General features: G+C 36.8%; 1 protein-coding gene across 6 annotated transcripts; it reads right to left on the reverse strand.

Moving 5' to 3' along the window:
- Positions 1 to 51722: 51722 nt before the first annotated feature.
- CPEB2 (cytoplasmic polyadenylation element binding protein 2) lies at positions 51723 to 113469 on the reverse strand. Of its 6 annotated transcripts, none has more exons than XM_059067224.2 (12): positions 111570 to 113468; positions 108325 to 108606; positions 107478 to 107567; positions 98788 to 98878; positions 83736 to 83786; positions 76319 to 76342; positions 68735 to 68905; positions 67310 to 67399; positions 62309 to 62427; positions 61934 to 62048; positions 59793 to 59974; positions 51723 to 55726 (listed from the first exon to the last, which is right to left on the reverse strand). In XM_059067224.2, the coding sequence occupies exons 1-12, from the start codon at positions 113250 to 113252 to the stop codon at positions 55499 to 55501; spliced, it is 3126 nt and encodes a 1041-aa protein (XP_058923207.1). In that variant the 5' UTR covers positions 113253 to 113468; the 3' UTR covers positions 51723 to 55498. The 6 variants fall into 6 exon arrangements, with proteins under 6 accessions (XP_058923207.1, XP_066892477.1, XP_058923210.1 ...); XM_067036376.1 differs by lacking the exon at positions 111570 to 113468 and adding an exon at positions 110791 to 110872; XM_059067227.2 differs by lacking the exon at positions 107478 to 107567.
- Positions 113470 to 144179: the final 30710 nt, after the last annotated feature.

Genomic DNA, 144179 nt, shown 5'->3' on the forward strand with positions numbered 1-144179 from the left:
GAGAGAGAGTCCTTGGATGGGGAAATCTCCAGAAGCTGTAGAGAGGGTAGCCTTTTCACTGCCTATGTTTTCAAAATTATAAAGACAATCACATGCTTTATTAGACTTTAAGCCAGAGTTGACGTTCTGCAAAAACAAAGCCAACAAACAAAACCCAAACGTCTTAAATAGGTCATCAGAAAGACGTCTCCTTGGTGTTGACAATCAAATTTCCTCTTCATGTTTCACTTGCAGACATGAAGCCTGCTGTGGTGCAGTGCTGGGATAGTCTGCTACACAGTCTCTCTGACCCCAGAATCATTCTCTTTTGTCTGCTCTGCACAGGGCAGGTAGTGGCTGCCTTAGTGCCTATACAAATGAAGGTGCATTTCATGGCTTTAACTTTCTGTTTCTCCCCATTGTCTATAAAATAAGCTTAGACTCTCATCCTTGCCACTCAAAGCCTTCCACAATCTGTCCCTAAACTATTTGTTCAATCTTAATTTTACTGTAACTATAAACTACTTATCCCCCTATCAATTTCACATTCTGTTTCCCATTCATGCATCCTGTTCTTCACTCCATGCCTTTCCTCCTACTGTTCAAATGACTCCCAATACCCTCTCTCCCCCTTCCACCTGTCCATGTTCAAGTTCTACCTACTCTAAAATACCTACCTCAGACATTGCACCTCTACAAAAGCTTCCCAAGAAACAGTCATTAAGAAAATTAAATTTACTCTAGATTTGCCCTTTCATCTCCTAGAGCTATGGTTTGGGACTAGAATGGCAACTTCTCTGAACCTCAGTTTCTTCAGCTATAAAATGAGGAAAACTTACAGGGAGTGTGAAATTTCACTGAGAATAAGAGTTCTTAGCACAATGCCCAGCACATAGTGAGTGCTTAAAAAGTCCACTTTTAAATTTATTATTATGCTTACCATGTTCTATCTTATTTTATGGTGGGGAGAAATGTACTCTCATTGTTTCAGTCTGCATTTCAAAGAATTCCTGCAAGAAGGGGGAAAGCTTATGAAAAAATTCACATAATCTATAGACAACTTCAGACTTACATGTTTATCACCACTTGCCACTCTGTGCTAATTCACATATGGAATCCTGGTGGTAAGTCTAATTTACCACAGACATTTTAATCAGCCATTGTATTCTACCTGCTCCCCAAAGGAGCTGTAAAATCAGCATTTACAATACTGTGCAAGTCTTATTCCCTGCTCAGATTTCCAGAACATGGAGCTATCATCCCATATTTATAGAGTACTTCAGTTTTCACATGCTGTCTTGTTTGGTCACTGCAACAATCCTGGAAGTTAGGAATACTTAGCACTGCCTTACAAAGGAAGAAAGAGGGACTCATAGTGACCAAGTGAGACCACAGGCTAATGTCACGGTCAGTGCAGAAATAATTAAGTCATGTGGGCACAGGGCAGTTACTCAATAAGAATTTATAAAGTGAATGAATGAATGAATGGATGGATGGATGAATGAGAGAAGTAAGCTCCCTTCTTTTCTGGCTGAGAGATACAATTCATCAGGAGGATAATATTCATCTATGAAGTCCTTTAAAAATTGGGGGTATTGTATCTGTCGGATCCTTTCAGTTTTGACAGAGGTCCTATATAATTTGTTTAAGGAAAAGTGAGAATTATTGGCTTCTATAAGTGGGAAGCACAAGGATGAAGCTCCTTTTTTGAAAGTTGGTTCTGGGCTCAAGTAATGTTGCCAGTTCTCTCTCTCTCTCTCTCTCTCTCTCTCTGTTCTGCAAGACAAACTTCCCCCACTCAGTAGAGAAGATTGCAGTGCCCCAAGCTCCACATCCTTCCTGTTCTGTGGTCAGGATGATAAAAAAATGGGGGTGTGCCAGGCATCCACATTCAACAACTAGAACAGAGCCCTGGTAACACTATGTGAAAGTGATTTTAGAACTACTTACGGGGTATCTCAAGGATGGTGTGTATTTCATAGTGATATGGGCTTCTAATTGCCCTCTCTAGCTGTGCCTACACAAAGAAACTATAATAGTTCATTCCTATGAGCACTTATTTATGGGCAGTCCCTGTTCATTGCATGTGTGTGTGCTCTCATTGTGTCCTTTGAGCAACTCTACAGTGTAGTTCCATTATTATTGTCCTTTATAAATGAGGAAAGTGAGGCACAGACAATTTAAGTAACTTCTCCAAGGTTTTGCAGCTACTGGATAGTATAAATAGATATTCAGGTCTAAATCGTCTAGCTCCAGAGATCACAGTCATAACCACCACACAACTGCCTCTCAGTTACTACTTGTGTGACTCGAACATTTCCTATGATTCAGTAAAAATCTCAGTTCCTCATGAGTAATGTTACATAATTGTTGCAAAGAATAGAGATACTGAATGTATTCACTATGCCTAGTAGGGGCTCAATCAACCATAGTTAATGCTCCATTCCACGAAGATGCTTATTGATGGATCCTAGCATAGCCCAGGAAGCTCTCAGGGATAGACTGGGACAACAAGGACCAGAACTATTAATGGTTTTGAGATCTTTGTGGTAACAAGCCCAGGCCTCTAATACAGGTTTATACCTTAGTCTGTCTTAAAGTCGAGATTGTGAGCAATATTTGGGGTTCAAGGGACAGGGATCTATCAAGTTGGCTTAAACCTAAGAGAGGAATGTTTATTATCATAAACAAAATATGACATTATAGAGTCAGTGTTCAAATAATCTTTGTAGAAATTGGTCTTTCTTTATCTCCCAGTTCTACTTTCCTCTATGTTGGTTTATTTTTCCAGTTTGGCAGAGGTGGTCACCATACACCATCTCTCCACACTAATATCAGTTTGGCATGTTGACCTCCCCCGCTCCTTCCCCATGTAAAGAGAGCATCTTTTCCTGAAATTTCCATCAAAAGTCCTGGGAACCTCTCATTGGTCTGGTTTAAGTCACATGCCTACCCCTGAATCAATGACATGGCCATAGGGATACAGTGTTCTGATTGGTCCAAAGCAGCTCACTCTTCTCACAAAGGGAAATCAGGGTGCAGTTACCAAAAGAAGGGGAAAGAGATCCAGGGCAGGCTAAAATGATTCTTCTCCTATAGAGCGCTGTAAGCAAAGGTGGAAAATTACAATCATTCCAGTGGAGAAAGAGTTTTTGAGTTTTATCTGGAGAGGGCAAGCCTCATTTGAATTGGGGAAATTAAAAATTTGGCCCCAATAAGTCTTTATTGTACCACCCCCATTCATTCAGTATTTATTTATTAAGCACCTACTATGCATCAGGTGCTGTGTAAAGAGCTGAGGATACAAAGAGGAATAAATACACCTGCTACCCTCTACAGCTCTCAATCTAGTGATGATTGTTGGGGATGGGGGAGACAAGAATTTTAATAGTTATCTTGCAGGTTTATACTTCAAACACAAAAACAATTTTCGAGTTGCATAAACACTCAAGTATTAAGTATTAAACTATTAATCACTAAAAGAAAATATGGTAAGAGATTTATCTAATGAGCTGGAAAAAATGTATTCGCCAAAATATTTTGGAAGACAGCAACATATTTATTTGGCAGAAATGTTTGATAAAATTTTGAGGTACAGGTCAGGACCCTCAAAGAATGCTTACCTATCAAAAGATGGTCCATTTATTTCTCTTAATAAAAAAATATTTGGTGCTCACTAGAGAGAGAAATTAAGAGGAGATTTGGCAAAAGAGATAAAGATGGTGGGATGCTTTGCGCTTAAAGGTGATGTGTCCTTCATCATGAAACCCTCCCTCCTCTCTCTCCCCCAACCTCTACAAAACAATTGGTGTGAGTGGATTTATTGGGGAAACTGGTGAATGGGCTGAGCTTCCTCCATACAGAGCCTGTGGCTGCAGTTGCCACAGCTGGAGTGACTGCAGTGACATCTGGTTTCCATTGATCTAATCACTGGGTGGGGATGGACTGCCAAAGCATGACCCCAAAGGCAGAAACCATAAAAGAAACGGGGGCTAAATATGGCTGCATCACACAGAACAGATTCTGAATGGTTAAAATGCCATAAACAAAGTTAAAATGTCAAAGACAAACTGGAATGTATTTTGTTTGCAGAGTAAATGAGAAAAGTTTATTTTTATAAAAATATTTTTATATCTTTAAAAAAACAAAAGCAAACACCCCAATAGAAAGATAGGCAGAGAATATGATCTGGTCATTTTCAAAAGGAAAAAATATAAATGATCAATAAGCATATTAAGACGTTTAATCTCGTCAATAATGAAGAAAACACAATAACAAAATCCCATGGTTTGCCTATTAGATTGGGGGGGAAAAATGAGAATTCCCAGCGTTTACTAGATTGTGGGGAAATGGGCATCTTCAGGTACTGCTCAACAGAGAAAAACTTTCCAAAGAAAAATTTGGCAGTGTATTCGAAATCCTTCAACATGTATATACTTGTATATATTTTTAATGAAAAAAAAATCATTTCTGGGGATGTATCCTAAAGAAATATTTAGACAAATGTGAAAAGGTATGCATACAGGGATACTCACTGTAGTTTCTTTATAAAAGTGGAATATTTGAAACAACCTAATATTCAAAGGCCACAGATTGGTTACCAAAACTATGCTGTGAAACACCAGGCAGCCACTAAATATTATGGTACAGATGCGTATGGAGGAACATGGGAACATAGCTCCAATATAAACATGATGAAGTGAAAAAATCGGGCTGGAAAAGTATATGTGTATTGTGAACCTAGTTTTGGTGATAGACAACCCACAAATGCACACACAGAAAAAAATGCCCAAAGGGCATCCACAAAGTGGTTTCCAGAGGTTATTTGATGCTGATTAGATTATAGGTGATTTGGGTTTTTTTTGTTTGTTTAAATTTAATTGGGGTCTCTGTGCTGAGTATCCTAAAAAGAAAGCTAGATTATGACATCATGAAACAATAAACGGAGATACAGAGCGATGGTGGTAGGCAGTGCTGTGGAGGGGTAAGCGCAGGTGATGTGGGGAGCAGGGGGGAGGCCTGTAATACCCACAGGAAATCTCAGGAGCACATGTTGAGCCATCTTCCTTCCCTCAAGTACCCACTTGCTCTGTCGCTACAGCATAGTGTCCCCACTCCAAATGAGTGTCTCTCCACTCCAAATCTGATTCCTTCTGAACAACGCCAACGATCCGGACTGTCCATTCCCAAGCTCCAGGCACCCATCACAACTTACCCAGCCACCTGCCCCAGCCCTGGAGCCCTGCTTTTGTGCCTTCTAAACGGTCTCTTCTCTCCACCTGAAAAGTCAGCCCTCTATTCTTTGTTCGGCGATCTCCTTAAAGATTGCTCAAATGTCGAATCCTCCATGAATACTTCTCAGACCTACTGAATTGATCTTTCCTTTGAGCTCTTGCCATATGTCTACTCTAGTATGTTCTAGACCCTCCTCTTTGTTGTTTGGTATGGCAGGACCCTGTCTGCAGGCCTACTCCCCATCCTGCCCTTCAAGATGGGATTCAGGCATTGTGGCTCTGCAGTCCCATAGGCCAAACCTCAAAGGTGAACTGCTCACCTAGGCTGGGGAAGATTACACAGGACTCCTCTCTGTTTCACTGCTTAGTATAAAATCCAACCCCCTTGCCATGACCTTGAGGACCTCTTAGCTCTGACATTGCTTTATGGGCCTGCTCCCCACCTCTGCTCTTGTTCCCCCACTTCTGGAATGAGGTCACCATGGTAGAACCTGTAGTGGTCACCAAAGTGATGGGACAGTCCCTGGTTCTGAGTATGCTGACCAGGGCTTAGCGACCTTTCACATGCCTGGTAGGCAGGCACAGCCCTGGTGTCCAGGGTCATGCAATTGGCAGCCCAAGGAGGCTCATCCATCCCGCCATCATTCAGGGCTGCAATTTACTTTCAGTATTTCCAAGCTATGAAAGTGGTGGCCACAAACTTTTTGAAACTAGAATTTGGTGGCATTTCTTAGCCTATTTTCTAAGACTAACTGGAAAGGCATGTAACCTGATGACAAGGCTGGATATCATTCAGGGATATACCTGATGGGATTTTGGTGTTAAGGAGTTCTCTTGGACTGAGTGAAAGTGAGGAGACCAGTCACAAGACCCTTGTCTCCCAGCTGGTCTGGACAAGAGTGACAAAAGTGGACACAGAGAAACGTAGGTCAGTTAGGAGTGTCTTTGGGAGGTGTAATTAACAAGACTGGCTAGGTGTACGATTTGTGGAGGGAGAGATGGAAAGGAAAAATCATGGGAGAGTCTTTGTTTTTGTATTGAGCAACTTCATGGAGGGATGGTGATGTATTTAAGGAGAATCAAAGGGCTGGGGTTGGGTAGGTAAGCACTTTGGAAGAGTTTATAGGCTGTGGGTGGGGGAAGAAGGATGTTCTGTTACCAACGCATTACATTTGAAGTGTCCAAGACATCCAGGTGAAGACAGCAATTATGCACTTGTTTATGTGAGTCCAGAGCACACGGTCTGGGCTGGAGATAAACATTCTGGAGTCATTGACATAGAGGTGGAATTTAAAATTATGGGAAGGCATGAGCACAGGTTGAGAAGGAATATTAGAGGGAATGCAAGACCAAGAGTAAAGCTGGGTCAGCTTGCATAATCTTTCTGTGCTTCCTTTTACTCATGTGTAATATGGGGATTTAAAAGTGCCAGGCATGTAGTAGCACCCCGGAAATACAGCTTTAATTGTTAACATTTTTACAGGTCAGTAGAAAGGGGGCTGGTAATGAAAATACAATCGAGACAGTGAGGTCTGAGGGAAACGTGGGCATGCAGTTCTTTCAACAGAGTGTATGTGGGCCTGTGTGCATGTGTATGTGCACATATATGTATATATACATGTGCATGTGTGGGTGAGGCTGTAGTGGGAATAGAGGGGACCCAGACACTCAAACAAGATGAAAGCCCACCCTGTCCTTATCCTCTTAAGAGACCATATTCATTTCCTTTCTATTTATAACCTGATTATATGCAACAATGACTTTTGAGCTTTTTTAAAATTGAAATATAGTTGACTTATAATATTGTGTCAGTCTCAGGTGTACAAAATGATTTAGTTGAAATATATGTATTTTTTGCTTATTTCCCATTATGGCTTATTACAGGATATTGAATATAGTTCCCTGTGCTAAATAGTAAATCCTTGTTGTCTATTTTATATACAGTACTGTGTATCTGTTAATCCCCAAATCCTAATTTATCCCTCCCTCCCAACCTCCCTTTCCCTTTTAGTAAACATAAATTTGTTTTCTATTCCTGTGCATCTGTTTCTGTTTTGTATATAGATTTATTTGTAGTATATTTTAGATTCCACATGTAAGTGATATCATATAATATTGGCCTTTCTCTGTCTGACTTAGTATGATAATCTCTAGCTCCATCCATGTTGCTGGAAATGGCAATATTTCATTATTTTTTATGACTGAGTAATATTCTATATTCTATATATATATATATATACACACACACACACACACACACACACACACATATCCATATCTATACCACATTTTCTTAAACCAATTATCTGTTGATAGAAATTGGATTGTTTCCATGTCTTGGCTATTGTTAATAGTGCTGCTATGAATATTGGAGTGCATGACCCCAATGAATTTTTAAGTCATTGTTGGATGATAAGACAACTGCAGCAAAACCTATCACCAAGTTTATGTTTAATATAATTTTAGCAAGTCCTGGATGCGTATGTCTGTCCCAGTCCATAAGTTTCCCTGTTCATGCCAGTGTGATTTGTTCCAGTTGAGAATGGGCTGGTTAATATTACTCATGGGCTTTCCCACACAGTTCTAGGCATGATCACCAGGGGCATAATTTTGAACAGAGCAGGAGGTGGAGGGAGAACAGTAGGAGGAATTCTGGAAATATCATTTTAAAGAATTGATTTGATAATGTGGAAAATGTTATGTCCCATACCTCATTTTATTTACTAATGAAATTTTACTGAGTTCTTAGATCATTTCGTGAACAGTCTCTTAAAATAATAATGATAAAAACCCACAACCTAGGAGGACACCCTGAGATTTGCAAAGCACACTTTCCTCATCTCAGCTCATTCTCTGTCAGCCTTGGGTGAGGGAAGACAGAGCAGCCACAGGAACCTGGACTCAGGAATCAAACAGGGGCCTGGCTCTGGCTTCAGTCTCAGGGTTAGTTTGTTAGGGATGCAGTTACAAATCACCGCAAGTCCGGTAGCTTAAAACAACAGATACTTACTGCCTCCCAGTTCGGGAGATTAGAAGTCCGAAATCAAAGTGTCAGCAGGGTTGGTTGCTTCTGAGGGCTCTGAGGGACCAGCTGTTCCAGGCCTCTCTCCTACCTTCTGGCATTTGCTGGTAATCTTTGGCCTTCTTAGCTTTCAGATGTATCAGTCCAATCTCTGCCTCCATCATCACATGGCGTCTTCCTGTGTATCCCTCTGTGTATTTACTTGGCCTTCTTCTAAGGTCCTCAGATTTAGGGCTCATCTTAATCCAGTATGACCTCATCTTAATCATATCTGCAAAGATCCTATTTCCAAATAAGGTCACATTCTGAGGTTCCAGGTGGACATGAATTTTCAGAAGGTACTCTTCAACCTGGTACAATATCTTACCAGTTGTGTAAGTTTCTCGGAGAGTAAGTTTTTTCACTTGTTATATGTAAGTCTCACACTATTGGGTTGTGAGGGTAAATGAAGTAAAACAGGAGACACATCTAGCACAGTGCTGAGTGTATAGTAAAGACCATAAGAACTGTGCTACCAAGGTCAGATCCTGGTTATGCTGGAAGATCACAGACTTCTCTGAGCCTGTTTCCTATCTTCATTAAAAGCTCCTTAAAGAAAGGGACAATTTACTCTGTTTTATTTCCATTGCTACATCTCAAGAGCTTTCTACAATACATGGTCAGTAGTGGGTGCTTACTAAAATATCTTGGCATGAGTACACTCTAACATGGGAATGATACATACTTCACAGAAGTGTTGGTAGGATGAAATGAGACAAAATTGTATCTGCTTCTTCGTGCTCAGTAAAACATCTATTCTCTCATCTCTCTCTCTCTCTCTTTTTTATATACAGACTGGCACGGAGTATAGACATTCCGAGAGATGCCAAAGGGGGCTGTACTCATCAGTGAAAAGCTCAAGAAAAAGTCAGGGAAGGGGCATCCTGAGCTCAGTTTAAGGCCCGGGTAGAATTTGGAGAATGGGAAGGAGAAAAGTAAGCCAGCTTGACAAACCACCAGAATGACGTCCACTTTGTCTACAAATAGTCGGCTCTGATCCAGCGACCATGTACAAGGTTGGGGATGCCAAGATGATTTTCCTGTTCACTTTGGTTCTTAAGTTCAGTAGAGAAAACAGACCTAAACAGGTTAATATAAGGTTCTAAGGCTTCATGGGGACATTTTCCCAGGATAAAAATTTCTATAAACTACTTTAGATATATGTAAATATTTAAACAATAACAGTGAATATTGTATACCCAAGTAAAAGAATGAAGCATTGTTAATACAGTGGGAACTCTCTGTGTTCTCCTCCCACTGGCACCTCTCTCTGACAGGTGGAAATGTTGTTCATGAAATAAAGGATAAAGTGAAGAGAAACCAGGGTGGCCCAGGGTGCCACATGGAACATAATCTCAGCTCAGGGTTCACCATCCTTCCATAATGGGAATAGGCAAGTATAGACTTGTGTTGTCCGATGGTGTTTATTTGTTGCTTTCCAAGCAAAGGAACCAGGCTATTACTCTAAAGCCCTGAGGTGTATGAATGATCCTTTTCTTGATTCCCTGGACCTTATTTCTAAACTAGTCTTACCCTATTTAATAACAATGTCACAGAAATTGGAGGATAAAGAGGCTCCAGTAGCCCACATTCTAAGTGAAACCTCCAACATAGGATTAAGCATCATGCCCAAGGATCCCTAAGAGGTGGCAGAATTAGCCTCTGCTCCATCCTTGCCCAAGCATCATACCATAATGTTCCTCAAGCTGTGAAAATGTGAGCAGGGGACACAGAAGATGAGGAAGATGTGAGAACTGTCCTCTTTGTTTGGGAGGAGACATTTCCCCTCTTCGGAAGCCTAGTAAAAGGGGTGATCTAAGATAATCACTTTTGGAGGCTGAGGGCATCTTACTTGCCAACTGGATATCACTGAACTGCAGAACTTTGAGGCCTTACCTGGTGCCAAGGCAAGGAGGAGAGCATGGTGTGGTAGGCAGAATTTTAAGGTGGTCCCTGAGATTCCCAGACCCAGGTGTACACACACCTCCTCCTAGTCTCCAGCCAACACTAATCAAAGTACTGATGTGAAGGAATTTTTCAGATGTAATAAAGGTCTCAAATCAGTTTACCTTAAGATGGGGAGGTTATCTGTACCCTGGCCTAATCATAGCTGAGTTTAAAGGTCAAAGGCAGAGGAAATCGGAGATTCAAAATGTGAGGGAGACTGGGCATACAAGAAGTTCTCTGTTCATGACTTGAAGATGGAGGGACCACATGGAAAGGCATTCAGTTAGCCTCCAAAATCTGTGAGTGAATCTGGTTGATAGCCAGTAAGAAAATGGGGACCTCAGTCCTACAACTGCAAAGAATTGAAATTCTGCCAGGACCCTGAATTCACTTGGAATCAGATATTCTCCAGAGCCTCCAATGAGAACTCATGCTGGTTAACACCTTGATTTCAGTCCTGCGATAAACTAAGCAAAGAACTTTAGACCTATGTAATTGTGAGATAATAAATAGGCATTGTTTCAGGTTAGAATATTGTGATAATTTTTATGTAGCTGGTTGCTATAACAAAATATCATAGAGTGGGTGGCTAAAACAACAGAAATTTATTTCTCACAGTTCTAGAAGCTGGGAACTCCAAGATCAAGATTCTGGCCTATTTAGTTCCTGGTGAGAGCTTTTTTGCAGAAGGCTGCCTTCTTACTTTATCCTTACATGGTTGAGAGAGAGAGAGAGAGAGAGAGAGAGAGAGAGAGAGAGAGAGAGAGAAGCTCTCTGATCACTTCTTATAAGGGCACTAATTCCATCATGAAGGCTCCACCCTCATCACCTCATCTGAGCCTAATTACCCCCCAAAGGCCCCACCTCCCAATACCATCACCTTGAGGGTTAATGTGTCAACATAAAAATTTGAGGAGGACACCAACATTCAGTTCATAACAGGAGGATTTTCCAGGGTCAGAGATATGTCACCAAATACCATAATCAAAAGCCTTTGGCCACTGACCTGAATGCCCTGGGAATGAAAATAAATTGAAATTCTGAATGGGGGCAAGGAGCAAGCAAGCCTTTCTGAGGTTGCCACTTTTCATGCCATCTTGATGCCAGAGCTGCCTTGAACATCAGGAGTCCCTGGTCAGTAAGCCCAGACCAGACATTCAAGCCCAAATCAGCCCACTCCAAGCCAAAGACATCTTCATCACCCTGGTAACTATTCAGGCTCTGCTGTGTGTGGCAGGGGGCACATTCCAGAGGCCAGGGAACAGGAGGAGGTGGAGAGTTGGCATACAAAGAAACACGTCTCAGAAAGCAGCCCAGAAGAAAGTCACAAAAGCCACGTTTGCCTCAGTCTAATATTTGCCATTCCAGAATTTCACATCTGCAGACAGCAGGGTTGAGTCTGTGGTCATGGACACAGCCTGGACTGAGTGCTGCTTCTTGCTCTTTATGGCTTTTACAAGAAAGTTGCTGGGTTCTACAGACATGATATGATTTGTCTTTCTAATCTCTCTCTCTTTCTCTCTCTCTCAATCTCTCTTTCCTCCCTTCCTCCTTCTCCCTCTCTCTTCCCACATAACACAAAAACTTGAAAGAAGGCATTAGCAAATTAATATTTATTGAGCGCTGACTGTGTTCTAGACATCATGTCGTGTATACAATGCTATATTATCTGGTCCTCATGATAATTCCATGAAAATGGGTATATTACCCCCATTGGTAGGCAAGAATAGTTATGTTCAGAGACTCTGATTAAAATGTCCAAAATCACACAGCCCATAAGGACTGGCACTGGATTGGAACTCCTGCCTAGCTGCCCTCAGATCCCCTCTCCAGATCAGAAGTCAATATGAAACTTCTTTCCTTTTACTGCCCACCTAGGACCCAATCCTGGAAGCACAGTGTCCATCTAAAGAACAACTTGGGAGAAGGTAAATGGGGACAATGTCTTATCTTTCAACACATCTTTAAACAAACATCTTCTGAGGTCCTAAGTATCATCTGTGAAATGAGTGAGGTCAAAAAGAGGAGAGATTCAACTCAATCATTTTTACAAATGTCAACAAACCTCCTGCCATTGTTTCACTGCTAAACATAAGAAGATGAACAAGACCATCTCTACCCTTAAACTAAGAATGGTTTATGCTGTGACCAAGCATTTAAAATATTGTACTCCCTTTTTATTTATTTCTCACAAGAATCCTATCAGGAAGTCGTTAGTACATTATATCCACTTTATAGAAGAGAGTCAGGTGACTGTCCAGGGACCCACAGTCAGGATAGACACAGCTGCTGCCAAAGCTTGTAGAAGTTGTGCGTTGCCTGTGGGTACCAAGTCCATCCTGGCAGTGGAAGGGGCTCATCCTGGATCAAGCAATAAAAGGGTCCATTATCCGAAGAGAACCTAAAAACCATAGTAAAACTGCTGAGAAGTGGTCTGTTTTTTTATTACCACTCAGCCCTGATAATATCATACAATATCAGTGATCAAATACTCTGTTCTGAAAAACATTCTTTGCTGCTCAAGGTTGTAAACAATTCTGCAGTTACTATTGTATTTGAATATATATGCAAGTTTCAGATCAGCTCACTTTTATTCCCTATGCTTTAATAAATGATGGATTCTACTCGGAAATTACCCTCTCAGAGGACACCCAGGTGTCCAGTTGGTCCCTGACTCCCATGGACTCAGCAATATTCCCTTGTTTCAAGAGTAAATTTGTAATGGTTTGAAATCGTTTGAGCTTATTTGGGGGTTGTGTCTCCTACTCAGTACAACTCAGCTGCTAGTGATTACTGAGCACCCATTGGGAGCCAGGCTCTGTGCTGGGAGTGGAATGAGACCGATAAAGTCCCTTCCTTCCTGGGGTGTCCATCTTTAGGAAGAAAGCAGACAGTGATGCAGAAAACAAACTGAAACACAGAAGAATGCTCTGAAGGAGAAAAGAACAAGGTTTTGAGGAGCATCATGGCACGATCGTGGCACGAGGGGACCATTTTTGATAGGATGGCCAGAAAGCCCTTTCTGAAGAGGAGACATCTTAGCAGAAATATGAAGAGTAAGCAGGGGTTAGTCGAGTTATCCCCTCAGGAGGCAGGGCAGGAGGAAAACAGCACTTGCAATACCCTGTGAGAGAAAGTTCTCATCTGAGGACTGGGTGCGGAGGGGGAAGGCCTGCCAGAGCTTACTGAGGGATGGGAAAATGACAGGAGGAGAATTTGGAGAAGGAAGTGGGAATCAATTACACACTGAGAACTTGGTGTGTAATTGGGGTGGGGGAGTGGGTTTCATTCGAATTTGATTTCACTTGCGACACAAGGATGTTCAGAGGGGAAGAAACTTATTCTACTGTACATTTTCAAAAGATCTCTCTTGTTGCCATATGGGGAAGACAGTGGGAGTAGTCAGGAAAGATGATGGTGGCGCTCCTGCAAATGAGGAGAAGGTGTGAATTGCAGACATTTTTGGGGGTATAATCTTGTTGATGAAGTTTGTGAGGTCAAGGGAAGGAGAGGAGCAAGAGCAGCTCTTAGTTGTCTGTTCTCTTTTGAGTAGGTTGTAGAGCATTTGTTGAAATGGAGAACTGGGGAGAAACACAGAGAGAGGGAGAGTGAGAGAAAGTGTGTGTGTGTGTGTGTGTGTGTGTGTGTGTGTGTGTTCAAGCAATATAATATATTTATATTTAAGACAATTTGGAAAATAAGAAGAAAGTAAAAGCTGTCTCATCACTTAAAGCCAAATACTTTTGTGCTCAGTGCATATAATTCTAGATATTTTTCTTTATATATATTTTTTAAATTTGAATATACAGGATACTGTTACATGCAAAACAATGTATCATAGTAATTAGGAGTTACATAAACCAGAAGTTCTTACTTCATTTACCTTGCTGTGTGACTTTGGCAATGTACTTATTCCTTCCAAACTTCACTCTTCATCTGTAAAATGGGGATGACACTAATCTATAATTCAATGCATTGCTGTGAGGGTGAAATAAATGATGTAGATACTGCACTTAGCACAATCCCTGGCAAATAAATATCAGGCACAAGAATTGTTAATCATCATTATTATTGTTAATATTTATATTATGATAGCTCTAGGATAAATTCTTAAAAGTGAAATTTCTACCCTTGAGTACTATATAATAACAACAACAACAGAAAAAAGAAAAACCCCAAACAGAGTGAATTTCCACACTCCACAATAACTCCTTTAATATTTTTCTGACCCAAAGAGATTTTGGGGAAAAAAGGTAACTAAAGAGTCACATAGTAAAATCAATCTGACCTGAAGCCATATCCACATATTTTTTTGAATATTGAACTAGCAGGGATTAAGCATCAGAATATTTTTCTCAATTATTTTAAAGATGATCCAATATTTCATTTGAGCCTTTTTGGATGGAATTCTTTCTTTGCCACAAATTAGGGTCACTTTACTACTCTAGGAGGGAACGTTCTACCTGGGCCAGATGAACACAAGAATGTCTCAGATGGGCTTTGATGCTTTCTGGTGATAGCAAACAGGTATGGTGACAAGGTAAGCCTGGGCCACCTCAGAGACTAATTTCACCTGGAGCCGCCATCATTGATTTGCTTTCACTATTGACGAGTCTGCCTTTTCCTGGTGATTTTGCTTGGCCAGATTCCCATGCCTCAAAAGTTGCTTCTATTTATGCAATGTCACTTAAAGGGCTAAAGAATCTCAGTCCATAGAAAGACTTGAGGCTTGGCAGGAAGCCAGTGAAATCTTCAGACCAGCATAGGAATAACCCAACTATGAACCCAAGAGAGACTAGTGATCAAGTCTGTCCCATTGATCTGCAGTGGCTTGAAAAACCCTAGGGTCACCAGTGTGTATAACAGTGAATGCAAGCCAAGGAAACATGCAGGTGCAAGGAATCACTTAGAAACCCAGTGAGCACTGATTCATTTCCTTGTCAAGTTAAATTCATTAGCCCAGAAGCGAATTAAATTGGAACATTTGTTAATAAAAATAGCACTGAACAAGGACCCCCCCTCTGAGGACGATGGAGATGATTTGGTTACAGAAATGGTATAATGGAAGGGGCCAGAGCTAAAGGAAGAGAGTGGTTCTGATCGAGGTATATTGTCATCATAAAGTCTAATTTTGTAGCAACTTAGACGTACAGTTAGGATCACAAAGTGAAATAAAGTGTGTGAAAATGTGTTGTGGCCCATAAGATGCTCGGAAATGTACAGCAGTCTTATGTAGCTGAAACTCATAGTTTAAAGAAGTAGAAGTGGCAATGTAAGGGTAGGGGATTAAGAAGTACAACTATTATGTATAAAATAAGATATAAGGATATATTTTACAACACAGATAATATAGTCAATATTTTGTAATAACTATAAATTGAGTATAAACTTTAAAACTTGTGAATTACTATACTATACTCCCCATATCTTATATAATAATGTACATCAACTATGTTTGAATAAAAATAAATGAAGATGTAGAAATGGAAGCTCAGAAAAATTAGATAACCAGATCATGGACACACAGTACATTAGGACTAGAAGAGGCATCCTTCCATGCACGGTTGACTGTTCTCTTTACTATAGCATGATGCCTCTATGAACAAAATGTTAGTAATGCATATAGTAATTCTCATTTACTGGATATCTACTATTTTTCATGCTAATCTTGGTAAATTCTCATGAGAATCCTTTACAGTCACATGATTGTCCTCGTTGTCCAGGTAGGAAGAGAGGTTGAGAAACTTATTTGTGTCACAGAGGTGGGAAAAAGGGGACTTGCAAATTGAACCCACATGTCTCCAATTCTAATATCTACTTTCTCAACCACTGCAGTACATTGTCTCCCACAGATTGCTTCAATCTAAAACCATCTCTTAATGATGTCAACAATTCTGTGCTCTTGGTAAACATTGGAATGTTGCAGGAAACAGGCTAACGACACCACAAGCCTTAATGCAGGTTATCGTACTAATCCAGTAGAGTATGTATTCTTGTTCTTATAAAAGAGACCCAAGTCCGCTAACAGAATTCAGGGAACTTGCTGAAAATCAAAGTGTGCTGGGACCACAGCTCCTTTGCCTGACTCCAAAGAAATGTCCTCTGTACTGTGACCTCCCTGACAGCAGCCTTGTGAATATTTCAGGTAGAGTAACAATCATCATAATGAAACAAAACTGACTGTAGCAGAAGCCATGGTCACTACAAATCCTTTTGGGGTAGATGGATCAGAAAAGAACCAGAAGTAAAATTTTAAAAGGAATTTAGAGGGCTTTCAAGAAGACAGAGGAGTAAGATGTGGAGGTCACTTTCCTCCCCACAAATACATAAAAAATACATCTACATGTGGAACAACTTCTACAGAACACCTACTGAATGCTGGCAGAAGACCTCAGACTTCCCAAAAGGCAAGAAACTACCCACGTACCTTGGTAGGGCAAAAGAAAAAGAAAAAACAGAGACAAAAAAATAGGGATGAGACCTGCACCTTGGGGACGGAGCTGTGAAGGAGGAAAAGTTTCCACACACTAGGAAGCCCCTTCACTGGCAGAGAGAGGGGCTGGACGGGTGGGGCGGGGGGAATGAGGGGGAAGCTCTGGAGCCACGGAGGAGAGCACAGCAACAGGGCTGCAGAAGGCAAAGTGGAGAGATTCCCACACAGAAGATCAGTGCCAGCCAGCAGTCACCAGCCTGAGAGGTTTGTGTGCTCACCCACTGGGGCAGGTGAGGGCTGGGAGTTGAGGTGAGAGCTTCCGAGGTCAGATCCCAGTGTGAGGACTGGGGTTGGCTGTGTGAACACAGCCTGAAGGGGGCTAGTGCCCCACAGCTAGCCGGGAGGGAGTCCAGGAAAATGTCTGTACCTGCCTAAGAGGCAAGATAACATTGTTTTGGGGTGCACGAGGAGAGGAGATTCAGAACACGACCTAAACAAGCTTCTTAGACGGACTGAAGCCGTGGCTATCAGCACAGACACCAGAGACGTGCATGATACGCTAACTCTGCGGCTGCAGCCACCAAGAATCCTGTGTGCAGGCACAGATGACTATTCACACCTCCCCTCCTGGGAGACTGTGCAGTCCACCACTGCCAGGGTCCCACAATCCAGGGACAACTCCCCTGGGAGAACACACACAGTGCATCCCAGGCTGTTGCAATGTCAAGCCGGCCTCTGCTGCCGCAGGTTCACCCTGCACCCCATACCCCTCCCTACCCCAGCCTGAATGAGCCAGAGCCCCCTAATCAGCCCCCCTTTAAACCTCCTCTTCTCTGGGGAAAGAAAAAATGCCAGAGGGCGACCTACATGCAGAGGCAGGGGTAAATCCAAAGCTGAAAACCAGGAGCTGTGTGAACAAAGAAGATAAAGGGAAATTTCTCCTGCAGCCTCAGGAGCAGCAGATTAAATCCCCACAATCAACTTGATGTACCCTGCATCTGAGGAATACCTGAATAGACAAAGAATCAACCCAAAATTGAGGCGGTGGACTTTGGGAACAACTATAAACTTGGGGTTTGCTGTATGCAACTGACTAGTTTCTGATTTTTATGTTTATCTTAGTTTAGTTTTTAGTGCTTGTTATCATTGGAGGATTTGTTTATTGGTTTGGTTGCTCTCTTCTCTTTTTTTATTCTTTTTTTATCTTAATAATATTAAAAAATTTTTTACTTTAATAACTATTTTATTTTTTCTTTCGTTCTTTTTTTTTTCTCCCTTTTCTTCAGAGCCATGTGGCTGACAGGGTCTTGGTGCTCTAGCTGGGTGTCAGAGCTGAGCCTCTGAGGTGGGAGAGGTGAGTTCAAGATATTGGACCACCAGAGACCACCCGGCCCCATGTAATATCAATAGGTGAGAGCTCTCCCAGTGATCTTTGTCTCAACCCTAAGACCTGGCCCCATTCAATGACCAGCAAACTCCAGTGCTGGACACCCCATGCCAAACAACTAGCAAGACAGGAACACAACCCCAACCATTAGCAGAGTCTGCCTAAAATCATAATAAGTTCACAGACAACCTAAAACACAACACCGGACATAGTCCTGCCCACCAGAAAGGCAAGATCGAGCCTCATCTACCAGAACAACACAGGCACCATTCCCCTCCACCAAGAGGCCTACACAACCCACTGAACCAACTTTACCCACTGGGGGCAGACACTAAAAACAACAGGAACTACGAATCTACAGACTGAGTAAAGGAGAGCCCCCCCAAAAGTAAGTTAAGCTAAATGAGAAGACAGAAAGACACAGGAGATGAAGGAGCAAAGTAAAAACCCACCAAATGAAGAGGAAATAGACAGTCTAACTGATAAAGAATTCAGAGTAATGATAGTAAAGATGATCTAAAATCCTGGAAATAGAATGGAGAAAATACAAGAAACGTTTAACAAGGACCTAGAAGAACTAAAGACCAAACAAACAATGATGAACAACACAATAAAAAAATTAAAAATTCTCTAGAAGGAATCAATAGCAGAATAACTGAGGCAGAAGAATGGATAAGTGACCTGGAAGATAAAATAGTGGAAAAAACTACTGCAGAGCAGAATAGAGAAAAAAGAATGAAAATAATTGAGGACAATCTCAGAGACCTCTGGGACAACATTAAATGCACCAACATTTGAATTATAGGGGTCCCAGAAGAAGAAGAGACAAAAAAATGGTCTGAGAAAATATTTGAAGAGATTATAGTTGAAAACTTCTGTAATATGGGAAAGGAAAGAGTCAATCAAGTTCAGGAAGTGAAGAGAGTCCCATACAGGATAAATCCAAGGAGAAACAAGCCAAGACACATATTAATCAATCTATCAAAAATTAAATACAAAGAAAAAATACTAAAAGCAGCAATGGAAAAGCAGTAAATAACATACAAGGGAATCCCCATAAGGTTAACAGTTGATCTTTCAGCAGAAACTCTGCAAGCCAGAAGGGAGTGACAGGACATATTAAAGTGATGAAAGGGAAAAACCTGCAATGAAGATTACTCTACCCAGCAAGGATCTCATTCAGATTCGACAGAGAAATTAAAACCTTTACAGACAAGCAAAAGCTAAAAGAATTCAGCATCACCAACAATTGCTAAAGGAGCTTCTTTAGGCAGGAAACACAAGAGAAGGAAAAGAGCTACAATAACAAACCTCAAACAATTAACAAAATGGGAATAGGAACATACATATCGATAATTACCTTAAATGTGAATGAATGAAATGCTCCAACCAAAAGACAAAGACTGGCTGAAAGGATACAAAAACAGACCTGTATATATGCTGTCTACAAGAGACCCATTTCAGACCTAGGGACACGTACAGACTGAAAGTGAAAGGATGGAAAATGATATTCCATGCAAATGGAGATCAAAAGAAAGCTGGAATAGCAATTCTCATATGAGACAAAATAGACTTTAAAATAAAGACTATTATGAGAGACAAAGAAGGACACTACATAATGCTCAAGGGATCAATCCAGAAGAAGATAGAACAATTGTAAATATTTATTCACCCAACATAGGAGCACCTCAATACATAAGGCAAATGCTAACAGCCATAGAAGGGGAAATCAACAGTGACACAATCATAGTAGGGGACTTTAACACCCCACTTTCACCAATGGACAGATCAACCAAAATGAAAATAAATAAAGAAACACAAGCTTTACATGATACATTAAACAAGATGAACTTAACTGATATTTATAGGACATTGCATCAAAAAACAACAGAATACACTTTCTTCTCAAGTGCTCATGGAACATTCTCCAGGATAGATCATATCTTGGATCACAAATCAAACCTTTGAAAATTTAAGAAAATTGAAATCATGTCAAGTATCTTTTCTGACCACAACACTATGAAACTAGATATCAATTACAGGAAAAACAACTGTAAAAAATACAAACACGTGGAAGCTAAACAATATGCTACCAATAACAAATAAATCACTGAGGAAATAAAAAAATAACTGGAAACAAATGACAATGAAACCACTATGACCCAAATCCTATGGGATTCAGCCAAAGCAGTTTTATGAAGGAATTTCACAGCAATACAATCCTACCTCAAGAAACAAGAAAAATCTCAAATAAACAACCTAACCTTACATATAAAGCGATTAGAGAAAGAAAAACAACAAAACCCCCAAAGTTAGCAGAAGGAAAGAAATCATAAAGATCAGATCAGAAATAAATGAAAAAGAAATGAAGGAAATGATAGCAAAGATCAATAACACTAAAAGCTGGTTCTTTGAGAATATAAACAAAATTAATAAACCATAAGCCAGACTCATCAAGAAAAAAAGGGAGAATACTCAAATCAATAAAATTAGAAATGAAAAAGGAGAAGTAACAACTGACACTGCAGAAATACAAAGGATCATGAGAGATTACTACAAGCAACTACATGCCAATAAAATGGACAACCTGGAAGAAATGGACAAATTCTTAGAAAAGCACAATCTTCTGAGACTGAACCAGGAAGAACTAGAAAATATAAACAGACCAATCACAAGCACTGAAATTGAAAATGTGATTAAAAATCTTCCAAAACAAAAAGCCCAGGTCCAGATGGCTTCACAGGTGAATTCTATGAAACATTTAGAGTTGAGCTAACTCCTATCCTTCTCAAACTCTTCCAAAATATAACAGAGGGAGGAACACTCCCAAATTCATTCTACGAGGCCACCATCACCCTGATACCAAAACCAGACAAAGATGTCACAAAGCAAGAAAACGACAGGCCAATATCACAGGTGAACATAGATGCAAAAATTCTCAACAAAATACTAGCAGAGAGAATCCAACAGCACATTAAAAGGATCATGCACCATGATCAAGTGGGGTTTATCTCAGGAGTGCAAGGATTCTTCATTATATTCAAATCAATCAATGTGATACACCATATTAACAAATTGAAGGACAAAAACCATATGATCATCTCAATAGATGCAGAAAAAGCTTTTGACAAAATTCAACACCCATTTACGATAAAACCCTCCAGAAAGTAGGCATAGAGGGAACTTACCTCAACATAATAAAGACCATATATAAAAAACCCACAGCCAACATCCTTCTCAATGGTGAAAAACTGAAACCATTTCCTCTAAGATCAGGAACAAGACAGTTGCCCACTCTCACCACTATTATTCAACATAGTTGTGGAAGTTTTAGCCACAGCAATCAGACAAAAAAAGAAATAAATGGAATCCAAATTGGAAAAGAAGAAGTAAAACTATTACTGTTTGCAGATGACATGATACTAAGAGAATCCTAAAGATGTTACCAGAAAACTACTAGTGATAATCAATGAATTTGGTAGATTAGCAGGATACAAAATTAATGCACAGATATCTCTTGCATTCCTATACATTAATGATGAAAAATCTGAAAGAGAAATTAAGGAAACATTCCATTTACCATTGCAACAAAAAGAATAAAATACCTAGGAATAAACCTACCTAAGGAGACAAAAGACCTGTATGCAGAAAACTATAAGACACTGATGAAAGAAATTAAAGATGATACAAACAGATGGAGAGATATACCATGTTCTTGGGCTGGAAGAATCAACATTTTGAAAATGACTATAGTACACAAAGCAATCTACAGATTCAATGCAATCCCTATCAAGCTACCAGTGACATTTTTCACAGAACTAGAACAAAAAATTTCACAATTTGTATGGAAACACAAAATACCTCAAATAGCCAAAGCAATCTTGAGAAAGAAAAACGGAGCTGTAGGAATCAGGCTCCCTGACTTCAGACTATACTACAAAACTACAGTAATCAGGACAGTATTGTACTGGCACAAAAACAGAAATATAGATCAATGGAACAGGAGAGAAAGCCCAGAAATAAACCCACACACATGTGGTCACCTTATCTTTGGTAAAGGAGGCAAGAATATACAATGGAGAAAAGACAGCTCTTCAATAAGTTGTGCTGGGAAAACTGGACAGCTACATGTAAAAGAATGAAATTAGTACACCCCTTAACACCATACACAAAAACAAACTCAAAATAGATTAAAGACATAAATGTAAGGCCAGACACTATAACACTCTTAGAGGAAAACATAGGCAGAACACTCTATGACATAAATCACAGCAAGATCTTTTTTGACCCACCTCCTAGAGTAATGGAAATAAAAACAAAAATAAACACATGGGACCTAATGAAACTTAAAAGCTTTTGCACAGCAAAGGATACCATAAACAAGACCAAAAGACAACCCTCATATTGGGAGAAAATATTTGCAAATGAAGCAACTGACAAAGGATTAATCTCCAAAATATACAAGCAGCTGTTGCAGCTCAATATCAAAAAAACCACGAACAACCCAATCCAAAAATGGGCAGAAAACCTAAATAGACATTTCTCTAAAGAAGATATACAGATAGCCAACAAACACATGAAAGAATGCTCACCATCACTAATCATTAGAGAAATGCAAACCAAAACTACAATGAGGTATCATCTCATACCAGTCAGCATGGAGATTTCATTTTTATAAGCTCAGAAATGAGCAAAATTATATAATGCCCTATTTGGGGACACATGCACACATTGGAGAAATTATCCCCCCATAGACAAGGAAGTTATTAACACCAGTTTCAGGGGAATATTTACATTTAAGAGAGAGGAAGGAGGATATGGGTGGAGGACCTGGATGATGTTTAGTTCACCAGCAGGATTCACTGGTGTTTGTTATATTAACATGACTATGATTTTCATAAATATTACATATTTTCTTTTGTACAAATCAGCATTAAGTAGAATAAAAAGTTGTGTGATGAAGCGAAAAAAAAAAGATTGTATTCCAATAAAACTGTATTTACAAAACTGGTGGTGAATTGGTGGGATATGGTCAATGGGCCATGGATTCCTGACCCTGATGTAATAGGACATTTTGTTCCTGACACATAGCTTAGGTGATGTTGCCTTACACTGTATTCACTGACAGTTTACAAAGTGCTAGAGCAGACCATGTAGTTCATCTGGTTTCACCTGCTGTAAGCATCAGAACCTTGAGTCTGATAGTAAGGTAGAGCTCATGCAATAAAGATATCTGTAAAAACTACTGAGGGGGTTCCTTAACTGAGAGTCTGTAAAAATGCTATAAGTGGCTGTTACAGATGATCCCACATTGTAGAAAGATAACTCCAAGACATACCTTTATACAAAAAATACAAAATAGATTCCGTTACTAGTTTCCTAAAAATAAATAATATGCAAAAAAGTAATGATGTTAAATATCCATAAATAAAAATTAACATCTATTAATAATAAAAATGCTAAATATGTAAGAACTTGAAGTCTACATCATTAGTATAGCAAAGTATATTCCAAAACAGCCAACGCTGTGCTTAATGATAAAGCACCAGAAGTTTTTGCTTTGAAATCAAGAATAAAACCCAGCTCCTATTTAATTTTATTCTTCATGTTCTGGACTGCCTAATAAGGCCTTAACCAGAGATAAGGGCTGTAAGAATTAAAAAGATACCATTATGTGAGGATGATACAATGAAAAATCCAAATAAATCAACCAAAATGCTATTAGAATTAATAAGGATTTATGAGTAAAGAGGCCAGAGAGAAGATAAATATATAAAAATCGGTGGCATTCCTCCAAGCCAACAATTAACGCGTTTGAAACATAAGGAAAACATGAATAAAAAGCAGAATGTCAGTTAATTATAATATATCAAGCAATAACTTTGACCATAAGAAGTGTGTATATTTATACATCTTCACTAGACTATTCATATGATTTGAATAACAATCTCCCTGGTCCCCATGCAGGAGCAGAAAAGGGATTGGAGTTAAGTACTAACCCAATGGGGACACCCTAGAAGTCTTTCTTCACAGAAGAATAGAAGTCAGAAACTGGACCATTAATCTTAGGTCGTAGTCCCATTTGTGCTAAAGAAAGAACATTCTTTGGATATTAACAGACATGAGATGGTGCTGTATAATAAATAATACGGTCTTTGTCCAGGATTCCTAGCACAGAGCTTCTAAAACCGTTGTAATTTCCCACCTGATAAAATTATCTGTTTTTCATTAATCCCTTGGGCCACACCTGAAAATAAGATAATGAGATGACTCATGCTTGGCCTCTGGATAGTTGCAGGATGAGGACTGGTCACTGGAAAGACCAATTACATGGTTAAAGGACTGAGACTTTAAGCTAGCTTGACCTCTGGAGAAGAGAAGGGAGCTGGAGGTTGAGTTAAATCATGTGGCCACGATTAGTGAATCATTCTTGCATAATAAGTCTTCAGTAAAAAGATACTGAAACTTGTTGGAGCATCCTGGATGGGGAAGACATCAATGTGCTGGAAGAGTTATGTGTTCTGATTCCATGTGAGAAGGCTCAGGAGCTCTGTATTCAGGACTCTCCCAACCCCTGCCATATTTATCTCTTCATCTGGCTGTTCCTGAACTGTATCCTTTATAATAAAACTGTCGTTATAAGTATTGCTCCTTCTTGAGTTCTGTGAGTCATTCTAGCAAAAGCAAACTGTCGAGCCAGAAGATGTCATGGGAACCCTCCCCTCAAATATACCACAGATTGAAGAATGTTTGGGTACGTGATGTCAACCTGGCCAATGAGGTGGCCAAAGGAGAAACTGCCCTGTGTAGTGTTGGACAGTGGTAGGATAATGTGATACCTTGATCTGGGGCTGCAGCAGCGACATGGCTGACTCACTGAGGATGGACCAAATGGAAAAACGCAGAGCTTTTGGAGAAAAGCACCATCTCAGGATTTCCTTTTGGCAAAGGGGTGAATCACTGCCCAAGGTTTAGCCAATTCATTGATGTGTGTTCTGTGCCTTGGAGCAGAAAGCCTCAGGATGCAGTGGGGGGGCCAGAAAGGGAAACCCTGAGGCTTCCTAAGACTTCCGGAGACGAGATACTCCTAATATATGTAGTTGTGTGACTTAATCCTGGGAGAGAGTTTACTGGGTGTCAATGGGAATACTTCATATTTAAAACAAGTCCTGTCACAATCCCACAGGGAATTTTTAAAAAGGAATTTAACAAAATGATGCCCCCAATTCATCTAGAAACATAAACAGAAATGACAATTAGAAAAACAATTGAAATGACCAGTTCCACAAAATGTTAAAACAATTTTTGTGTCCACATGCAAGTATATATGACTGGATAATAACAATGAAGAGCTCAGAAGAGACCCCATGGCCCACTAACAATAGAAAAAATGCAAGTTGAAATAATATATACTGCTTTGTTTAAGTATAAAGTTGAAAAATGATTCTAGACCCATAGTGCTGGTCAATGTGTGTAAGATGGATAGGCTCATATTCTGCCTGGGAGAAAATAAGTTGAAAAGACCTTTCTAGAAAACTGTTTGGAAGTTTGTAGCAAGAGCCCTAACTAAATTAGTACACCTTGATGCGATTATTCCAATTTTGACAATATATCCTAAGGAAATAATTCTAAATACGGAAAATGCTTTATGTAGGCAGATGTTTATTATTGTAATAATGAAAAATGGAAACAAATTAAATTTGCAACAATCAGGGGGAATTTAAGTCAATTATGACACATATACTCTCCTCTTGTGCAGATATTAAAAATGATGGTTATGAAAACTAAATTAGCAATAAGAAGTGCCTATAATTTAATATGAAAAAATGATATAAAATTATATACAGTATAATTACATCTTGAAAAGCAACAATTGTATAGGTAGAGAAAAGTTGGGAGGAAATGTAACAAAACACGAATAATAGTTGGATTTGAATAGTGGTATTATTAAGAGTGTTTTAACATTCTAAATTTCTATAAATACTACTTTTATAATAAATAATTTTTAAGAATCAGAGTAATTGCCTTAAAAATTGTAAAAGGTGTTGTGTTAGGGTTCTACAGAAAAACAGAATCAATAGGAGGTAGACATTATGGGGAGGGAGAGAGAGAGAGAGATTTATCATAAAGGTTTGCCTTGCGTGATTATGGAGTATGAGAAGACCCATAACTTGCCATGTGTAAACTAGTGGCCCAGGAGAGCCAGTGGTGTAGTTCCAGTCCATGTCTGAGGGCCTGAGAACCAGGAGAGGTCACGGTGTAAGTTCCAGTCTGAGTGCAGTAGAAGCTCAATGTCCCAGCTTGAAAATAGGCAGAGAGTGAATTCTCCCTCACCCAGCCATTATTCTATCCAGGCCTTAGACAGATTGGATGAGGCCCACCCACATCATGGAGAGCAATCTGCTGTACTCGGTCTACTGATTCAAATGCCAATCTCATGCAGAAACACCCTCACAGACGCACCCAGAATAAAGCTCAAGAAAATATCTGGACACTAAATGACTCAGTCAAGATGACCATAAAATTAACAATCACTTGTGTTAAATCTGTGATCACAGTAGCATTATATTATTTCACTCCATCTTTCAATAGATACACATATCTGTATATATCTTAATATATCTTTGTATGTATATATCTCTATAACTACATATGCATCTACATGTGTGCATGTATATTTGTATGCATGTAAATGTAGCTGATTCATATGTGCCAGGCATAATTCTAGGCCCTAGAGAAGCCACAAGACAAAGTCCATAGCCTTATAGAGCTTATAGTCTAGAGACTGAAACAGATGAAATTGGAAAACAAATAAATAAAAAAAAAAGAATAGGACTTTAGGCAATGAAACATACTATGAAGAAAAATAAAAGAGAATAATGGGAAAGGTGAGGGTGCTATTTTCAATAACATTGTCAGGGAAAACCTCTTTGAGGAGATATTTTAACACAAATCTTAATGAAGTCAGGGAGTGATCCCATTGACAAAGGGTGGGACATTACTTGGGGGGTCTTGAGGAGGACACACTTGCCAAGGTAGCTGGAACTGAGTGGGGGAAAGGTGTGAGGAAATAAGGTCAAGAGTGGGCAGGAACGAGAGTAGGTATAGCCTTACGGGTTTGGGGAGTTGTTTGGAATTTACTCTGGGGGCCAGTGAATGGTAGTGAGCTGGAAAGTGACTTATCTGATTTATTTTTTTATTCATTTATTTTATTGAAGTATAGTTGATTTACAATGTTGTGTTAGTTTCTGGTGTACAGCAAAGTGACTCAGTTACATCTATCTATCTGTCTATCTATCATCTATCTATCTATCTATCATTTATCTGTCTTCTTTATCATATTCTTTTCCATTACGTTTTTTTACTGGATATTGAATATTGTTTCCTGCTATACAGTAGGACCTTGTTGTCTATCTATTTTATATATAGTAGTTTGTATGTGCTAATCCCAAACTCCTGATTTATCCCTCCCTCACCTCCTTTCCCCTTTGGTAACCATAAGTTTGTTTTATATGCCTGTGAGTCTGTTTCTGTTTTGTAAATAAGTTCACTTGTATCATACTTTAGATTTGTTTTTAAAATGTGTTTGAACTTATATGACTACTAGTCTAAAGCAAGTAAATACAAGAAAGGGTTAACATATTGAAAAACCTGTGACCACAAACCAAAAACATACAATAGATTCACAAAAACCAAAAAGAAGAAAACACAAGCATAATATAAAAGAAAACCATCAAATTCCACAAGGAAAAACAAAAAAGAAAGGAACAAAGAAGAAAGACAAAAAAACTGGAAAACAAGGTTTAAAATATTAATATCTATCAGTCTATCCATAATTACCCTAAATGTTTGATCTGATTTATAATTTAAATGCTGGCTGCAAAGTCGACTCTAGGGCAGCTAAGAGTAGAAGCAGGGAGAGAAGTTCAGAGGTTGTTGGCAGTGGCTCAAAGGAGAGAGAGGTGTTCCCCTTTGCTGAAACAGGAAGGATGGCACAGATCTCTCAGAACTGACTGAGGCTGGGAAATGGATGGAAGTGGAGGGAACTCGGGAGAGGTGTATAGAGCTACCAGAAATACCTGGTCTCCATGGATTGGCTGCAGTGATCATAAAGGGCCATTAGTGTCCAAGGGTAGAAGCGGTTAGCTCAGCTTGTTATGAGCCTACCCTTGGCTGGATGGGGGTGGGGGGAAGTGGTGCAGAGACCGAGAGAGAGGATCTGTCCCAATCTATTTCCATAGTGGGAAGTCTACACTCAGTGGGGGATTCCTTAAAAGGAATATTGGGCATTTGTGGAGTGGAAGGATTGCTATGAGGGGAGATGGGCTTTGGGTACAGCTACAGGCAAAGAATGACATATTCATTTTCATATTCAACTAAATAAACACATCAAGTACTAGTCATTTTTCAGGGCAATTTTTCTTTGATAGACAATGTCCTGAATTAACACAACCAGTTCTCCAGAAATGTTTGCTAAATAAATTCATGTGTTCCTCCCCTAAAACCTATAAGCATCATGAGGTACGTTTAAAATATTTGGGAACTGGACCTCAGAAGGAGTAAGTAAATTTGCCAAAGTCCTACAGCTAGTAAAATGTAATAATTAAAGGTCTGACAGGCTTAGGTCAGAATCTCAAATCTGGCACTATCCAGTTTTGTAACCTTGGGAACGTTACTCCACCTCTCTGTGCCTCAATTTACACATATGTGGCATGGGGTTAATATTAGCACCTACCTCACAGAGATGCTCTGAGGATTAAATGAGATTATGAGCAGAGCCGATGTTATTATTATTAGAGCTGAAGTTCATTCCCAAGCTTCTGGCTCTAAATAAATGTACTATTCTTGGTACTTACCAGACTTCTTATAAAACTACACTACTACTCAAAATCAAATCAAAGCAGTCATCTGACATTTAATAGGAGCCAATTTCTCTCAACTACCTTGCACATAGAAGAGTCTGCTCATAACCAAGACCAGCCAGGAGAGCTGCTCTTTCTTTTCCAAAAGGAAGTTTGTTTGGTAGAGGCACCCTTGTATGTAGGGAGCAGCCTTGCCTGCTGAAAGAACACACCATCACTCTGTTTCTCCTTCATGGGCTGGACCTTCTGCTTCTTCCAAGTCCAGTTTCCCTGAGGGTGTCATATGTGTCCCCCAAATCGACCATTACTGACTTGGGAACAATGTGTCAAACATTGAACAAAGGCTCTGTTTAGGTCCTGTCACTGGACAGCTGAACCAAGGGTCAAATTCTGTTTTGGGTTTCTCGGTGTTGCATCTCTGTTCACTTTAGCACATACTTTGGGGGAATACAGACTACAAACCTCTTCTCATCCCATCCCTTCCCACACAAACCACAACTCTGTTCTGAAACTTCTGTCCCTCTACCCTTGCATGGTGCACCTTCTTGTTAGTTGTGGGAAATGCTTTGCTGGTGGTGCCTGTTTGGAAACACATTTCTTCCAAAGCACATGAGTGCATCTCAATAATCACTGCTCACATCACCCCATGGAGGGAGGGTGTTTCCATTTTATTAGTAGAAACTTATACCCTTAGAATTGGAAGGGTCATTGAAGACCATCTTGTGGTCCTCCTTTCTGATGTTTTAGAGTGCTTGACAATATTACTGCCTAGTGGTGACCCCGTTCTGCCTAAATTCTACTCCATATGATATCTATTACAATTTCAAACAATCTCATTTTGATTTAAAGAACTTTGCACATGAACTAGATGTTTGAATCACTTTCTTGGAGTAGTCTTTTTACGTCTGAATTAGAATATTTGTATGAGAAAAGCATTTTGTCATGGTGACAAATTTATTTGGCCCTAAGATAGAGGGTAATAAACTTTTGGGGAGTATTCTTTTTATTTTCCATTTGCCCTTCCAGATCCACTTTTAACCCTCCTCTGCCTTGCTCTGTGATCCAAGAGGCTGACTCTTGTGGATTTCATCAGTGGGCACTCCTGCCCTCCGATTTCTTGTTGATTTTAATGAGGTCAGGGTGTGTCTTATCCCAGATTCCTCACAAAGCAGAATCGGGCTTATGTGCAGGTAGTTTATTTTGGAAGTGATAGTAGGGAGCTGGAGTAAAAGACTAGGGAGAATAAAATAAGGGAGGAGGCAAAGGCAATATAAGGACCTCAATGTGGGCTGCTGCACTGAACAACTAATCTTTACTTCTGCTAGCTCAGTGATTCTGAGAAGAAAACAGAATATGCTTCAGCATTTTCTACCAGAAGGGTGCATGGGAGAAGCAATTAACCATTGTCTCCAGTCTTCATTATCTGAAGGTTGCCCCATGGGCTGTTAATTGCCCCCACATTTCTGTGTTTCTCATGGATGAGTGCTGAACAGGCTGTCCTGGGCATCAGAGAAGACCTGGAGCAAAAACAAGGGCAGAGCAGTGCGTACATGAGTGGAGGTGCTATCAGCCTGAAGCAGGTCAAAACCTGCACGGAATTGTTCACCAAAACTGTGGCTGGGATTTGAGGTGAGGGCAATAGTGTGTGATTTGGTGTACCAAAGGTCTCATATACTGCATATTTATTCCCCCTGGCTCCCTCCTTGCTTATTTGTTTCACTCTTTCTAAGGTTACAGTTCCTATTGGGTGGCCCCCAAAAGTGGAATCTGAGCCAATATCTCTATCTCTGAAAGTGTCATAGAGTAAGAGACCCAAGGTGCCAATATAAAACCTGGTTCTGGACTGGGGAATCCAATGCCCAAGGGGGCAGCAACTGTAAAACCACCAATCTCAGAAGGTATCATAAGTGTGGGGAAAAAAACATAAGAAACATCTACTCAAGATGAATCTGAAAAAAAATTACGAAGTATGTTATCAAAATAATTATCACAGAAGATTGCCTACAAACTCAATGAACAGGGAATTTATTGTTGAGGAATTGTAGGTATTAGAATCATCTTCTAAGAAGGGGTTAAATGATATGGATTAAACCCTCAAAACAATAAAGGAAGACATCATAACCATAAAGAAAAAAACAAACAAGAAATTATGAGGTAAAAACAGGCAGGTATGAACCAAGAACAGAAGGATTTTGAGGGGGAGATGTCTTTTTTTAATGAACTGTTTTAGAAGAGCTCCAGATTCTACAGAATGATGGCAAAGATAGTTTCCCTTATACCACATACCCAGTTTCCTTTATTATTATCATCTTATGATTATGGTACACTTGTCATAATTAATGAACAAACTTAATACATTATTATTAAGTAAAGTTCATACTTACTCATATTTCCTCAGATTTTCCCTAATGTGCTTTTTTTTTTTTTTTTTTTCCAGTTCTACAATCCCAACCAGGCTATCACACCATTATATGTATTAGTCATGCCTCCTTAGTCTCTCCTCTGTTAGGCAGCTCAGTGAGGCTATAGGCTGACTCAGAGGATATTTAAAATGGAAATGTTGGCTCTTGGGGCACTGAAACAGTGCAGATGGAAGTGGAGCTCTGAACCAGGTAGGTCCAGAAGAAGGCATTACTTTCCACAAGCCAAGAGCCAAGAACCATGCAAGGGAGTCTCAGTAGTTGTTGCTTGTTTTTAATATGCTTAAAATAGAGCTGACTAGTGTCAACCAAACATATGCCAAGACGGACCAGCTTTGGGGCCATAAAACAAACCTTGTCAAATTGAAAATAACTAAAATTATACAGAATATGTTCTTGAGGCAACACTGAATCAAACTAGAAATTAATAGCAGAAAAATAACAGACAATCTTCAAACACTTTGGAACTAATCAGTCAAATAATTCACAGAACAAAGAGAAAGTCTCTAGAGAATTTTTTTAAAAATACATTAAACCAAAAGAAAATGAAACTACAGCATATGAAAATTTCTAGAACACAGGTAAAGCAGTGCTGAGAGGAAAATTTATAGCACAAAAAGCCTACATTAGGCATAGAGGTAACTTTCCTCAACATGATAAAGGCCATATATGACAAACCCACAGCCAACATCGTCCTCAGTGGTGAAAAATTGAAACCATTTCCACTAAGATCAGGAATAAGACAAAGTTGCCCACAATCACCACTCTTATTCAACATAGTTTTGGAAGTTCTAGCCACAGCAATCAGAGAAGAAAAAGAAATAAAAGGAATCCAAATCGGAAAAGAAGAAGTAAAGCTGCCACTGTTTGCAAATGACATGATACTATACATAGAGAATCCTAAAGATGCTACCAGAAAACTACTAGAGCTAATCAATGAATTTGGTAAAGTAGCAGGATACAAAATTAATGCACAGAAATCTCTGGCATTCCTATACATTAATGATGAAAAATCTGAAAATGAAATAAGAAAACACTCCCATTTACCACTGCAACAAAAAGAATAAAATACCTAGGAATAAACCTACCTAATGAGAAAAAAGACCTGTATGCAGAAAATTATAAGACACTGATGAAAGAAATTAAAAATGATACAAATAGATGGAGAGATATACCATGTTCTGGGATTAGAAGAATCAACATTGTGAACATAACTCTACTACCCAAAGCAATCAACAGATTCAATGCAATCCCTATGGAACTACCACTGGCATTTTTTACAAAACTAGAATTAAAAAAATCACAATTTGTTTGGAAACACAAAAGACCTCAAATAGCCAAAGCAATCTTGAGAATGAAAAATGGAGCTGGAGGAATCAGGCTCCCTGACTTCAGACTATACTGCAAAGCTACAGTAATCAAGAAAGTATGGTACAGGCACAAAACCAGAAATATATATCAATGGAACAGGATAGAAAACCCAGAGATAAACCCACACACATATGGTCACCTTATCTTTGATAAAGGAGGCAAGAATATACAGTGGAGGAAAGACAGCCTCTTCAATAAGTGGTGCTGGGAAAACTGGACAGGTACATGTAAAAGTATGAAATTAGAACACTCCCTACACTGTACACAAAAATAAACTCAATATGGGTTAAAGACCTAAATGTAAGGCCAGACACTATAAAACTCTTAGAGGAAAACATAGGCAGAACACGCTATGACATAAATCACAGCAAGAGCCTTTTTGACCCACCTCCTAGAGAAATGGAAATAAAAACAGAAATAAACAAGTGGGACCTAATGAAACTTAAAAGCTTTTGCACAGAAAAGGAAACCTTAATCAAGATGAAAAGACAACCCTCAGAATGGGAGAAAATAGTTGCAAATGAAGCAACTGACAAAGGATTAATCTCCAAAATTTATAAGCAACTTATGCAGCTCAATACCCAAAATCAAACAACCCAATCCAAAAATGGGAAGAAGACCTAAATAGACATTTCTCCAAAGAAGATATACAGATTGCCAACAAACACATGAAAGAATTCTCAACATCATTAATCATTAGAGAAATGCAAATCAAAACTACAATGAGATATCATCTCACACCGGTCAGAATGGCCATCATCAAAAAATCTAGAGACAATAAATGCTGGAGAGTGTGTGGAGAAAAGGGAACACACTTGCTCTGTTGGTGGGAATACAGCCATTATGGAGAACAGTATGGAGGTACCTTAAAAAATGGAAAATAGAACTACCATACCACCCAGTAATCCCACTACTGGGCATATACCCTGAGAAAACCATAATTCAAAAAGAGTCATGTACCACAATGTTCACTGCAGCTCTGTTTACAATAGCCAGGACATGGAAGCAACTTAAGTGTCCATCAACAGATGAATGGATAAAGAAGATGTGGCACATATATACAATGGAATATTACTCTGCCATAAAAAGAAATGAAATTGAGTTATTTGTAGTGAGGTGGATGGACCTGGAGTCTGTCATACAGAGTGAAGTAAGTCAAAAGGAAGAAAACAAATACCGTATGCTAACACATATATATGGAATCTAAGAAAAAAAAAACCAAACTGCCATGAAGAACCTAGGGATAAGATGGGAATAAAGACAGAGACTTACTAGAGAATGGACTTGAGAATATGGGGAGGGGAAGGGTAAACTGTGACAAAGTGAGAGAGTGGCATGGACATATATACCCTACAAACGTAGGGTGGACAGCTAGTGGGAAGCAGCCACATGGCACAGGGAGATCAGCTAGGTGGTTTGTGACCATCTAGAGGGGTGGGATAGGGAGGGTGGGAGAGAGGGAGATGTAAGAGGGAAGAGGTATGGGAACATATATATATGTATAACTGATTCACTTTGTTGTAAAGCAGAAAGTAACATACCATTGTAAAGCAATTATACTCGAATAAAGATGTTAAAAAAAAAAGCCTACATTAGAAAGGAGGAAAAGGTTTAAATCAATAACTTAAGCTCTCACATCACGAACCTAGAAAGCAAAATAAACAAAGAAATAATGAATATTAGAACAGAAATCAATTTAATTGAAAACAAAAAAAAATAGAAAAAATCAATGAAGCAAAGAGATCATTCTTTGAAAAGAAAAATGCAATCAACAATCTCTATCAAAGCTGACAAAGTAAAGAAATAAGCCACAAATTACCAAAAGGAATGAAACAGAAGATATTACTACACACCCTGAAGACATCAAAAGGAAATAGGTGAATACTATGAACAATTCTGTGGACATAAATATGACAATTTACACAAAATGGACCACTTCCTTGAAATACAAACAGCCACAACTCACTAATATGAAATAAATAATTTGAATATCCCTATAACTACTAAAGAAATTGAATTTGTAATTTAAAAACCCCCCAAAAACTCCATGTCCAGAAATTTCTACGGTAGAACTCTTCCAAATGTTTAAAGAATAATTAACAGAACTCTATACAATCTTTTCCAGAAAATAGAAGAGGAGGGAACACTCAACTCATTTTTTGAAGCTACTGTTACCATCATACCAAAACTGGACTAAGACACACAAAAATTCTGGACAGAGTATTAGCAAATAGAGTTCAGCAATATGTAAAAGGAACCATACGCCATGACCAAGTGGCCTTCCTCCTACAGATGAAAGATTGGTTCAGTATTGAAAAATCAGTCAGTATAATTCCCTATAAAAACAGTCTAAAGAAAATCACATGATAATATAAATTGCTTCAGAGAAGGCATTTGAGAAAATTCAACAGCGATTAATGGTAAACACTCAGAAAAAATAGGAATAGAGAACTTCCTCAACTTGAAAAATAGCATTTAGAAAAAAAATAACATTTTATTTAATGGTGAAAGACTGAATGGTTTTCTTCTAAGTTTGGGAGCAAGTCAAAGGTGGCCACTCTCATCACTCTTTTACAACTTAATGCTGGAAGTTTTAGCCAAGCTTAATGCAATAAGGCAAGAAAATGAAACAAAAGGCGTAGAGATTAGAAAGGAAGAAGTAAAACTGTCCCTCTTTGCAGATGACATAATGGTGTATGTAGAAAATCCCACATAAGCTAAAAAAGCCAACAACCAACAAGTGCATTAAGCAAGGTCACAGGAGACACAATGGATATGCACAGATCAACTTCATTTCTACATATTAGCAATTGACACCAAAATAAAAAGTATAATACCATTTACAATCATTCTTCAAAAAGAGAAATACTCAACTGTAAATCTAACATAACATGTGCAGGACTTGAATTCTGAAAACTACAAAATGTTGATGAAAGAAACCAAAGAAGATCTAAATAAATGGAGAAGCATGCTGTGATTATAGAGCACAGATTCAACATTATAAAATGTTAGTTCTCCCCAGATTTATATACATATATAACATAATTTCTCTCAAAAATCCCAGCAAGATGCTTTATAGACATAGGCAAGATTATTTTAAAATTTACATGGAAAGACAAATGAACTAGAATTGCTAAAACGATTTAGAAAAAGAAGAATAGAGTGGGAATAATCTCTCTAATTTCAATACTTATTATACAATTATAGTAAACTAGAGAGTGTGGTATTGGCAGAGGGATATACACGTAGATCAATGGAACAGAATAGAAAACCCAGAAATAGACCCACATGAATATGTCCAGTGGATTTTTGGCAAAGACATAAAAGCAATTCAGTGGAGGAAATATAGCCTCTTAATAAATGGTACTAGAGCATTAGGTGTCTGTAAGTAAAAAAAGAAAGTGAACCTTTACCTAAGTCTCATACATTATAGAAAAACTAACTAAAATTTGATTACAGACTTAAATGTAAAACTATAAAACTTTTAGAATAAAAACATAGGAGAAAAATCTTTAGGATCAAGGGCTTGACAAAGATTTCTTAGACTTGTCACCAAAGCACAACCTATAAAAGGAAAAAAAATGATAAATTTGACTTCATCAAAATTAAAACATTTGTTCCGTGAAAGGTACTGTTAAGAGAATGAAAAGACAAGCTACAGAGTGGATACATATATTTTCAAACCATGTATCTTATAAAAGACTAGAATGTAGAATATATAAGCAACTCTCAAACTCAATAGTAGAAAAATAAACCATCCAATCAGGAAATGGGCAAAAGACATAGAGAGACATTTCATCAAACAGGATAAATGAAAGGAAATAAGAACGTGAAAATAAGTTCAAAGTTACTGGACATTAGGGAAATGCAAATTCAAACCATGATGATGTATCTTTACATATCTATCAAAATGGCCAAAATAAAAGTAACTATAACACGAAATTCTGGCAAAGATGTGGAGAAACTGGATCATTCAAACCTTGCGGGTGGGAAGATAAAATGATATAATTATTCTGGAAAACAGTTTGGCAGCTAAAAAAAAAACTATACATGCAATTACTGTACAACCTAACAATTATAATCCTGGGCTTTTATTCCAGAGGAAAACATATTTATATAAAGACATGATGCTGTACATAAATGTTTATAGCATCTTTTTTTGTAATAGCCCCAAACTGGAAACAACACAGATATATCCCTCAATGGGATATACAACCTGTAGTACATCCATATTATGTAATACTACTCAGCAATAAAAAGGAGCATACTTTTGAGACAGGTAACAACTTGGATATAGCTTTTGAGAATTATGCTGAGTGAAAAAAACAATCCTCAAAGGTTATATATTGCATTATTCTGTTTACATAACATTCTTGAAATGACAGAAGTATAGAAAAGGAGAACAAATTAGTGGTTACCAGAATTTAAGGAGGAGGTGGTACAGGAGAGAAGAGGTTTTGGTTATAAAATGCAGAGTAAAGAATCCTTGCGGTGATGGAACTGTTCTCTATCTTGACTGCATCAATGTCAGTCTCCTCTTTGGAATATTGTACTCTAGTTTTGCAAGATGTTCCCATTGATGGGAACTGGGTGCATGACATCTCTCTGTATTATTTTTACCACTGCATGTATATCTACAATTATCACACAATAAAAAGTTTAGTTTAAAAATAAATAAAAATAGACCTGAAAGGATGTATGCCTGTGCAGCAGTCTAACTAATGGCTTTTTACATTCCCGTTGAAGTGTATAATTCTACTCCTGCTCTTATTCTTGTTTCTCTGCCTAAGAGAAATTATATATGGACTAACACAACTTATATTGATATCATTTTCCTATTTAAAGTTGTGTGTGATCAAACTTGAATCTAACTCAAATGTGAGTATTCAGTAACAGAATGTATTTTGTGAAAGTACCAGTGAATGTTTGGTACACAAAAGGAGTTTCCTTATCATTTGCTGAATTAATGTATTAACAAGGGATTGAAGGAATCTACTTTCAGCCACTAAAATTCTATAGTGAAAATACACATGACATATTTTCACAGAACTAGAACCAATATTCCTGAAGTTTGTATGCCCATATACATATACATAGCCTTTCACCACAAAAGTTATTGTGCAAAGTGACATTTGCTGAATTGTGGTGAGATGAGCCCATATCTAGCCATCGATGATCCAAACTCATGAAATGAGATTGCAAGCCCAATTTGAAATAAAAAGCACATCTCCGTAAACACCCTGATCCCTATTTTCAGATGACAGTTAAAATCCAGAGGATTTTCTTATTTGTTGCAGAAGACAAGGGGAGTGTCTTGAAGGCATTTCATGTGGATTGCATTCTGTTCTGCAATAATGTGACTTTTTTTTTCCTTTGTCACTGGTAGTATTTTTTTTAACATCTTTATTGGAGTATAATTGCTTTACACTATTCTGTTAGTTTCTGCTGTAAAACAAAGTGAATCAGCTATGTGCATAAGTATATCCCCATATCCCCTCACACTTGCATCTTCCTCCAACCCTCCTTATCCCACCCCTCTAGGTGCTCCCAAAGTACCGAGCTGATCTCCTTGTGCCATGCAGCTGCTTCTCACTAGCTATCTATTATACATTTGGTAGTGTATATATGTCAATGCTACTCTCTCACTTCGTCCCGGCTTACCCTTCCCCGTTCCCTTGTTCTCAAGTCAATTCTCTATGTCTCTGTCTTTATTCTTGTCCTGCCTCTAGGTTCATCAGAACTTTTTTGTTGTTGTTTAAGATTCCATATATATGTGTTAGAATGCGGTATTTGTTTTTCTCTTTCTGACTTACTTCACTCTGTATGACAGACTCTAGGTCTATCCACCTCACTATAAATAACTCAATTTCATTTCTTTTTATGGCTGAGTAATATTACATTGTATATGTGTGCCATATCTTCTTTATCCATTCATCTGTTGATGAACACTTAGGTTGCTTCCATGTCCTGGCTATTGTAAATAGAGCTGCAATGAACATTGTGGTACATGACTCTTTTTGAATTATGGTTTTCTCAGTGTATATGTTCAGTAGTGAGATTGCTGGGTCATATGGTGGTTCTATTTTCCATTTTTTTAAGGTACCTCCATACTGTTCTCCATAGTGGCTGTATCAATTTACATTCCCACCAACAGTGCACGAGGGTTCCCTTTACTCCACAACCTCTCCATCATTTATTGTTTGTAGATTTTTTGATGATGGCCATTCTGACTGGTATGAGGTGATACCTCATTGTAGTTTTGATTTCTCTAATGATTAGTGATGTTGAGCATCGTTTCATGTGTTTGTTGGTAATCTGTATGTCTTTGCTGGAGAAATGACTATTTAGGTCTTCTGCCCATTTGGGGGTTGTTTGTTATTTTGATATTGAGCTGTGTGAGCTGCTGTATATTGTGGAGATTAATCCTTTGTCAGTTGCTTCATTTGCAACTATTTTCTCCCATTCTGAGGGTTGTCTTTTCATCTTGATTAAGGTTTCCTTTTCTGTGCAAAAGCTTTTAAGTTTCATTAGGTCCCACTTGTTTATTTCTGTTTTTATTTCCATTTCTCTAGGAGGTGGGTCAAAAAGGATCTTGCTATGATTTATGTCATAGAGTGTTCTGCCTGTTTTCCTCCTAAGAGTTGTATAGTGTCTGGCCTTACATTTAGGTCTTTAATATATTTTTAGTTTATTTTTGTGTATGATGTTAGGAAGTGTTCTAATTTCATTCTGGTTTTCCCAGCACCACTTATTGAAGAGGTTGTCTTTTCTCCATTGTATGCATTTGCCTCCTTTAACAAAGATAAGGTGACCATATATGTGTGGGTTTATCTCTGTGCTTTCTATCCTGTTCCATTGATCTATATTTCTGTTTTTGTGCCAGTACCCTACTGTCTTGACTACTGTAGCTTTGTAGTATAGTCTGAAGTCAGGGAGCCTGATTCCTCCAGCTCCATTGTTCTTTCTCAAGGTTGCTTTGGCTATTCGGGGTCCTTTGTGTTTCCATACAAATTGTAAAATTTTTTGTTCTAGTTCTGTGAAAAATGCCATTGGTAGTTTGTTAGGGATTGCGCTGAATCAGTATATTGCTTTGGGTAATCTAGTCATTTTCACAATGTTGATTTTTCCTATACAAAAACATAGTATATCTCTCCATCCGTTTGTATCATTTTTAATTTCTTTCATCAGTGTCTTATAGTTTTCTGCATACAGCTCTTTTTCTCCTTAGGTAGGTTTATTCCTAGGTATTTTATTCTTTTTGTTGCAATGGTAAATGGGAATGTTTCCTTAATTTCTCTTTCAGATTTTTCATCATTGGTGTATAGGAATGCAAGAGATATCTGTGCATTAATTTTGTATCCTGCTACTCTACCACATTCATTGATTAGCTCTAGTCGTTTTCTGGTGGCATCTTTAGGATTCTCTAAGTATAGTATCATATCATCTGCAAACACTGACAGTTTTACTTCTTTTCCAATTTGGAATTACTCTTATTGCTTTTCTTGTCTGATTGTTGTGGCTAAAACTTCTGAAACTTTGTTAAATAATAGTGGTGAGAGTGGGCAACCTTGCCTTGTTCCTGATCTTAGAGGAAATGGTTTCAATGGTTTTCACCATTGGGCATGATGTTGGCTATGGGTTTGTCATATATGGCCTTTATTATATTGAGGTAGGTGCCCTCTATGCCTACTTTCTGGAGAGATTTTATCATAAATAGGTGTTGAATTTTCTCAGAAGCTTTTTCTGCATCTATTGAGATGATCATATGTATTTTACCTTTCAATTTGTTAATATGGTGTATCACATTGATTGATTTGCATATATTGAAGAATCCTTGCATTCCTGGGATAAATCCCACTTGTTCATGGTGTATGATGCTTTTAATGTGTGGTTGGATTTTGTTTGCTAGTATTTTGTTGAGGATTTTTGCATCTATGCTCATCAGAGATATTGGCCTGTAGTTTTCTTTTTATTGTTACATCTTTGTCTGTTTTTAGTATAAGGGTGATGGTGGTGTCATAGAATGAGTTTGGAAATGTTCCTCCATCTGCTATATTTTGGAAGAGTTTGAGAAGGATAGGTGTTAACTCTTCTCTATGTGTTTGATAGAATTTGCCTGTGAAGCCATCTGCTCCTGGGCTTTTGTGTGTTGGAAGATTTTAAAACTCAGTTTCAATTTCAGTGCTTGTGATTGGTCTGTTTATATTTTCTGTTTCTTCACGGTCCAGTCTTGGAAGGTTGTGCTTTTCTAAGAATTTGTTCATTTCTTCCAGGTGTCCATTTTATTGGCATATAATGCTTGTAGTAACCTCTCATGTTCCTTTGTATTTCTGCAGTGTCAGTTGTTACTTCTCCTTTTTCACTTCCATTTTTCTTGATTTGAGTCTTCTCCCTTTTTTTCTTGATGAGTCTGGCTAATGGGTTTTCAATTTGTTTATCTTCTCAAAGAACCAGCTTTAAGTTTGATTGATCTTTGCTATCATTTCCGTCATTTCTTTTTCATTTATTTCTGATACAATCTTTATGATTTCTTTCCTTCTGCTAACTTTGGGGTTTTTTTTGTTATTGTTGTTCTTCTTTCTCTAATTGCTTTAGGTGTAAAGTTAGGTTGTTTAATTGAGATTTTTCTTTTTCTTGAGGTAATATTTTATTGCTATAAACTTCCTTCTTCAAACTGCTTTTACTGCATCCCATAGGGTTTGGGTCCTCGTGTTTTCATTGACATTTGTTTCTGGGTATTTTTTGATATCCTCTTTGATTTCTTCAGTGATTTCTTGGTTATTGGTAGCATATTGTTTAACCTCGATGTGTTTGTATTCTTCACAGTTTTTTTTCCTGTAACTGATATCTAGTCTCTTAATGTTGTGGTAGGAAAAGATACTTAATATGATTTCAATTTTCTTAAATTTACCCAGGCTTGATTTGTGACCCAAGATATGATCTAACCTGGAGAATGTTCCATCTGCACTTGAGAGGAAAGTGTACCCTATTGTTTTTGGATGGAATGTCCTATAAATATCAATTAAGTTCATCTTGTTTACTGTGTCATGTAAAGCTTGTGTTTCCTTATTTTCATTTTGTATGATCTGTCCATTGGTGAAAGTGGGGTGTTAAAGTCCCCTACTATTATTGTGTTACTGTCGATTTCCCCTTTTATGGATGTTAGCATTTGCCTTATGTATTGAGTTGCTCCTATTTTGGGTGCATAAATGTTTATAATTACTATATCTTCTTCTTGGATTGAACCCTTGAACCTTATGTAGTGTTCTTCTTTAACTCTTCTAAAAGTCTTTCTTTTTAAAGTCTATTTTGTCTGATATAAGAATTGCTACTCCAGATTTCTTTTGATTTCCATTTGCATGGAATATCTTATTCCATCCCAACACTTTCAGTCTGTATGTGTCCCTAGGTCTGAAGTGGGTCTCTTTTAGACAGCATATGTATGGGTCTTGTTTTTGTAGCCTTTCAGCCAGTCTATGTCTTTTGTTTGGAGCATTTAATCCATTTACACTTAAGGTCATTATTGATATGTATGTTCCTATTACCATTTTCTTAATTGTTTTGGGTTTGTTATTGTAGGTCTTTTATTTCTCTTGTGTTTCCTGCCTAGAGAAGTTCCTTTAGCACTTGTTGTAAAGCTGGTTTGGTGATGCTGAATTCTCTTAACTTTTGCTTGTCTGTAAAGGTTTTAATTTCTGTCGAATCTGAATGAGATTATTGCTGGGTAGAGTAATCTTGGTTGTAGGTTTTTCCCTTTCATGGCTTTAAATATATCATGCCACTCCTTTCTGGCTTGTAGAGTTTCTGCTGAAAAATCAGCTGTTAACCTTATGGGGATTCCCTTGTATGTTATTTTTTGCTTTTCCCTTGCTGCTTTCAATATTTTTTCTTTGTATTTACTTTTTTTTTTTTTTTTTTTTTTTTTTTTTTTTTTTGTGATATGCGGGCCTCTCATTGTTGTGGCCTCTCCCGTTGCGGAGCACAGGCTCCGGGCGCGCAGGCTCAGCGGCCATGGCTCACGGGCCCAGCCGCTCCGCGGCATGTGGGATCCTCCCGGACCGGGGCACGAACCCGTGTTCCCTGCATCGGCAGGCGGATTCTCAACAACTGCGCCACCAGGGAAGCCCCTGTATTTACTTTTTGATAGTTTGATTAATATGTGTCTCAGTGTGTTTCTCTTTGGGCTATCCTGTATGCCACTCTCTGTGCTTCCTGGACTTGATGGACTATTTCCTTTCCCATATTAGGGAAGTTTTTGACTATAATCTCTTCAAATATTTTCTCAGATGCTTTTTTGGTATTCTTCTTCTGGTACCCCTATAATTCAAATGTTGGTGCATTTAATGTTGTCCCAGAGGTCTCTGAGATTGTCCTCAATTCTTTTCATTCTTTTTCTTTAGTCTGCTCTCTGACAGTTATTTCCACCATTTTATCTGCCAGGTCACATATCTGTTCTTCTGCCTCAGTTATTCTGTTATTGATTCTTTCTAGATTATTTTTAATTTCAGTCATTGTGTTATTCATCACTGTTTGTTTGCTCTTTTGTTCTTTTAGATCCTTGTTAAATGTTTCTTGTATTTTCTGCATTCTGTTACCAAGATTTTGGATCATCTTTGCTATCATTACTCTGAATTCTTTTTCAGGTAGGTTGCCTATTTCATCTTCATTTATTTGGTCTTGTAGGTTTTTACCTTGCTCTTTCATCTGTCACAAATAGTTTTGTTGTTTCTTTCTTTCTTTTTTTTTTTTTTTTTTGATGGGTGGTGCTGTATTCCTGTCTTACAGGTTGTTTTGCCTGAGACGTCCAGCACTGGGGTTTGCAGGCAGATGGATAGGGAGTTGGTCTTTGTAGTGAGATGAGGACCTCTGCGGGCTCACTCTGTTTGATATTCCCTGTGGTCTGAGGTTTTCAGGTATTCCAGGTGTTTGGACTCAGAGCTCGCACCACAGGAGCTTGGGCCCGACCTGTGGTCTGCAAACCAAGATCCCAAAAGCCAGTCGCTGGGGGTTCCTCCCATCCCCTTAGGTGTCCGTGATTCCCCACCAGTGCCTGGTAGGTGTCCTCCATCAATTATTTTTAAAGCAACAAGGAATATTAATTCTAATGTGACATTCTTGATGAACCTCATGTCATCAAAAAGTGCATGTTAGAAATAATTATTTATATATGGAAGGGAAATAATATACTAAAGTGTTTCAGATGTGCAATAATAACATTTTTTAGGAATTTTAAAATAAAATTATTTTTCTAGGTAAGCTAAATATAGCTATAAAACTTAAACATGACTGAACAAATCTGACATTTGATTCTATGCAACTTTTAATAAAAAAAGTTTTCTTTTTCTGTCACCACCAGCGCTTGTTACACATCCTTATTACCTGTATTTATTCACTTAACAATTGTCTATCAAAATTTCTACTACATGCCAGGCACTGTTGTAAATGTTGAGGCTATGAGAGTGACCAAGGTAGACAAGAGTTCTAACTTCAGATGCACGGAAGCAATCAGATTAATACAACAATTATGGATTTCAACTGGGTTATGAAGGAACTAGATAAGACCCTAAGATGAAGGTGGAGAGGATGGACCCACTTCAGTATGTGCAGGCACAGGAGGTCTTATGGAAATTGAGGTTTGCGCACTGAGAAGAGGTTTGGGGGAAGAGCACTGCAGGCAGAGGAAAGAAGTGATGTGACGGGCCTTAGGAGGGAAGAGCTTGACATTGTCTTGGGAAGCTCAGGGGCACCCAAACAAGACATGGACTGCACATGAAACAGCAGTGCTTTAATCATCATGTTCATGATAAAGCATCCAGCTACGTTTTAACCATGATGCAAGCCTAATCCCCTCATTATACCATGTTCTATCTATTTCAGGTTATGAAATGTCATGCTAGAGGGGAAATGACTGCACCATTTTCAGACATCTGTCTTCTCCTGCCCTCTGGCATTGGAGCTCCTAGTTCAGGTCTTGCAGACTCCAGCTTGCTGACAGTAGATTGTGGCATATTTCAGCCTTCATAATCACATGAGACAATTCCCATAATTAATCTCCTTTTATATCAATATATCTATACATATCCTATTGGTTCTGCCTCTGGAAAACTGACTACTACGGTTGTATTGCTAACAACACCTAATTCAATTGATGGCATTCCTTAGTTGGTGAGTACTCAGTTTAAAGGTAATTGAATGAGCAGATAGTTGTAAGATTCAACTTCACTGTTCAGTAGAAAATACTTTTCAAATGTACCTGGAAGCATTATAAAATGTTCAAAGGTATATGTTCTAAAATATCAGGTGCTTGTATGATTCTGATTAAAATTTACTTAAAGTTCAAACCAGACAAACAGTTTTATATATTAATAGAAGTCTAACTTTAAGTTTCAATTATTGTTGAAGTTGTATCCATAGTTGTAAAGAATTATAATCTTTTGCATTGTAATGGAGCTTATTCACAGACACAGTCTCCATAACTTAGCATATTAGTATATATTGATATTAGTACCATATTCTTGCCGTTTGGTGTATGATGCCCAGGTGCTAACATAATGCAGTTTCTTCTTCATCTTATACTAGAAGATGAAAGGGGCCCTGAAATAACCAAATAAGAGGGTAGAGCTAGCGTTAGAGCTCATGACTCTTAACTTCTCACACTAATATTTGCCTCCTTCCTCAAACCTGTTCTGATAATTTTCTGGAACACAGTCATGGACATATATTTATTAAATGGTTGTTTTCCCAACAAATTGCAGTTGTCATTGTGGTGAGCACATCTCATGATTCTGCTGGATCTAGTCACTGTCCTGTATGCTGAGGTTACAGACATTAGCACCTCCCATGTGAGTTTCACAGTAGTGATGTAGACAGTCCATGATGCAGGTACTAAGAGAATGCAAAGTAGGACAAGAAGAGGAGAAATGGTATATCCCAGCTTGAGTGGGTGTGAGTGGAGAGGAAGCTAATTGAAAAGAGGCTTCCTGGAGGAGTTGGCAATGAAGCTGGGTCTTGAAAATCTCCATAATCTGGCACAGTTTGATTTCTGACCTCATTTTCTGTTCTGCCCAGCTTTGCAGTTTGCACCCTAGACATGCACACAGTAGGCTGCTTTAAGCTCTTTGCTCAGGCTTTTCCCTCTCCCTGAAATCCCCATCTCACCTCTTTTCTCATGGTTAAGTCATACATATTCTTCAAGCCTAATCTCAGCTTTTAAATCTTCCAGGAGACATACTTAAAATTATTAGATTGACCTGTTTACCTTGCTCTGTGCTTTTGTGGCCCATTGTATATATCTCACCCTTGCTTTAATATGCTATTAAAATTATCTGTCTGTTCCTAGAATTGATCATAAACACGTTTTCTTATTTATCTTCATATCGTCCATTCTATCTATCTATCTATCTAAATTTTATATCCACTACTAAATGTTTGATAAATATTTTTAAGTTGAACTGCAGTATAAATTTATGCTAAAACTTTCCTGAAAATACTTCAGACTTGATGAATGTTGCCTGGAGTGGACCTTAGCGCTAATCCAGAAGTGGTTGGAAAGACTTGCTTTATTAACCCCTGACTATAGTGTTCTGCACAGCTGCTGCTTACTGGAAACTGACAGCAATATGTAGGCATAACGGCTTTTGCTGACATAGCTGTTGCTTCAAAGTGTTGCACGGTGTCACTGACATTCAAAGTGTTGAGTCCTTTCCTTCCATGCCTATGGGTGACACATTCTTTTCAGTTATACTGTTCTCTGTTGGTCTTCTGAAAGACCAATGAGATGGAAGTGTCCAGGTAGATTGAGGACCACTATAGCATCTGAAGCAGTTAAATGACAAGCAGCTTCAGCAGCTATTCCTTTGTAAAGACAAGCCAAGCAGTAGTCAAGACTATGTGGTATTGATGTGAGGACAGACATATAGGTCAATGGTTGAGGTATTGATGTGAGGACAGACATATAGGTCAATGGTTGAGAATGAGAACCCAGAAATAACCCCCCACTTACATGATCAACTTATTTTTGACAAAGATGTCAAGGTAATTCATTTGGAAAAAAATAGTCTTTTCAACAAATAGTACTGGATTAACCAGATATCTGTACGAAATAAAAAAAAATTGAACTTTGCTTCACACCATAAATAAATATTAAATTAAATTGACCATAGACCTAAATGTAAGAGCTCAAACTATTAAACTCTAGAAGATAGCATAGGGTAAAATCTTTGTGACATTGGGTGAGAGAAAGATTTCTTGAACAACACACCAAAACCAGAAACTTTAAGAGAAAAAAATGATAAAATAGATTTCATCAAGATTAAAAATTGTTGCTCTCTGAAAGACATAGTTAAGAACAGAAGAAGGCAAGCCATAGACTGGGAGAAAATTTTTGCTAAACATATATTCAACAAAGGGCTTATATTCAGAATATAGGAAGAACACTCATGACTCAATTATAAGGCAATCCAGGTTTAAAAAAATACTAGCCACAAGACTTGAACAGAAAATTCACAAAAGAATCTATCTTAATGGTTAATAAGCACATGAAAAGATGCTCAACATCACTAGTCATCAACAAAATTGCAAACTAAAACAATGAAGAAAAAAGTACTACTTCACATTCACTAGGATGACTACAAAAAAAAGATCAACACTAATATCAAAGGTTGGTGAGAATGTAGAGCAACTGGAACTTTCATACACTGCTAGTGGAATGCAAAATATGGTATAGCCACTTGGAAAAGAATATAGCAACACCTTACAAAGTTACATATATTTATTATATGACTCAGCATTTCCACTTTTAGGTGTATATCCAAGAGAAACAAAAACATATATTCACATAAAAATGTGTGACCATTCTAGCCAAAAACTGGAAGAATTCCAAATGTCCATCAACTGATGATAGGCAAACAAATTGTGTACCACAGAATACTAATCTGCAATAAAGAGAGGATGACATATTAGTAACCTGCAACACAGGGATAAATCTCAGAAACATAACACTAAGTGAAAAAGTCAAACGCAAAATATTATGCATTGTGTGATTTCAATTATAAGAGAGTCTAGCAAAACTATAGTCAGAGAATGTAGAGCAGTGGTTGCTGGAGGCCAGAGGTATGACAGAGGGAGGAGAACAAGTATAATAGAAACAAGGAAGGAACCGTTCTGTATTTTGGTTGTCATGGTGACTATGATTCTATACAATTACCAAAATTCATCAAGCTGTATATTTAAAACTTGTGAATTTTATAAATAGCATTGTGAAAAAGAGAAAAAGAACAAAACAATACAAGCTAATGCTTGCTGGGAAAATTAACATTAAGTTGAGAAATAGCACATGAAAAGGAGAAAATCTAGGCAATGACCTAAGAGAACGCAGCAGTATGATCCTGGTTGTTCTACCTTCCTGGGCTGCTTGCAAACCAAATCTGACAGAAGCATGGTTGTTGCATGATCCTGTGTCTGGAAAAGTTGGGAGAACATGTTTCTGAAAGGCAGTATGTAATGAATGGTTCGTCATCTGGTAGAGAGGGTTAAAAATATTAACATGGTCAAGATGAATACTTACCAATTATCTACTTGTTTGGTGCATGCACTTTACTGTGATTACTTAATAGGAGATGGCATTTAGCTGAATTACCTTGTACATAAATACATATTCCTTTAAAGAATGAGGTCAAAAAAAGACATACACGAGACCAATTCCTATTTGGTCTTTGGGGATGTGTTGTGTGTGAAATTTCTCAAGTTTACCAAAGCTAAATGAGTTTCTCAATACATTTATTAAATAACACACACTACTGGTTATATCAAATATTTCACATGATTGACAATAACAACAAAAGGCCTAAAGGAGATATTTTAATCCTTGAAAATTATGACTGTAGATAATTCTCTGTGGCAGGTACCTTTGAATGGGCCAGATATGCTACTTGATGCTGGTTATAAAATGATGAACAGACATGTTGCCCCTAGTCTAGAATAGGAGTTAATGCACAGATATCTGAGTTCCTTTTTTCAACAATTTTCTATTTCTTTTTGAGAGTTTAAAAGTTACTCGTAGTGTGAATTGATGCTTAATATTTTCTATATATACTTCATGGTTCACAAGGAGGTTTTTAAAAATCCTATAGATCTGGGATGCAGTTACCATGGAAACTCACTGGTGTTTGCATTTCTTCCTATGGTACTGTTACTCTTGTCCCACTAAAACAAGCAGTGTTTTCTTGACCATTTAAAAACAAACTTTTTAGTGAGGTATAAAACCTACAGAAAAACGCAAGAGTAATAATCATTAGCGTGATGAATTATTCACAAAACGAACAGCTTGGTTTGGGTGTGTGTGTTAGATACATGCATGGGGTGTGTCTGCAAACAAACCACACACAGTCATTTTAGGAAGTCAACAAGGTCTTAAGTTGAAAAAGAAAGAACAATGTAAGTGTGCTACTTAGCTGGAAGGAGGTAAATAACATGATACTGTAAAAGTGTTAACACTTAAAGGTGTTTGCCTCTCAGGAGTGAGAATTGGGGATGAAAGGGTAGTGGGGCAATATTTTACTCTTTTCATAATTTATTTGACTTTTAAAAACAATGCATCTTACATATTACAGTTTGAAAAATAATTTATTTACAATAAATTAATCAACATCTATAATCTATCCTCCTCCACTCCAAACAAGGCCTTTGTTATCATTTCAAATATTCATCTAGGTTTTTATTAATTTTGTTTGTTTTATTTTTACCTTAATGATGTTATTTTAAATTATGTCTCTGCTATTCAGGACTTATTTATAAATCTTAGCCACATTTTATTTTTTAACTATACATTAGACCCACAACAGTGTCTAGTATCCATGTTATGATTCTGACACCAATTATGATGTGTTTTTTCCAACACACCACCAAGCAATGCTTTGACACCATATAAATGTCCTACAACTCAACACAGTTCAGACACTATCTACCTGGTGATAGTGTCAGATCCCAAAGGTTAAGTAAGGGCTCAGTCCTACAAGACAGCCCCCCTCCTCCCACTTCAGTTGAAAAGTCCAGGTTGTCACCTGTGCTTCTGACTGACTGGCTATAGATTGAAGGTTCCAACAACCCCCCCTTGGGTCTAATTACCAGCTTATTATAAAAGAATATAACTTAGGAACAGCCAGATGGAAGAGATGCATAGGGCAAGGTATGCGGAAAGAGCATGTAGCTTCCGGACCCATCTGTCCCTGAGCCCACCGACCAAGTTGTTCACCAACCTGGAAGCTCTCCAAAACCTGTCTTTCGGGTTTCTACGGAGGCTTCCATACTTTGGCATGATTGATTAAATCATAGGCCATTGGTGATGGATTCAACCTCCAGACCCTCTCCCCTTCCTGGAGGTGGGCCAGGTAGGGGGTGGGGGGGGTGGGTATAGGGGGATTGAAAGTTCCAACCCTTTCTTCCCCATCCTTAGGCACTTCCCAAAAGTTACCTCATTAACAAACTCAGGGTGTTGTTAAAACCAGTTTGTTATGAATATCAAGACCCCCTTAATCACTCTTATCACTTAGGAAATTCCAAGAGTTTTAGTTCTGTGCCAGAAACCAGATGAAGTCCAGATATATATCTCTTATTTTTCATATCACACATCTTCCTGTTTCCTGTATATTTTATTGGTATTCCCTCTTTTTTGTGGAATAGATCTTCAAGTAATTCTCTCAGAAATGATTTGTGCTAAATTTTGAGTTCTTTAAATTCTTTGCTCATGCAAAAATTCAAGTCAAATGCTAACTCCTATGTGAAATTCTTAAGTCAAATCATTTTAAAGAAATGAAGTCATTTCAGCAGAAAGTCTTTCCCATCACAATTGATACACGTTTACTGTATTTTATATTTTATAGTATATTACATTGAGTTTGAGTTAACCTGACTTTCCACGTACAAGGCTATGAAATGGCCTGGCAATCAAGGATCCTACATGGTTAGTGCCCAACCCTTAGTTGGTGTTCAAAGTTTATTCTTTTTTTAAATAACAGAAGGATAGGGGAGAACAGGAAGATAAATGATCTTTATGTCAGCAGCAGGTGAAAGTCAAGAGAATGGGAAATTCCTGCTAAGTCTTAAAGATAGGCCAGAATGCAGAGGAAGCTCTTTGTTTTCGTTATGGAACGGGACTTGTTGGGCAAAGAGAAAATAAGATTCCAAATAGAAAAATGGAAGCATATGCCAAGATACAGACGTGTGAAGATGCAAGATTTGCTTGGAGTGCATGGGTGACAGTGGCAGGATGTGAGGGGCTGTCAACATCAAGATTGGCCCATTTAAGGAGTTTCTGTGATGTCCTGTAGAATATGAGGAAATAGTAAGTTTTACCTTCTCTGGGATACCTATGTCCTCATAGGTAAAAGAAAAAATTGGTTATAATCAGTAATTTTTAAAATGTTCTCTAAAAAAGCAATGGAACCTTTCCCTGGTCCCATGCTAAACACCAATTTTTATGTGAATCTCCAACTTTGTTCAAGTTAAAGGTAGAGCTGTTCTAGCCATAATAGACTGAGGAACCTAGATCCCAGACTACTTATTCTATACCTTTCCTTCCCTTTCTCCCTCTACAATGTGGCCACTGAAGAACTCACGGACTCTGCAGAAAATAAGCAGAAAAAATTTATGACAAGTGGCTCCCAACTAGATGGTACCTGAGAAAGCATCATGGAAATTATGCATTTCACAACATGGTAAACAGTTTTTAATTTTTTAAGTAGAGTATCAATTTAGATATAGTAACACTAATTATCTGTGATGATTGTAACACCAAAATTTCATGTATGTGGGGCTAAGGGTGAGATGGGGAGGAGAACTGATGCAAAGAGTCTTTGGGGCCCAAATACTGAACTAGATGATCTCCAAGGTTCCCTTGCAATCCTCACACTAAAATACATAGTGGCCTGGGCTTGTTTAATATAGTCATGTCACTCAGCTCTGTAAAAAATATTTTACTGGTGTCCATGGATATTTTGATAGATTTGAACTAAAGAATAAGATTCCACAACTATGCCAATAACTTAATAGTTTATTAGTCAGTCAACAATATTACAAATATTTAAAAATTACTTAATATAAATAGTTGGCAGCAAACTATTCCATTACAGAGTTAAATTACCAGTACAACAGACAGACTGGAGATTTAGACACCTGGAAGATAACAATAAAATAAACTAAAGTATTTTAACAAAAAAATTTAAGCTGAAGGCGTTTATCTAGTGTCCATAAAAGCATGGGTTCTCTTTTTATTTAGAAAAAAATAAAAAACGGCTTTAACATCCCATTAGGAATATAAAATAAAATCAACTGAAAATATTAATTTGCATATCAAAGAACCATTTATAATTACAATCCAAACACTCCATAAACCACTTGTGCGATTCTATACAGAAACTGGGAATTAGAAACTAGTTGCTTTAATATTACAAAGATTTCAGCTCCAAAAATAATTCAACATAAAATAAACTTTAGCAATTAGTGTCATAAAATTATATATTTCCACATAAAAATACAAAATAATATTAATGACAAGAATATGAAAAATTATTCCAAGTATTTTACTACTATTAAAATAAAATAAAACCCAAAAAAACAAAATAGAAATATGCATGAAAAAAGTCTTTCCTTTTGTTAGCAAAACACTATCCAAAATAACTACAATCATTTACATCAGTACAAAGATTTCTGGATTTAAAAAATAGTTGCAATGACAAAAGGGGTATCTTTTCTGACAGTAAAAAATGACACTGTGGATAAAATCTGCAAAATATGCAATGAAAAAAATAAATTTGCATTAAAAAGGTTTACACTGTTATTTTTTTTATACAAACATTAGAAACAGTATTGCACATCACAACACAGAATCGAGGTTAGTCAGCCTTCCAAAATGTGTTATATTCAAGTTTTGTAGCATCTTTGAGGAGAGGCTCTGTGCAGCCAGATGCAACAGGGATAAAATATCAAGTGTTTTCCATACACAAATATATAAATGCTAAATGTTTCCTTCTTAACAAAAAGTGTGGATTTTTAAAGTTTTTTTTTTCCTCCACAGTCATACTTTTGGGCAGCAATAAGAACATTTAGGGAACACAAATGAAGAAGCTTTGAAAATACAAAAATACAATCAAAATTAAGAATTTTCTACAAAAATAGTAAAATAAATATGATCTGTAAATTAAAAAAAATTCCAATACAGTGTTTAACAGTTAGAAAATAAGAATGTAGTAAATAAAAGGGAAAAAAAAAGAAAAGAAAGGAAAGAGGTAGGGGGAAGGTGGGGAAGGAATAAAAGATTAGACTAAGAAGCTTTAATTGTAACAGAAATGAAGGTAAAACAAACCATACATTTCTGTCATTTTTACCCATGGCAAAAAGGGTGTTCTATTACATTTCCCTTCATTTCCAATATTTATTTCTGTTTAAGAAGGGAAAGTGATTTTCAACATCTCCAATTATTTTCATCATATAATTTATTTTAGTGTTCATTATTTAATACATGAAAAGGCTCTTCAATTTTAAACATTAAGCAGAAATTATGAAAATAAAGTTAAAAAATCTGCGAAATTAAATATCTAAATAATTAACATTGCAAAACTACTGATTTCTTTTCTAAATTCCAAAAATTGAGGTATAGCAAAGGAGATGTCATCAGTCAAAAAAAGTGTGCCATAAAATAGCTGACTGTTGGAAAAATCTCTCACAGAGATATAAAAATAGTGCATAACAAATGTCAAATGGATCAAGGTTGGCAGGGTTAAGGTTAGAAAAGAATACTCCAAAAATCTGGAGGATCATGGTTAAGTAACAAATAGGGAACACTGACAAATAAATTAGTAAAAAGCTCTTCTGAAAACAGCATCAACTTTAAACATTAAAAACTTGAACCACAACCACAATAAAACAGCAGAGTTAGACATGAACCACATATTTTTACAGTACAAAAAAGCACACCATAGACAACCAGTATTAAGATCAACACTTTGCTCACGTGAAGGATTGTCCCAAGGGGCTGCAATATGGCAACACCCTTGTAATTTTCTCTCTTTAGAGTCAAGAATCTTATTTCAGCATTTTAAAAAAACATCTACCATTGCTGGGTGCTTTGCTTAGATTGCAGAGTAACTCTTACATTAAAATATAGGGGCTAGTTGCATTAAAAATGCTCTAAAGAGAAAAAATATCACTAATGATATTCTAATAGTGTTCAGTACCAAAAGAAACTCATTAACTATTGCATGTTTCCATGCCACTTTCTCAAAAAAACTGCAAGCGAAGTCATTACCAAAATTCCTTCATCAAAAATTTTTTTAAAAAAAGCAATTCTTAACCATTAAGAACAATTTCCATGCAACAGTGACCCCAGTTTAGACAGAAGACCCCAATATACATAGGTCAAACATGTATGCAGGTTTAAGCCAGATTTCACCATTATCTTTAAGGTAAAATTGAATTTTATGCAACTAGCCATCTGTATATTTTCCCATCTCCATTTTGACTTTACTTAGGTTTACTAAAGTTTTGCATTCTTTGATAAAGTTCCTTTGTTTAAATATGGGTTTCCTGTGGGTCTTACATTTGGTGACCAGTTAGCAGTGTGCTGGCCATCTTTGGTTTATAAAGGATGTCTTAACCATGAACTATCAAAGGGGCTAAAATCAACTTTCTTTAAAATTCTAGTAATTTTCTTTTACTCAGTCTTTTATCTATACTATATCACTGCACATGAATTAGAACCGCACATCACAAAATTGCACAGGGATTACAAATATTACATCCAGTCTGCATAAAATCAAATTCCACTACCGACCAGATCACAAAATGGCTGCACTCTCTAATCTAAAACTAATTTGCATATTGTACACATGTAGGACATTTTTTTTTAACTTGAAGTCACAATAATGCATGCAAGTTTGCCTTTTTTAAACAAATTTTATAATTTGTTCATGCTACCTAGATTCAAGAGAGCTTTTTTGAACATTTGCAATACCTCACCTCTTGTTAGTTAATAATTCTAGTGCATGCATATGGTGTATACAGGTAAGTAAACATGCATTTTTTTTCACATTCTAAAACTATGGCAGTTTAGGCCATATTGTGCTGCCTGCATTTTATCTGCAATGCAGTGTGTCTCTAACGTTTTCAATCCCGTATTAATAGGTGGCATTTACACATAACACCTATATAGCAGCAAAGCTAATACAGCTTGTGATTAAAAATGTTTAAAAATAGCTAATAAATCAGATTATCTTGAGGTATTATTTCTTGCAAGTCAAAATGGAGAGCAAAAAAATCAACCCTAATTTTTAGTTTATGTATACACTGAAAATAGCAACAATAAAAATAAGCATTTGTAGCAGACATATTCCATCTTCACTATTATTTTGCTACCTTTGGTAAATTACTGGGGCAGATCTTGAAGTTAAAAACCCACGTTTAGAAATAAGTGCACGCTTCACCCACTATATAGCAGCAGACTGTTTGCCCCTACGCAAAACATTCTCATATCTAATTTTAACTTTACATATAAAAATAACTTGGAGAAAATACAAAAAAACATTTTATTTTAACATGAAAATATCACAAAAATTAGTAAGCCTGAGATGTAGGGTTTTGGTGAAAAACAAGAGGCTTTGTAGTGTTTTGGCTGCTGATAAAGATGCATGTATTGATAGCTGGGGTGAAAGCAGAAGAATGCACTTATTTCTTCTGCATGTCAGTATCTTCAGACACAGTAAGCCACATGCACCCTTTCTTTCCTTGTTAAACAGAGGCAGGTTTGCTATTCTTAGTTCCAGCGGAAGTGGATCTGACGTGGGCGATCAGCACCTTCCTTTACCAATGGCTTATGGAACTCACGTCCTGCACGAGAGTGGATATTTGCCCAACAAAACTCACAGTAATACTGCAGGCAAGTGACATTGGCACAAAAAAAGGGAGCAAATTTTCCACCACAGCGTGCGCCCTGGCATTCATCACACATCTGGTCATCTAGCACATATGGCTTTACCTCCACCTAGAAAAAGAGAAAACATATCCCATTAAGTCTGCTTCAAAAGTAACTTTAGCAATGCTTTAAAAAGTTCATACAATGTTCTAGAGAAAAGGACCAACATTCAATGCTGAGAAAGCAGGCATCTTCCCTGGGTAATAGCTTCACCATATAGTAGGTTAAAAAAAATTAAATCATTTTGTTCTTGCACTAATCATTTTTTATGTTTCATGTTCATAATTGACCATGTGATTAAATGAGCTCTTAGTTTGGTAATTTTATTGCATTTTGATATGTTTTCTTCTGAGAACTATAAACTGAATAGTATTTAAATAACTCTCTTTTCCAAAGAAAAAAAATAATTAAAAAAAACTATAGAACCCTAATTGATTCGCAAAACATTCCACCCTCACCTTTCTTGAAGTAACATCTTTAAAACACCTGTGTGTTAATATTTTCAGAGGTGGGGGTGACTGTGAGTGAAAAACAGAAGGGTATGGAAGACAAATAGTATTTACACCTTTGTTTTCTCATTCCAGTGCCACTTGTGAGATGGCATAACCCAGCAGCCACTGATTATGGCAACGCATCTCTACTACAGGTGAGAGCGATACCCTGCTTGTAAATAACTGGTACAGACAAACCAGAACTGTGGATAATCTTATTAAGGGTAGGTCTAGACTTCTGTGAATTTATAAGATATGAAGTCAAAGTCCCATTGTGAAAGCCTGACTCAGTAGAAGACCTCAGACTTAGGTCAGCTCTGAATACTAAACTTTTTAACCTCAGTTTCTGTATCTGTGAGACGAGAAAGGCAATAGAACCTGCTTTATAGAGCTGTAAGGATTAGATTATGCAAGTAAAAGCACTGAAGATAGTGTGGCACATGGCAAATACTTTGTATATTAGCATTAGCTACTATTAGCTGCAACAGCCTTGCTTTCTGGCTTGTAATAACTTTATGAATGAAAGGTTACTACTTTTGTCTGACTGAATAGTGCCAGGCAGCCTAAGATCTCTGCCTTTCCTCAGGAGAGGAGAGAAAATTGAGCATTTAAAGGTCTTGGTTTGCCCAAGGTAAAAAATAATGACCCAACAATTTCTATTTTGAATGTATTCTACTGAAATACTTGCATGTGTGCAAAAAATGAATATATAAGGGTATTTTTCTTCAGCATTATTTTGAACAAAAACTATAACAGCAAACTAGAAACAACCTAGTTGATTGATGAAAAGAACTGTAAAACAAATATTTGATAGGAGGGTAATGAAATTACATTTTTGTTTGCATTTGTATTTCATGGTTAGGGTTAGGATAAACATATTTTATATATATTGGACATTTTATTGTCCTAAATTGTATCTTTTGCATATTTAAACATTCTAGATATTATTTTATGAAGCTAATCTACTTAACTCAAAATCAAAACTTCAAAGGTGAAAAACTGGATTTCAAATTTATGATTTTAGAATACAGTCAAAACCTATTTGCGATTACTAATAATCTCTAACAGCTCTTGAATGTGTGAAAGGGAGTTTCATTGATTCTTCACTATTCTTATTTTCCATTATTTTCCCTTTTTCACTTCAGAGGAGCTATCTGTGATACACAATCACCTGGATTCATAACTAATAAAATGATTAATAATTAATTAGCCAACTTGAAGTATATCACAATTCACTTCAGTAACTACCAGAAGTCACAGTGAATTATACTACTCATGGAATAACACATAAAATTTAAAATGATTTACACATTTGTGGTGATTGTTCTTCATGGCTATCAGGGAGATGAAAGTAAACTTCGAAGTGTTCATGAGCCTAAAAGGTGAGTTGAATAAACAATTTTAATTCCCTCCAAATAAGTATCCTGTGTATCTTTGGATTATCAGCTATAAATTTAAATTTAATACATTTTTATGGTTTAATAACTATATTCTTATTAGAGAGATGAAAGGTATAAAGATTAAGGGTTTGATTTTTTTGTATAAGCAAAACTAATGAATTGTAAAATATTTAAGGCTCAAATTCTTCCAAATAAAGTTCAAAACATACCTTAGTAGCACATATCTTAAAAAAGTAAACTTTCCTCTGAGGTAGTTCAATGCCTTTTTAAGAAGGCCAGTGTTTCTCAATTCACTTGGTTTGTATCAGGGTTTTCTCTTTAAGAATCAATACTTTGCCCCAAATAATTGGTCCTCCACTATCATTTTGGAAACAGAGGTATGAAGCATGACACTGCAATAATCTTTTCCCTCTGCCTCTGCATATTAAACAACTACAATTATATAATATGTAAATAACTTCCTCTTCCTCTGTGACCCTATCACCTCTCTGCAAAAGTAGGGAGTTAGACTAGATCAGTGGTCTAAAGCAGAGATCCCCAAACCCTGGTCCGTGGCCCAGTACCAGTCCGTGGCCTGTTAGGAACCAGGCTGCAGAGCAGGAGGTGAGCGGTGGGCAAGCAAGCGAGCAAGCAAGCTAGCAAGAGTGAGCGAAGCTTCACCTGCTGCTCCCCAGCTCGCATTACCACCTGAACCATCCCCTCCACCGCTCACATTGCCACCTAAAGCATCCCCCCCCACCCCCCTACGCCCATCCATGGAAAAACTGTCTTCCAAGAAACAGGTTCCAGGTGCCAAAAAGGTTGGGGGCCGCTGGTCTAAAGCATGGCTGGACATCAGAATCACCCTGGGGGCTTTACAAACTACTGCTGCCCATGCTGCATCCCAGACCAATTACAGCAGAATTGGGGGTGGGACTCAGATGTCAAGGTTTTCTTAAGTTCCCAGGTAACTTTAATGTGCAGTGGAGGTTGAAAACTACTGGATGAGAGGAACTCTAAGGTTCAAATCAGTTAAACAAGATTTCATAGCATGTCTGAGTAAAAAAGTAGAGCCCCTTTTCTTAGATACTTAATTTTTTCTTTCTTTATTGGGGGGCAACATTTTAAGTAACAATGCAAAGAAAAAATGCCACTTTGCAAATGTGAACTGAACTTATGCTGTACTTCTTTTCTAAATGGTATGATTTGATAATTAAATTTTGGGGACTACTTCTAGAGTCTATGGTCTATTGGTATTAGTTAACCAGCTCCCCTGCCCCCAAAACAGTACAGCCTCAGAGAAGAAGCTTCAAGAAATTGTTACACTGGTAAAATAAGAACTCATTCAAGTTTTATCTACTATAATGGGTATAAAAAAGTTAATTTACCTCATATTTTTAGTATATCTCATCTGTACTACAAATGTAAACATGATTATTCAGGAACTATTCACAGATTTTAGCATGAGATAGATTTGTAAAGAAACAATTGAATTTTGTTCACTCCTTTCTCTTATCTTAGATGGTAATCAGTATTAGAAATTATTCATTAGGGTAGCTTTCATAGTTATCATCCATAACACTTCCTGAAAGTTCTTATTGTGATGACTTAAGCAATGCTACTAAAGAGTAAATGTTTTAAAGTTAAGGACAATCATCTTATATATTTAGTTTATTTACATATTTATTTTTGTATACATTTAGGAAAATATACAAAATGTGTTTTTATTTTAGATTTTATAAATCAAAAATAAGCAACACTTAAGTAACACTTAGTGCCAAGCTCTGTTCTAAGTGCTTCGACATATGTGAATTCACTTACTCCTCAAAATAACTGTGAAAGAGATACTATTACTGTTTTCCATTTTATAAGTGAGGAATAAGAGGCATAAAGAGGGTTCATTTGCCCAGGGTTACAGAACAAATGGTAGAAATGGGATCCCAGGTAGTCTGACTCCAGAGTACAAGTTCTTAAAACAAGCTCTGCCTCTATAGTTAAAAGGATATTAAGACCTTATTGGCTGATAAAAATTTTTGAAATGCCTTTAAAATTATATTTATATTTTGTGTATTATACCTAAATTTTAAAGTCTGCTCAAGAATTTTACATTTCAGGGATATTTTGATATAATACTCTTTAAGAGCTAAAGGAATATAGAAAAATAAACACTCGGTTTTTGAATTACATTATTAACTCTGTAGGGTAGTAAGCTTTGGATCAGCACCTCATGATAGGGCTTAAATGATTTCCCAACATGCAACTTACACGTTTATCAATATCACCGTGCTGAAGCTGAACGAACCGAGCACTAATGGCAGCAATATAGCTCTGCTGATTGGAGAAAGCAACTCGACCAGCACCTTTTGGATATTTTAGCTCAGGATCTGTATCAATTCCTGCATAACAAACACCACCATACAGCCGGTCCATGATCATAGCAAGCTCCACTTGAAAAGGAAAAGAAGTTCACATCAAATGGGAGAGAATACAGTAAATCAACAATTTTTAAGTATTTTTTAAAAAGTGAAAGTCAATAGGATAACACTCTTTTCTAAATCTAGTCCTTTCTCTTGTATAGTAGAGCCCACCTGCTCTCACCACAGAAGAACTGGACAACTCAACTGTCTACTGGACAGGTCATATTGATATTTAACAGATGCTGCATCACTCAGTATGTTCTAAATGGCACTCCTGATCTTCCACCATCCAATTAAACCTGCTCGAGTGAGTTTTTGCTGACTTAGTGAGCAATGGAAAAGATGAAGTTGCCAACTCAAGACCCTTGGCTTCATTCTATTTTCTTTTTTCCCCACTGTATATGCAATCCTGTGAACCTGATTTCCAAGACATATCTAGAATCCAATCTCTTCGCCTCCATCACTAACATCCTGTTCCAAGGTATCATTCTTTTTCATCTAGATCATGGCAATAGCCTTATCTCCTTGTTTCTGCCCCCTGTCCCAAGTTTATTTTCACAACAGCAGCAAGAGTGATTCTCTTAAAAATATAGCAAATACCAATGGCTTAACTGAAATTTCCCCTTGGGAATGCTGAATGGTGGCACAAACTAGCTTTCAAAACAAATACCACAATCTTCTTCCAACCTGCTCTTTTCTCCAGTGTTCTTTATCTTCTCAGTTAGCGGTACCAGTGTCTACCGAGTAGCTTAAGACTGAAAACTGAGATTCAGCCTTTGCATTTATCTTATAAATATCTGTGACATCTGTTCACTTGGCTCTGCCACCACCACCACTACCACTAACCCAAGCCACCACTATTTGTCTCCTGGACTGCAATAATAGGCTCCTACATTGGTCTACCTATAACTACTCTCAACTTGACTCCCCTCTCCACAAGTCATTAACTAAACTGGTCTTTTAAAAATGAAAATATGATGATGTCTCTCTTTTACTTAAAAACTCTTCATTGGTTTCCCATTGCTCTGAGGATAAATAACAAGTTAGCCATTAGACTTGTATGATCTGACTCCTATTTACTTTTTCAGTGTCTTCTTGTATCTCTCACTTCATTCCTTATACCCTAGGCAGTGACTCTGGACTTCCCTCAGTCTCTCCGATGTACTCTGCTTCCCTCCACTGAAGATCTTTGAATATGCTGTTCCCTTTGTCTGAAACACTGTTCACAACCTCCTACCACCTAACCCTGCTCCTTCTGTTCAATCTTTATATGTCAGCTCAAATACAAGTATCTTTAAAATATCAGACTAAATCACATTTCCTTGCTGTATGCTCTTCTGTTCCCCTTAGTCTTTCTTTGTAGTAGCTATGTCTGTAAGTATTTACATGTGTGAATAGTTCTTTAACATGCACCTCACATACTGGAAGAGGATGTTTTCAGTGATGGAAGGCGCTAACACACTTCACAAGGGTACACAGTATCATAAAACTTGCTTGTATGGCGGGCATTTACGTCTATAATTATGTTCCTATATGACCTCTTCTGGTAGATCTCTGGTTCCTGATTACTGATGAACAGAAGTTTATCATTCACTTATGTAAAGTGCCTTTTAAAAAAAATCCCATATTTCTTCTTCAGATATCAGAATTAACCTCCATAAAAAGACCTCAAATTCTCATTATCTTAGAGAGTTACACTTAAGAAGTCATAAATGCAGCATTTGAGTGGATTTTTCTTACAGAGTCTGTTTGGAGTTAGCTATCAATATTGATTGATGAGTGTCCAATTCTCCAGTTCCTTAATGGTCTTAAGAACAATTCTCAGAATTTGTCTCAAAATTCTGTAGCAAGTAACTATTAGAGCAGGAGAATCTGCCCTTCACCCACCCAGTGGTGACATGTACACAATAGTACCAAATGCATACTGAATCAATTCATATTTAAATGATTAAAAAAAAAAAAAACAAAATTTGTTAACATTCTACTTACCAGCCCTTAATGGCCGAGGAACACCTCCAACAAAAATTGTTTTTCGAGGATCCAAAGGCTGAGAACCATCCATCACAAAATCACTATCACTTAAATTCCAAGGACGGATTTGAACCTATGAAGAAAATGACATTACTGTATTAGGTCTCACTCCTTTAATAGCTGATGAGCTTTGTGCCACTGTACTGTTCAAAATTTTGGATAGATGGGTTTGGAAACAAACTGTTAATACTTTATCCAGATATATAAATTATATGAATATTAAAAAATTGAACTCAAAATGGTAGTTTATTTATTTTTTCACTAATGATCATTTCAAAACAGTTTTTGGAAAACTTGCATTTGTAACTTAAAGTTTGAGTAGCATTTACTTACAGGTTTGTCCTTGATAGTAGGGCTGGATACACACAGGTAGAGTTTTCCATCTTCTTCAATACAAGCATCAATTAGTGCCTGAACTGAACTCTCTTCTTGAAAGAGAAGGAATGCATAGCCTGTAACCATAAGAATGAGGCAATATGTCAAGGTAAGTGATTTCACCCCAAATTTCAGTATGGTTTAGAAAATACATGCCTTTGAAAAAGATGAAAAATAACTATAAAATAGGACTACAATAATTATACTTTCTCTAGGAGAACATAATATCTTACGGAATACACACGAAAAGAGATATTTAGTAAAATAGCTAGCTACTTTATATAGAGCACTTACTATCCGATATTGTGATAAGAGCTTTACGTGAATTTCATTTGATTCTCACAAGTCTATGAAATATTATTCCCAATTTACAGAAAAAAACCCTGAGGTGTCAGGTGGTTAAATTACTTGCCCAAAGTCAGTCACATAAGCAAGTAGTTGGTTGATTAATTTCAAATCTAGATCAGCTCTAAGGTCTTCCATGATACTGTCTTCTTAAAGAATGTGGTAGGATTAACCAGTTGAGCACAGCAGGAGCTGAAGTTTCCTTCAAATGCCCTCAGGGTAAGACAAGTTCTAGAGCATACTTTTGGACAGGTGGAAAAGAGCACATGTGGAAAGGCCCAGGAATTTCCATAAGTAAAGGGAAAATTCCACAATCATCCTGACAACTTCCAAATGATACTAAGAAAACTCCCTTAGGGAGGTTGGAATGAAACAGGTTCCAGACTTCCCTGGTGGCGCAGTGGTTAAGAATCTGCCTGCCAATGCAGGGAACATGGGTTCGAGCCCCGGTCTGGGAAGATCCCACATGCCACAGAGCAACTAAGCCCATGTGCCACAACTACTGAGCCTGCGCTCTAGAGCCTGCGAGCCACAACTACTGAGCCCATGTGCTGCAACTACTGAAGCCCGTGAACCTAGAGCCTGAGCTCCGAAACAAGAGAAGCTACTGCAATGAGAAGCCTGAGCACCACTACAAAGAGAAGCCCCCGCTCACCACAACTTGAGAAAGCTTGCACACAGCAACGAAGACCTAACAGCAAAGACCCAACGCAGCCAAAAATAAATAAGTAAATAAATTCATTTAAAAAAAGAAACAGGTTCCTTCAGGATGGGTCAGACTTTTATTTTTTTACATCTTTATTGGATTATAATTGCTTTACAATGTTGTGTTAGTTTCTGCTGTACAACGAAGTGAGTCAGCTATATGTATACATATATCCTCTCCCTCTTGAGCCTCCCCTCCCACCCCTCTAGGTGGTCACAAAGCACCGAGCTGATCTCCCTGTGCTATAAAGCAACTTCCCACTAGCTATCTATTTTACACACAGTAGTGCATGTATGTCAGTGCTGCTCTCTCAATTCATCCCAGTCTTCCCTTCCCCCTCTGTGTCCACAAGTCCATCTCAAGTTGGATGAGCAGCAGAACACTTTTTTTCAAACAGCCTGGAGACTATGTTTGCACTTTGGATCCAAGTTCTTGCTTAGATTCCTATACATTTTGAAAATATGCCCCTCCTCCTTTCCTTGACAAGCAATTGTCAATTTTTAATCAAATATGATGTATCTAGCAGGCAGAATAGAGTTCATTACAAAAAGGAGGCATCGAAATTTACATTACAAGTTTACTGTTATGTGATTATTTCCAGCAGCAGATGACTATAAATGACCTAACAATACCCCTTTTCCTGGACAAGATTTCTATGCACAAAACCTAGAGCACTGAAATCTAGTCCCAATGTGAAGATGTCTTCAATCAGGCCAACCATGTCTGTGCCATTAAACAATGGGAAGTAAGAGGTCATGTTTTACTAGGAATTCAAAAAACACAGCTTATTGCCAACAATGGCTTTTAGTGCCACAAAGGTCTGATGTGACACACAGAAAAAGTACTTCATTTTAATAAAATTATAATACCTGATTGCATAAATAAGCCATAAAGCCAACCTACACAAATAGAAACTTCCAAAGGTATGATTATGCAAGATTAAAACCACATCTTAGAAATTTTTAATTGCTAGAAACAATTTAAATAGGCTTGAAAAAATAAAGACTGGTTTTCTTTATGTGAAGGCTTTAATTTTGATACAAGCTAAGGTTTTTTTATTCTTTTTGTTTTTAAATCTATTTTTTTATTTTTTGGCTACACCACATGGCATGTGGGATCTTAGTTCCCCAACCAGCGATGGAAGCACTGAGTCTAAACCACTGGACCACTAGACAAGTTCCCAAGCTAAGGTTTTGAGAGCTGTAATTGTTTTGTAGTAATTGTAATTAATTATTACAATTGTAATAATTGTAATTTAAAATAGTATTTTAAAGTCAATATTTTTAATGTTATGTTTTTATGATGTTAATTTCTGATATTAATATTTTAATACTGCTTAATTTTTGTGATTATTATGGAAGAAATGTATCACAAAAATTAATTCAGCAACATGGCAGGTAAATTATGATCTAGCTAAGGCAAGCCATCAAATATTAAAATACTCGTACCAAAAATACCATCTAATAGTTCTTTAGAATTTATTAGCGCAAGCTAATGTTTACATATGATGAATCTTATTCACTGCAAAGGACAGGTATGTATAAGTGTGGCTCAGTATCCAATGTCTCAAATCATTACCTTAATTACAAGGTAGCTTTGTCAACTGGATGCTTCTACACCAGTGTTTTCCAAACCATGGAAAATGATGAATTACATCAATGACAAAAATGCTTGAAAGCACAAGGTTTAGGAACATTGGTCTTTGGCAAAGAGTACAATTAACTATAATTGTACCAAAATAGTATGATTTGCCACTGCTAATATTTTTGTTTTTTTCTTGTTTTCAGTTTGAGAAAATAAACTAACAACTACCACAAAAACCACAGTAACAATGCAACAGCAACAAAGACAGCAACTATTATGTTTCATGAAATTAGTGCCAACCTACCTTTCTTACATTTCTGCCCATGCAGAAAATGTGTATCTGTCTCGACAAAAACTAATTCTAATACCTTTCTAAAATTATATTTCAATGCCTGCCTGGAACACTACTGAACAACTTTTTAATCTAAGTTGCACAGTATCTTTTAGATTTAGTTCAAAATTTCTCAATGAAGCTTTACCCCACATACTTCAGGTCAAAGGATAAACTATCCTATAGTATTTATAGTTGTATGTATTGTTTATTAGGCAACTATCAACCCATGAATTACTGAGAATACAAAGATGAATAAAGACACAGTCTGAGAGATTAAAGGAAGAATCTGACATTAATAAAATAAAAGCTTATTTATAAAATTGTAAAACTGTAATACTGCAACTGTGAGTGCTCTGAAAGGGCACTGTTCTGGAAGGGCCTACAATAGGAGGATTTGACCTCATTAGGTGGGTCCTTAACAGTTTCCCACCAGCAACTGATATTTAAGCTGAGAAAAGTAGGAGATATACAGATGAAGAGGCAGGGAAAGCCTTCAGGTCAAGAGAACAACAAACATAAAAGTCCTGAGGCAGGAGAGAGCAAGGCCAGTTTGCAGAGCCAGAAAGAAACAAGAAGCAATACTGGGAGAAGGAATGGGATGGGGAGGGCGGGCAGGGAGAATGCATTTTTGCCTTTATCCTAACAATAAGAGAAACCACTGATGGGTTTTAAGTTGGAAGCTAAGAGTAGCACCATCAGATTGTTTTCAGAGATATTACTTAGCTATGCTGTGGGAGAAAAACTGCAGATAGGCAGAAATGTGGACAGACTAGTCATACACCAGAAATAGTCCAGACAAGGGATGACAGTAATTTAGGCAGGAACATTAGAAACCAACAGGCATTTTTATCGAACACTCAGTAAAATAAACTGTATAAAAGGACAAGATCATAACACTGAACAACAGATTAAAACTAAGCTAAGAAATGAACATCTCCATCAATACGGAGCTAATTTTCTCTCTACACCAAGATTCAGGACCTCCAGGTCCAGTAAACTCCAAAATCATGTGAAAATTTAGAGTATATGGAGACAGGTCCATATCCATAACTAGACTCTCATGGAGGCCTGGGATCTAGAATCTCTGGTTCAAAGGATTCTGTAAGTATAAGATCTAAAGGTATTAAAAAAATCACATTATTCCATTTCTCTAAGGAACTACATAAACCACTAATGGAAGTTCTATAATTCTCGATGACAAAAAGTAGAGATGGCCCATATAATTTATCACCAGAATCCCTTAGCTAGTTTTTGTATGCCAATAACTCTTAACATGTTTCCTTTCCTGGAGCCAAAATCAGATTATTCAATAGATCTACTGGAGTCTTTTTTCCAGGCTTGAAAATCCACTCAGCCATGAGAATAATAATGTGTTTTTTCATTTCTAAAATTACACTTCAATAATATTCAAAGTAAAGTCTTAGTCTTTCAACCTCCCCCTTTCTTTTATTCACTTCAGAGAATGTGCCATTAGCAATCTGACTGACTGGATTCATGTTCACTTCTCTCCCCTTGCCTCCCCCTCCTCACTCTGGGCGGGTGAGGTGATCCTTCCTGTCCCCACTGACTGTGGCATTGCTTTGCTCAAATGAATGTGCACTCAATTTGTGATTCTTGTACTCTGGTGACCAGTCACAGTAGTATCCTGGCAATATGTAACTAACACAACTAGGCATCCTCTGCACATTTTATCTCTTTATGTAGTTGAGTTTTTTTCTGAACATTCATTTTCTTCTCTATCTGAATTCGCCAACAGAGTACTGCTCTCTTGTTATCTGCTATTATCTGGAACACTTATGTATATCTTGCAATACTTAAAATAGTCATAGGTTTATATCTTATTCTCACTTCACACATTTCTTAATTTCACTGATCAGAGACACTTTATTATATGTCTGTACCCAAGTTACTTAGAATGATACTTTAGGCAGAGAAAATTAGCTCTCATATAACTTATTCCCTAGCAAATATTAACAAAACAATCTCTTACCTTTTGGTGGAAAATAGGACTTGCTTTCTGCTTTATGAGGCCAATCTACTACCAAAGGCCCAAATCTTCTGAAGCTAGCAGTTATTTCATCTTAAAAAAGTACAATAATATGAATTAGGAATCAGTTTTAATGATGCATTCTAAAAAACTCCTATATTTTATATGCTATTTTAAAGATTTAAAAATTTAAAGTACCAAATAGCCTAAGATAAACTAGAATATAAATACTAGAAACATGTCTAATATCCTCACTAAAATGATACATAAATCTTAATAGCTATTTTAATCAAAATAGTTTTTAAGTAGCATATTGGCTAGAATAATCAATTCAGTGTGACTTCTAAAATTTTACATACTAATGTATGGACACTAATGGATTTATAGTATACCAAATCATAAATATCACTGGCTTGAAAAACATGCCAACATTATATCAAGTTAAAGATCCATAAAGAGATCCATTACTGCTTGATAAAGTAAAATATTGTAGGAAATAAAGGGCTGCTGAAACAAGACATGTAAAGCTATAATATTTCTAAAATATACTAGGGTCTGATACATGCCAGGTAGTTTCACTGAAAGACATACAGGTCACATCCAATGACATGTTCTAGGTTATTTTATCACATGGAAACTTTATTATACTGATTAATACATAGAATAAGTTTTTGGATATTTGAATTACAACTGATAAAAATTCCCCAAATGTAGCAATATATGCTCTATTAGTAAGTTGTGAATGAGAGTGGCAGATTTCCCACAGCTTTGCAAATATTAGTTTCAGTATTTTTAATCTTGAATTATTTTTCTTTTGTTATTATTACACATGATAATTTTTACATACGCTTATTAGTCTTTGTATAACCTAAATTTCCTGTTTATGTACTGTTTCCATTACTCACTTGGGTTTTATAGCCTCTTTTCTTACATGTTTCTAAAAGCACATTTCTCCTTAAAGAAATTGAATTTTTAACTGTCATGCGTTACAGGTAAAGTTTTGTGGTTGGTTGGTTACCTTTAATTCATTGTGTGTGTGTGTGTGTGTGTGTGTGTGTGTGTGTGTGTGCATGCATGCATGTTATAGTCATATAAAAAGGTTAAAAAAGTTTTAAATAAATACATAAAACAAAAAGTTTAATGTATTCAAATATGTTCTATATTTAAAAACATAAGTGGGAGATGAACTAGATGAAAATCTTATTTACAAAAAATGCTCACAATAACAATATGCATAAGATATCAAGTAAAGAAACAAACTTTAAAAAAGTTATTTGTTCAATTATCTTTATATTTCAACAGGTGACAAAATATTTAAACAGAGATGGATATCCATTTTAACTGAAAATCTCTAGAGGTAATAACTCCATATCCTCATTCACATTATATTTCAGGTTTGTTTTTTTATATGCCAAATAATCATTTTACCTTCATCAATATCTGGAGGAAGACCACCAACAAAAACTTTTCGAGAGAAACGTTCTATTCGCTCTCCATTTTGATGAGCTGAGTAACATGTGGGTGAATTTAAAACACCAACTTGATCATTATGTCCATCATCCAGCAAGCCATCATCTATTGGAAAGAGGGAAGAACGACCTAAAATATAAGAACAAATATAACTTGAATCTCAGATCTAAGAAAATGATAAATTGAAGTCAGGCATAAAAAGAGCAACAACAAATTCAAAGGCTTAAAATTGAAGGTGACATAGGCATAAAAAAATTAAGGAAAATTCAGAGTTTAAAGGTTTAATTACCTAGATTCAAGAGAGAAGCTGTCTGAGGAGACTTAGAAATAAACATGGTCATATGACAACAATTACATCACAAACAAACACTAAATCACTTCAATTTCTCATGGAAAGCAGCAAGAATCTGATGTATGGGGATGGGTAGACTGGATGTGTAACCTTTTAGAAGAAAGATTTTAGGAGAAACCTTTTAGAAACTGGTGGCAGAAAGAAATGGCACAGACTAAGCAGATAAGACAATAAAAAACCACTTGCAGACTACAGTAAGTAAGGACAGAAGCACCAAGTAATACTTGCATATAAGACCCTGAATTCATTTACTGCATGTGTGTCAATTACATAAAAGGGTAGACAGGGCTTCTGCACATATGCAAAACAGAGAAAGGCACGCCCTCTAGGACTTCAGTCCCCATCTGAGCCCACCCTCGTATGGGCACAGTCTGTATAATCCTCTGCAGCAATCCTGATGCTAAACTCTGTGGCCTGCATGGAATTGGGGTTGAGGTGAGAAGGAAGGGGCTACATGTCTGTGAACTACAGCTAGCTAGATGTTAGAAATAAGAATTTTAATTTTATAAGACCAAAAACAGGGAGAAAGATCATATTTGGTAATAGGAAACAAATTATTCTGCAGATTCAAATTCAGTTTAAGTAAGACGTTCTGAGAGATACCTATGTTCACTGAGTAACTCTGGATATTTAGCTTTCCCAATACCTTTGCTATCAGGAATAAGGACCAATGAGAAAAAAAGTCAATATTCTTTGTGATCAATGGAAAGAAAGCTCTTCAAAATGAAACTATTTTCCTTAAAATGAACCTCATCAAGAACCATCAAAAGTAATATTAATTATGAATAACTGGTTCAACTTTCTATGGTTGGACTTTAAGTAAATAATTGTATATTTTAAAAGGAATAAGATGAGGTAGAGAAACAACATGCACATTAACTAGTTTTTGATTAAAATGGCAAATCCAAATTTTATACTTATTTCAGACATGGCAATACTTAAGTAGAAATACTGAATGCAGTGACAAAGAATATCACTACATAAGCAATGTCACACAAGTGACCCAAAATGACTTAAAATTTTTTCTTAACTATAATATTGTAAGAATATTCATTATATATCAATGAATTATTCTTTATTTCTAATTATAATAAATACTACAGTTAGTAAAATAACTATCAAAATCTATAATCTATATGTCTAAAATCTATTAACCAAAGTTCAGCTGAATGAAGGATGTAATGGAAAGGCTAGGAATATGTCACATACTGGCCATACTGACAAGAATCTTCATTGCTGGAAAATCATAACCACTTTCTTTCTAGAAGCCAGAAAAGTTATAGAGTTAAATACCCATTTAAAAGAGGAGTTAACTAAATATATATCACCAACAAGAATATTATTTTTTACCTTTCCAATTATCCTTCCCTATAACCCAAATCAACATGACAATAAAAGGAGAACCAGTTAGTAATTATGTCTTCCATGTACTTTAAACATACTTTCTATGAATGATCCATGAAAATGACTGGCAGTAAAGGTAAAATTATATGTGTTGAGAAAAGTAGAGCTGGATCATAAAGTGATTTGGACTAAAATATTTACAACAGTTTTCAACCAAAATTAAATTACTTTTCTCCTTTCTTGCTCTGAAACTAGGATATATTTTCAGGTTTTACACCTCAAAAGAATGAAATTGACTGATAATGAAATCACAATATAAAATCTGTGCAATGTAGCAAGAACTGCTTACTTAGAGGAAAATTTTCATACTTACAGGGAATTTTATAGTTTTAAATGCATATTAGAAATTAATAAATGCTTAAAATAAATAATCCTAGTTTCTGCCACAAAGAGATAGAAAAAGAATAAATTAAATACAAAAAGAGTAGAATCAAGGAAATGAAAAAAGTAAAATCAATGACACAGAAAACAAACTAACATAAAAAAAAGTCAATAAAGGCAAAAGTTGGCTCTCTGATAACTTAAAAAATCGATATACTTCTCAGCAAAGTTCATCAAGTTCATGAATAAAAAAGAAAACTAAAATTACCAGGAGAGGAAAAGAAAACATTTGTACAAAATTAGTCAATTTATAGCTTAAAGCTAAGCATGGTTCTTTGATATCAATGTATATCTGTACTTTTATTTACTGATTGTTGTTTTAAAAATAAAAGCAAACACAAAACAAACTATTATTATTAAGAATGAATATTCCTCCCATCCTCAAGATCCTAGCAGCCACTTTACTGGGTTAAATAACCCACCAGTGTGATGGTATGATTTTTATTTCATATGCAAGGATTAAAAAAACTATCAAAACAACAGAAGTAGGTCCAGGACTGATCTCTCTCAGGCACCATCTGTTTAATCAGATAGAATCACTATCACACGTTTCTCCAAAGAACTGAGACAGGAGCTCTAAGGTACATTTATTACTTAAAAGTATTTTGCCCCAATAATAGGTTTGTCCTTTTCTCACAGAGAATGAATAAGATATTTAATTTACACAATCAATTAAAACCTAGTACCCTGTATGTCTTTGTAAATTAATGTCTGGACATAATATATTTACTTTAAAATTAAGTTCACTAAAATTTTGTTTCTTTTAAAAATTGGTATGTCTGGGTATAGGTGTAGAGTAGGTAAGTCAGTCTCTTCGAGGAGGAGGGATTAGCAAGTTTTTTCTGTAAAGGGCCAGATAGTAAATATTTTAGACTTTGTAGGCCAACTACTCAATTGTCATCACTGTAGCTCCAAAGCAACCAGACAAAAAGTAACTGAATGGGCATGACTGTGTTGTAATAAAACTTTGTTTAAAAAACCAGAAGCCTTGGCTTGTGGGTTATAGTTTGCTGACCCTGTCTTATAGTATTACCCTGGCTATTTTTTGGTCATGCTTTGAAGATTTCGTCCATTCTCTCACAGTTATCAAAATAATTAACATATAGAAATTTGTTGCATTTCTACACACTAATAATGAACTATCAGAAAAGGGAAAGCAAGAAAATGATCCCACTTACAATCACATCAAAAAGAATAAAATACCTAGGAATAAACTTAAGTAAGGAGGTGAAAGACCTATAGTCTAAAAACTATAAGGCACTGATGAAAGAAATTGAAGATGATGCAAATAAATGGAAAAATATACTGTGCTCATAGGAGAATTAATATTGTTAAAATTTCCATACTACTCAAAGCAATCTACAGATTCAATGCAATCTCTATTAAGATACCAATGGCATTTTTCACACAACTAGGACAAATAATCCTAAAATTTGTATAGAACCATAAAAAAACAAAACAAAACCTTGAATAGCCAAAGCAATCTTCAGAAAGAAGAACAAAGCTGGAGGTATCAAGCTCCCTGATTTTAAGCTATACTAAAAAGCTAGAGTAATCAAGACAGTATGGTACTGACATAGAAACAGACACATAGATCAATGGAACAGAACAGAGAGCCCAGAAATAAATCCTCGCTTATATGGTCAATTAATCTATATGACAAAGAAGGCAAGAATATACAATGAGAAAAGACAGTCCCTTCAATAAACGGTGCTGGGAAAACTGAACAGCTACATGCAAAAGAATGAAACTGAACTACTTTCTCACACCATATACAAAAATAAACTCAAAATGGATTAAAGACTTAAATGTAAGACCTAAAACTCCTAGAAGAAAACATAGGCAATAAGCTCTTTGACAGTGGTCTTAGCAATACTTTTTTGAATATGTCTTCTCAGGCAAGGATAACAAAGCAAAAATAAACAAATGGGACTACATCAAACTGTAAAAAGCGTTGCACACTGAAGGAAATCATCAACAAAATGAAAAGGCAATCAACTGAATAGGAGATGTATTTGTAAATGATATATTCAATAAGGGGTTGATATGCAAAATATATAAATAACTCATTCAACTCAATTATCAACAACAACAACAACCACAACAAAAATGAGCAGAGGACTTGAATAGATATTTTTCCAAAGAAGACATACAGATGGCCAACAGATACACAAAAATATACTCAACATCACTAATCATCAGGGAAATGCAAATCAAAACCACAATGAGATACCATACCATATGTATGGCTACATACACAGTATGAATAAATCCAACCTCTCTAATTAAACCTCCATATTTTCATTCCCTTTAAAATGTATTTCTCCTATCTTCTCATTCCATATATAATCTACTAAAATCTACAAACTAAAGCTTTGCTTGTCTGCTAGAAAAGATTTCTTTGTGGTGTTTAGTACCACTAACTAAAATACTGTAGGTTCTTTATTTCTATTATTTAAAAAAATATTCTATATATTTTTACTCCTTCTGGAGTAGAGCAGCCCTTTAATCCTTTATTAAAGGGAAGATTGCCATAATAGAAATATTTTAGATTGAGAGATAGAGTTTAAGTTACATTTCACACCTCCCTTCACAACCTTCCACCCTACTCCAAGCTCAGACGAGTATGTTCACTCTCAGAATGGAATAAACATTGAACAGACAATAAATACAAAAGATAGATGTGAGAGTCTTTCTCCTTTCTAATCCTGGCTGCCAGGCAGCACTGAAGTATAAGAACTCTTTATGGCTCCCACAGTACAGAAATACATAGGAGCTGGGGGCAGGACACAAATGAAAAGCAGGGAAAGAAATCTTTGCTTTTTCTTAATTACTTTCAGTATAATTAAATTTTGATTATTCCTAAGGTATATTTCATATATTAATATCTTTACCCAGTTTGATTTAAAGTTCTTATGTTGACATTATTAAAGATATTAAAATATATAAATTCATTTTGGTAGTAATTTGGTTTTACTGCAGTCAAGTGGGAAATCTTTTAAATGAAAACATCTACTCTGCCTGAGCCTAAAGTTGAGTCAAAGGTGACAAAAGAAGAAAAAATAGTTATTCCTAAATTAGATTATAAAGACAAAATGCCTTGAGAAAATAATACTGTCCACCCACCACTGCTCTGGTAAAGAACAATGTCTTATTTTTTGGCAAAAATTATATCAACTCAGTGTGACACATCCCACATCAACAGATCTGATGTGTATGAGATTTCTTTTCAGAAAAGAAAAATGACTAAATAAACGAATAAATGTACTTCCTTTGATGGACCAAATCTAAAACATGAAACCCATAAAAGGGGTCTTTGGTAGTTAAAAGGTTATTGATGTGATACTGATATAACATCTAGCATAGGAAGAGGAAAAAATGAGTAGAAAATAGGAAGAGAGCCAGGCTACTTCTAGCTCTTTCTGAGTCATTCCTTTGGTATGTGGCTTTTTTTTTGTAATGTCTTATTACTTACTGTGTTAAAGTACTTTCAAACTCAAATAAAATCTCTCAATAGTTATTTCTAATGGGTAAGCTTTTAAAAAATTTTTATTGAAGTATAGTTGATTTACAATGTTGATTTCTGCTGTACAGCAAAGTGACTCAGTTATATATATTATATATATATTCTTTTTTATATTATGATTTATCATGGAATATTTTCATCTGACCATCAAATCCAAAATTGTAAAAGCAGACTCCTACTATTCACAGAGGACCAACTAAAAGAATTACTAATGCCATGTAATTTGAGAGGAAAATTCAGGTGTTACCCCCCAAACTAAGCCATATAAATGTGACAACTGTCAGTTCTGTCCTATAGAAGGCTTCTACCAAAAGCTTTAAAACCATGTGAGATCTTTCTTCCAATGCTGGGAGGCAGTTCTGAAGTAGAGGAAATCTTTATGGCTCCCAGAGGACAGAGATATAAACATAAATCACACTAAGGTTAAAAGATGAAAAGTGTATAAAAAGAAAAGAATCCTAAATTGCTCTATAGTTTCAAAAATACCTAAAAAATAACAGATTGGTAAATGGGTTTTTTCAAGAGAATTAAAGCTCCATATTAAAATAGCATAGTGAAATAAGATAGTGCATAGAACTGAAAATAGGTACTAAAATTCTCAATTCTTCCCCTCTTCTCAGTGGCTAGTAACAATCTTTAGAAAGTCATTCAGCTTCAGTTTTCTAAGTCTTGAGTTTCTATAACCTCTAATTTCTTAGTTAGAAAAATAAAGAACCAAGAGATTCAGTGAAGCATTTGAAGAAACCAAATTCTGAAAATGAAGTTAAATTCAGACAATGTGAAATACAAAACTCGAAATACTACTTACAAATATAAAATACTAGTTTCTGTCGTCAATGGTGACAAATGGTTTTGCTTGTTTGTTTTCAAAGTAACACACTCCTGACTAGATAAAAAGAAATTGAAGAACTGGCACACATATATAAAATTTATCAGAAGGCACTATTATCACTGTCTATCCTCCATGGCTCAAGGGAGATTTTAGGGGTCAAGGAAAATCCTTTCATTCAGTTTGGCACTTACAACAACTACATAAATAGTATGATTGTTGGTCACTTAGAGGACTATTTAGTGTAAAGTTACTTTTGCTTCTTCTCATTCCATTATCACATCTACCTTTCTCCCCATCAATTTCTGCACATGAAAAAGAAAAGCAAAGTTTAAGCCACGGAAAATGTCAGCTGCTTTCCTAGGAAGCTGAATAGTACAGTATCATATAGTTCTGGCCTTTTCCTTAAGATAACAAGAACCCAGAGGGGAAGACTTTTGTGGGAGAGAAAAAGAATGTGTGTGTGTGTGTGTGTGTGTGTGTGTGTGTGTGTGTGTGTGTGTGTGTGTGTGTGTGTGTGTGTGTGTGGTGTTAGAGACAGGGAGAGGGAAACTATTATATTCTTAGAAGACACAGAGAAGTATTAGCAACATGATTTCTATATATCAGTGTTAACAGTAATCTGTTTGGTATTTGTCATTTTCAACTGGGTCAAACATAAAACTAATAAACTAGAGTTGTAAATTACATACATAAGACAATCAGTTACAGATTGAGAGAGCATGTCACCTTCACTAGTATTTATTAAATAAATGTCTTAAAAAAACTATAAACAGCAGGTTTATTTTAAAAGATACACAAATAACTTTAAAACAGTTAAAATCTGGACAGCTTAAAATGGAAAAGTTTATTAAATAACCATATTAGTATGAAAATGTACTTTAAAGGTTAAGATATTTAGGATTCAAAACTTTGACAAGTGCTCAAATCAAAATACAATTTTTTTCTGTGAGTTTCCAGACATTGCATAATAAATCTGGGATAATTAATTACAACATTGATCAGTAAAACCCAATTAGAGTTATACCATAGCAAACAGAAATGAATTACCTCGTCTTCGCCCATAACTCCTTGCTGCATGTAAACAAAGGACAAATTGTAAAATGTCAGAACTAAAAATAAGCCCACATATACAAAAGCTATGTGGGCATCTGGAAATTAGTGCTACTTTGCCTTAAGAGCTACCACAATGTCATCATATAACATCAGCATGGTGTTTTAATATTTACAAAGCACTCATATATGTATCACCTGAACTGTATAAAAACTGTGAAATTAACAGGAAAAATATAATTTATTCTCATTCATGTTAAAATTCATGAATAAGTATTTGTTTCATCTCATCAGGACAGGAATATGTAACACTTTACAGTTAAATAGCAACCCAAATAATTTTCCCAATGAATGGAAATAACTTGAATTAAATCCTTGTTTTTCTACTTATTATAAAGAGTGATATATAGCATATACTGTCCAACTAGTAATTCAGATCTAAATCACTTTATACCAAGCCCTGCATGGAAAAAGTAAATGGAAGACACAGAAGAATGAAAATATATAACAACATTAAATTCATTCTCTGAAGCCTGCAGAGTTTAGATAGAATGTAAAGAAATAAATCCATGTTCAAACTTGCTTAGCTGAAGAAATGATTAATGATATAACTAATAATGCTTTCAATCTTTTTGGCACAATTTATAACAGCTAACTAAGCGTTTATGTCTCTACATCTGGAGTAAGAGGGATTTAGATACAAATTATTATTAGTATCATCAAAGAATAGTACATGTGTTAAATATTGTAAAACTATAAAGCAGAAAGCATTTCAACCTATGTTATTAGCAGTTTACATAATTCCTCATGGATAAAAAATACAGCAATTTATTTTTCATAAGAAAGTACCAGCTTGATAAAATGTGCAACTTGTTTTAAATAACTCCTCCCCCCAAATCTGAGTATACAATGAGTATTTCCACTCTGGAATTACCAGTAAACCAAAAACGACTGTCAAAATCAAGATCTTAATTTATGTTCATGGATTTTTTTAGGCCTGGGAAAAATTTGATATTGAAAAATTTCAAATCAAAATATATATTAAAAGTTGTCAGAAATGTAGTTTCTCCAAAGGTATAAAACTTAAAGATCAAAGGAAAACATTTCATCTCATTAAATACATTCTATTATAGAGATTTCACAAAATTTAAAAAAAAATTATACTAATAAGGCTTTAATATAAAGAAGTGTGCCTACAAGGTGAGGATACAGCAGTGGTTCCCCTATAATAAAAAGGAGGAAAATCAAACTTGAAAGCTCTTAATCGTTTACACTTCAAGAAATAAGTCAATAAATACTAGTCTTTTATATAAAGTAACTTCATTGGCATCCCTGCCAGTCTACTGTCTTTAGTTATATAATCTGCTGCAGACTTAAACCTGTCCATGATATCCAGTTACCTCAAAGCCTGGCAGATTTACCTGACCTGTATACTAGTTTATACATAGCTTACCTCTGTGTGTGTTTATGTATATATAATCTGGGTAGATATAGATTATATATAGCTTACCTGACCTTTATATTAGTATAGGATGAGGGTAGGGGTGGAACCAGCATTTAGAAGTTTGTTGTGTAGGTCTTCTAAAACTTATATATAGGCCTTAAGGAAAACAGGGTTTCAAAGAGATGGAAGTCAACTATGGAAAATCAGACAATAGGAATTATAAAAGGAGCTATCAAGAACAGGCTATAGAAGAATGAATTCCCTGAAGTCTTACTAGTTGTATTAAGCATGGAAATGGTCAATAAGTCCCAAAACACTTCACAGCATGTCTTAGGAGCTGGGCTTCCTGCTAATCCTTAGGCCTGGTCTAATGACATTAATCCAGTATAAATTTGCTTTGGGGAATTTCATTCATAGCTGTAGAGGGTCAAACATTTATAAAGCAAATGAAACTTTTAATCAAATTTAAAGTCAAATTATGAATGATGAAATAATAATGTGTAACATAATTCATGATCTATTGAGAAAATTAATGACATCATAACCAGTTTATGCTTCTTAGATGAGGCTACTCAATATTAAAATAGTGAAAATATGCACAAACACTCACAACATCTTAGGTTTCATTTCAGTCCTAGGCTTGAACACATTATTTAGAAAATTTCTCCAACTATCTCATACCTGAAGAATTTTAGAATCCTGTAAAGAGCTATTGCACTTATTTTTTGGACAACTCTCAGATTCCAAGTCTTTACATTACCAAAAATAGAACTGACTGCAGATGAAGCTAAACCATGTGAAACGTTTCCTCTTCCCTGTCATGGAAGTAACCAATCTGCTACCACCACCACGCTAAACAGTGGTATGTGTACTCACTTTTTCTACCGATATTTCTATGTGAATTTCAGGGATATGTCCCACTGCAACTGAATCAGAAATCCTCAGTGAGAAAGAAAAATCATTAAATGTCTAGTATTATGTTTTAATTAAGAGACTTCTTAAAACAATATGTTCCTCCTAAACTCATTTAGAATATGATTTAGAAAAAAAGAAAATAATTTGTTGTATAAAACACTACATTTATAATATTAAATTTCAGTTACATAAATTTATAAAGCCTTAGAAAAAGTGAGGAATTGGCTATTTAACATACATGTGTAAATATATATATTATGCATGTGTGTTAAAATATATATTATACACACACACATATATATATTTCTTTGTTTTAAATGAAGGTAATAAGAACGATGTGAGAAAAGCCTGAAGACCTTCCTTACAAGGGACTTTACATTTTGGTCCTGAATTACCAATGATCTTATTTAGATTCTAACCCACAGATACTAAAAAAGAAACAGGATAATTCTAACATTCTCCTTAGGACCTTTGTGCCCTTATATATTGACTCTTAGCTATAGTTTGTGATACCTGAATTACTGCAGCTGGAGGAAGGGATAGGTAAACATACCAAATCAGCTGGAAATATTTAAAGGTTAAAGTTCTCTTGGTGTGAAACTAATGACATTCTTATTTTTTGCTCTAAAAAAGCCAAAACCGAGGAGAGAAATATGCCTCCCAAATCATAATCCTTTTCAAGATCCAAAATAAATCTGCTGCTATCTACTTCATTTCCATCAGCATAAAAAAAAGAACTGATTGCATACTCAAGTTTCCTATTTTCATAACTTAATATACTTAAAACAATTTCATTACTGAGTAAATTTTCTTAATTAAAAGATACACATAACTTCCTCCCAAAGTAGAGCAGGCTCTTGATTACAAACATGGCTGTATGTGGCTAATCACGACAAATTTGAATTTCAAACCAGCTTGCTAATGCCACCCCTTCCCCACTTCTGCTCTATCTGTTCTCCTTTTGAAAAATCATATGTACTAATAAAAATGTAAGCTATTTTCCTTGGGAGACATGTGAAGGGAGTACAGTAATTCCTACAGTAATAGAAACAAATACTCAGATACATCATTTTGTATTGCTCCTTACTTCTATGGAAAAAACAGGGTGTTTTTCAAAATTTTGTATTTTGTTTTTTACTATTGATAATTAAAAGTATAAGATTTATACACTTAGAAACATTAAAGCCGTCATTCTAACATCAGACAGTAAAACCTTTGGTCTTTAAACAGTCCACCCATTCCTATATAATGTGACTTCCCTAAAGAACTTCTGGATGTTAAATTTGGACTCTTCTACAAAATTTGAATTATTCAATAGTGGCAGTGCCCACTAGTCAATTCATCTGGATTTCTAAATGAATTGAGGAACATGGTCTGTTCAGAAGTAGGAGCCTATCTGCAGTTACATTTCTATGGCATTTTTTATTGTTAAAATTTTAAAAAAATCTATATAACAACTTCATGAGACATACAGGTGTGGGATTATAACTTTTTCTATATCTGAGTAAACAGAGGCTCAGAGTTAAGGGATGTGCCAGGGTAGTTCATAGATTTACCTATTTTTACCAACTTCCTGACCTTTATTCCAGTCCCTATTTATCCCTTATAGGAATATTTACATGTTTAGCCATAATGCTAATTAATTAGAAAGGTAGAATCACAAAATCTTTACAATGTTTGCCTTATCTTCATAACAACTATACTCATATTTATGTATTATTTTTTAATGGACTCAATAAAGCCTAGCACCACTGTAACATCACAGATTTCTGCCAGTTCTGTATTTTCTAAGGAATGTTCTTAAGCTGTAATAGTCATGTGTTTATTTTAATGTGTATTTGTGCACCATCAAAAATCATCTTAGATACCACAAGGGGCAAGTGTACCACACTTTAGAAAACACTGTTTGAGAAGTCATTTTACTTTTATTGACTCAAATTTTGTCCCTAAATAGCTTCTTCCAAATGGTTCTAGTTTGGCTTTTTGAAATAACATAAAACAAGCCACCTTTGTCCATTATACATAACATTCTTCAGTTGAAAATATCAGTTATGTCTTCTCTTAATTTTATATTCTCCAAACAGATCCAACTCCATCTATTCACAGGACATGATTTTTACTCTTTCAAAGTCATTTTTGTCACTGTTCATCACCCATTGCCACAACAAACTTTGACTTTCAGGAACTCTTCTAAATACTGTACATGAATGAATTCACTCACTTCTCACATGATCCCCCTGAAGCAGGCAGCATGCTGCCTCTCTTTTACACGAGGACTCTTGAGTCAAAGGGAAGCTGCCCAAGGTCACACAGATAGAAATAGCAAACTTGGGTGTAAACCCAGATAGCCTGGCTCCAGAGTCTGTGATGCTAACCACTACGAACTACTGCTAAACCACCACACAAAAGAAATACTGATGTATAATTTATTACCAATATTGATTTTCAAAGTCCGTAATATTAGCTATGCTTGTTGGTTAAGTAATACAACTTACTTAATCAATTGCCTAATAATGAGTGAAATCTGTAACAAACTAAAAAGAGAAACAATTTAAAAAGCAGGTCTATGTGCCGAGATGCTATAATTTCTTTAATCAGTCAATAATATTTAAGAATAATTTAGTATAGGCATAGGTTTGGTATTAACATCACTTAATTCTCACTTCTTTCTTCAATAACCTTGCTGTCTACAAAAATTATCTAAATCCTTAATATTTAAATACTTTCTTACCCTGTAAATATACCCAAATTTTCCACTCTTGCTTTCCCTCTTAACCAATGATCCCAAATGAGTGTTTTATCTCTTTGGATCAAATTGTTTCTACTGGCTGAAACACTTTTGATGTCCTAGTTTCATTATAATTTTTCTCCCCTAGTCCCTTGCCAGAAGAAGTTCAGAATTTCCAGGATGGCTTACTGTACTGAGTATGTACTGTAGCCCTAAAATGGCATTCTGTGAAAAATGCTCACATAATGAAAAAACAGATTTGTCCGCAGATGCAACTCTTGCCTGCCTTAATTTTATATTCTCCAAACAGATCCAATTCCTTCATCTATTCACAGGACATGATTTTCACTCTTTCAAAGTCATTTTGAAAATATGACTTTGAAAATATATATTTAATAAAATATGCTTTTGTCTACTATGTTATGAAACACTTTTAACCTAACATCTAGATTATTTATAAAGGCTTCAGACAACTGATAAAGTCAATTAGTTCAATGTTTAGTGCAACCAAAAAGTATAAGCTGTAAAAATAGTGTGGCTACTAAGCTCTGCTCACACAGAACCAACACATTCTACTGTGATTACAATATACTTCTGAATCATCCTAGTTTACTATGTATTATTCAGTAGTCTAAGAACATCTGTGAATGATCTAACAAATTATCTCATACTTTCCTTCAGATAGATTTTAACAGAATACTTGAAACATATGCAAATTCAAATTTTTCAACTGAATTGCTTTTTTTAGAAGTTAAAATAGAAATGTGAATGATCTTTATTTACCACATAGACTGTTCCAAAAGAAAAGAATTTAAGTAAGTTAGGATCGATATATTAAAAATTTATCATTACCTAAAGCTATCATTATTTTATAAATCAAGCCCTGAGAGTAATAAAGATTACAATCTATTTTCTGTTTTGTAAACTCAATTTCAACAGTCTAATTTTTAGTTACAGATTTAGAGTTCAGAGACCAGCTACTTAAATGATATGTCTTTTTAATTCCATGGTAGAAAAAAGAAGTCCTGGAATGTAATTTCTAGTGCCTTTCTGGTCAAGGTCTATGGAAACACCAAAATTCCCTAACTTCATAAATGTGGACTACTAGACCGTTGTAAGGTCTAGCCTGAACATGGCCCCAGCCTAGAGAGCAGTCTGGCCCCATTGTTAATACCTTGACAATTCTACCTCTAACCATCTTTGAAGATTCTTACTAATAGTTAATCCAGTGCTTAGACTAGGCTGGCACGTGGTGGGTGACTCAACAAAAGGGTCAAATGTTGAATGAATCAATTTAACACCTCACTTAACGTTTTGCATCTTCAATTTTTCTCTCATTCCAAAATCCTATCTACCCTGACAATCTCCTAGGTAGCCTAGACTTTATTCCTATCTTTTCATCTTTACTTAATATTAGTTTTTACTTAACGCTAGAGTTCACATGGTCTAGCTTTACACTGGCTGTTTTTTCAGCCTTTGTTTTTCAATTTCATTGCCATCTTTTTTCAACAAAGTTTTAGCTGAAAAAGAAGTGCCAAGCCATTCTAGTAATTATGTATTTTAAAGGAAGTCCTATGCTATCTTTACCATTCCTTCTTCATCCTACTTCCCTCTCCTCAGACCCACCCTCTGATTTAAAAATACCTTTGTGAAGGATATTTTAATCCTGCATGCCTACTCCCACAGTCATGGATGTCCTAGGTACCGTGACTCTGAATGCAATGTTTGCCCCACAGAAAGAAAACAACTTTAATGAAAGTTTATTTATTCTTTTCCACCAGAATAAAATTCACTGTGTAAACTTTCTAGCTAGAATAAATTAAATTGGTGTGACTCCCATAATTATAGAATCACCAGTATATTCCTTAGGTGAACATAAACACAAGTACTATAATAAGTAACAAGCTCTATGCACTTTGCAAATATTATCTCATTTAATTTTCATAATGAACCTTGAGACTGTTACTCCCATTTCACAGATGGGAAACTAAGGCTCACGGAAGTTACTTGCCCATTATGTATAATGGCCAAGTTAATACAATAAACTGGAAAACCGATATTCAAACTCAGGACTGTCTCCAAAGTCATGATCATTGAATTAAGTCATACTGTCACAAATACACTTTAATGACTGCTTTTGCCAGTGAGAATACACTTAAACTCCTAATTCTGCTTCCTGTACAGGAAGAGTTGTAGCTTTATTTTTATACTGAATATTTATAAAATGATAAACTTGTGTATATGGGGAAGGTTTAGAGAAACATGTATTCATTCATCTTTATTTATATAAATCAATTGGAAACATAAAATGTTGTTATAAAACTTACCATTTAACATCAACAGATTGTCAGTTCCTGGATGTGGATAGCTCAATCGACCTTTAAAAAGACAGGAAAGGGAAGTTTGAAGATTATGCAACTGTTTGAAAAGCAAAAAAATGGAAGGGGAGTAAGGAGAACTGTATTAAGCACAGTACAGTTCTTAAGGAATAAAAAATTAATGTTTAGCTCAAATTGTATTAACTAAAACTATCTTTGAAAATTGAAAACAAAAAGAAAGTTAACTTTAGTTCTTAGAATATAAGAGCACAATGTGATTTGGGAGCAATGCTTATAGAATAAAGCCTATTTGTTTTTTTTTAATGTGAAAATGATGTAGGTATCCTAATCTTTCAAATTTAATATAGGATGTGAAACTTTTAAAAATATTTTCAGATCTGTTTGCAATTTTTGCTAAAGATTTCTTTTCCCAAAAATGATATTTGAAGGAAAGAAACTTACATTCTTAAATAAAAAACCAAAATATCTTAAAAAAAAATAAGCCCCCCAAACTTATCACAACTTACCATTGAATTCAATTATCAGTTTCATTTAAATAAAGAAGTTTAATAAAAACATCTTAAATGTTTTATTACAAATGATATTGGAAATTTAACTTGTTCAAAGTTTATAAATGTCATAAAAATAAAAATATAAAAACTGAAAATATTAAAGCTGTAGAGCATAGTACTTCTTTTGAGTCATCCTTCATTAGAAGTTTTGCATTTACTAAAATGCAGAAGGGACAGTAGTACTACATACTGCTGTGGAAGAGAAAAAAAGTATGCATGAACAAACTGTGGTTTATCCAGCAGTTTTACATCATAACACTTATTTGATTAAATGCCAATAGTGAGGATGATCATTGTTTGTAGTCCATTAAAATACAGGATTTTCCTCTAATGCCTGAATCTCTGATAGTCTATTAGAAAGGTACATTAAAATCCACTTAGAAAACTTCTAAAAATTAAATATCTGTGAGATTACATTTCAGCAACCTTTAGCACAGCCCTTTAAAAAGACAATATGATAGTGTGTAATGCACTGACACCAGAGGGGGGTGACCAATAAATATCTGAATGGATTTGACATGATTAGTAAGGAGTAGAGATTAACTGCATCTACCCTTACCACTTCAGCAAGTACTTTATACGCTAAGCATCCTTTCCAAAATATTCCACGCAAAACAGATATTTTCTATTGACTTTTAATTATGAAGTTAAGGAATTTGATTATCTCCATCCAGTGCAAGAGCCAAGTGGCAAAGATAAGCTAATTTTGACATTAAAATAGATAGCTATGTATGTGTATGTGTGTGTGTGTGTGTGTATATATATATATATATATATATATATATACACATATATATATACTTATACATACACACACACTTCATCTGAGCTCTAATTTAACTACACATTTTGTTTTCAGACTCAACATAGTTAAAGTAAATGTTTCTGTCCTTCAAAGGACAATTTACCACCTCTCATTTACTCCTAAGTCATGGAGCATGACATTAGTTAACTAAATGACCTCTTAAATAAAGCTGTCATACTCTAAAAACATACAAATAAGTTTATTGTTGTGATACTTTAGTATGGAGTAAGAAATAGAAGAGTATGCACAAAAGGCACAAGACAGAAAGTTAGGAAGCAGAGCTTTCTTAAACTGGATTTCAACAGCATGGAACAGTACTTTGTCTGAAGGATCATAGTTTATTTTGGAAATATGCTATTTCTAAACATCTTGTTGCAGCTGATCAAATTTACAGAACAACTTAAAGCCATGAAGAAAATCAGTTATTTCTTACTTGAGATTGAAAATAAAAATCCCTACAAAAATGGCAACCTCTATTTCTCCGATCAGTGTAACAAGTTCATTAAGTGTTGTATACTGATAGTGCAGGATGCTGAGGATACGCATATGAGTGAGATACAGTCTCTGCAGAAGAGACAGACATAAATATGCAATTTCAATAAACTCTGCCAAGTGTGAAGAGTTATATACAGTATGCTATATAAAAAAACACAAAGGAGTATTTAACCAAGCCCAGGGATTCAAGTAACATGTCCAAGAAAAGTAAATTAAGCAAAGCCTTAAGACTAGTTCCACTTCAAAATACACTCAACTTTCAATTACCACATAATTATCTTGTAATAGGTTCACTGTTCACTTTATTTGTCCCAAGACACAGGTAACAAGACATTTTCATTACTAATAGTTCTTTGACTTCTGGTCTCTGAATGGACTTAAAAGGCACACCCCTTATGTGGAAAGTTCAAAAGACAGTATCTATTTGCAAATGGATATACATTTGTAAATATGTTCTAAAATACAATTCTCCAAAGAAGAAAATCTCTCAATATAACTAATGAAATATTGCAAAATGAAATAAGCAAATTTAGACTGTTTTAAAATTACCCAATTACTTTTCCTCCACCACAGTGAAATACTAATACATCTTTACAAGTCAACTTTCACAGCTGTACTTTACATGGGATAGTATTAAAATTACTTTAATTAAGAACCTGCCAATTGATAGTAATAACTAACACTGGAGGGCTTATGATGTGCCAGGAGCTTTTCTAAGTTCTTTACAACCAATTATTTAACCCTCATAATAATCCTGTGAGTTAGGTACTATTATCTTCCCATTTGAAGATAAACTTTGCCATAAAAGGTGAAATAGCTTGCCCAAGGTTACCCCACTGGCAGGCGGCACTGGCAGAATTTGAATCAGGCAGATTAGCTCCATACTTAGTCACTCTTATAATGACTTCCTAGCTAATAAAATAATCTGGAGAAAAGTATGCATGGTTGGTTGTAGGGTAAATTCATCCATTTAAAAAATTCACAGAATGATTATGTAGCATAATAGCTAACTTATACTTTAGAAAAGAAAAATAGAAAAAAGCCACATTGCTATAAAGCCAATTTCTCCGTATTATCTAAGGGCCTGTGGCACAGACCGGTAGTTGCAGACTAACACCTGTTTCTGTCAATACTAGGACACCCGAATGGACAGACACAGGGCTGCCCAGAGTAAAAAAGTAAATTTCCCAGCCTTCCTTGTAGTTATGTATGTATGCCCATGTGTCTAAGATGTGGCCCACAGGATGTAAAACAAAATTGGTAAGTGAAGTTTCTGGAAGATATCCTTAAAAGGGAAGATCTTCCACCTTTCTTTTACCTTTTCTTCTGCTTGTTGGAATGTAGAAGCAATGGCTCAGTTGAATCAGCCATCTTAGATCATGAGGCAGAAGCTGGGTGTGAAGGATAGCAGAACAACAAAACAGAAGGACCCTAGATCCATGAAAATCACAATATTTCTTCTAGGAGTGTTATGCTTATGTAAAAGAAAAAAACTACTATGTTGTTTAAGCTGCTTAGGAGTTTTCTGTCATAACAGAAGAAACTAACCTTACAAATAAAGTCCTCTAGTAATGAGTTTGGGCAAATTGAATTTTAGGTAACTGGGCTATTACTTATTATTGTGAAAATATGATAAAGTATAATAATTTAATGGTGGTTTTAATATATCTATACGTAATGGGTATATACTACCTCTTGGTACTTTTTCTTTTACATTAAAATACTATACAATTTAAAATAAACAATTTTGAAAAATATATATTCTTAGGTATCAGTGAATAACTAGAGGACCTACAGTCTCAAAAATTGTCTTATTAGTCTATTATGATTTTAATATGCATAATACATATATAAAAAGACAATTCATGTTAGCCATTCCAGATGCATATTAGAGCATCAAAAAACACTGAGAAATATGACAACTGCATACAACTTACCAATTGTAAAGACAAATTACCAGTTACTAAAATTTTAACAAAGCAGTATTTAAAGACCTGCAATAAGTTAAGCCAATATTAGACTATTCACATATATACATTTATTGATATATATCAACATATGAATTCTCTCTCTAAACTACTTACTACCAATAAAAAGAACGTATCAAACAGTGATAAAATTATAACATTTCTTATTTCATTTTTTCCTTGGATTTAAACATTCTTTTAAGTTATACAAATATGAATTGGAAAGGATAAAATGAAGCAATCACTTCCTCAACATCTCTTAATGTTTGTGTATTCTCAAATTTAAAGCCTCTAGTTAACAAGAAGATATCCATTTTGATGAAGTATCATCTTATTTCATATATAACAGACTCAAATATTTACATAACAGACTCAAATATTTATTAAATGGATGAATGAAATAACTCATTCTGTTATGTGAACCATAAGCTCAGTCTAAAGCACAGTACCTAAATATATGTTTGTATGTGGGGCATGGAAAGGACATTGTCTCAGTGAATGGAAAAATCACAGAACAAGCTTTTATCAGTTCATTTCTAAACCCCTTAAATATGGGGAGAAGAGGGAAAAAGACAAGTCTTGTTTTTTGCTTTTTGCCAAGATTAATTTTTCCCTTCTCCACAACTGTTTTCTTTTTCTTAATGAATACATCTAAAAATTGATCTCCAAAGCCCCAATATTCACAGTTAATGATGCCTCATTACTGATGAGAAAATTGCTGAAGAACAATGCCACACATTCTGCCAATTCCTTTTAATAGGAAAAAAAAAATCTAAATCACATATTAGAATCATAAAGAGTTTGAGTTAGAACATTAAACCAACTAGTAAGAGAGGCAGTATGGTGTGGTGGTTAAAAGCTCAAACTCAAGAGCTATTAAATTCCACCACTTACTAGCACTGAAGCTTAGACAATTATTGTTAGTAAGCCACCACAGTCATCCAACTGTAAATTAAGGGTAAATATCTACCCTTAGTTGTGAGAATTAAATAAGTTAATACATACATGTAGAGTCCTCAGAACAGTGCTTGGCATATAACAAGTGCTCAATAAATGATATGTTATATATTGTTTAGATATATTAGACATACACACATACACATACCCTCAAATGAAAAATTCTATATGAAAAATTCCTTTTTATATGCTTTAAATAAAGCATTGCTCCCACTGGTTTGGTACACTCTTCTCATAATTTTTTCATCATCTACATTTCACCTTTACTTTGAAATCTAATTAGAAAAAAAAAATGGTTCATAGGAAGCCTGGTAAAATCCACTCAGAATGTGGTCATTATCAACCTTGAATAACTCCAATCTCTGCTCAGATTCTACGGGTAAGGACAGTCATTCCTGACCTCACTCCCAAATCTCAGTGCATGCCTCATAAAAGCCTAAGAATAAGATCATACAAATGTAGAAAATACCCTTATATCCAGATCCCAAGAAAGCAACAGAATCATTCCTTACCTACATCTAATAAAAGCCATCAATCTACTTTAGTTTCCAGGAAAATTAAACAAGTTAACTAACTCTTAACTCAGGATCTCATCATAATTTTTTCACCTAATAATTATTTATAACTTTTAAAACTTTTATCCAATTAATACTAGAAAAAATATTAAGAAACACCAAGGAACATATCAAAAAGTTTATTTCCAGTGAAGTAGAAAGACAAAGACAAAAAAACACAAAAGGCTAAACCAAAGTCATTAATCATCTGGTAAGATAATTATTATCATAAAATTACTTCAATAAAACTGGTACTAATCAAGTTGCATTAATGGTCACAAGACTTTATAAAAGGGTTTACTAACAAAAATAATATTAAGAATAACAAATGGGCAATCAAACATCATCAATGGCAGTATAAACTGGCATTAAACTTAAAAATAAGTTGTAATATGCATCTACAGCTTCAAAAACAAATGTATTAAGTCTATTCTATGGAAATAAACTCAGAAAGAGCTCACTGAGTTTTATTTAAAAATTGAAATACCTAAATGTCCAACTGTAGGGGAATGGTTATACAAACCATTTTACGTGTGTGTAAATAATTTTAAAAGTTCTAAACAAATAATGATAAAAAATTATTGTGGAAAAATGTTTAATCATTCAGTCAATAATTTATTGAGCCCCTTCTATTTGCTTGGCACTAAAACAGATGCTGATTAAAAATAAAGCAAAACCAGAAGTGGTCATTGCTCCCATGACACACTATCATGTGAAAAGTTCTATACACTGAAAAAAATACCAAAACTGACTGAATCAAAAAAAATGAGAAAGGTGCTCAAATTAAAAACAAATATGGTTCCTTAACAATCTTTACCAAAGTAACCTACTATTGACTATAGTGTTAGGGAGGCTTCATTAAGGAGGTAAGTGGACTATGGGTTACAGAGACTTCCAGCTGAACATGGAGGACTGAACACATGTGCTCATCTCTGCTGCTTTCTGAAACCACTAAAATGACAGCATATTAGAACAAAGAGAATGTGAAGAGACCACAGAAGAATCATATCAACATTTTCAAAAGCTGTGAACATGAATTGGTGAGTGGTGGCTAACTTTGGAGACCAGAAATCATTGAAAGCACTGAAAGCAAAACTGGGGTGTGCCTGGGGAAGATTATCAACAAACAAGCCATTTACTATAGCAGAAACCTGGAAAGGTTCAGAAATAAGAAGCTCTGGTTATCACTGAGAGTAGATATGAGTAGAACTGAAAACAGTTTCTTGAAACTTGAAACTTGAAACTTGTCAGTTTCTACATGAACAAGAGAGACACTCAGCCCCTTCTTTGGGTCTTCTAAGAAGGCTAGTAGTAGGTAGGCCTATAGCTCCCAGGCAGAAGAATGGAAGACATACATCCAGGTTCATTCCACAGACCAAAAGAAAAGACGTGAATACAGACCTTGTGATAGTTCCATGATTGGCTTACAGTAATGCTCACTAGATTATAAGCCCTGACTACATACAGTTTCCAATCACCATTTTTGTCTTATCTTTAAAAATGAATGGACGCAAAGGATCATAAGATATTTGACAACAGCCTCCAGCACGAGAAAACAAACAAATAGAAAAAAGGAACTTAAAAGAAGCATAGACAATACAAGGAAATGGAAAAATAATCTTCAAAACTATAATACAGTTTAAAGATAAATACTCCAGAGAAATAAGATCAAAGAATAAAAATAGGAAAGTTTTCAGAATTTTTTTAAAGAGGGTCTTAAAAGTTGTTCAGAGAAAAATTTTAAAATAAAAAAATCATTAGAAGGGTTGAAAATAAGAGATGAGGAAACCTTTCCAAAAGCAAAGCAACAGATAAAGAAATATAAATTAGAAAACCAATAGGAGACTTAATATTTCAAGAACAGGAGTTTCAGAAAGAGGTAACATAAAAAATAAAAGGGAAGAAATTATCAAAGAAATATGGAAAATTTCCAAGAACTGAAGAAAATTAACTCTTAAATAGCAGGGCTCAATGAATGTGCAGTGCAAGAAATAAAACAATGAAATGCAAGGAAGGAAGGAAAGATGGAAGAAAGGAAAGAAGACAGGAGAAGAAGACAGGTAGGTAAACCCTTCCCCATCACCATACATTGGAAGACCTGCATTCATTACTACAAAATTTCAGAACCACGGGCATGAAAATATTCTAAAAGCTTCCAGTAAAAAAAGCAAAAATTTAAAAACAAAAAACAAGACAATCAATCATACAAATGAACAGGTTTTATAATGGTATTATATTTACAGTAGCCCTGGAAGTAATGAAGCATTGCTTTCAATATTCTAAATTACTAATATATAATTCCACACCAGCCTATCATCTCATGTAGGTAGAATAAACATGTTTTCATACATACAAGTCTCAAAATTTATATCCCGTCTGAAGGAAGTTTCTGTAAGACAGGCCCAATAAAACAAAGGCATAAACCATTAAGAACGCACATGGAGATCAGGACATGAATTCCAAAGGAAAAAGGAATTCCTGGGATTAGGGAAGTCCCAAAATGACAGTTACGGTGGGCTACAAGGATACCTACAACAGCAGGAAAAAAAAAAAAAAAAATCAATCCAAATGACTATTTGATGTTTTTACATGTATTGATAGAAGCTTCAGTGTTCTATAAATATATTTTGCGATGAATTCATGACTAGTACTTAGAAAACTAACCAAACAAACCAAAAGAGATGATGATTAATTCCAGGAAAAAGAAAGTTATATGAAAAAGAAAATGTTATAGTACAAAACATATGAAGTGCACCTATGAATAATATTTGCATTGTCATAGTAAATATACCCTCCAATTTAAACAAAAGTGGTCCTAAAATAATTTTGAGAGGACAGAGCAGGGAAAATGTTGGGGTATGGGTAAGTTAAAGTATATAGTCAAAAGATAATACCTAAAATGTAGGAAATATAAAGCATATACCTCTTAATATTTACAAATAATTACATGAAGAATTGGTAAAATAAAGTGGAAAGTGGCTACATCTAAGAAACAGGAATCAGAAATAAACAGAGAAGAATGAGGGAAAAGACTTCTATTTTTAGCTCTGTAAGTCTTATGGCACTATTTCACTTTTTAATCTATGTACATATATTTTTCTTAACTAATTTTTTAAAAGCTAACCCAGCTCGAGGGAAGGTAAACATTGGAATATCTCAAATATCTTATACTTATATATTTAAAAAGAAAAGACTAGAAAAATTTTACAGCAAATATATCAAACGTGGTTATTTTAGCTTGTGGAACTATTGATGATTTTTAAACTTTTTTTTTCCGAGTTTTTCCGAATTTCTTTTAATGAATACATACTACTTTTTGTAATTAGAAAAACATTTTCAAAAGGATAAAGTCCTATACTCTGGAGGAAAAACCTTCATTAGAGATTCTCAGATCCTTTTCAAATACCATACGCAGCTAAAACTCATAGGCCTAGTTATCCCGTATACTTGCTTTTATCACTGTAAGTTCTATATAGAAAGTATTCTTTTTGTTTTTGTTTTCAATTTAAAAATAAGAGTTATAAGCCCATGTTTAAAGTTCTAAGAAAGATGCTCTGTGTGAATAATAAGCTTTTAATGAACACATATATGCCCTGAATAAATAAATGTGATTTTTAAGAAAATTCATTGTCATTTCTGTGTGATGGGTTTTAGTTTTTAAGAAAGAAACTACAGTCTGATGTAACTCAGATCACTTAGTTGAATATTCAAAGATGCTTGGAAGAAGTAACAACTCAACTATACTCTAAATTTAATAATATTTTTGCTAATTAAGACACATACCTAAAAAGAAATAAAAATTTAAAATCTCTATCCATGATACCATATTTCAAATAAGTCCTCTAAAACAAGAACTTTTACAGCCACACTTTCAAAATTTCCTTTTCAATCTGCAGGCATTATGACAGAAGGTAAACTCTTGTAAATCATACCTTCCTTAAGATGAACTAAATTCTGAGTAGTTGGGGGTAAAGGTATCAGGTATGTCACAACAGTGATATCTCTTAAAATCAGAATACATATAATAAAATGCATATGGCTTCTATATAAATATAATTTATTCCAAAGATAATGATTTTTTTCTCTTTATCAAATGCCAGTGATCTACAGGAAAAAAAAATCAATGAAGTATAAAGGGAAAAGAATATGTAAATTCTACTTACTCCTTTTTAAAATAAAAGGAAACATTTTATTTAAAAACTGAAAGCATACATAGCAATCCATCCTTAATTATCTTTTTTTTTTTTTTTTTTTTTTTTTTTTTTTTTGCGGTATGCGGGCCTCTCACTGTTGTGGCCTCGCCCGTTGCGGAGCACAGGCTCCGGACGCGCAGGCCTAGCGGCCATGGCTCACGGGCTTAGCTGCTCCGCGGCATGTGGGATCTTCCCGGACCGGGGCACGAACCCGTGTCTCCTGCATCGGCAGGCGGATTCTCAACCACTGCGCCACCAGGGAAGCCCCTTAATTATCTTTTTTTGAAGACATTCTAATGAAATGATTTTTGTCTATACTTTTTTTGGCACTTGTGAAAATTTTGACTCAGGAACCACAAGTGGCTGAAGAAAAGCAAAATTGGTTCTGGGAAATGCACGCCTCTCTCTGTCAGAGTGAATAAGCTAGGGCAGTTTAAGAGAAGCCATGTAACTACTTTGGCATGGATATTATTGGTATCAGTTTTATTTTTCACTCTGCTGTATTTTAATAAATTCCACTAAAATTTTAAAAATTCTTCATAGATCTCCTCGATCTTGTTCTCCTACACAAGAGTTTCTCAAAGTGTACTCGTTACATAGTCAGCAATGCACAATCTCTAGGAGCAGGGCCCTGAAACCTGCCTGTTAAACATGCTCTCCAAGTTTGAGAACCTCTGTCCAGCTTAGAAGTTCTTAAGTTCAAAATGTAAGTTCTCACACCAGACTTTTAGAAATTTATACAAGTTATTTTGTGACTCTGTATTTCAATTTTATACTAAGGCAGGCGAAGGCAGGCGAAGAGAATCAGAGGGAAAAGAGAAGTGTCTTCTTTGAAGAAATGCAGCAAGAATTCACTTGGTACTACCAGGACCACTTAGCACCTTATAGAAGTAATTCCTTATTTTCTCAGGGGTTATTTTCCTTAAAATAAGCAGAGATTTTTACTTCAGGAGTCTTAGGAGTTTAGCAGTCAAGTAATAAAAATGATGCTAGACATATAAAAACACATAATAAATAAAAACATTTTAAAGGCATCCACTTCTAAAATATGTTGGTATTGTAAAATCACACTCTAAATCCTTTTTCCTGAACTCCCCTGAATTGTTCAGGGAACATTAGTAAAGGCATTGTGACTTGCTGAGACAGATCCTCCTAAGATTGTTATAAAAGCTACATTTCTTCCTACTGTTCTCAAATGATCTTTTATGTGTTTAAATTAAATTTTTTTGTTTGCCCTTATGCTTTGGAGGAGGGGGTAAGCAATTTTTGGTAAAAATGCTTACACAGTAAGACCTTTTTTGTAAATTGCTGAGGGCAGAGAGGGAAGAGAGATTAACAATAATCACTGTCTTGTTCTTTTGTTTAAAGGGGAATGAACTGACCCACACATACATTAAAAGATCACAGATTATTTAAAATAGGTATGCAAACACAAAACTGCAAAATCACAGAACTGCACTTGGCAAAGCATGATTTACTTTAACCATTAAAAGAATTCATATTTGTCCTTTCTTTGAAAAGGAAAATATTTGTCAAAAATCAAGAGTCATCAGAAAATAGGATGTTCATGGTGAGAAACCACTGCAGAATAAATAAAACAGATCAGTCAGTGCCACTCGTACTAAGGAAAGTATAAAACAGTGTGTTACTGTTCACAGTACAGAGAAAAAGGCAGCAGCCTCCCCATTCCCCCGCACCCTTGGACTGGCTGAGCGGTGTTATACCCAACCAGCATCAGGCAGCCCTGAACAATCTATACCAGGACGAGTTTGCTTTCAGTTCCTCAGTTGTGATGAGCTCTTAAATACAACCTGGTCCCTTTGTCTAGTTGACACTTTCCCCCCAATATTTTTTCATTTTTGTGCTGCTCAGGTTTCAGGTCTCAGCTTTCTTTACTTCATAGCTACGTTAGGTATCTCCACTTATTACCTCCCTGAACACTTTATAACCTCTCTCCATACTATTTCTAACACTTGTAGCTATATCTACACATAATCTGCATGTATTGCATATATACATCATGTTATATTAGTATATTCTATGTATCTATGTATATTACACATATAAGGTTTCTCTTTCCCCCTTAGGCTGTACATTCCACAAGAACAGAGACCATGTCTGTTTCACATAATGCACAGCAGGGTCTTGGACACTGCCTGGTACAAAAGTAGAATAAAAGGAACAAGAGTGGAATAAAATACATTCAGAGCCCCAACTTTGGTTGCCATCATTTCACATCTTTAGAGTTTCGACAAGACCCTTCCCCTGCTACGCTAGACTATAAAGACCTTAACATTAAACAATAACCTACTGACTTGTTAAAACCATCAGGCTTGCATTCTGGGCTTAAGTGGGGGTGGGAGGGTCCTTCTGTTAGTATAATTAGTCAGTTATCAGTCATGCCAGTAACCTGCCATAGACTTTCTTTGGATTCCGGAGAGCTGCTTGATTGCTTTTCTGTGTATCAACATTAACTCTTACCTGAAGTACTTTCTCTTTTCCTTTAGAGAAGTAGAACCAAATGCAAATTTAGTTTTTGCCTTTCATCTCTGTGGAAGGCAGCCTCCATGATGGCCTCTGCTGATCCTTGCCTCCTAGTAGCCATAGCTCTTGAGTAGCAGACTCCTTCCCAACTGAGCAGGGCTGACCTATGTAGCTAGTAGGATGTCATGGAAATGATGGTGTGAGACTTCTGAAGCTAAATCATAGAAGACACTGGGGCATTCGCCTTGAGCTTTATCATTTGCTCTGGGGGGAATCCAGCACCATGCTCTGAGGACACTCCAGCAGTCTTGTGGAGAGGTTCACATGATGAACTGAGTTCTCCTACCAACAGCCTGCACTAACTTGCCAGCCACATAAGTAAGCCATCTTGAAAAAGGATTCTCCAGCCTTCGTAAAGCCTTCAGATGACTGCAGCCTCACTGATATCCTGACTGCTACCTCCTGAGATCCTCAACAGAACCAACCAGCCAAAGTACTTCTGAATTCTAACCCACAGAAACTGCATGTGACAATAAATGTTTATTGCTGGTTTAAGCTACTAAATTTGGGGGTAATTTGTTATGCAGCAATAGATAACTAATATAATCCTTCATCACTCAAGTTCACACAGAAAATTTTCGAGAAACTTTCACCATTAACACAAAGGGAAACCAGAAATTCATTTTTATTTTTGGTTTTTGAAGTTTACCCCACAACTCCCTTCTTGTTCATTAGATCCCACAAGGAAGACAAAGCAAATGGTTGGTTTTTTGAAAATATTTTAGAAGGATAAAATAAGATCCATTCTGTTTTTTAGAAAAAAGAAAATAATTTCCTGATATTAAATAGAGAATAGAATTTTCTGAAAGGGATGAAAAGATAAGAGAGATGTGATAGAGGCTGAAGTGATGACCTAAAGATCAGGAATGGAAGGGAGGAGAAACAAATTCAGGGATTGGTTTCACCTATCTGTCATAACCTTGCTTTCGCAGATTTTACTGAGGCCCAGCACAAAGAACATGTGTAATGACCAGAGCGTGGGAAGGAAGATACACAGTATGATATCCCAGAAGGCAGGGAAATTTGTACTAGTAATAAAAAAAAAACAAGTGGAAGCATTTGGTATCAAGATAATTTTTAAAAGGTATATGATGGCAATTTGGCAGAAGTACCAGTCTTATTTCTTAATTCTATGTGGAAAAGCATTCTCAAAATGTTTTTTTCTTTTATTTTTTTTCTCTGTTCCCTGTCATAATAAGTGTGGAACATAAAATACTCCAATTAGAAACAGATTTGTCACCATGATTCCTAAAGGTGGTGATAAGCATGTTTTTCCCCTTCCCACATCCAAAGATAATTTTTCTAACAAAAGAATTCTGAATTAACTTGAGTTTTTTAATTATTAAATTCCTCTTAGCCTTATGCTGCTTCCATTTTCTTTTTCGAAGTCTTCTTTCTAGGTTTCCCTCCACTTTTATTATAAAACAGGCTAGAAAAAAAAGAAAAACTGAGATAATTAATAGTGAGATAATTAATGTTTTCTCTTAACATGTTCAAAGGGCTTTTTTAAGGAAGACTGGGAGAAACAACAATGAAAAAGTTTTAATTATTCACTGGTAGCAGTTAATACTGACTATCTTGTATTAGAATTTCTAAGGGTTTTCTATCTATAGAAGGAAAGGAAATAAACAGAGGGAAATTCTTCATAATCACAAGCTGCTTGCCAGTTTCTATTCTTAAACAGTGGATCCAAGACAAATGCCACGGGAACTGTCGGGATACCAGTGAAAAAAAACAAGCCCTCAACTACAGATACTCAAAAAACTAGGCTGAATTTTAGTTAGAAGCAACCACTCTCAAAAAAAACAAAAACCAAAAATCAAAATATAACTATCATTATTAGTTTGTGAGCAGAATTAACATTATCACACATCATTGACAATCACCAATGATCCCCCGAGCTTCTCTAACAATAAAGGAAACAGAAAGACAAGAAACTCCTTCACAAGCAAAATCCAGAATCAGAACAAAAATGTTTAGATATCTGATCAATATTTCCAACTCAGACAGAGCCATCATCTTGCTGCCAACTCTGAAGTTCTAGCGTTTCTAGGCTAACTCTTGTAAGGTAATTCTTGGCTTTACAGAATTAAAAACGGAAAGATTACAAAGTAACCCATGGTTTTGATTCAATGAGAGATGTTGAGCCAGAACCAACCAGTTAAGCTGCTCCTGAATTCCCGATCCTCAGAAACTGTGTGAGGTAATAAACGTTTATTGTTGTTTTAAGCTGCTAAGTTTTGGGACTGTTTATTAGGCAGCAACAGACAACTAATATCTCTCATCACAAGTTCACACAGTTTGCTAGATTTTCACCATTAATGTAAAAGGCAAGGAGATATTTTTTATGAAGAAATATGAAATAATTACTAACATGTAATTTGCAGACAAGTGAAAACAAGTATGTTAATGGAATTTCTTCAGATACAGTTAACTGTAACTGTGATGAGACTGATAGTGTAAGATTAGTGCGGCTGATTCTTTTTCCTAATCTGCTCCAACTTTTACGAATAGCTTCTCTACCTTGAAACACTTTCAAATCCCTATATGACAGGTAGAAGAAAAACGACAAGGGAAGTTAAGCTAGAACAATTTTAGGATGGAAATACTGCAAACTGTGAATGCAAGTATTCCAAGAAAGTTATTATTATTTTTAAATATTTCTGTATTTGAAAGAATTCTAGAATAGTGACTATAACACCTTTAGATCCATTCTTCATCCTTTGGTGAACAGATGAGCATCTTTAAACAGTGGCTTTTTCTTAAACAAGTCAAGAGATGTAGGCTTACATTTCTCTCTGTATAAATTGACATAAAGCTAAATAAGGAATAAGTATGACCTTTCATAAAATCAAGGGTTCTTATTAACAAACAGAATTTTATAGATGATAGGTGTTACTTAGTGCTGATTTTCATGTGAAAAACAACAAGCAGACAAAATGGTGGATAATATAAGAAAATAAAAATCACTTACCCTTAAGAGGATCATGCTCTGCTCTCATAATATCAATAAGGGAATTTTCCAGAGAGTGCATATTCAAACTGTCATACATTCTACTTCGATCCTAGAAGAGAAGAAAAAAAAGAATATAATCTATGCAATTTTTTCAGAAAGTGATGATTAAATACTATCTAAATCTTCTTACATAAAATAGGACATCTGACTATTATAATATTACTAGTCAGTTTGCATCCCAAGACAATACCAATACTCTCATGAGCTACAATATCTCTTGTACTGGAGGACAATATATTTCATACATTTATCTCCAAAATCACATACCAAAAGCAACCTTATTTCATTGGCAGTATTAATGCAATATAGTAAAATAATTTCTGTTGTTATCATTCTCAACTTATAAACATTTCTGAAATGTTATATGCACAGAAAGCATTTTTAGTTGTTATTTAACTTTTAAACTTTTCACATGTATCTAGGAATTCAGACACTGGCACTTGAAAAATAAATATTTGAGGTGAAAGGGCTTAATTCCATAGTGCACCATACTTTAAACATCTATCAAACATCATATGTTATTTAATAGTCAGAATTTCATAATAATGAATGCATAAACATCTTAAACAGTAAAAATCAAAAACATGGAATTCCAATATTGGAACCAAGACTAACATCTGGAATACTTATATTTAAATCCTGCTCTCTGAAATCCTCACATATTGGCCTCTGCATTTCTAAATCTTCCCTCCTCTCTACCCACCCCTGCAAAAAAGGAAGGTAGGGAGAAAAGGTGAAAGAATTCTCATTGCAGCAAGTTTCCTATATCATCAAGTCTCAGAACGAAGTCTTGTGTGTAGTTGGAAGTTTTCTTTGCTGAATGTTATATCCCTCAATTTGCTTACTAGAAGGAATTTGCTTCTTTAATGCTCATGAATATATACTGTATTCTGCTCAGTATACACTCAATATACTTGAACAAATACATCTATAGGGAACCATTACAGCAAACCCTGGCCTGTGCTCCTCAAATCACCAAGCAGTCTATTCCCAAAATATGTCAGTGCCAGCCCCCACTCATTTAGGTACGTGCGTGTATGTGTGCTTGTGCAGTGTATGTAAATGAAGGAGGGGCAGGGCAGGCCATTTTTAACTCTCAAAAAATGATTAACATAGAGAAAGGAAAGGGAAGAACAGGAAAAGTGGAGAAAACGTTTCCACAGAAATCAGAATGAGGCACTTCTTAACCTGGGTTTCTGAGCTTCAAAAAGGACCTTGAAATCTGTGAGAGTATATATAATGTTCTGTACATGCATGTACACATTTTTTTTCTGAAAAGGTTTATGGCTTTCATTAGTTTTCCAAAGGAGTCCACAATCCGGAGAAGATCCAGAACCAGTCTTCTAGAAAGCTGAGGAAAAACATAAGAAGCTTTCCTGAGAATATGTTGATTTTTTATTCTACTTTGATGTTTAAATCAGGGTTGGGAGCTTTTTAAAGCTAGGGGGACAGAATCACTACTGTAGACTAAAGTTGCTGTCAAAGAATTTGAAAGTATGAAAAGTAACAGTGAATGGAGAGACTGCTAGACTTGGAGGATCTTACTGGAGTTTTATCACTAATTACCTACATTAGTACCCCTTACTTATTTTTACTTAAAGACTCCTGAGATATAACACACCCATCAGTAATAGGTGTTCACGAGAACAATGATCTTGATTGGTGAGGGAGGCACAGAGAATCACTGAGCTATAACAGTGGTTCTCAAACCTGAGTATGCTTTGGAAACATCTGGAAGGCTTGTTAAACACACAGGTTGCTGGGACTCATCAACAGTCTGGTTCAATAAGTTTGGAGTAGCCCCTGAGCATGTGTATTTCCAGTAAGTACCCAGGTGATACCGAGACTACTGGTCCAAAGACCATACTTTAAGAAGCACTGAGCTTCTTAACCTGAAGCTACTAAACCTTTTTAGGCTCTGTTCCATCTTCTAGAAAATAAAATAATCATGTCGAACTAGCCGATGCCTAAAGTCCACTTTAAGAATAATAGAAATAATAAAAAGCAAAGACTCAAAGTAGTATATAATAAATAAAACTAGAATAGAGAAGAGCAAAAATGAGCAAATATATCCACCTCTGTGTTTCTACTGTACTTGTTCATAGCTAATTTGTTGGTTTTCCTGCCTCTGCCACTACACTTCTAAGCTAATTAGGGGTAGGGGCCTTCTAATTATGGAATATAGCTAGCTCTCAAATGTTTGTTGAATGAATAGTACTTTATCTTTACCATAAAAACTTTGCAAAAACGTTTAAGTTTAGCTCAGTGAGGGCAAAGACTGAACTTTTAAATGGTAATTATAAAGGACTATAAAGCCTTCTCAGAATCCTCCATGGAATAGATACTCAAATGTTAAGAAACTAAACTGAGACAAGTATCAGACATTAATGTGACCTTGCTATCAACTTGAATTTCCAACCACACAATTAAAGATTAAGTACTACTAAATTCAAAGCTCCAAAATGTACTTAAAATAGAATTTAGGGGCTTCCCTGGTGGTGCCGTGGTTAGGAATCTGCCTGCCAATGCAGGGGACACGGGTTTGAGCCCAGGTCCAGGAAGATCCCACATGCCTTGGAGCAACTGAGCCCGTGAGCCACAACTACTGAGCCTGTGCACCACAATGACTGAAGCCCATGCGCCTAGAGCCGGTGCTCCGCAACAAGAGAAGCCACCGCAACGAGAAGCCTGTGCACCGCAACAAAGAGTATCCCCTGCTCGCTGCAACTAGAGAAAGCCTGCATGCAGCGACGAAAACCCAATGTAGCCAAAAAAATAAAATAAATAAAAAATATTTTAAAAATATAATTTAAAAAGTAAACTGTCATGACAAAACTTGTTCATGTAACTGAGCAAAAAAATCTCAAAAGGTATGCTGAATCATATAGGTTCTAAGATGGAGTATATTCTAGATACTTTATATTCTATTTAACTTAAATTCTTGCAAAGAAAATGTGTTATGGTTCAGAGCTATCTTCTCAGGCTGATATTTTCTGAACAGAATCAGACTATGCCCCGTCTTTAGTCAACCTATGAACTCAATTAATGGTGACTATTAATACCACCCAAATGATATTTCCCACACAACTTCTATTTATTTATTTTTTTGGCCAGCCACTACTTCCATTCCAAAGAGTATGCTCTTGCTTTAGAGCACAGCAAAATTAATGTAGAATCCTACACAACTGTCAATGCCATGGACAATATTTAAGGTATGAGGAGAAAATATTTAAGCAAGTTATTCAATAAATATCAGTGACCACTATACATCAACTCTGATAACTCTTATTCAAAAAAAAAAGCTGCATGTATTTATAGCTTTAGCTTTAATGCGTGCATCCAACTGAAATAGTGAGATGCCCACTTATAAGGTCCCTTATTTTCCTTTGCATATCAAGTCTTTCATCATGAAACAAAATCCTACTTCAGCAAAGAAAACAGCCAAACTATTCTAAAACTGTTAACTAAGTTATACTTTATTAAGCATCAGCTGCATCCCACATGATTTTTAAATCACTAAACACAAAATAGCCTTGAGCAGGCAAAGAGCTCATGACATCTCAAAAGTCACTTTCTGGATAATGAAACCTAGAGGTTCACATTAAAAACATACAGATAATTCCATTAAGTAAAGTGTGGGGATTAAAATACGACTTCTGGGCTTCCCTGGTGGCACAGTGGTTGAGAATCCGCCTGCCGATGCAGGAGACATGGGTTCGTGCCCGGGTCTGGGAAGATCCCACATGCCGCGGAGCGGCTGGGCCCGTGAGCCATGGCCACTGAGCCTGTGCGTCTGGAGCCTGTGCTCCGCAACGGGAGAGGCCACAACAGTGAGAGGCCCGCGTACCACAAAAAAAAAAAAAAAAAAAAAAAAAAAAAAAATACGACTTCTGAAAAAATCAAAAACAAATCTGATAAGACAAACACTCATGCAATTCTTCTGAAATAGGGATATTAGAAAAAATTATGTTCACATAAACTGCCATTGGTTCAAAAACTAAGTGGAAATCCTGAAACCATTTTAAAGTAACCATAAATGCACCAACACTTATTACCATTAAAAAATTATGGAAAATCATGGCAATGTAACTTACATTTATTACTACATGGTTATTCTGAAAACAGCCAAGATATTTCATAAAAGTAAGACTCTCTATCAGGAAAAGTTTACCCAAATCTACTTTAAGTATGAAAGCTATGTGGCAAAGAATCAACTAAATGGGCTTTCAGAAACTGAGATTACAGTACCTCACAACAAAAATGAACAGGCAAAAATTAGAACACAATGGTGGAAAAACTGTAATTTCTTATATTCTAATATTTTATTATTTTCTTTAACCCAGACATCTGCAAAGACTTACGGAAGCAACAATGAAGTCCTAGAAAGACTGAAAAACATAGAAAGAACAAAGTCATCCTAATTTTAAAAATGATGACTTGAGAAAGATTATAAATGCTGAAAAATAACTAATGTGTTCAACAATGATATTAAAATACAACAAAAGGAACCTGAACTTAATTAAAAGGGAACTTTTTTATGGGATGCTGTATTTTTGCTTTGACATATCCAAAACCCTGTTTTATTTCAAAAGAAGTGATTAAGTAGACACTTTTCCTTTTGACAATGATATATCCTTCCTAAGAAAAAGGAGATAGATTATAGAAAAAACCTGCATCATCATATTTAAAGTTATACCAATGCTTGGTCATATATTCTTCTGCCTAGGTAGAAAGAACAATTTTTGTTGTATTTTTGTATTTAGTCATCCAATTTTTCCTTTAAAATAAAAAAGCAAATTTGTACTAATATTGTTCTCAATTTTAACACTGATTATACATTTCTGATTACATTCTGCTATTGAACTATATTGAATTAGCAGATGATGTGTTGCTCTGCCTCACTATACAACGTGGCTCTCAATCTCATACTCTCTAGTTGTTCCACACAGGTATTTCTTACTCATCCAGCTGGACTTTCATCTTCTCAAAGGCAAAGAAAGAACACTATTTCCCCCATATATCCTAAGGGTAATTAAAGTACTACCACATATACAATGAATATACATTTCTTGACCTTCCTTCGTTATTTTGATCCTCAACAAAGTACTATAACAGTGATTTTCAAAAAAAATTAAAAAAAAAATTTTAAGCCCCAAATGGCCAAAGCTAATCTAGTATCCACAATGGTTAAATAAAATGGAAAGGTAAGTAGAAAATATTTGGGGTAAGAATGTATCAAGTACAAGTAAAGAACTGAACACAGGATAGGAAACATAAAAAGGATCCATTACTTAAGCAGGTATAAGAGATTCCATTCTGTCTCATTTCCAGTAGGTGTGACAGTTTGACAACAACTAATGTCCCTATAACTCATCTAGTTTAAGAATCACAACTTAAGGAATGTTTTATTAAATGAAAAATTGGACTTGGTCTTGTTTTTTTTTTTTTTTTTTTGTATAAGGTGAATAAAGTCTCCAAATAATGTATTTTTCTGAGAGGTCCCCACATTATCATTTATCATGTTATCATAATAGTGTGGATATTAAAGATTAGCAGAAAATATCTTCAATTAATTCAAGATAGTTTATGTGACATGATCAGGAACTGCAAGCAGAACTTCTGTGAGACCAAAAGTCTAGAGCTAAATATATAGATAATCCCCCAGCTAGAGAGCAGGCCAACACTCATAGGCTTCACAGGCTATATTACAATTTTGAAGGCATCATGTTGCTTTGTTTACAGAAAACGATATGCAATATGTAAACTTCTAAGTAATAACCTCAACTACTAATATATTTATTCTTGATTTAAAATATTCAAGTATTAATAAATAAATATGCTGTAGCCTTATTATCTACCTGAAAAATTCAATTTTAAGGTAATTTAGAATTTATACTTTTGAGTATGACTTCTTGCAAGGGCAACTAGCTAATAGCATTTTAAAGAAAAGTAATTCTTAGCTAGCCTTAAAGAAATTAATAAGACTATCTAACATTCATTTTAAAGTCAGAAATGTGTATAACAATTTACATTTGTTTTAAAAAAGTTTTAAATTTAAAGCTTTTCCATAAAAAAATAGCCATTTTAAATAAGGAAATGCCAATTTGAAAAAATTTACATACAGCTAAAATAAAAAGTACAAAACTACAAAATCTTTCCCATTTACTAAATTCAATTACATGTCCAGCTCTTGGTATATTTAATTAAGGCCAGGTACAAGAATTAAGACTTTAGTTCTAGAATTTAGTACATTTTAGGCTTAAATCAATTCGAGACCAAAAGAAATTAAAAAGTTAAATGTTTTTAAACAATGTATTTGTTTACTAAAATTTATTGGTATTAAAATGTTATATATGACGAAAAGATATCAGGACTGAAAATAATCTACCCAGATAGTTAAGCATCTAAGTATTTTCTATAATTTTAACTTTGTCAAATAGTGAGGAACTACCCAACTATTTAAGATACCAAATGCAGTTTTTAGCTTTTGCTGTATTTCTAAGAACCTCAATTTCAAATATCTCAACCTTTTATGGAAAGATAGAAACAGAGAACAAATTTTGTATAATAAGTACCCTTAGGGTACTCAAAGGAGACAACAACATTGCTTTTAAGACCAGGTGGGAGGTCATACAGGATACATCCACTGCTTGGGACCAATGCCCGCTACTTCCTCCCCAATAAACCAAGACCCTTGAATTCTAAAAATAAAGGAGGGGGGAGCAGGAAGCAGGGAGCAAAAGAAATGGCCACAATAGATGATAGAAATCATAAGAGCTGGCTAAAAAGGCCTTACATGATCTAGTTCAAGGTCTTCCTTTTATAGATAAGGAAACTATGACCCCAAGAGATGAAAGCCCATAGATTGTGTCATCCAATGTCACAAAGATTGTGAGAGGAAGAATAAGAAGATTCAGGTTTCAGACCTCCTTTCCTTCTAGTTCAGTTCACTTTCCACTATTTTTTTCTGCACCATTCTCTTCAACTTCATCATCACATCTCTGGATCAAGAGTCCACAGGGAATGCCAATATCTTAGCAGTTTCCAAAAAAAAAAAATTAACCTTTAGCATCAAAATCCTTTTTCCTAAAATGAATTTACCTAAAATCCTAGATTATAAAATAGGTAAGAGCAGAGAGGCTTTGAAGTCTAAGTGGGAGGGCTGACCCTCATCCTGTGGCAGCCCCAGGGTCACCTCTGCAGAGCCCAGTTTGAAAATTTCCCTTTCATTTTCACCTCTATCAACTCTAGCATTATTCTACCAACTGAAGCCATCTTAATAACCTAATTTCTCAACATCTGCCCCCCACTGGGCCCCATGGATCCTCATGGCAGCTAATCTTCTTCTTTCTCCACAGATATATATCCCTCACACATATCCTCTTGCTTCTTCCTGCACAACCTTTTCAAATAATTATGTCCTTTCCTGCCTAAAAACATGTCTCTTGCCACCTTCAAAATTATTATCATAATTTTTCTCTTCTAATATACCATCCCCTAGGCTTTTATGTATTTAATTTGAACACCATAAAAGTGCTACCATAAAAATATCACTAATATGGCCTAACTGAGCCAGAGTAGAGAAGAGAATAGAAATATATGGATAACATTACAACATTAACAAGACAATAAATTACAAATTACATGAGACAATTACTTATTTCTAAGTGGAGACCCTGGCAGGACTACTATGGTAAGTAGGTAGGACTTGTTTAAAACTAGTGCTAATGGTTGATTATTGAAGTTACTGCCAACCTGCCAGGTTAGAATGCTATTTACAAATGTAATATTAATCTATTTATACAGTCCTTACTTGTAAAATGATTTCATGTTGATAAAGTAACTAAGGATAACAGAGCTCCATTCAGTGGACTCCCACAATGTCAAGTCTATGCTCAAACTTGGGCTCTGTAGGAAAGAATCCTCTTATGTGAGGACTGAGTGTTCTATTTGTCCTGTAATAATTCTTATCAGCTGGTACCCAGTATGCATTCAAATTTCATCTGCAGAAGAGAGATAGCATTTTGTAACCACAAAGGACTTGAAGGTAATTTGATTAAGACTGACTCTCAGCTTTTCGACTTGGAGCTTTTCCATAGGAAACTGATTATTTGGAAGAAGACAGTAGATAATAGCAGTAACAAAATTTAGAATAGAGAAATACTATAAAGTTTTTTATAAAGGTAAAAACCTAAACTAAGGGCTTTCTTAGAAATACATCTCAAGACAAATACAGCAGATTTCATGAAAAAAGTTTGCCAAAAAATTTTATAAATCATTTTGAAATGTAAGATTAGACGTTAAGTAAACATATGATTTTTTACCTAATTGCAAATGATTCTGAAAAGAGATAAAATGTGTTCAGTTTGACTGATGTTTAAAGTCAGGTGCTCTTGGGTATAGGATTCCTTTCTCCATAAACAAATTTATTTTGTTTAGGACATACCAAATGACTATGAATTACTTTTAAATTTTAAAATGAAGCATTTTATATTAAATAGTTTAAGTGACCCTTTAAAAATAAATTGCTTTAATGCTCTGACATATGCTTAAATAGGTATAATTGAAAATAAATAATAAATCCTACTCATAATACAAATACTAAACTCCTAGCCAAAATCCTGAAAAATATACACTGTGCAGCCTACCTGGTCTATTCTGGATGTTCCGGCTGCAGTGCACCAACTATCTTGGAGTGAATCTGAGCCCCAAGCTGGCAACTGCAAACTAGATCTCACCTTCAATAGCATAGAAGTTTTCATCAGAAATAAGCAGTTCTCTTCCCCATACCCACCCACAAAAAAAAAAGAAGAATGAAAAGAAACAGTCAAAGTTTTTTCTATCTTGTATCCTTGTTCCATCATCTAACAGTTTTAAGGGAAAAATATCTCATTTTAAATAGTCATAAGGGGACTTTATTAACCTATAATATCAGCAAAATATTAAAAGCCCTGAAAAAAATGTCTAATCATTAGAAGTATTAGGCCACATTTAGGAAAAAAACAGTCACTGAACCAGTGAACAAATTTTAATTCTATGTAAAAAGCCCTAACGTTATTGTTTCATGACTGTAGCTGTACTAACTACATTTGAATATACATACAGCTGACCACAGTTATATTTACGCACAATTACGAAACATTTTAGTTCAGCTATATTGGAGGAGAAACTCATTTTGGTGGCCTGTTAAAGATTAATGAATTAAGGCATTCTTAAGGAGATGCCAAGTAAAAGCTTTAATATGAATTTAAGAAATACAGCAGGGTTTTCTACACTTTATGAAGCTTATTTTCTATTATGTGTTTAGAGATTGTTTTAGTCTCAATTTTTTTGTACAGGTATTTTATCCTTTGATAATCAAACTATATGCTTAAAAGTTAGAGCTTTCTCTTTTTTAATCCGTTAATTTTACCATACTATTACTACTGCCACCACCCAATTTCCTATTTTGAAAGATTAACATTAGAAATAAGGCCATTTACATACCATTCTTACCTGTAAGGGTAAGAGAGTATTACTATTGTTGTCTGTTCTGAACACATTATCTTCAATCCAAGATTTTGGAGTCAGTGATGGAGTAGAGCGCGTAAATTTCGGCGGTGCTATGACATTACCAGAAAACGGTTTCTTCAATGGAGATATCTGATTCATAGTTCCTGGAATTCCCATGTTTCCAGTTCTACGATGATCTCTGCCATGCATTGCTCCCCACGACATACTTCCAGTGCCCCAGCCACTGCTCTGATGGTTGCTCCAAGGAGATTGTTTCAGAAGAGGCTGGGGAAAATACATCTATTTAAATTATAGGCATTTAAAGAGTTTATAATTCAAATTCAAACTTAGGCCTGAGCTAAGAATTTATATGATCTTAAAAAAATGAAATATATAAACGCAACAGAATATATCATAACTAGTTTATAAAAAGTAATAGGCTTGACATCTTGCTTATGAAAACATATTCATTTAATGCTAGCTGAGTTTTCATACTCTAGTCTACTGTAAATTATAATGATCAAGCAGATATTTCATGACACTCATTAAAATAGAACCATGCAGTTACTTTTTTCTCCCTTTAAAGAGAACTGTATAAATGACAGATATGAAAAAAAACTTTAAAATTGAAATTAACTTTGAAGATCCTTAAAGATATAACCTACACTATGATCTTAAAGCAACCACGTTCCGCTAAGCACAGAACTAAAAATATGATCGTTCTCAATTAAAATACACCAATTATATGAGTGAAATATCTAGACTTTAGGTTTCTAAAACAAACTGTACCACTGCAAAAGTGGATAATAACATTTGGTGTTATTCTACTGCACAGATTAAAAATGCCTTTTGAGATAGGGAAAATATAGCAAATATGTCTTTTTTTTTGCACTGCTTATTCAACTTTTAAGATATTTTATTCCAGTTTTAATGTAGTTTCTTTTAAATTTTCATAGTTTTTATTTCACTTAATTATCCATGAACTGTTAAATAATTATGTGATATTACCCATAGGTGGATACACTAAGATAAACAACTATATACTTTGATCATTCTAGTAAAGATCTTAGTAATACAAGTCTCCATTAACTTCATTCATTTTCAAAACTAAAGTAACATTCCAAACTCGAACTAATAGCAAGAAAAGTTAGGTCATCAAAGAATGAAAAATTCACCAAGAGACTACAACTGTAGATTTTGAAAAGTATTAATTGCTAGCAATTTTATAGTCAATAAGCTTATAATTTAATAATTTTGTGCCAACATTTAGCCAAAGGGAGTATGGGTCATGCACTTAACTATAAGTCATTAAGTTACTTTTTTAAGTCAAGCACTCTTAATATTAAGCCTGCTTTTTTTTTCCTGTAAACCTGGTCTATAGTGCCTATTACTAATTAAAAATGTTTTTTAATGCTAATATAATCATGAATATATACTACCCTATCCCCCTCTATGTGGTTCAAAAGGATAGCTAAGGGACCACGGACATATTCCATTATTCAGGACCTTACTTTCGTCACTGATGCTGTGTTCAAAGTTCTCTTCCAGTGACCTAAAATTCCATATAACAGCTGTGACCTCTTACACTCCATTGCAAGACCCATCTTTTGACAAAAAGCAGATTATAGTTAAATATGGATCTTGGTATATGGTCTTCTAATGATATACCAAGGCCTTAAGAATACAAAAATACCTACAGATAATTTTCTGTGGCAAGTTTCTAGTTAAAAAACGAAGACCCTGACACCCAAAAGACAGTTGCTCAAGATTATGTAAATCATGGAAAAGGGGAGTACTATTTCAAAATTACCTATTTTCAACGCTTATAGGCCACATTGTCCTTCCTCAGGAAGAAACCAGTGATTCAACAAAAACTTTTGTTATTCCGGTTAATTTAAATAAACTGTTAACTGTTACTTTGGTTAAATTAGATAGTATTCACCTTTTTAAAAGAGTAACCCTTAAAAACTAACTGGGCAATGGAAAATGTTATATGAGTACGTAAGTAGTGGTTAAGGTCCAATCTTGCTTCCCTCTCAACCTTTAATCACGAAATTGGCCTTAGACAGAATGATCACTATAATAAATGCTGACTAGATCAAAAAAGAACAACAAAATACTCCTTCAATGTCAATTAACCAACCCAGCGGCCACTCAAACGTTGTTTTGAGAGGATAACAAAACAGACCTTGAATCAGAAAGGACCCGGATGAATAAAAAAACCTGCCTGCTGTGATTTCATAATTAAACTACCCACTTAAAATACACACACCCCATCATTCAAGAGGAGGTTAAGGTCACCCAAAAAAGAAAAGAAAAAAAGTCAAAGTCTTCTCTTCAAGGTAACACACAAATAGACTCGTTTAGTTTTAAAACCTACAAAATAGTACCCAAACATTAAAAAGCACAGAAAGTAAAACCGTCTTGGAGCATCTCAGTCTTAACCATCTGACAGCTCGGGAGACCGACCCACGTCGGGAGGCAGGTGGGCAGGAGGAGCGCGGCCGGGACGCTCCTCGCCGACACTGGTCCCGGTAGGTTGTGCGGGCGGCCACTGCCTCGCCGCTACAGCTCTCGCCGGCCAATTAGGAATGAAACAAACTCAAAAGAAAAAAAGCTTTTCCGCCCGTTCCCTCATTGGACGACGGCGAAGGGTCACGGGCTGCCCACACGCACCGTCTCCGGTAATCATTCTCCTCCTTCCCGGGTTTGCTTCCCACGGCCGCTCCCCCATCTCCCCGAGGCCGCCGCCCGAGCCCGCTGGTCCCGCGTCCCCGACCCCAGGTCCTCCGACCCCCGAATCCCGGCCGTCTCGCCGTGTCTCCCGGGCTCGAGGAAGCCGGACGGCCGCTCACCAGGCCAGGGGGCGCCGGCCGGGCCCCGGTGTCGCCCCGTAGGAGGGACGAAAGGGACGTCGCGCCCGGCAGCCCCCCGCCCCGGCCCCGGCGCCATTCCGCCCCTGCCCTACACCCACCGCCACGCCGGCGCTTTCGAGGGGGCGCCCGGCTGGGGCCACTTCCAGCCGGACCTGACTCTGGAGCCCCACAGCCCACGGTGGTCACAGTCCTCCCGCCCCGCCGGGGTCTGGTGTCCCGAGTCCCGTCGCCCTTTTTCGCTCTCCGGGTCCTACTCAGTCGGGCGAGATACCCTCGCCGCTACCCCTCGGGGCCGCTCCGGGCCGAGCCCGGTCTCCGGCCACTCCCTCCCGCGGTCTCCCCGGCCCCGCGGCGGGCCGTCGCCTGCCGTACCTGGTGGTGGTTGTAGGAGTTCCTCTGCTGCAGGAAGGCGGCAGCGGCCGCCTGATGCTGCTGCTGGAGCTGCGGGCTGACGGGTGACCTCCGGCTCTGAGGCTGCTGCGGCGCCGCGGGCGGCGGGGGCTGCTGCTGCTGAGGTAAATTCATGGCGGGCGGCGGTGGCGGGGGCACGGCGGCCGCCGAGAAGGGGCCCCCGAAGCCGCCGCCGCCCCCGCCGCCGCCGCCGCCCGCCGGCACGCTGAGCCCAGCGCAGCCGTGCGGGGACACGGGCGAGAAGCTCGGGAAGAAGGCCGGGTTCATGGACGACGGCAGCCCGGGGTAGAAGCCGTTCTCCGAATCGGGGCTGGGCGGCGGCATGGCGCTGAGCGAGCCACCGCCGCCGCCACCCGGGGTGGCGGCCGACGAGCCCGGCTGCGGCTGCGGCGGCTGCTGGGGCGGAGGCGGCGGCTGCTGCTGGGGCGGCGGCGGCTGGGGCTGGGGCTGGGGCGGCGGCGACGCGGTCTGCACCGACCAGGGGGTGCCGAAGCCGGGCAGCGGCGGCGGCGGCGACGCGGAACCGCCTCCCCCTCCGCCGCCGGGGGGCCCCCCGCCCCCGCTGCTGCCGCCGCCGCCGCCGCCGCCCGGGTGCGGAAGGTCCGGGCTCTGCAGGCTGCTGAAGGCGCCCGCGCCGAGAGCCCCACCAGGCAGGAGGTTACTGGGACTGTTGAGCAGAGGATGGTTGGGGGACTCCATGGAGCCCGGCGCGGGGTTCACCGGCGGCGTCGAGGGGGCCAAGCCCGCATTGGGGGGCTCGGCGGCGCTGCCCTCGCCCACGGCCGGGGTCTTGCGAGGGCTGCCCGCGCCTCCGTGGCGGCGCCGCGGGGCTGCAGGCGGCGAAGGCTGGAGCTGCGGGAGCGGGGGCAGGTCGGCCGGGCGCTGCTGCGGGGCGAAGTCCTGCGGCGGGAGGTGCTGCGGGTGCGGGAGGCTGAACTGCTGCTGTTGTTGCTGTTGTTGCGGCTGGCGCTGGGCGAGCTGTGCCGGCTGGAGGAGCTGGCCGGGCGGCGGCGGCGAGCCGAACCGGCCGGGGCAGTGGAGCGGCGGCGGCGGTTTCGAGTCCGGAGGGTGGGGAAGGCGGGGAGGGCTGAACTCTTTCCTCTTCTGGCTGCTCAGCTGCTGCTGCTGCCGCTTACTGAAGTCCTGCGGGGAGGAGGTGCGGCAGCAGCAGCAGGAGGAGGCGGAGGAGGAGGGGTGGTGCAGACTCGGTTTGAAGTCCTGGGAGGGGAGGAGGTGGGTCACACCCGCGTTCGTGCCGCCGCCGGGGTGGTGGTTGGGGAGTTTTTCCGTGGCCTCCGCCCCCGAGAGTGGCCGCGCCGGCTGCTGTGTCAGCCTCAGCAGCAGTTCATCCTGCATGGTCTGCTGATGCACCGGGAACGGGGAGGAAGAGGAAGCGGTGGCGGTCGAGCTGTCCGCGCCGCCGCAGCCGAAGGGGATAGGGAAGGGGGAGGCGGCCTCCGAGAAGCCGGTGACAGGCAACGGCGGCGGCGAGAGGGGGCCGAAAGGCGTGGCGGAGGCCGGCGGGGAGGCGGCCGCCGCGGATCCAGCGGCGTAGGGATGGTCCGCCCCGCCGCTGAACAGGGACCCGGGACTGCTGCTTCGGAGCCGGGCGGTTTGCAGCACCCCAAACCCGAAGTCCCTCATTTATCAGGCCGGCGGCAGCGGGAGAAGACGCACCCCGTCCGCTGCCCCGCCTAAGAAGCCGCCGGATCTGGGGCGGTGTGGCCTTGGTGGAAGGAGGGGGAGTCAGTGAGAGAGGGACACCGTGACTGAGCCAGGGGCACCTACTTGGGCCCCGCCACCCCTCGCGGCAATGACCGCCACCTCCCGAGACCGGCTCGGGCGCAGCCGCCGCCGCCCTGGCCGCTTAAGAACCCCGGAACGTGCGTCAGCGCCACCTCACAATCGCACCGCCCCCCGCGGTGCGTCCCGGCACGCGCGGGCTCGAGGCCGCGGCGCCCCCGCTGCCCCGCCCCCGTTCCGCCCCTTATTAATATGCAGGCTCGGCCGGGGGCGCGCGAGCGCTCTCGGGAGGGCGGGAGAGCTCGGGCGCGAGCGGCGCCTCTCCTCGGGCTTCCCCTGCGCCCGCGGAAAGGCGAGGCCGGTTGAGGAGGCGGGCGGCCGAAGAGGCCTGTGCGCCCGGTGCGCGCGCACGAGAGCGAGCACGCGCGGGGGGCGCGGACGGTTACTGGGCAACCGCCCCTCCCGGCGCTGGGTCCTCGCAGAGCCTGCAGCAGGTCGAATGGGCTACTTTACCCCTGTCCAGTCGCACTCGGGGCCCTGCCTCCTTGTCACCTCCGCTTCGTTCTCGGTCACAGGAACCTTGGTCTCAGGGACAGGGGCTGCCCTAGGTGGCGCTGGCCCGCGGGGGAAACTGAGGCCGGTTAGTGGCTTTCAGTGTCGGCGGCCGCTCGTGTCCCGCAGCGCGAGGGAGCGTTGACCCGGCCCCTGCCGCCCTCCGGGCTCGGCGCGGGAGGCCTCTGGCCAACTCGCCTGTGCGGGGCTCCGCCAGCCTTGCCGACTGCGGAGCGCGTCGCCCACACCTCTGGCCCCACCATGGCCCCGACTCGCAGCCCTCCTCGTCGCCCTAGAAAGCGCCTCCTTTTCGCTCCAGTTTCTGATTTTAGCCTCTCGTGCCGAGTACTGTTATCCACCCTCCCGTAGCCGCGTGAAAGTGTTTTCTGTAGGGTAAACACGAAGGCCCGGCCATATACCATACATTTTCCCTTAAGTAATGAGGAACAAAGTCCCTGGAACCCCCCGCGTCTCCGTGCGGTTATTTACACACAGACATGAATATAATGGGTTCCGAGGCGAGCTCCCTTGGTAACCCTGGGCCCGCTCCAAATCCTCCTGTTTCAGAAAGCGTTTCGTGTGCTGCCGTCGGGACTGCAGTGTGTGGGACTCCTCCCCACCACATTCATTCTGGCATCCCCGCCCCTTTCCCCTAGGGAGACTCTAATTTAAACATTTCCGAAGCTTTATGAATTTCCAAGGGAGAAAGATTTCTCACATCGGGGGGGAAAGGAGGTTCTGACTCAGCAACAGACTTGTTGAGGCTTGCAAAATGGAAGGGGAGAGAGAGCTTTCCATGGTAGAGCTCTTGTTGGAAGAAACAAGAGTGTATTTCCTAAAGAAACATTTTACATAGAGAAAAAATATGTATATGAGGGTCTAGGTAAAGGAATAGCAGAGGGGTCCATACTAGTAAGATAAGGATTTCATGTTCCTGTTTTGCAATTTTAACTTTTTCTTGGCGTTTAGAGAAGTGAAACTATTGAAAGAATCCTGGAATACAGACGAATAATCTCAAAAGCAATTGAAAATGGGTTCAGATTCTATTTGATTTGGATTTACAACTGAACTAAGATTAAATTGTGTTATAAATTAGCACACTCTTACTGATGTAGGCAAGAGTGTACACTTTTATGAGTCCTCATTCTCTATTAGTTAAATTTAATGCTTTTATTTTATTTATTTATTTATTTATTTTTTTGCTGTACGCGGGCCTCTCACTGTTGTGGCCTCTCCCGTTGCGGAGCACAGGCTCCGGACGCGCAGGCTCAGCGGCCATGGCTCACGGGCCCAGCCACTCCGTGGCATGTGGGATCTTCCCGGACCCGGGCACGAACCCGCGTCCCCTGCATTGGCAGGCGACTCTCAACCACTGCGCCACTGGGGAAGCCCCATCCCCTTTTTACTTTGCTTTTGTTACTTAAGTGTTTCAAATGTATATAAATCAGAATAAATACAGAGGAATATTGCAAGGGGAAAATACATTTCATGTATAATGTTTATGTTTAATATCCTGTCTAACAAAGTAAGTTTGACATTGCCTTTAAATAAGGAAAAGGTACTTTTTAAAAACAAGTCATAAATGGTTTAGAAATCAGTGGGTACATAGAAAATTGGTCTGACTTAATAACCTCAAAACTGGAGAATTCCTTTTTTATTCTAAATTACAATGTCTAGAAGATAACCTGAGGTCTTTAGAATTAAAAATATAAATGGCCATTTTCACAGCACCTATCGACATATTACTATTATTCATTAACCTATTTTGCACGGAAAATATTCAGCAACTGAGGCATATAAAGTATTGAAATGAAGAATTTTATTTCTAAGTAAAGTTATATTTGATTGGACTCATCTGCAGATCCATTGACAAATCTTGAAAATGTAGGCATGAAAGTTAGATCAATCATCCATTAAAATTGCAGTTAGTGCAATGTAAAAAGAGAGAGCTAAATGGTGCCATTTAAAAGCTAAATGGTGCCATTCTGGGCTGAAGTTTGGATAAAAACAAGATTTCTTAGTGTGCTGAGACTGGTTTTGTTTTAGAGCATTTAGAGCTTTCCAAAAAGGAAAAAGCCATCAAGTTTGGTATTACGTAATAAGGTCAAACTTCATATTAAGTACACTAAATTCTGAAGTTCCACTGCCAGATCCTCTACTCACTGCTTTAACATCTGAGAGAGTGTTGTGAGGGTCCTGCTTTTTATAGCAAAGAAAGTTATATTCTGAAATCTAGAACTTTTAAGCTGGTGAGTGTTCCATCATTGAAAATATTCCAACATAAATGTTTCCCATCGTGGAGGTAGAGGTGGGTGGGAGGAGAGGGGTTTTGGCCCTCTAGCAGGTCTAAAGCCAAGTTCTTATGAATCTATATTCTAATCATATTTACATGAAAATATGTTAATTGTATGACCAGTAACTCGTTCCCTGAGTTTAATCTGACTGTCCCTTGTTCATTTCCTCCCACTGCCCTGGGCCAGTGTGTTTAAAAATATTTTGCTGCAACCCAGGACACACACATACACCTGAAATAAAAGCTTTTATTAAGCAGTTCTTACTCGATACATGCAACAAGCTCTTTTAAAATTTTACTTTTTAAAAGAATTGTTTTTTAAAAGAATTGATCACTGAATTGATCTCAAATCATTAAGTTGATTTTAAGACTCACATTTAGGTCATGAGCTGAAATTGAAGAACACTGTCATAGAAGACTATTTCACACTTTCTCTATCTTAAAGCCTCCCCACACCTTCTTCTGTCCTCACTCTCAGCTGCTGAGCCGGCTTTTTTATTTCACTGAGAAACTAGAAGCAGTTACAAATCTTCCCCAGGTCCTCACGGCTTCCTTTTCTAGCCACTGCCTCTGTCCCTGTACACCTCACCTTCCTTCCTGGTACATGGAAGGCCTGTCCATACCCCACTTTTCCGTCTAAGGCCAGCCCCTCCACTGTACACCAGCTCCTCCTCCCACTTGCTCAAGACACAGCTTCATAGACATCCCCAATTTAACAGGCCCAAAATTGAACTCCCCACCTTTTTAATTCCCATCTGGGTAAACACCACTCCATTGCTGTAGATGCTTAAGCGAAAAACTTGGAGTCGTTCCTGACTTCTATTTTTGTTACAGGATATCCAAGCCATCATTACATGCTGCTTATCCTACCTTTAAGTTATATCCAGAATCCAACTACCCCTCACCACTCCCACCTCAAGAAACCTGGCCCAGGCCACCATTTTTTCTCCCCTGGATTGTTGCTCTCAACTCCTAACTATTTTCCCAGCTTCTGATCTTGTCTACAATCTATTCTCCATGAAGCAGCTGGACTGCCCCTTTCAGACAGATCACATCATCTCCTCTGACGAAATACTTATACTTTTCAGAATAAAAGTCAAAACATTTTCAATAACCGAAAGGTTCTTCATGTTTGCCTCCTGCCCCTACTAATCCCTCTGACAACTTCTACCCCACAGTAGAATGCTTATTTCTTTAATGTACAAGGTCAAGTCGGCCCCAGGGACTTTGTTCTTGAAATTCCCATTGTCTGGAATACTTGTCCTCCTCAATACCAACAGGGCTCACTCTATCAGTTTTCTCATCTCTCTCTTTTTCTCACTTCTTTTAGGTCTCTGCTCAAGCTCATTCTTCTCAGTGATATCTTCCCTGCCCGCCATTGTAAAACAGCAGCACCCTCCCTCCATTCCAGCCTCCTTCTCCCTGCGTAGGTGGTTTGATTTTTCTCCATCTGGCCCACTATGTACTTAAATTGTTTATCTGTCCTCCCTATTAGTTTGCAAGTCGCATAAGGGAAGATACATTGTTTTGTTCACAGTTGCATCCTCAGCACCTAGAACAATCCTGGCACACAGTAGGCACCCAAGAGTTGTCAAATGCATGCACTAAATGAAGGCATCGTGGAATTAACAAATAGCAGTTTTAAGAACTAATAGCTAAAACACACACACACACACACACACACATACACACAAAAAGAACTGATAGCTATAAATATACTGTAGTAATATGAGAGTCCATTTATCAGTTGCTTGTTTGTTGGCAAGAGCTATCCAGACACCACCCAGATGCTCTTAGGAGTTATAAGCAAGGCAAGATAGTTACAGGCGTTGACAGGATACGTGAGTGAGGACAGACAGGGAAGCTCAGGATTTTAACACAAGGGAATAGATAAACGTGGACTCCAAGAGGCAAGACTTCTGTCTTAGGAACATGGAGAAGGATGTAGCCTCCAGAACAGGGGTTCATTACAGGAACTTGAGCAAAGACAGGGAATCAAGACTCCAGCTCATAGAAACAGTGAACCAGTTTAGGCAGCATGGCAATGAGGCCAATTTGATGCTGAGCCTCCATGATGCTGGTTTCTTATTGCTGCCCACCCTGTGAATGTGTCTGACCCCACAGGATGGGAAAGGATTAGTCATTAGGTGGGAGCTCATTAGTCGTGGCTTTGGATTGGAGGAAAAAATAGAACTTAAGGTCTAGATTGACCCTGTCCAACTTCAGGGTATTTTATTGACACAGTATCCTAATGTAACACCATCTTCAATTACTTCTGGTCCTTCCTCCACTTTTCTAAACCTTCCTTCATTCTCTCCTCTACCCTCCTCTCTCTTTACATATCCCTTTTATGTTGGAGTTCCTTAGCTTATATTCTTGGTCTTCTTCTCTACTTCTACATACTCTTTCTAAGTGACTTTATGCACTATTGTGTTCAAATATCATCTGTCTCAGACCCATGAATTCAACGTGTCCATACCTGAACTTACCGTCTTCTCCCAAACCCGCTCCTCCTCTTTGCTCCCTATCTGGCCGATGGCATCATCATGCAACCAGTGTCTCAAGCTGGAAACTTGTTATCCTCTTCTTCTCTCTCTCACCCTCCAAAAACAATTGCTTACTATACTCTGTCAATTCTGCTGCAGAAATGTTTCTCAAAGGTAGACCCCTTAGCCCTTTCCCCTACCTAAGTCTTAGCTCTGAATTTTTTCTCTGTCTTGCTCTAGTGCACAGCCTCTTAGCTGGCTTCCCTACCAGTTCCTCTTCTGAATCTATTCCCGTTAATAGTCCCCCCAAAACAACTATGATCCTGTTACACTGTCCTGTCAATAATCACTCTCTAGCTTCCACAGTATCAAGTCCAAACTTGCTAGTAGACAGGACCCTTCAGAACTTATTTGCAACTTGCCACTTTGCCTTTTTCACCTGTCAGTCTCCATACTACCAGATTCTCTGAATCAGCCATGTCATTTCATAATTCTGGGCCTTTGCACATGATGTTTCTAGTTCCTGGAATGCCTCTTTCCATCAGCTAATGCTTCCTTTCCTTTCAAGACCTAGTCCAAATGCCATAGCCTTTCCTGACTCCCCCTGGACAGTGAGTTGAGGCCTGTTCTACGCTCTTAACATTGTCGTAATAACTTTTTTTACTGTTATAACATGTTATATGGACATAACAAGGAAACAATTATGTTTCCTTGGCTCTCTGCCCTTTTAGACTGTGAGTTGCTGTAGGTCATGGTTTTCTTTATGTATCTCTGCATCTTTCTTGTCTGCCACAGTACCTGGAACATGGTTCCCAATAAATTTTTATTGATTATTAATTGCCCAATTAATACTGTAGGAAGGATGAAAGGAACGAGAGAAAGAAGAAAGGAAGGCAAAGAAGAGGGAGGGAGGGAGGGAAGGAGGAAAGTGTTTCCAAAGCACACTTAAAAGGAAATGTACCATTTTCTAGAAAACTGTAGCATTATTGAGTTATGGTTGCTGGAGGAACAAAAAATAAAACAAACAGACCATAACAAATAACAAAAAATTCTCACACCCCTTGCCAGCATTTTCTTTGATAATACTAAACTGAAAGCTCCATTCTTGTTATTACAATCTTCATTCTGCTTACTCTACCATTCCATTTTGACTAAGGAAAGTATCTAGAATTTTCTCCTGATGATAAAGTGTAGCCCCCAAACACAATAAAAGGTTTTCCAGATGGTGTTACCCTTTTTGAAGCCTGGGGGATTTGTCATTCAACTCCAGTGTTTCCATATAGGGAAGAAGCCTTCAATCTCTCCAGTAATTCCTGCCATGATGCTATTGGGCACTTATGTAGACTGACTTAATTGTTCCATTCTCACCTTTTATCTTTAGGCCTAGTCAACTTGATTAGATTACAAATCTTTGGAGACAGTGGCCTTATATATTTATTTTCCTAGTTCTTCTGATTCTTTTATGTATCCATTAACTATCGAGTGCCTACTATGTGCAAGACACTGCCAGGCACTGGGGATACAACTATGAACAAAACAGAAGACACATATATTATTCTGTGCATAGTCAGAGATACTGTAAATAAATGTTTGCTGTTGATACTAGTTATGATAATTCTCAGCCCTAATTATCTTGACAGATTCATGAACAGTGAGATTCGAGGCTGAAAGTGACCTACTAAATTGGAGTCCTACGTGCTGCAACATCACCTTGCTAGTCTGGTCATGGGTGGAGCCCTGGGATGCACATGGGATATAGAGGTAAGGCAAATTCACCAAGAAGGCAGAAGAAACCACACACTGAAACACATTGTAATGCTGGCTTGCAATGATATTTTCATTTGTTTTCTCCCATACTTGTCACAATATATTTTGTGAGTAGATAAAGCAAAAGTAAATAATATTTCTATTTTACAGTTGGAAAACCAAAACCCAGGAACAAAATAATTTGCCACAGGTAGTTTCCATAGCCTGGGCTTAATACCTCCATCTCCCCATTTCTCAGTCTACTGCTTCATTACTTGGACATAAGGCTGTCACCTGAAATATGCAACATATTTGAGCAAAACAGCCCTAAAAACATTGGTGGCTAGCCTACCAAAGGATAAAGGATGGAAAGGATAACCTTTGAAGCATTCTCAGTAACACCTAACTAAATGAATAACAATTGGCAGTAGTGACTCAGAGTGAAAGCATCTTATTTTCAAAATTCATATCCCATGAAAATTCAGAAATAGTCCTCAAATGTGCTTACTCATTTTTCTCCTATTAGAAGAATGAGGTTTGACAGTATATATTTGATATACTGCATTTAATTCTTTTCTTTCACATTCTGGAAAGCTAACTCTTTTTATTGATAAATTATTCTATGCAGAGAAAAGTGAAGATGCATGTTGACTAAATACTAAATATTTAGCCTTTATATAGATGAAGGGTATTACATCTATCAAATTTGATCTTAGAAAGAAGATTAAAATTTGTAAATGTTTATTTTGGAGACTATGAATGTTCAATAAAAAAGAAAAACAGGAGGTTTACTTGGTAGGAGGCATTGATACCAGCCATTGTGCAAGGGCTGATTAAGTGCAATGACGGTGGATGGAAAGCATTCTGAAGAAAGGGGGTTTTTTGATTTTAGACCAGGTTTGTACATCAACCTGATTGCTATCAATTTACTTTTACTCACTGTCTACTTTTTGTCTACATAGGAGTCTAGGACTTTATGTCGCCTTGCATCCAAGTTTCATTTATAAAGTGTACATCATTGTATTGTTTGCAGACCATATTCCATAAAAATACAAAGAAAAATAGATGTAAATTTTCAATAGAAAAATTATAGGTAAACTTTTATGAAAAAAACTTTAGAAGATTTTCATAAAGGCGTAAATCATTCATATGAAAATGCTTATGTTTTAGGCTGATCCATATTTAACTCACATTAAGGGACATGGAGGAGGGGTATGTTGGACACAGTGGGGCCTATGGAGTCAGAGACCTGACGTTTAGTTCTAAGTCTTTCTGTTACTGTATAACTTCATCAGTTAAGCTTTGTGAACCTCAGTTTTCTCATCTTTGAAGTGAAGGAAACAGTGGCCGTCATCTGTGAAGTGGGAGTTGTTGTGAAGATGATTAGCAATATTTTATAATTTTTATTTTATTTTGAAAAAGTTGTACTAAGTGAAATCCCCACCAGCAATATCAGACTTTGTAGGATTCCCCATATGCACACCCACACTGGAAATTCTCAGTAGTTTATAGGTTTTTTTAACATCTTTATTGGAGTATAATTGCTTTACAATGGTGTGTTAGTTTCTGCTTTATAGCAAAGTGAATCAGTTATACATATACATATGTTCCCGTATCTCTTCCCTCTTGCGTCTCCCTCGCTCCCACCCTCCCCATCCCACCCCTGTAGGTGGTCACAAACCACCGAGCTGATCTCCCTGTGCTATGAGGCTGCTTCCCACTAGCTATCTATTTTACGTTTGGTAGTGTATATATGTCCATGCCACTCTTTCACTTTGTCACAGCTAACCCTTTCCCCTTCCCATATCCTCAAGTCCATTCTCTAGTAAGTCTCTGTCTTTATTCCCATCTTACCCCTAGGTTCTTCGTGACCTTTTTTTTTTTCTTAGATTCCATATACATGTGTTAGCATACGGTATTTGTTTTTCTCTTTCTGACTTACTTCACTCTGTATGACAGACTCTAGGTCCATCCACCTCACCACAAATAACTCAATTTCATTCCTTTTTATGGCTGAGTAATATTCCATTGTATGTATGTGCCACATCTTCTTTATCCATTCATCTGTTGATGGGCACTTAGGTTGCTTCCACATCCTGGCTATTGTAAATAGAGCTGCAATGAACATTTTGGTACATGACTCTTTTTGAATTATGGTTTTCTCAGGGTATATGCCTAGTAGTGGAATTGTTTTTATTTCCATTTCTCTAGGAGGTGGGTCAAAAAGGATCTTGCTGTGATTTATGTCATAGAATGTTCTGCCTATGTTTTCCTCTGAGAGTTTGATAGTGTCTGGCCTCACATTTAGGTCTTTAATCCATTTTGAGGTTTTTTTTTTTTTTTTTTTTTTTGTGGTACGCGGGCCTCTCACTGTTGTGGCCTCTCCCGTTGCGGAGCACAGGCTCCGGACGCGCAGGCTCAGCGGCCATGGCTCACGGGCCCAGCCGCTCCGCAGCATATGGGATCTTCCCGGACCGGGGCACGAACCCGTGTCCCCTGCATCTGCAGGCGGATTCTCAACCACTGTGCCACCAGGGAAGCCCATTTTGAGTTTATTTTTGTGTATGGTGTTAGGGAGTGTTCTAATTTCATACTTTTACATGTACCTGTCCAGTTTTCCCAGCACCACTTTACAGACAAGCAAAAGCTGAGAGAGTTCAGCACCACCAAACCAGCTTTACAACAAATGCTAAAGGAACTTCTCTAGGCAAGAAACACAAGAGAAGGAAAAGACCTACAATAACAAACCCAAAACAATTAATAAAATGGGAATAGCAACATACATATTGATAATTACCTTAAATGTAAATGGATGAAATGCTCCCACCAAAAGACACAGACTGGCTGAATGGATACAAAAACAAGACCTGTATATATGCTGTCTACAAGAGACTCACTTCAGACCTAGGGACACATACAGACTGAAAGTGAGGGGATGAAAAAGGATATTCCATGCAAATGGAAATCAAAAGAAAGCTGGAGTAGCAATTCTCATATGAGACAAAATAGACTTTAAAATAAAGACTATTACAAGAGACAAAGAAGAACAGTACATAATGATCAAGGGATCGATCCAAGAAGAAGATATAACAATTGTAAATATTTATGGACCCAACATAGGAGCACCTCAATACATAAGGCAAATACTAACAGCTATAAAAGGGGAAATCAACAGTAACACAATCATAGTAGGGGACTTTAACATCCATTTTCACCAATGGACAGATCATCCAAAATAAAAATAAATAAGGAAACACAAGCTTTAAATGATACATTAAACAAGATGGATTTAATTGATATTTATAGGACATTCCATCCAAAAACAACAGACTACACATTTTTCTTAAGTGCTCATGGAACATTCTTGAGGATAGATCATATCTTGGGTCACAAATCAAGCCTTGGTAAATTTAAGCAATATTTTAAATGGAGAGTCTTCTATGACATTTGACACAGAATGTATGTTTAGACAAACAAACAAATCTTGACTATCATCTGCCATGCTGCGTAAGGTAAAGAGTAGACTAGAAGGCCAGCTAGAAGAACACACTGGTAGTCCTGCAGGGGGTGGGGGAGTTGATAACAAAAACAAAAACAAAAGATTACCAGAAACATGCAAATGGATGGTGATAATGGTAGTAAAATCCCATTAACAGAAATGGAAGTATAAGTCCAAATGAAAAATGGAAAAGGTGAGGAGGCTAAATTCTTCCTACATTTGAAAGGAAGAAAGAAATTCTAAAAGTTAAATATTAAACATCTTCAATGACTATTTAATCTCTAAGGAAAACCAGTGATGTAAACAGGGCAAACTCAGGCTTTACGGGAAGAACTGAATTCCAATACTAGTTCTGACACCTACAGGGTGGAGTGTGTTAACCTGGGCAGGTTAACCATTGTCAGTCTGTTTTCTCCTCTGATAAATAACATGAAAAATACCTAATGCCATGAGACCACTGGTCTTGAAACTAGGATCCATCCAGATCATCTCAGTCCAATAGAAATATATTGTGAGCTACAAATGTAATGTGAAATCTCTTAGAAGCCACACTGAAAAAAGGAAAAAGAAATGGGTGAAGTTAACTTGAGTAATATATTTTTTAACTCAGTATATGCAAAATATTATTTCATCATGTAATCGATATAGAAGTTATTACTGCATTTGCAGCATCTATTGAGATCGTTGTGGTTTATTCTGTTAATATAATGTATTGCACTGATTGAGTTTCAGATGTTAAACCAATCATATATATATATGTAATATATATATATATATATATATATATATATATGATTACACACCATGACCAAGTGGAATTTCTTCCAGAAATGCAAGATTGGTTTGCAAGATTGGTTTAACATCTGAAACTCATATATATATATATATATATATATATATATAGCTGGATTTGGATTGCTAGTATTTTGTTGAGGATATTTACATCTGTATTTGTAGGGACTATTGATCTGTAGTTTTCTTTTCTTGTCATGTCTTTGTCTGGTTTTGGTCTTAAGATAATACTTGTCTCATAGAATGAGTTGGGAAGTGTTCCTTCCCCTTCTAAATCTTTGTAGGAGTGTCTGAAGGATTGACATTAATTCTTTTATAAACGTGTGGTAGAATTCACTAGTGAAGCCATCTAGACCTAGACTTTTCTTTGTGCGAAGATTTGAAATTGCTAATGAAATCTCTTAACTTGCTATAAGTCTATTTGGATTTTTAATTTTTTCTTTTTTCAATTTCAGTTGTTTGTGTTTTTCTGGGAATTTATCCATTTCATCTAGGTTATCTAATTTGATGTCATACGATTATTCATAGTATTCCCTTACAATCCTTTTTAGCTCTGTGAGGTTAGTACTGAGGTCCCCTCTTTTATTCCTGATTTCAGTAATCTGAGTCCTTACTTTTTATTCTTGGCCATGCTAGCTAAAGTTTAATTTTGTTGACCTTTTTCAAAGCACTAACTTTTGATTTCATTGATGTTCACTATTATTTTTATTCTCTATTTTATTTATTTGTGATCTAATCTTTATTATTTTCTTTCTTCTGCTTGCTTGTTTTAGCTTATTCTTCTTTTTCTAGTTTCTTAAGGTGGAAGTTCAGGTTATTGATTTGAGATCTTTATTCCTCTTATGATTATAAGCATTATAGTTGTAAGTTTCCCTCTGACTGCTATTTGAGGTGCATCTCATGAGTTTTGGTATGTGTGGTTTTATTTTCATTTATCTCAAATTATTTTTTAATTTGCATTGTGATTTCTTCTTTGACTAAATTGTTATTTAGGAGAGTTTAATTTTCACATATCTGTGAATTTCTCAAATTTCCTTCTATTATTATGACTTTTCATTCCATTGTGGTCAAAGAACACTGTATACTTTAAATACTTTTAAATTTATTGAGGTTTGTTTTATGGCCTCCTAACATATACTGGAAAATGTTCCAGGTGCACTTGAGAAAAATGTATATTCTGCTTGTTGTTGATTGGAGTGTTCTGTAGAAGTCTCTTGTATTTAGTTGGTTTACAGTGTTTACGTTTTCTGTTTCCTTGTTGATCTGCCTGGTTGTTCTACCCATTGTTGAAAGTGAGGTATTGAAGTTTTCAAATATTATTGCTGAATTGTCTATATCACCTTTTAACGTATGTATTTTATGTCATGTTTTAGGGCACTCTCTTGTTAGATGCATTATGCTTATAATTATTTTGTCTTCATGATGGACTGACCCTTTTATTATTATGTCCTTTTTTGTCACTAGTGACAAAATTTGTCTCTAAGTCTATTTTGCCTTATACTACTGTAGCCACTTCAGCTCTTTTTTGGATATTCTTTGTATGGGATATATTTTTCTATCCTTTTACCTTCAACTTATTGTGTCTTTGAATCAATTATATCTCTTGTGATGGCATGTAGTTGGACCATGTTTGCTTCATTTGACCATTCTCTGCCTTTTGACTGGACAGAGACACACATTCTTATTAGAGAAATGATATTATCATTATTTCATAAACTGTACACTCATTGCTTTATTACAGATCTGATACTGAGAGCTAACATATTGATTTACTTTCTTTTAATAATTTATGAAAATGGATTAATTATTCATATTAGATCTATATTATTTTAACCTTGACTACTTTTTATAATCTGTCTTACAGGATTCATTTTGCAACTTATTTCTCATTGTTTTTATAATGTTTCTTGCAATGCTTATTAACATATGTATTGGAATTGAAATAATAAAAACAGAATTTTTCTGAAAGTGTAATTCAGCTTATTGTTTGCCATGGATATTTTTGTAAATTGACCTAAGTATACAACTGCACAGTTTTGATTTAATATATATGTATAAAATCCAGGAAGAAAGTATAGTGGAAATGTGAGTTGAAATAGACAAAGGAAAGGCCTAAAATTTCCAAATATTACAAAATATTTTTTCATATATTTTTAAATAGCTGATCGTGAGTATTAAATTATTATAATATTCAAATTTCATTTGATACATTTAAAATGATATAGTAATTATATTTAAAGAGACAATATTAAATATATATTGAAAATTACATCCTTTGTGACAATGTCAACTTATGATAAAAATTTTAGGTACCTTAAAACGTACAAGACATTTAAAACTGTTCAAAAATACACGATATTGTTTAAATGTTCAAAATGTCTTCGGGTGATTCTTGAGGAAAAATGTGTGAAGACCAGGTCAAAGAACAAAGGCACTCTAAATTCACCACCTCTGGTTGCCTTATTTACTTCTATATTCCCAGTGCCAGTCACATCTCCATGACTGACTGAATGAATGAATGTCCTGAATGGATAACATTACAAATTACACACTTGCTGCCTAAAGAAAGGATGACCCTGGAGGTGGATTTTTTCCTCTCTAGGTTAGATAATTATTAGTTGGTAGGTAGAGAGAGCAAGGTCCTGATGGAAATGAGGAAAGGATACCTACACTCCTGACTTGATAAGACAGCCTTGGGTGAGTAACTTTACCCTTGTCAGACTCCAGCAAAATGAGAGAAAGATTGAGATCTAGACTTAAGGGAACTCAATGAAGTATTATATTGAGATCCATACATAACAATTATCTTGAATTCTATAAGCATTTTTTGAGAATCTACTTTTCCATCACTGCTAGGCACTGGGCATGCAAGGAAGAAGACAGAGTATAACGAAGTCTACTGAAGCAGGATAAGTGGTGTAAGAGAAACATATTAATTTATAGGTTGAATTATTTGAAATTACTGTTATTTGGCCATTTTTGACCTACCAAAAATATGGTAAATCATATGGTTCAATCTACATGGTATGTGTAAATCTAGGATAAAGAGCAAGAAGTCCTGAGGGATTCTGGTTAATCAGGGAAAGCAATATGTAGTCATTGGCATTTGAGCTGGACATTGAAGGATGAAAAAGAAGGATGGTGGATGGATAGCAGGCAGGTAGGATATCTGAGATAACAGGATCAACAAGAGCAAGAGTAGAGAGAATTGGAAGGTACATGTGTGTTCTGGAAAGGTACATTGGGTTTCCTTTTTGTTGAGGCCTGAGAAGTGTGAATAAAAGTAGAAAGGAGCCTGAGATTTGAGTTAAGAGTCCTGTAGGCCTAAGAAGATGCTATTGAGTCAACAATGGGAAGCCACTGAAGGCTTACCACAGGGCGTATTGTGAACAGATATAAGCTTTAGAAGAACTCAGGTGGCTGAATGGGGAATGAGTGATGGGTAGGGAGGTTGAGACTGGAGACTTAGAGATGCATAGGAAGCTCCTGCAACGTCCAGATGAACGCAGTAGATGTGTATATGGGTTGAGAAATGGGGCATGTTTCTCAGACAAATTTATCATGGTTTGGTCATTGATTAGGTTGAGGGATTAATTGTAAGAGGTATAGGTTCAGGAGTGGAGGAAGAGAGTAAGCTACTTGGGGATATCCTGCAGTGAGGTTAGAGTTCTGCGCTATGGGTCTTAGCTCTGAAAGTAGATGCAGTTATCAGGGGAATTTGCCTAGGAAGAGCAAGGAAACAGAGGAAGGCAAAAGGACAGAGCAGGGGATTAGGAATGGATCTGTGCCCTGTGCTTAACCACATTTTATCTTCATCACAACACTTGTTTACCTCAGTGTCTACCCTTCGCAAATCCGTGAGACCTCCAAAGGTGGGGGAATTAGATCTTGTCTATTCTTCAGCATTCTCAAAGCTCATACATAGTCAAGGGGTAGCTACTTAAAAAAGTCCTTGCTGTTTAGCACAGGGAGCTCTACTCAATATTCTATAATAACCTATATGGGAAAAGAATCTGAAAAAGAATGGTTATATGCATATGTATAACTGAATGATTTTGCTGTACACCTGAAACTAACATAACATTGTAAATCAACTATACTTTAATAATAAAAGTTAAATTTAAAAGAGTCCTTGCTGAATCAAATATTAACTTTTTATGGAATGTTTTCTAGGTTCTTGTCATTGTTTTAAGTTCCATACAGGTGCCCTTCCATTTCATATTTTACATATGGGGAAACAAAAGCATGCACTTGTTCAATGTCACAATTAGTGAGTGGGAGCCTGGATTTGAACTCAGGCAGTCTAACACCAGAGGCTGCTGGCACAAAACTCCCATGCGTGCTCTGGAATGAATAGTCAGAGTGACATTCGTTTGGCACTTTACGGTTTAGGGTTGCTCTCATAGTCAGTTCTAATATCCTCAAAGTAACTTTGTGAGATGGAGGGAGGGGAAAATCTTATTATTGAGTAAATGAAAGTTAAGTGAATTTATGAGGAAACACAGCTAGTAAGTGGCAAAACCACGCAAAAATGGAAAAAATGGAAGCACCTGTGTTCCATTTCAGTCTTGTTTCCTGTGAGTCCAATTTTCTGTCTTATTGCTCAAGAAGATAGAATGCATCAGCAAGTGGCTGGAGAGGGGGGCTGTGGAAGAAGCAGAAATACCTCTTGACAAGCTGGACATGTTTCCTTGAGGGATTTAGGAACTTCATTCTGGTAAGACTATAAGGTGTTTGTGGGTCAGACTTACTTGTGAAAGCTAATGTGAATGTGAATACGAATAGTCTCTTTTATTAGTAATCATGAATGCTCAATATTTAGGCACAACTCACGTGTAAACAAATGATTGGTTTGTTGATTTTAGATGTAAATGAAAAGTAATCTATTGACTTATCTATTCACCCTTGCTGGGGACATAACCTGGAATCTGTCCTTAAGCGTAATGTCAGGGATCCCTCTGCAGTCTAACCACGCCAGCCTCTTTAGAGGCCTCTATGGTTCATTAACTAAGGAGGATAAGATTTGCCCTCTTAATAGGAGAATGGAAAAGAGAACGATGGATATTGAATTTCTATAGGCATTTGTCTAACCTAATCCCCTACCACACATAGACTCTTCTTTGATGGCTGGTCTCCTTAGATAGGAGCGACTCATGAAAGATTTCAAAGGAACTGAAAATGAGATTGATAATAAGCTTCATACTTGTGTTCAGCTCATTTCAGTTTAGAAAAAGAAAAGTGTCGGTGCCTCTGACATATACTACCTTGTTTGAATTTTCTGAGTCCTAGGCAAGGTTGGCCTGTCATTTCTCTGCCATTATACAAGATTGGTTTTCTTGCCAAGTTTCACCAGTGCTAATATGGACTCTGAAGCAGCAAATACCACAGAGGATTTGTAGATGAGACATCTCCTGTTTTGTAAGTAGATGTGTTTATTTATACAGAAGGTGAAAGTATATCCTCAGTGTGACCAATATATTTAGTCCCTTAACTTCTAAAATAAGCACTGTTTTGATAATTATAACAGAAGCACCTACATTTTTCCTGTTTAAAGAAGGGACTAAATTAGTAGTTCTTGTCTATAGTATTAACATATAATATTAACTATTAATTTATAATAAATATAAATGTGTATTTAGGACTCTCTACATGCAATGTGCTATTCTAAATATTTAATCCACTTTACAACTCTATGATAAATACTATTATTGTTTTCATATTAAAGGTAAGTGCACTGAGGCACAGGACTGTTTAGCAGTGGGCTTAAAAGTGCAGAGCTAATGATAGAGCCAGAATCCCAGGGGTCCTGATCTTAACTGTGCTAAAATGTTGTGAGTCTAATGACTTTGTCTCCATAAAACTGGAAAAGACTTCTGAGAAGTGGTGGGACATTTAAAAATCTTCTAAAGATGGGAGCAAATTTAGGAAAACGGAGAGCTAGAGAACTTACAAAGTTTGTAAATGAATGCTCTCTTGTGTAGCTTTAAAGGATTCTTCTACTTCTCTCTGACCTTAGGGTTTCACTGAAATCTTGAGCAGTGTCTCTCGATGTAGCAGAGGCATGATGATGTCTTAGGTTTATGAGAAGCTGATGGCTTTGTGCTAGCATGGTTTTCCTGTTGGTCTTACTGAAACCAGCAACCATAGATTCCAACTGCTTCATTCATGCTCACTGATGATGCCCCTCTTCTCAGTCAAACACCATACAAATGGATACCATTCCTTCGTTGTTCCCTTTCTCCCTTCCTTCCATTCTCTGGGTCAATGAAATTAGTTAAATGAGCCTGATTCTGTGCCAGGGGTTGATGATTAAATAAATACATATGTAAATAAAATAAGACAATGGTTCCTGACCTTTAAAAAGACTCAAATGTGGCTTTAAAAATGGCCATCTGGGGAATTCCCTGGCGATCCAGTGGTAAGGACTCAGTGCTTTCACTGCCAGGGCCCAGGTTTGATCCCTGGTCAGGGAGCTAAGATCCTGCATGCCACTCAGTGTGGCCAAAAAAAAAAAAAAAAAAAATTGAAAATGGCCATCTGTTCATTGTGTAAGTAGGTACAAAAGAGGGAATGCTTACCTCCACCTGGGGTGTTGGGAAAGGCTTCATAGAAGAGGTTAGTACTTGAACTGAGTTTTAAAAGATGTGTAGGTTGGGAGTGGGATAGTCAGAGGTAAATGAGAAGAGCACTATAAGAAGAGGAATCATCAGTAAGAGTAGCAAAGGATTGGAGGAGTAAACAGTAGGACTTGAAAGAAGTGGAGGGAAGATTTCCTGGATGGGGCAAGGGTGTGTGGTGAGGCCACTAGAATAAGGCTGGAGAAGTAGGCAAGAGCCAGACCAGGTATGACAAAGAAAGGAAAATCACTGAAAAATCCACCTCCAGGACCTAAACACAACACAACACCTGTATATGGTGATCTTGCTTTAAAAATTCCCTGCAGTTCATCAGATAATATTTGAACTTCAGGGCTTCAGGGATAGTGGATACTTTTATTAACATATTTTGTGGTATTTTATACACATCCTGATGAGATTAACATGTCATCTTCTATGAGGAGAGTACCTAGTGTGAACTTAAGATCAGCTTGATCTTTGATATAAGGTGTAAAGAATTTTTTTAAACAATCACTCCAGAGCTTTTGTATAACACCTGTTTTCATTTCTAATTTAATGCAAAATATATTACCAAGATTCAATATTAATGCCAGCATTATTTCATTCTAAATATTTCCATCCAAGTACTCTTTTTAAAACAGATACATAGTGCTTACTATATGCCAGGCATTGTTGTAAGCATTTTACAAATATTAAATCATCCAATGATCTAACAACACAATAAGAGGTAGGTACTGTCATTATCCCTATTTTACAAATGAGGAAACAGTAGCTGAGTAACTTGCCTGAAGTTACAAAGCTGGTAAGTGGTGGAGCTGGGAGTTGAGTGCAGGCATCTTACTTCAGAGATGCTAGACCATGTCTTTGTTTTTAATTATCATTTATCTACTCTTTCAACTTACTTTTTTCCAAACTAAATTATTAGACAGTTTTTTTTTGTTTTTTTCGGTGTTTTTTTGTGGTACACAGGCCTCTCACTGTTGTGGCCTCTCCAGTTGCAGAGCACAGGCTCCGGATGCGCAGGCTCAGCGGCCATGGCTCACGGGCCTAGCTGCTCTGTGGCATGTGGGATCCTCCTGGACTGGAGCACAAACCCGTGTCCCCTGCATCGGCAGGAGGACCCTCAACCACTGCGCCACCAGGGAAGCCCCAGACAGGTTTTGAAGTTCTTTTGGTCACTTGTTTAATTGGCATCACACTATATTTTATAAACATTTCAATACAAAGATTACATTCTCATATATACAACATTTATTTTTAGGTTATAGTTCTTGACTCTGGTTACACATTAGAATTACCTAGGGAGCTTTTTTTAAAAATATATATATTGTTGGCCTGAGACGTACCTCCAAGAGATTCTGATTTAATTGGTTTGGGTGAAGCCTGGACATAGTATTTTAAAAACTCCCCAGGTGATTCTAATGTCATCCAGGGTTGAGAACCACTGATATAGATGGATCATTTATTACTTTAGGCACTATGCTACGTATTTTACACATCATTTTTAACATTTTTGTCATTTCACTTGACAACCTGATTAGATAGGTATTATAATTATTGGTGTTTTACAGATGAGGACACTGAGGAACCAGGAGGTTATATAATTTGTCCAAGATCACACAGCTAGTAAATAGCAGAGACAGCATGTATGAGGTAGAACCACATTTTCTTAATCATAATGTGGTTGGGCATCCCATTGCATAAAAATAATATACTGTATCATAAATTAGTTGATCAGCATTCTGGAATCTATTTATTTTATATGTAGGTGCTAAGATACTGAAAATTTGAAAAATTTAACTGCCTTTCCATTCAGTTTCTTAAGAATACTTTTCAAACCAAATTATGTGTAGTTATATACATTTTTATATTATATAATATATTGTTACATATGCCATGCATTTGTTATATTAGTAGACTTTTTATTCTTTTGTATTTCTGCATATGAATACATAAAACATTCTAAATAAATCTCCAAATACATAAATACCTTATTAAGACCACTGGATGTTTTTCTATTACTACTGAGAAGAAAGTGATACAAAAGCAGTTTATTCTTAGTAGAAAAGATTTGGGTTATACTGTGTGAAGAATTTTCTAACCGGAAGCAGCATCCTCTAGCTAATATACTTTGAGCATATTTGCTACATGCCAAGTGAAGTGTCTGCTACTTTCCATGCATTATTTCAGTAGTACATTTAATGCATTCATTCATCTCAACCCATCTATATATAGAGTCTGTCATACAGAGTGAAGTAAGTCAGAAAGAGAAAAACAAATACCGTATGCTAACACATATATATGGAATCTAAGTAAAAAAAAAAAAGGTCATGAAGAACCTAGGGGTAAGACGGGAATAAAAACACAGACCTACTAGAGAATGGACTTGAGGATATGGGGAGGGGTAAGGGTAAGCTGTGACAAAGTGAGAGAGTGGCATGGACATATAAACACTACCAAATGTAAAATAGATAGCTAGTGGGAAGCAGCCGCATGGCACAGGGAGATCAGCTTGGTGGTTTGTGACCACCTAGAGGGGTGGGATAGGGAGGGTGGGAGCGAGGGAGATGCAAGAGGGAAGAGATTTGGGAACATATGTATATGTATAACTGATTCACTTTGTTATAAAACAGAAACTAACACACCATTGTGGGGCAATTATACTCCAATAAAGATGTTAAAAAAAAACCACAAAAAACAAAAAAGCTTCCTACGCTCATGTATCTAGCTCAGGACTCCTTTCTGAAATATGAATTGATTTATCCAGCTGCCTACTGATAGCTTCACCCAAATGTTTCATAGATATCTCAAATATAACATGTCCAAAAAGAAACTCTCAATTTTGCTCCATTTTTTTCTTCCCTCAGTCTCTTTTGTCTCAGTAAATGGCTCCATCATCTATCCTGTTGCTTCAGGCCAGAAACCTAGAACTCATCCTTGATTCTTTTTGCTGTCCTACAAAATGGGCTTGATGGTTTCATCTCCAAAATGTGTCTCAAGTCCATCCGCTTGTCTACACAGCCACTGCTACCACTATAATCCATTCATCAGTGTGTCTTGAACAGACCATTACGATAGCCTTATAACTGGTCTCCTTGTTTCTTTCCTGTTCTCTTATGATCCATTCTCCACCTTTCACCCTGAAGCCAGTGTTGCAGTCAGGGTCACTATTCACTTGCTAAAAAATTCTTTCAATGGTTTCCTTGCCTTTGCCTACCAGGTCCTGTACGATTTACTGTCAACTCCCATCACTCTCCCCCTCTCTCACTGTGTGCAATCACACTGGTCGTTCAGTTCTTCAACCACTCCAAAAGTCTTCTTTGGCCCAGCAGACTCTTCTCCCAACTGCATGGCTGGCTCCTCATCTTTCAAGTCTCATCTGAAATGTAATTTCCTCACAGAGAACTTCATGGGCCATTTTCTCCAAAATGCCTCCTTTCCCAGACCAATCTTTATTTCCTTATTAGCACTTATCATCACTTATGAGATTTAATTTATTCACTTATTTTATTGTCTATTTATTTCATTGAATGTAAGATCCACGATGGACTCATATCTGCCTTGTTTTGACTTATCTCCAACTGGTTCCTTAGCATATAGCACAGAATATGCTCACAAAAGAATATATTTTAGTTCTATGTTAAATGAATATAAATGTCATGAATCTTTGATATGGTATAAAAAACATAGTGATTTCCTCCTGAGATCTTAAAAGAAAATGCTAGTCTAGTGTTTCCCAAACTGTGTTTTATGCAGTGATGAATTAAGAAAAGAAAGCAAGAGCCAAATTTCTGTTGCCAAGATTTTGCTGTTACTGTTAAGTCTATATATAAACAACAACAACAAAGCCACAGTTTCTATGTCCACCGTCATTTTACCAGACAGAATGATGGAGAGTTAAAGGCATTATAGGCCAAAGACACTATAAAGGTGTAGAAATGGAAATAGTGTGATAGCTTTGAGCAAATAGTAAAATTATTAGAAGAGAGTGACCAATAAAGAATTTGAAGAATTTGGTAGGTTTATATAATGGAGAATTTTATATACTATACAAAAGCATTTGAATTTTATCCTATAGGAAGTGAGGCACTCTATAGGATAAAAGAGCTTGAAGCAGGAAAATGACATGCTTCAATTTGCATTTAAAAATTGTCATTTTGTGGCCAATGTAGCAAATGGCTTGGAGGGAGATGAGACGCAAATCAGGGAATCCAGCTAGAAGGTTGTTATAATCTATGAGCAAGATGGCAGATCTGGCTTGAAGTAAGAAATGACACTGAGGACAAAGGGGAAGGAACAGGTCTCTCCTATTAGCTTTTCTTGGAATGATTTCTGTGAAGCTCCAACAAAGTCGTATTTCCAGTTTCAGCTTATATCATCCACCTATGGACTTTAGAATGAATTTCCATATTATTTACCTGTTGGCTTCATAGCTATCTTTTTTGATGACTATACTAAAAAACCCCCACTAAACTATAGAGCCTTCATTGTGAGGATTAAAAGAAGAAATGGATGTGAAAGCACTTTGCAAAGTACTATACAAATGGAAACTATTTTTATTACTACTAAGTCAATTTAGTGTACAAAGAGAAAAATCACTTTCTCACACATACGCTCTCGTAAGCCAAGTCCCCAGGCAGGATGAATCACTCTTATAACCATAGCCCTTTTTGTACTTCTATTATAACACCTCCATTAATTATAAATTGTTTATGCATTGGTTTTTCCTTGTAGAGTATAAATGCTTTAGAGGCAGAGAGTCCTATGAATCTTTGCAACCTGGTTTGTGGTAGACAGTAAGAGCTCAGTAAATGTTAATTGAATGCATGAATGAACAATTAGTTCCCAGGAAATGATAAAGTCAGATAGTAGGGAGCTGATGGGGACTTTAAAAGTAAAATAAATGATAGAGTAAATGTGTTAAAATGAAATGATTCATCAGCATCATCATGACTGATGATCATATATTTTCTTTTAGTCAGAAGATGTATATAGATTTACTATATTGCCAAAATACTGTATTAACCTACTCTTAGTAAAAATAAATATTTTGTAACACTGATAATTAAACATCCTTTTACAGTATTGTATTCATTAATCTATTCATTTAGCAAATCTCTTTCCAATGTCTGGTAAGTACAAAGCACTGTGCTATTGGTTTTATTTATTTTTATTTTTTATTTTTTCTGTATCACCCTAAGTGTCCAGCAACAGATGAATGGATAAAGAAGATGTGGCATATGTATACAATGGAATATTACTCAGTCATAAAAAGAAATGTGCTATTGGTTTTAAATAGGTATGTCCCTGTCCTCATGAAGTTCCCTATCTAGTGCAGGGGCAGTGGTGAGGGGAGGAGGGCCTGCTCCATGCCAAACACTATCCTTGGAATTTTACATATTTTATAATAATAATTACCATTTACTGAGTACTCCTATAGTCATAACAACCCTGTAAAGTAAGCATTATTATGTCCGTTTTGCAAAAAAGAAACCTAAGCTAAGAAAAATGTTATTAATTTATCTGAGATCACAGAGCTAGGAAGGGACTAAGGAAGGCTGATTTATAACAAGGAAGAACATAAGGATTATTTTTTATTTGAGAATCTATATTCTCTTGCGTCATTCAAGTTAATTCAACAAATATCAATGGAATACCAAGGACAGATGTATAAAATTATAGTGAATTATAATAATAAAGTCCCCACTCTCATGGGGTTTTTGATTTGGTAGAAAGAGTTAGAAAAATAAACATAATCATAAGGTGGGATTTTAACCAAGGGTTGACAGGTCTTTGGGGGAAAATGGCTCTCAGGACCTGAGCATTATCAAGGTGTGATATGAAGAACATCCTGGGATTGAGGGTCAGAAGACCACTATTTAAGGCTAATTCTCCTTGTTGTGGGACTGTGGGAAAGACACTTAGGTTTCTGGGCCTCATTGCCCTTATTTGTTAAATATGGACAATAATACATTATGTGTCTACTTTATTTTAAGAATTAATGGGTGGAGATAAGGGAAAGCATTTTCTAAAATGCAACACAGGTTTATGATAAAGAAAGCCAATTTCCTAGGAATATCTTTTTGGTATAAGAGTCTTCAAATAAGAGAAAGCATAGAGAGATGACTTATAAGTCTTTATCCCTAGTATATAATGTGGTGCCTGTCACACAGTAAGTGCTTAATAAATGCTTATCAAGCTTAGTTCCTGAATGGCAGAAGGAGACCAGAGGAAACCAAATCTCTCCTCCAGCTAGTGGGGAAGATATATTGTACTCAACTTCTTGTGACCTTTACAACACATCAAGTAGTTGTCAATAAATGTATTAGTTGTAATCCATAGTTCCTTTTAAATTGGGTACTTTTTTTCATTCAGTTGTTTGTCAGAGATGTATATTTGTGACTGTGTGTGTGTATCTGAAAGAACATATTTGGGGGTTGGGATGACCTGTTCTTTTTTTTTTTTTTTGCGGTATGCGGGCCTCTCACTGTTGTGGCCTCTCCCGTTGCGGAGCACAGGCTCCGGACGCGCAGGCCTAGCGGCCATGGCTCACGGGCTTAGTTGCTCCGCGGCATGTGGGATCTTCCCGGACCGGGGCACGAACCCGTGTCTCCTACATCGGCAGGCGGACTCTCAACCACTGCGCCACCAGGGAAGCCCCTAGATGACCTGTTTTCATATCTATTTGTTTCTGTTAGATATCTGTTTGTTCCTTTCTACTGGTGAGTGCTCACAGAATGCAGCACTATTGGGGTCAAGAATAGAACCATATATTCTCTATGGATGTTTATATTTCAACAGGTATTATAGACATAGGCTTATGGGATAAAGTTGAAGCCTGGTAATGCTATGCACTAGCCAGAGAGAGGATTTACTTGAGGAAGTCTGGCTTACTTAACACCATGAAACCATACACCCATAGGCAGTTATCTGTCTGCCTACCAAGACTAGACTAGCCTTAGCTTGGATCCTTAGCTAGACATGGACATGCCTTTGCTACAGATATGACAAATGAACACCACCTGCAAATCTTAATCTTGTGTTTAATTACAATGTTAATATTAGTAAACATTATAAGAAGTCTTTTTTTCTAGCTTTAACATCTCATTTAATGTCACTCAAAATTGTCTTTATAATAAAATGTTATTAAAAATGAATGTTCAGAACTTCTGCTTCCATGAAGATAGAATAGATGATCTTTCCTATTCTTCCTACCAAGTACTACTAATAAGCCTGGACATTATATATAAAGTAAACATAGACCATCTAAAAGGTAGAGAGAAGACAAACTTTCTTGGAACCTTGGAACCATAGGAACAATAAGGTCATGAGATCTTTGGGTGTCCTTTTGGCCTTATCTATCTGAAAATTGGAGCTGGAGAAGCTAGACTCTGCAAATGCCACAGATGCAGACCAAAAGAAAAAAAAAAGCCCCAACAAAAACTTGCTCTCTGTAGCCAAAGGACCAAGAAAAAGTCAGGCTCACATCACAGAAAGCTTTTAGACAATAACCACTCTACTAGAGCCAAACACCACAGAAAAAATTGTGACCCCACCTTCACCCATGTCAGCAAAGACCAAGAGGGTAGCCTAGAGTTCCACCCCTGTTAGGCTGTAACAAGGTACCTCTCCACCCCCGGGTGGTGTCAGAGAGGGCTGAGTAGGGAGATGGGACTTTCATTCCTGCTGAGTAGTCATGAAGTCCCTTACTCCATCTACAGTGTCAGGAGGGCCATGTGTGAAACCTGGACTTTCACCCATACCTTGCAATAATGAGGTTCCCCTCTCCCTACCCACTGGGCTGATGTCAGAGGAGACCTGGTGATGAGTCAAAATTTTACCAGTGGTTTTCACACTCACTACCAGTATCCAGTGGTCATGGGGCCATACAAGCTCTGTGGTGACATAGGAAGACATGTGTGGAGTGGTAATGAGGCACTCTTACTCCTCCCAATCAGAGTGGTGTCAGGGAAGGGAGGCCTCATTCCTCCCATTTCCTCCCAGTGATACTGTGGAGTCCCCTGACCATCTCATGTGTCAGCAGAGACCAAGTGAGGAACTTGGGCTTCTACCCCCACCTGGCAGCAATGGGGCAACATCCTCTATTCCCCTGCCACAGCAATATCATGAAACACAGCTAAAACAGAAAGTTGAAATAAAATCTGTAGTTTTTAAACAAAATACCAAAAATGTTGAGGTTCTAGTTGAAAGTGATTCATCATACCAAGTCCAGGAAAATCTCAACATGGGAGAGTAAATACAATAAATGCTAACACAGAGATGACAGAGATATTAGAATTTTGGAAATCTTCAGTCCTTATTTTTTTTCAGCTTTACCTTATTTCTCCTCTTCTTTCCATATTCTGGTAACACAAATGTTAGAAATTTTATTATAGTCATACAGGTCCCTGAGTGTCTGTCTGTCTCTCTCTTTTGTAGTTTATTCTCTCTGTTGTTTAGATTGGGTAATTTTTATTATTCTTTCTTCTAGTTCACTAATTCTTTTATCTATTCCTTCCATTCAGATGACAGAAATTTAAAGCAGCTATCATAAAAGTATTTCAGTTAGCGATTACAAACATGATTGAAACAAATGAAAAACAAACAAACAAACAAACAAAAAGTCTCAGCAAAGAAATAGAGGCTATAAAGAAACCGAAACTTTAGAACTTCAAAATACAGTAACCAAAATTAAAAACTCAATAGTTGGACTAACAGCTGAAAGGAGGGGTCAGAGGAAAGAAGCAGTAAACTGAAAGAAAGAACAATAGAAATTATGCAGTCTCAACAACAGAGAGAAAATAGACTAAAGTAAAAATGACCAGAGACTCAGGAACCCATATGACTATAACAAAGCACCTAACATTTGTGTCACTAGAATGCTAGAAGGAGAGGAAAAAGAGGTTGAGACTGAAAAGTGTTTAAAGAAAGAATGGCTAAAAACTTCCCAATTTTGACAAAGGACATAAGCCTATAGGTTCAAAGATGCTGAATGAATTCCAAACAAGATGAACTCAAAAAACCCATGCCAAGACACATTATAGTCATACATCTAAAATTAAAGAAGAAAAATTCTGAAAGCAGTGAGAGAGAAATAAAACCTTACCTATACAGGAAAAACCATACAAATGACAGCAGATTTCTCATCCAAAATCACAGAGGACAGAAGGAAATGGCATAACATTTTTCAATTGCTGAAAGAAAAGAACTGTTAACCCAGAATTCCAGATCTTTAAAATTATCCTTCAAAAATAAATATTCAGACTTTCTAAGAAAAATTCTAAGGGAATTTGTCACTAGGAGAATTACCTTAAAAGAATGGTTAAGGGAAGTTCTCTAAACAAAAAGAATCTTGGAACATTGAGAAAGAAGAAAGAATTAAGCAAAAATATGGTAAATAGAATAGACTTTCCTTTGCCTTTTGAGTTTCTAAATTATGTTTGATGGTTGAAACCCCAAATTATAACATTTGTCTGATATTGTTCTGATGGTATGTAGAGGAAATACTTAAGACAATTATATTATAAATGTAGGAGGGTAAACTGACATAAGGAGATGGACATAAAGTTTCTATACTTCATGGTAACTGGTAAAATGTTAACACCAGTAAATTATGATAAATTATGTACATATCACATGGAGCAGCCACTAAAAATCTATACAAAAATATACACTCAAAAACATTATAGGTAAATCAAGATTGAATTCTAAAAATAGTTCCTGTATCCCACAGGAAGATAGGAAAAGGAAAATAGAGAAACAAAAAACATATAGAACAAACAGAAGACACAGAATTAAATGGCAAACATCAGCCCTAACATATCAATAATTACATTAATGTAAATGGTCTAAATATACCAAATAAAAGACATAGATTGGCAGAGTGGATTAAAAAGCATGCCTCCACTACATGCTGTCTACAAGAAACTCACTTCAAATACGAAAATATTGGTAGGTTGAAAGTAAAAGGATGTAAAAACATAAACCATTCAAATATTTATCAAAAGAAAGTAATAGTGACTATATTAATATCATATAAAATAGACATCAGAACAAAGAGCACTATTAGAGACAGAGACCAATATAACACAATGATAAAATGGCTCAACTACCTTAAGACATAGCTATCCCTTAATATGTATGCACCAATTAGAATAGCAATATATATGAAACAAAACTCATAGAAAAGAGAAACTGATATCCACAATTATATTTGTAGATTTCAACATCTCTCTCTCAAGAGTTGTCAGAACAACTAGACAGAAAATCATAGTATATTGAAGAACTCAGTAACACCATCAACCAGCAAGATCTAATCTACATTTATAGAGCACTCCCCCCAACAGCAGTAGAATACACATACTTTGAAGCACCCATGAGACATACACCAAGTTAGACCGTATGCTGGACCATAAAACAAACCCAACAAATTTATAAGAATTAAAATTGTCTAGAGTATGTTCTATGACCACATGGAGTCAAACTAGAAATCATTAACAGAAAAATAACAGGAAAATCTCCAAGCATTTGAAAACTAGACAACACACTTTTAAGTAACCCATGAGTCAAAGAGGAATTCTCAAGGGAAATTAAAAACAAACAAACATTGAGCTGAATCAGAATGAAAGTAAAACATATTAACATTTGTGGGATGCAGCTATACTAGTGCTGAGAGCAAAATTTATAGCACTAAATGCTTACATTAGAACACAGAACAAGTTTCAAATTAATAATCTAAGCTTCCACCTCAAAAGATGAAAAGAAGGAAAGCAAAATAAACCCAAAGCAAGTAGAAGGAAGGAAATAATACAGATAAGAGCAGAAGTTAGTAACATTGAAAACAAACAAAAAAAAATAGAGAAAATCAATGAAACAAAGAGCTGGTTTTTAGGAAAGATCAATATAATTGTCAAGCCATTAACAAGACTGACAAAGAAAAATGGAGAGGAGCCACAAATTGCCCAATATAAAGAATGAAACAGAGGATATCATTACAGATCCTGCAGACAATTAAAAGATAAGTGAACAACTCCACACACAAAAATTTGACAACTCAAATTTTTCCTCAAAAAGCACAAACTATCACAGTTCACTCAATAAAAGACAGATAATTTGAATAGCTCAACAGCTTTTAAAGAAATTGAATTTGTAATTTTAAGACTCCAAAAAAGAAATCTCCTGTCCCAGATGACTTCATTGGATTATTCTACAAAACGTTTGAAAAAGAATTAACACTAATTCTACATAATATCTTCCATAAAATAAAAAGAAGAAAGAAAAGGAGATAGCACTTCCCAATTCATTTTATGAAGCTATTAATACTATGACATAAAAACCCAAAAGACAATTCAGAAAATGAAAACTATAGATGACTATCCCTCATGAATATAGACACAAAAATCTTTAACAAAATAACAGCAAATAAAGTTCAGCAATATATAAAAATAATTATGCTTCATAACCAAATGGTATTTATTCCAAAAATTCAAGACATATTCAATATTGAAAAATCAATCAGTATAACTCACTATATTAGCAGGTAAAGAAGAAAAATCATGTGATCTTATCAATGAATGCAGAAAAAATCATCAGACAAAATTCAGCACCCATTCATGACAAAAAATCTCTCAGAAAAATAGGAATTCAAGAGAATTCCCTCAACTTGTTAAAAGGCATCCACAAAATATCTTAGCATTATATTTAATGGTGAATGAGTGAATGATTTCCACTTAAAATTGGGACCAAGACATAGATGTTAGGTTTCATCATTCTACTCAATATAATAGTGATGTTCTAGCTTATGCAATTAAGGCAAGAAAAGGAAATAAAAGGTATACAGATTAGGAAGGAAAAAATAAAACTGTCACTATTTGCAGATGATGAGTGTCTGCATAGAAAATCTCAAGGAATCTACACAAAAAAACCCCTCCTAGAACTCAAAAGTAAGTTCAGAAAGATGACAGGATACAAGGTAAAGAACAGAAATCAACTGTATTTTATATACCAGCAATAAACACACAGACATTCAAAAGTATAATACCATTTACAATTGCTTAAAAAATGAAATTCTTATGAGTAAAGTGTAAATATACTAAATATGTATAGAACTCACATGCTTACAAGTAGAAAACACTAGTGACAGAAATCAAATATCTAAATAAATGAAGAGGAATGCCATGTCTATGGATTGGAAGATTCAACATAGTAAAAATGTCAATTCTTCCCAAACTGATATAATATTTAATAAAATTCCTATTAAAATCTCAGTAATACCTTTTGGAGATGTAGGAAAGATTATTCTAAAATATACGTGGAAAGATAAGGGAACTAACATAGTGAAAACGTTTGTGAAAAAGGAAGAATGAAGTGTGAGAAATCACTCTACCCAATCTTAAGACTTACATAGCTATAGTAATCAAGACTGCATATTACTGGTGGGGAGATGGACCCATAGATCAATGGATAAGAATAGAGTGTGAATCTATAAATAGACCACACAAAATTGCCCAATTGATTTTTGACAAAGGTGCAAACCCAAACTTCACACATTATACAAAAATTAGCTCAAAATTGATCATATAGTTAAATGTAAAACATAAAACCACTAATCTTTTAGACAAGAACATAGGCAAGAATCTTTGTGACCCAGGGTTGGGTGAAGAGTTCTTAGATATGACACTAAAAGTACAATCCATAAAATTAAAAAAAATGGATAAACTGGACTTCATCAAAGTTAGAAACTTTTGCTTTGGGAATGGCATTTTTAAGTGGACAAAAAGACAAAATACAGACTGGGAGAAAATATTTGCAAACCACTTATCTGACAAAGGACTAACATCGAGA

Source organism: Kogia breviceps, chromosome 6 (genome assembly GCF_026419965.1).
Source record: "Kogia breviceps isolate mKogBre1 chromosome 6, mKogBre1 haplotype 1, whole genome shotgun sequence".
NCBI lineage: Eukaryota > Metazoa > Chordata > Mammalia > Artiodactyla > Physeteridae > Kogia > Kogia breviceps.

What these genes read in the sequence shown, in the direction of transcription:
- CPEB2 (XM_059067224.2), bottom strand. Translation starts at nt 113,252, where the DNA reads ATGAGGGACTTCGGGTTTGGGGTGCTGCAAACCGCCCGGCTCCGAAGC. An exon ending in GAACATCCAGAATAGACCAG is followed by an intron (nt 98,879 to 107,477) that starts GTAGGCTGCACA and finishes CTTCTCTTCTAG; the next exon opens with GATCGAAGTAGAATGTATGA. An exon ending in ACGGTGATATTGATAAACGT is followed by an intron (nt 55,727 to 59,792) that starts GTAAGTTGCATG and finishes CTCTTTTTCTAG; the next exon opens with GTGGAGGTAAAGCCATATGT.